Source organism: Schistocerca cancellata, chromosome 3 (assembly GCF_023864275.1).
Source record: "Schistocerca cancellata isolate TAMUIC-IGC-003103 chromosome 3, iqSchCanc2.1, whole genome shotgun sequence".
Taxonomy (NCBI): domain Eukaryota; kingdom Metazoa; phylum Arthropoda; class Insecta; order Orthoptera; family Acrididae; genus Schistocerca; species Schistocerca cancellata.
In genome coordinates, this window is record NC_064628.1 from 268,773,627 (window position 1) to 268,917,805 (window position 144,179).

Consider the following 144,179-nt stretch of genomic DNA (forward strand, 5'->3'; position numbering starts at 1 on the left):
ACTTAAACCTAACTAACCTAAGGACCTCACACACATCCATGCCCGAGGCAGGATTCGAACCTGCGACCGTAGCAGTCGCGCGGTTCCGCACACAAGCGCCTAGAACCGCTCGGTCACAAAGACCGGTCGCAGGTTCGAATCCTGCCTCGGGCATGGATGTATGTGAAGTCCTTAGGTTAGTTGGGTTTAAGTAGTTCAAAGTTTAGGGGACTGATGACCTCAGATCTTAAGTCCTATAGCGCTTAGAACCATTTGAACCTTTTTTTTTTAAATACATTAATGATTTAGAAAATATTCTGCGTACCACCTTGATACCAAATGGACACATGCGTTGTGTGGAAGCTAGTGACCTCCGCTATGGAAGCAGATGTCTTGGGAAACTGAAAGGTCTTAGGGTAGTCACACTCAGAGGTGCATTAGAAATGGGCCAATCTATAGCCTAAGAAAAATTTGGAATGCTTAGTGGCAGGCTACTTCTGAAGTGTCAGTAGGTCAAGAAACTAGAGTACCGTTATAGGTTTATGCTTATGGACAGAAGTGAAGACGAGTGTATCATCTCGATGGTAATTCAGTACACAATTATTTATTCGTACATCACTCACCCCCGAATATCTGTATAGTGACGAATAAGAAGGACGCTGAATGTTGTGAGGACGAGGAGTGCAAGGCGGTAAAGCGCGGCGCTGGTTTCGTGCCACGAGATACAGACGTGAGCCCCGTGGCACCTGTCACCATTGGCGCGTCCCACGCTGGCGTCGAGGACAGGGCCTGGGCGATGCGGCGCATGCGCCTGGCCTTCTAAGGCCGCAACACCTGAACGCGGAGAGTTTCCTGAAAAGCAACACCCCGATCATAAATATTTATGCCCTCATTATGGTAATACGCCGCAACTCACGCACGACTGGCGAAATTGTAATTTAATTTATTTGCCTCGCCACATTTGCATATTTCTGAAAGTCAAACAAGATTCCGAAAGGTTTCGGGAGACGTGCGGCAGAAGCCGTAATCGCGCTCCAAGTCACGTTGAGATAAATCTCCACTGATTGTTGAAAGTAGTATTTCAGCAGCCACATTCGGTAATACGTTAACGAGTGGTACTGGTATGAAATCACCACTAAATAATTGCCGTTAATTCATAAGCCTCACCCTTTTGGACGGTTTTATTATGACTGTAGCCTTTTCCTTTCAGATTTTCCAACGTGATTTACCGAGTGAAATGGCTCAGTGTTAAGACATTGGAATCTTCTTCGTGAGTACGACAGCTCAGATCTCCGTCTGGCCATTCTCATGATTATTGTGTACTGATTTCCTCAGCCGGCCGTAGTGGCGCTACAGTCTGGAACCGCGCGACCGCTACGGTCGCAGGTTCGAATCCTGCCTCGGGCATGGATGTGTGTGATGTCCTTAGGTTAGTTAGGTTTAAGTAGTTCTAAGTTCTAGGGGACTGATGATCTCAGCAGTTAAATCCCATAGTGCTCAGAGCCATTTGAACCATTTGATTTCCTTACGTAGGCGAATGGCGGATGGCGGATTCCCCCGAAAGGGTACGGCCGACTTGTTTCCCATTTGTTATCAGTCCAAGCTCGTGCTAATAAGGAAACCACCAGACCTGTTAATCACGGGTTTTGATGAGTATTAGGTGTGTTGTTCTGGCTACATGGCCAACGGTTTTTCATGTGCGTGTCCCTGTGACCGTAACTTTTGTTACCTGTGTTTCGACTGGGCGAGAGCAATGTAGGAGCTACCACCTGTTCAGTACAAGTTCAGACCATTCCCGTGTACGTTTTTAATTTTTTAAAATTTCATCGTAGAGAATATTAGTAACTTATATGACGCAAATTATTAAAAAAATAGTTATTTTCGCCGTAGCAGTTTCATTAAAATATTAATCATTACATTACACTTTCTTCAAAAGTTACGGCGCATTTGTGGTGCGTAGCTAAAATTCCACGTATATAAAAAGCTCACGAGCGACATTAGGGTTATCGTCATCTGCACGAAGAATTGCCTCATCCATTGAAGGTGAATGCAGTGCAAGGTTTACGAATTCCGAGTTGGCAGATGCCCATTTGATGTATGGATTAGTACGGGGCAATAGCCGAGGCGCGGTACGTTTGTATCGAGACAGATTTCCAGAACGAATGTGTCCCGACAGGAAGACGTTCGAAGCAATTGATCGGCGTCTTAGGGAGCACGGAACATTCCAGCCTATGACTCGCGACTGGGGAAGACCTAGACCGACGAGGACACCTGCAATGGACGAGGCAATTCCTCGTGCAGTTGACGATAACCATAATGTCAGCGTCAGAGAAGTTGCTGCTGTACAAGGTAACGTTGACCACGTCACTGTATGGAGAGTGCTACGGGAGAACCAGTTGTTTCCGTACCATGTACAGCGTGTGCAGGCACTATCAGCAGCTGATTGGCCTCCACGGGTACACTTCTGCGAATGGTTCATCCAACAATGTGTCAATCCTCATTTCAGTGCAAATGTTCTCTTTACGGATGAGGCTCCATTCCAACGTGATCACATTGTAAATTTTCACAATCAACATGTGTGGGCAGACGAGAACCCGCACGCAATTGTGCAATCACGTCATCAACACAGATTTTCTGCGAACGTTTGGGCAGGCATTGTTGGTGATGTCTTGATTGGGCCCCATGTTCTTCCACCTACGCTCAATGGAGCACGTTATCATGATTTCATACGGGATACTCTACCTGTGCTGCTAGAACATGTGCCTTTACAAGTACGACACAACATGTGGTTCATGCACGATGGAGCTCCTCCACATTTCAGTCGAAGTGTTCGTACGCTTCTCAACAACAGATACAACAGTTTCGGTGACCGATGGATTGGTAGAGGCGGACCAATTCCATGGCCTCCACGCTCTCCTGACCTCAACCCCCTTGACTTTCATTTATGGGGGCATTTGAAAGCTCTTGTCTACGCAACCCCGGTACCAAATGTAGAGACTCTTCGTGCTTGTATTGTGGACGGCTGTGATACAATACGCGATTCTCCAGGGCTGCATCAGCGCATCAGGGATTCCATGCGACGGAGGGTGGATGCATGTATCCTCGCTAACGGAGGACATTTTGAACATTTCCTGTAACAAAGTGTTTGAAGTCACGCTGGTACGTTCTGTTGCTGTGTGTTTCCATTCTATGATTAATGTGATTTGAAGAGAAGTAATAAAATGAGCTCTAACACGGAAAGTAAGCGTTTCCGGACACATGTCCACATAACATATTTTCTTTCTTTGTATGTGAGGAATGTTTCCTGAAAGTTTGGCCGTACCTTCTTGTAACACCCTGTATATATATGGTGGTCCATTGATAGTGACCGGGCCAAATATCTCACGAAATAACCATCAAAAGAAAGAACTATAAAAAACGAAACTCGTCTAGCTTGAAGGGGGAAACCAGATGGCGCTATGGTTGGCCCGCTAGATGGCGCTGCCATAGGTCAAACGGATATCAACTGCGTTTTTTTAATTAGGTACCCCCATTTTTTATTACATATTCATGTACGACGTAAAGAAATATGAATGTTTTAGTTGGACTACTTTTTTCGCTTTTTGATAGATGGCGCTGTAATAGTCACAAATGTATAAGTACGTGGTATCACGTAACATTCCGCCAGTGCGGACGGTATTTGCTTCGTGATACATTACCCGTGTTAAATGGACCGTTTGACCAATTGAGGGAAAGGTCGATATCGTGTTGATGTATGGCTACTGTGATCAAAATGCCCAACGGGCGTGTGCTATGTATACTGCTCGGTATCCTGGACGATATCATCCAAGTGTCTGGACCGTTCGCCAGATAGTTACGTTATTTAAGGAAACAAGAAGTGTTCAGCCACATGTAAACCGTCAACCACGACCTGCAACAAATGATGATGCCCAAGTAGGGGTTCAGCTGCTGTCGCGGCTAATCCGCACATCAGTAGCAGACAAATTGAGCAAGAATAGGGAATCTAAAAAACGTCGGTGTTGAGAATGCTACATCAACATCGATTGCGCCCGTACCATATTTCTATGCACCAGGAATTGCATGGCGACGACTTTGAATGTCGTGTACAGTTCTGCCACTGGGCACAAGAGAAATTACAGGACGATGACAGATTTTTTGCACGCGTTCTATTTAGCGACGTAGCGCCATTCACCAACAGCGGTAACGTAAACCGGCATAATATGCACTATTGGGCAACGGAAAATCCACGATGGCTGCGACAAGTGGAACATCAGCGACCTTGGCGGGTTAATGTAAGGTGCGGCATTATGGGAGGAAGGATAATTGGCCCCCATTTTATCGATGGCAATCTAAATGGTGCAATACATGCTGATTTCCTACGTAATGTTCTACTAATGTTACTACAAGGTGTTTCACTGCATGACAGAATGGCGATATACTTCCAACGTGATAGATGTCCGGCACATAGCTCGCGTGCGGTTGAAGCGGTATTTCATGACAGGTCGATTGGTCGTCGAAGAACCATACCAAGGCCCGCACATTCACCGGATCTGACATCCCCAGATTTTTTTCTGTGGGGAAAGTTGAAGTATATTTGCTATCGTGATCCACCGCCAACGCCTGACAACATGCGTCAGCGCATAGTCAATGCATGTGCGAACATTACGGAAGGCGAACTACTTGCTGTTGAGAGGAATGTCGTTACACGTATTGCCAAATGCATTGAGGTTGACGGACATTATTATGAGCATTTATTGCATTAAAGTGGTATTTACAGGTAATCACGCTGTAACAGCATGCGTTCTCAAATGGCTCAAATGGCTCTGAGCACTATGGGACTCAACTGCTGAGGTCATTAGTCCCCTAGAACTTAGAACTAGTTAAACCTAACTAACCGAAGGACATCACAAACATCCATGCCCGAGGCAGGATTCGAACCTGCGACCGTAGTTCAAAAAAAATGGTTCAAATGGCTCTGAGCACTATGGGACTCAACATCTTAGGTCATAAGTCCCCTAGAACTTAGAACTACTTAAACCTAACTAACCTAAGGACATCACACACACCCATGCCCGAGGCAGGATTCGAACCTGCGACCGTAGCAGTCCCGCAGTTCCAGACTGCAGCGCCAGAACCGCTAGACCACCGCGGCCTGCGACCGTAGTGGTCTTGTGGTTCCAGACTGCAGCGCCTTTAACCGCACGGCCACTTCTGCGTTCTCAGAAATGATAAGTTCACAAAGGTACATGTATCACATTGGAACAACCGAAATATAATCTTCAAACGTACCTACGTTCTGTATTTTAATTTAAAAAACCTACCTGTTACCAACTATTAGTCTAAAATTGTGAGCCATATGTTTGTGACTATTACAGCGCCATCTATCACAAAGCGAAAAATGTGGTCCAACGAAAACATTCCTATTTCTTTACGTACTACACGAATATGTAATAAACAAGGGGGGTTCCTATTTAAATAAACGCTGTTGATATCCGTTTGACCTATGGCAGCGCATTTAGCGGGCCAACCATAACGCCATCTGGTTTCCCCCTTCAAGCTTGACAAGTTTCGTTTGTAGTTTTTCGTTTGACGCTTATTTCGTGACATATCTGGCCCGGTCATGATCAGTGGACCAACCTGTATATATATCAGCTCTAGGGTTTTCGAGACACCCACGCACTGTCAGCTGCTTGCGTCTCTTCATTATGAGCATACTATCAACGATGCTGATTTCACGCTATATTATTTTATCTGTGACCCTCAGGCACCCAATTATCAAAAGATTTCTGGAACGGTTATGAGCTAAAAATGAAATCTGAAATAAATATGTAAACGCAACTAAAAATTTGTGCTAGAGTGTGAACCGAACCCGGATTTCCTGCTTATGGTTCGTTTACCATTTCTGAACGGTTTTCCACTGCAGCATCATTGATGTCATCCCCATAGACACGTTCATTTCGCCTCATTTAATGCATTTACCTTGTGGCAGGGTAGGCCACGGTCCGTATCCCCAATGATGCTGTTTCCACATATCCCGAGCGAAAACTTCTGGTGGTACTCTCCATAACTCATTGGTGAAAGCATCAAGGACGATGAAAGTCTGCAAAGCTCGGGGGCATGCGTAGAGACCAAACATTATTTGATCACGAACGAGGAAGAAGTTGAATATCAGATCAACCCACACCAGCAGAGGCTTGACTGCCGTTCTCCAGATAGGTTAGCATCAGTTCCCAGGCTCAATGGGCTCACTCCGGAAATTCTGAACCTTCAACCTTGTGTACAGTAGGAACCATCCAACAAGGATAATAGAAAGAACTATTCCATAAATTTTTAATCAGCGCTCTTGGTTTGTCAAATGGTTCAAATGGCTCTAAGCACTGTGGGACTTAACATCTGAGGTTATCAGTCCCCTAGACTTAGATCTACTTAAACCTAACCAAACCACACACATCCACGTCCGAGGCAGGATTCGAACCTGTGACCGTAGCAGCAGCGCGGTTCCAGACTGAAGCGCCTAGAACTGTTCAGCCACAGCGGCCGGCTCTTGGTTTGTCTTAAGAGGGAAATGAAGATGGAATTCAACGATGACTGTCCATACTCCTGGACTGATACGTCGTTTACTGGACGACGATGAGTATTTTGACCCCAATAATTACAGAACTTTTAGTTCCTCAAGAGTAACGTTTTTTATATCTTATAACGAAATATTTAACTTCTTAGATTCCACAACGCTGTACTTTATAAGACAGAAAAATGTTTGTTTAGTCGTTAATAGTGCACGGTTCTAGTACACACTAAAATGGCTCTGAGCACTATGGGACTTAACATCTGAGGTCATCAGTCCCCTAGAACTTAGAACTACTTAAACCTAATTAACCTAAGGACATCACTCACATCCATGCCCGAGGCAGGATTCGAACCTGCGACCGCAGCAGTCGCGCTGTCCCGGACTGAAGCGCCTGGAACCGCTCGGTCACCGCGGCCGGCAGTACACACTAAAACAAAAAAGTAAATAACGTACCACGAAAGAATTACCCGAATGGGACCGGAAACGGTAGATGTGATGTACATGTACAGACAAATAAATGACTTGATTGACGACTCCATGGAGTCTTCTGTGCACCACGACCAAATAGTGGATATAATTGGAAGGAGAATCAGCATTGGTCGTATTTTTATGTTTCATTATCCGCAGAATCGATTTTCGGTCACTTAGTGACCATCCTCAGTGCTAGAAGTTAAAGTTTTCACATAACTATCAGAGAGTATAAAACAGAAAATCACAACTACACCTGCGTATGAACATAACAGTTGGTAGGAACATACCTGTAATATACAATTAAAATTGGTAGGCACTGGTATCAACAAGCTTAGAGCGATCACATAAACTGAGGCCGCTGTTTACATGCACCTGTTCAGCAGACCTCGGTGTGACAGGGCTTGAAACGCCCTCTGTGTGACATATGTCACGTGGAGACTTAATATTACTGGTTTTTGCAAGATATTAACATGAAATAACTCTTGTGCATTTGTGAATCATGAAGTAATTCGAATTTAAAATGTATGTAAAAAGCATAGCAGACGAAGGGGGAAGGAAACATCTAAAATACATTGGCGTATTGTTTAAAAAAAAAAAACAACTTACAAAACATAAAACAGATCGATAATAAGTTGTAAGAGTGCAAGACAAGTAAAAGAGAAAAAGACAAGGAAACAGAATAATATATGTATAACATGAAATGAGGTGTAACACAGGTTTTTAAAAAACATAATACCCACCATCTAGCGTGGGAAGTTAGAAGTAAAACGTTCGTGATTTACGTAAAATGTTACGTTAAGACTAAGGAGTCAAATATATAAAAATAGTAATAGTACGAAAATGCCATTACGTAACAAAATGCCGTGAAACACAACATTCATTACAAAAAAGTTTGTAGGTGTGGATAAACAATTTTTTATCGCATCTACACGACATGATGATGTACCTCTCGTTTGTCCCTTTGGACAAGCTAGCGTTATTATAACAATGGTTATACGCTTCCGCATAAGCACTGGGTCAGAACCCATACATACATGACATCAAATATACACGGTTGCTTAATGTAAAACATAGCACCCACCATTTGGCGTGGGAAGTTAGAAGTATATCATTCTTGAATTACGTAAATATTACGTTAAAACTGAGGAGTCAAATATATAAAAATAGTAATAGTACGAAAAATGTCACTAAGTAACAATTCAAATGCCATTAAACAGTATTCATTACAACAACAAAAAAGGTTTGAGGGTGTAGACTAAAAATTTTGTTATCATATTTAACGACGCGATAATGTACATATCATTCGTCCCATTTGGACAGGCTATCATTTTTTTATAGCACTGGTTGTACGCTTCCACATAAGCACTGGGTCAGACCCCATACATACATTCACAGGTTGATAAAACAGTAATAAAATTGCCAAGCAACCGGTTTTGAATACTAATATAAATAATTTGATTTTACATAACTTATAGTAGCAGTGGGACCCATATGAAATAAAAGCTGACTTAAGAAGTACCTATAATTCTAACTATGTTACTGAAATAAAATATAATTTCAGAAAAATTGGATTAAAGTTGTTGGAGATGCACCTGAGGGATATGGCTGCATATTCTGTCCGAATGGTGCGTTAGATCGTCAAAACCCCTACATAGTTGGAGGGCTCAGTCCAAACGTTCTCAAGTGGGAGAGAGCTGGCGACCGTACTGGCCGAGGTAGGGTCTGGTAAGCACGAAGACAAGAGGTAGAAACTCTCGCCGTGTGTGGGTGGGCTTCATCTTGCTGAAAGGTAAGCCCTGGCTGGCTTGCCATGAAGGGCAACAAAACAGGCCGTAGAAAATCGTGGACATACTGCTGTGCTGCAGGAGCGCCACGAATGACAACCAAATGGATCTCATTACGGAAAGAAATGGCACCCCGGAAAATCACTCCTGGCTGCGGGTTGGTACCACACCGCTGTCTGAGGCGTCTCCGGACACGTGTTCGCCGGTCATCGCGGCTCACAAGGGAACCTCCCCATCGCACCCCCCTCAGATTTAGTTATAAGTTGGCACAGTGGATAGGCCTTGAAAAACTGAACACAGATCAACCGAGAAAGGAGGAAGAAGTTGTGTGGAACTGTGAAAAAAATAAGCAAAATATACAAACTGAGTAGTCCATGTGCAAGATAGGGAACATCAAGGAGTGTCTGAGCTCAGGAGCGCCATGGTCCCGTGGTTAGCGTGAGCAGCTGCGGAACGAAAGGTCCTTGGTTCAAGTCTTCCCTCGAGTGAAAAATTTACTTTCTTCATTTTGGAAAGTTATGATCTGTCCGTTCGTTCATTGATGTCTCTGTTCACTGTAATAAGTTTAGTATCTGTGTTTTGCGACCGCACCGCAAAACCGTGCGATTGTTATTGAAGTCTCGAGCTATATTTGCTGAATTCATATTGCCCACGAAATACATCTCACGTATTTAATGCACTCTCGTCCAAAGTAGCGAACAGTCAATTGCCAGCCAGGGAGCTTCGTTGCCAGGAATACTCTCTCCTCCGTGCGCTGTAGTCGACTGACGCCGTGTGTTTCTATGTTTGTTTAGGTGTACCATCCCCATACTACGGCGCAGTTACCTCGCATCGGACGGACGGACGAACAGATAATAATTGTCTGAAAATAAAAAATTTAACTTTTTCACTCGAAGGAAGACTTAAATCAAGGACGTGTCATTCCGCAGCTGCTCATGCTAACCACGGCACCACGGCGCTCCTGAGCTTACAATCTCCTTGATGTTCCCTATCTTGCACATGGACTACTCAGTTTGTATATTTTGCTTATTTTTTTCATAGTTCCACACAGCTTCTTTCTGTTTTCTCGATTGATCTGTGTTCAGTTTTGCAAGGTCTATCCACTGTGCCAACTTATAACTAAATCTGAGGGGGGGTGCGATGGGGAGGTTCCTTTGTCAGTATGAAGCGGGACTCATCACTGAAGGTAATTCTACTGCAGTCAGTGAGATTCCAGACCGAAGAGGCGCACCGAACAGCAGCGGGATACCGACCTGGCTGTCGCCTGCCATACGGCCATACAACCAGGAGTGATGGTCGGGGGTGCCAACTCTCATGATTGCAGAACCTCTCTGGTTGTCATCTGCGGCACCCTTACAGCACAGCAGTAAGTCGACGATATTCTACGCCCAGTTTCTTTCTCTTTTCTCTCTCTCTTTTTTTTTTTTCATGGAAGGCCATCTGGCCTTACATTTCAGCAAGATAAAGCCCGCCTGTACTCGGCGAGAGTTTCTACTGCTTGTTTTCTGGCTTGGCAAACCAACCCCTGGCCGGCACGTTCGCCGGACCTTCCCCCAATTGAGAACGTTTGAAGTACGAAGTGCATTCAAGTTCTAAGGCCTCCGATTATTTTTCTAATTAACTACTCACACGAAATCGATGAAACTGGCGTTACTTCTCGACGTAATCGCCCTGCAGACGTACACATGTTTCACAACGCTGACGCCATGATTCCATGGCAGCGGCGAAGGCTTCTTTAGGAGTCTGTTTTGACCACTGGAAAATCGCTGAGGCAATAGCAGCACGGCTGGTGAATGTGCGGCCACGGGAGTGTCTTTCATTGTTGGAAAAAGCCAAAAGTCACTAGGAGCCAGGTCAGGTGAGTAGGGAGCATGAGGAATCACTTCAAAGTTGTTATCACGAAGAAACTGTTGCGAAACGTTAGCTCGATGTGCGGGTGCGTTGTCTCGGTGAAACAGCACACGTGCAGCCCTTCGCGGACGTTTTTGTTGCAGTGCAGGAAGGAATTTGTTCTTCAAAACATTTTCGTAGGATGCACCTGTTACTGTAGTGCCCTTTGGAACGCAATGGGTAAGGATTACGCCCTCGCTGTCCCAGAACATGGACACCATCATTTTTTCAGCACTGGCGGTTACCCGAAATTTTTTTGGTGGCGGTGAATCTGTGTGCTTCCATTGAGCTGACTGGCGCTTTGTTTCTGGATTGAAAAATGGCATTCACGTCTCATCCATTGTCACAACCGACGAAAAGAAAGTCCCATTCATGCTGTCGTTTTGCGCGTCAACATTGCTTGGCAACATGCCACACGGGCAGCCATGTGGTCGTCCGTCAGCATTCGTGTCACCCACCTGGATGACACTTTTCGCATTTTCAGGTCGTCATGCAGGATTGTGTGCACAGAACCCACAGAAATGCCAACTCTGGAGGCGATCTGTTCAACAGTCATTCGGCGATCCCCCAAAACAATTCTCTCCACTTCCTCGATCATGTCGTCAGACCGGCATGTGCGAGCCCGAGGTTGTTTCGTTTTTTTGTCACATGATGTTCTGCCTTCATTAAACTGTCGCACCCACGAACGCACTTTCGACACATCCATAACTCCATCACCACATGTCTCCTTCAACTGTCGATGAATTACAATTGGTTTCACACCACGCAAATTCAGAAAACGCTGTTCAAGTAAGGAAAACGTCGCTATTTTAAGTATTTAAAACAGTTCTCATTCTCGCCGCTGGCGGTAAAATTCCATCTGCCGTACGGTGCTGCCATCTCTGGGACGTATTGACAATGAACGCAGGCTCATTTTAAAACAATGCGCATGTTTCTATCTCTTTCCAGTCCGGAGAAAAAAAATCGGAGGCCTTAGAACTTGAATGCACCATGTATTACAGGCTGAGCTCTCCAACCACCTCCAGATTTTGACGCGCCGTTTGGAAAGAGTCTGGCACTGTATCCCTAAGGAGTGCGCCCAACAACTCTGTCAGTCAATGCCAAGTCGAATAACTGCTTACATAAGGGCCAGAGATGGACTAACACGTTATTGACTAGCCCAATTTGCGAAGCTCTTTCTCTTGACTGAATCAGTTTTTCTGAAATTGAATTTTTTGTCTTAGACTCTATTTACCATAACCGATTTTTTATTTTAAGATATAATTTTTCAGTTACTAAAGAATAAAGTCTTGGAAGGCACGTATAGCATGCATAGGATCCTACATGTAGGAGGGCAAAAATTTAATGAGCATAAGAAAAGATCAAATGGTTGATGCAAAGCCGTGCACCTTGCGCAACGAGAAACTCATACAAGGATGAGAGAGAGAGTGACAATGTGTGTGTGTGTGTGTGTGTGTGTGTGTGTGTGTGTGTGTGTGTGCGTGTGTGCACGCTCGTACCGTAATGTCTATTCAAAGACTGGGACTGATGCAGAAAAAAAATACTGCACTGTTGCCAACACATTTGGTTTTCGTTGGTACAGTGGAGAAGATCTGCCCCATGAACGACGTACTGTTCACTTCATTGTTCAGAATACTATGCCTAAGTATTGCTGTTTCACGAAAGCTACAGCATTTTGTTATTTTCTAGATAGATGTTGTCCAGAGTATGGACTGGATTAAACGCCAGTCCAAGCAAATCAAAGAAAAAGTTTCAGTTCGACGACTATCTGTTCAGTGTAAAAATAAAGGAGGAAAGCTCATGTTTTTTTCATTAAACGGGTTTACAGCGGGAATGTAGTATGGAAACGATTGCCGTTGGCGTCGATATATGCAAGCTACTCACATCGCAGAGGGTCCGTTTCGACACTGTTTTCCAGTTCGTGTCTGCATTACGAAAGGAGCTTTTGGAGATACAATTTCTTGCGGATTTATCCACAGAGCGTTACTTAGCACTTGAGTACAGGTGGAAGAATATGGGAAGGTTAGCAGACAGGTGCGGGAAGGAGATAAACACTGGAACAACTTACGAACAAAAAAATCAGAAACGTAAAACTTAGTTCTCGGCACACTTAGAATCAATACACGCTGGAGCGCTCAATGGACAGTTGATGCACTTAGTGTGTGTCAACGAAGGCCTATGTTTCCTCAATACAAATGGAACAATACAAAATGTGAAACATTTTTTGAATTTCAACTGTTGTCACGGACTAAGAACCGAAATCTTTTAAAAAGTCACGATTCACAGCCAAGAGCTTTTGATAAGAAATTCTTTATTGTACTATCAGCTTCGGTCCGCAGACCATTATCAGATATCTTGTAGAGCAATGTAAAGTATGTATGAAAAGCCTTACAAATTGAGCTGTCAATATTCCGGTAATTTGTGTACAGTTTTACCGAAAAACTCGCATAAGAAGTTGAAAAAATATTCACTGTGGCCTACAAACCGATCTAAAATCAGTGCGACATATAATATAAAATTCATAATTTAACATTCGAAATAAGAGCGCGATACATAAAATAATGTAACAGAATGTCAAAACGTATCACTGAATACTAAGATATATTGCATTTATAGGGTCTTACATGAAGCAAAATAGTAATATAAATTAGATAAAAAGTAATAAATAATAAACCAGAGGGGTGGAGGGTGGTAGCCTTCATACACCTACTGCATCAGAAAGGCAATAAACAAGACGTTAACACCTACAGAGGAATTGCATTGCTACCAGCTGCACATAAAATATTTTCGAAAATTTTGCTGAACGGAGTAGTCCAGATAAAGGAGGGAGGGAGGGTTGGCGCCTAAAGAAGCCGTAGAAAAGCAGCCAGGTCACATCTTAACGAACCCCTGAGGCTGACTACGTCAGTTGCAACCCTGTCAACACTTACGCGTTGACCCCCAATACCATTATTCGATTCAGCATGATGGCGAGTTCGCTCACAGACAGCAACAGCACCACCCCAGGTGGTAACCAGTCCACTGTTGTCAAAGACAACGTCAGTGAGCCAACGGATTCTGGGCCGCTTCCACCAACATGCAAGGGACTGATAAGTAAAAACGTGTCATCCTATGCTACCTTCAACATTAACTCACGCCTTAAAATCGGGAAACTGAAACACCTTACCGATACTCTGGGCAAATAGAAAATCATTATGCCAGCGTTATAAGAGACTAGATACGCAGATGGAGCAGCCTTCGAATCGGAAGCATCTCGGATTTCGAAGGGAAAGCCTGGAAAGACAGTAATGAAGAATGTACCTCAACTCTGCACAGCCCTTATAATCAAGAAACAAATCCTGGAAGTTATCACTGACTTCAACTTCAAAAACAGTAGGCGATGCACACTTACCCTTATGGGAACAAATACGATATACATTAAGGTCAATGCGCATGTTCCTGCGAGTGAGACAAACAACACGGATCCAGAGAAATTAGAAGAATTTTAGGAAGATATCGAGGAGACACTATCCAAGATTCCAACTAATTATATTACCCTACTTCTTGGTGACTTCAGCACTCAACCTGGGAAAGAAAGCAAATTCAGACACATTGGGAACTATCCAGCCCACAAGAGAACTAATCGGAAAGGCGAGCGACTAGTGGAAACGTGTACGAGTTTTGATCTAATTTTGAAATATATAGCACTTAAATACCCGCTAAGGAAAGAGAAAACATGGATATCTCCCAACTCTTTACTAGGAGAGTTCCAGATCGATCATGTAGCAATATCAAGACGTCCAAGACTAAGATCTAAGTTCTACCAAGAGCTCATTAAATTAAAAACATTACGGTATTGGTATGTCTGATACGGAGGAACTCAGAACTAGCATAGATTTTAAGGCGAGCTTATGGAAACTTTTAAAAGATGCACTGACTGACAGTACGAATGAAACAGTTCGCCTGGAGAAGAGGAGGAGAGACAAATGGCGGTCGGCTGAAGCAGATAAGGGAATCGCAGAACGTCGGAAAACGCGAGTTGACTGAGGTTCTCAGAAAACGCCATAAAATGTAAAGAACTTCCTATAAGTAAGGAAAAAAATCAGAAATCTCAAGACGAAACACGAGAAGAAACGCTTAACTAAAATAGAAGAGGACATCTAAAGAACAATACATGCGCTACGAAGTTATTAGCTTTCCCCATTCCTTTTGAAAATAGTCCAGGAAATTGTTTAAGCAAGCTAGCGACACTGTCTTGGTGCAAAAGTTGATATGGAAAGTAAATTCTCATGGATGCTAAGTCTAAACAAATCAAAGGCATCTAAACCGAATATGTTCTCACTCTCTCGCGATTTCAACACAGTAAAATTGACTGTCCTAGTGTGAGATTTGTAAGTGGCAGGCGGACTACACTGTCGAAGCACTGGATTTTCCTATCCGTTGTAAACAGTGAGGTGGTTGCTCGATTTAGAAAGGCGTGGTGAGCCTAACTATTCGTACGTGGAACGAATAAGCAAAACGGCACCTGTGTCTAACTGAAAGTTCACACGACAGCCAGCAGTTCGTAATGAGACAAATAGTTTGTTAGAATGTCGTTGCACAGCACTAGGGCGAGAAGGAGGCACAACCTTCATCTTACTTTTGTGAGAACCTGTTGTAGGTTTCGAAAAGACAGGGTTCACTTCATGTGCACGAGCCTGTTTTTTTCTGGGAGCCGACAAAATTGGCGTTTTCGTACCGTTGCAGACAGATTGCATGGACATGGCCTTTTTTCCCACAGTTGTAACACGTTGCCTTACATGATGGGCAATTGTGTCTTTTATGGAGAGCAGAACATCTAGGGCAAGATTTCGCTAAGTTTGTTTATCTGTCTACGTGGCTGTCCGCGCGGCTGTGTGTGCGCTCGATGTTGTGGCCACTTGGGGCGGTCGCGACCAAGGGGCGACTCGACCCGACAAATCTGGGGCTGATAGAACTTATCAGCCGCTATGGCACCCGAATCATATTGCTCTAAGATTAGCAATACTTGGGGAAGTGATGGAACTGAGTACTTTAAGATCTGCTCCTATATTCAACTATCTGGGACACGGAATGTTATTGCATCCCTAACCATTAAATCACTGTAAAAGTTGCCACGACTACACTTCAGTTTACACTTCCTACTCATGCATGTTAATTCTGAGTACCACGGTACGCCTGTTCCGGATTTCTCTGCAAGCGAAAAAACTGATATCTGCCTGCAGCTACTTGGACTTGCTGGTCATAAAATAGAGTTAATGCAGCGATTACTTTGTCATAGCTGAGTTCGTGGGCAGACGCCATTGGATATAATTTTTGTATCAACCTGGACGCTGGGGACCCCACAATCGAAATAAAGTATTCTAGCTTTACAGTGCCTTGGACACGTTGAACTGGACAATGTGCTTGGATCTGAGTCAGGTATTCGAGCCATTCCTCTTCTGTGGCGTCAAATTGCTGGAACGGTGGTGTGCTGGTCGGCGGCACTTGTTGGACTGATTTGTTCGTCTGTTGGGCAGCCGATGCAGCTTATGCAGCCGGTAGTTGTTGTACCGTCGTCAGCAAGGAAACAATTGTTGGTACTGAGACTGAAAAGCTTGTGTTAGATCCATCACACTGACCATCTGTGGCTGAGGCGAGGGGCAAGATGTGGAGGGGGCGGGGTAGCCATGGTTTACACAAATACGTTATAGCAAAAAAAAAAAAAAAAAAAGAGCAAGCAGATCCTCTGAAAAGAGAAATTTGATTAGTTCTGCAGGTCTCCTCCTGTAATACATGCAAGAACACAACAACAAATTAGCAAAATGATCACCCCTGCAAGCTAAAACACGAGAGAAGGGAGCAAAATCTGCGGCCAAATTAAGTGCGAGCTAACATCCGAAAGACGTTCGGACTCACATGCTGTTCCTCTTCGTCTAAATGTCTTGGCTCAAACTCGTCTAGGGGTTGAACTACACGTGTCGCATTACACGCCCTAAATCAGACACTTGTGACCCTTTGGTTAAATTGTCTGGCGGATGGCTAGTTTGCGAAATACAAAGTTAATATAACATACAATAATAGTAATAATGATACCGGGAACTAAATCAACGACTCATAAATAATGTAGGCCACACAGTTGCGATTTGGTTAAAATAATGTTTACTCAGAAAGCAAACAAGTGGCGAAAGTGGTCGTATTTATAGTATTACACTCGAGCGCATATCCATTTGGCACAGTTCGATCATTCACAATCTCATACAAGTCTAATATTTCACCTCGTTATCTTCACGAAAAGTTAACGAGTTCACACCAGAAGCGCGGCGATACCACACCACGCGAAATTTTCTAACTCGTTTCAATTCCTAGCTGCCTAAAGACCGACTGTCCGCTTTCGCGTCTCAATCCGAACTGTGCCCTTTGGTGTCTCCAGCCGAACTGTCCGCTTTCGCGTTTGCACCAGCACTGTCCCTCTGCCCGCCCCGGCCACGTTCCCTGCGCGCCGAATATCCTCGCTCAACCGAATAGGGCAGTTCCCTTTCCTGCAGCCGTTCATCTGATTGGCTACAGCTTATTCTACATTATTTTACATTTTAACATATTTAAGTAATCAGAACTAGACCTCTTTCACATTCTAAATAAAGTAACAGCAATATGCATTACATAGTAAACCTTAAATTCTTTTACATAAAACCAATACAATTTCCTTCTTAACTTTGAATGTCACGGCCAGTAGCCTTGCACCAATGTGCTTTCTGATAAATAAATAAAGAACAAAAGTAACTATTATGCACTAAACTTTACAATAAATATTCTATTATCTAGTGATTCAATAAGGTGTCATGTTGTCAACGTTGAATGTGTTTTTTGTGGAGGAAATGATGATCTAATGCTTAACTGTAAATACTGATAATATAAATTTACTATATCTTTTAAACAAATAAAGTTACAGAATCGATATTTACAACATTTGTCATTTAATGATGCACTTCTATATGAAATGTCGATTGTTAAGGTTTTAGCATTTAGGTCTTTGCTACAAAACTTGTTAATTTCACTTTAACAGTAAATCCTAGTTTATTATAGATATTATCAATATTCAAGTTTATTGGGATCACCATGAAAATTTATGAAGGATGGCAGATTAGAATTACTATGGCTTGATTCCCTGCACTACTGCAGAATTAAATAGTTTTCATAAATGTTTCCCTTTATGGCCGATACAAGGTCCGCAATATTTAACACCGCTACGTCTCCTTTGTCACAAAAGCCTTCTACTGGGTTTCCTTATGACGTAGGTTCTCGTTTGTCTCACTCGCACACTACAGCGCTTATGCCTCAATAGGCAATAGACGCCTGTGAGTTTCCCATCTCGTGGTAAATCTGCGCCCTTTGTGGCATCCGGTCCTGGACGACAGGGTTCGTTTCGCAATTCCTGAAGACTGACTCTTTCGGCCATATACAGGGCTATTACAAATGATTCAAGCGATTTCACAGCTCTACAATAACTTTATTATTTGAGATATTTTCACAATGCTTTGCACACACATACAAAAACTCAAAAAGTTTTTTTAGGCATTCACAAATGTTCGATATGTGCCCCTTTAGTGATTCGGCAGACATCAAGCCGATAATCAAGTTCCTCCCACACTCGGCGCAGCATGTCCCCATCAATGAGTTCGAAAGCATCGTTGATGCGAGCTCGCAGTTCTGGCACGTTTCTTGGTAGAGGAGGTTTAAACACTGAATCTTTCACATAACCCCACAGAAAGAAATCGCATGGGGTTAAGTCGGGAGAGCGTGGAGGCCATGACATGAATTGCTGATCGTGATCTCCACCACGACCGATCCATCGGTTTTCCAATCTCCTGTTTAAGAAATGCCGAACATCATGATGGAAGTGCGGCGGAGCACCATCCTGTTGAAAGATGAAGTCGGCGCTGTCGGTCTCCAGTTGTGGCATGAGCCAATTTTCCAGCATGTCCAGATACACGTGTCCTGTAACGTTTTTTTCGCAGAAGAAAAAGGGGCCGTAAACTTTAAACCGTGAGATTGCACAAAACACGTTAACTTTTGGTGAATTGCGAATTTGCTGCACGAATGCGTGAGGATTCTCTACCGCCCAGATTCGCACATTGTGTCTGTTCACTTCACCATTAATAAAAAATGTTGCTTCATCACTGAAAACGAGTTTCGCACTGAACGCATCCTCTTCCATGAGCTGTTGCAACCGCGCCGAAAATTCAAAGCGTTTGACTTTGTCATCGGGTGTCAGGGCTTGCAGCAATTGTAAACGGTAAGGCTTCTGCTTTAGCCTTTTCCGTAAGATTTTCCAAACCGTCGGCTGTGGTACGTTTAACTCCCTGCTTGCTTTATTCGTCGACTTCCGCTGGCTACGCGTGAAACTTGCACGCGTTCAACCGTTTCTTCGCTCACTGCAGGCCGACCCGTTGATTTCCCCTTACAGAGGCATCCAGAAGTTTTAAACTGCGCATACCATCGCCGAATGGAGTTAGCAGTTAGTGGATCTTTGTTGAACTTCGTCCTGAAGTGTCGTTGCACTGTTATGACTGACTGATGTGAGTGCATTTCAAGCACGACATACGCTTTCTGGGCTCCAGTCGCCATTTTGTCTCACTGCGCTCTCGAGCGCTCTGGTTGCAGAAACCTGAAGTGCGGCTTCAGCCGAACAAAACTTTATGAGTTTTTCTACGTATCTGTAGTGTGTCGTGACCATATGTCAATGAATGGAGCTACAGTAAATTTATGAAATCGCTTCAATCATTTGTAATAGCCCTGTACTTAAATGAGAGCAAAATACGTTATAGCAAAAAACGCAAGCAAAGCCTCTCAAAAGAGATATTTGATTAGTTCTGCGGGTCTCCTCCTGTAATACATTCAAGAACACAACAACAAATCAGCAAAATGATCACCTCTGCAACCTAAAACACAAGCGAAGCAAGCCATATCTGCGGCAAAATTAAGTAACTTTGAAAGTCGCGAGCTCTATCTTCTTATCTCGTGTTTTCTACTGAAAATCTTGTGCTTGTACTCTTGTTTACTTTACTATTACAGAGAGAGCCAAAATTTTATTTTTTTATTGGTCCTGTGCGCAACAAATAACTTACTTGGTCTTTCTGCTGCCACTTCTTGATCTGCTGCATTCCATTATTTAACAAAAACATAAAATAACCTGTTATTCATGCTGAGTGCAATGCATGTTCTGTATGGCGGCTCCTGCTGTTGCTGCGGCTGCTGCTGCTGCTTACTACAACTACACATAATTCAAGAGAAAGGGTTTGGTCAAATCTAAACTCGACAAATGATAACACAAACAAAAAACTATATTCTGAAAGAGATTCTTTGGTACCCGACATCCTCTTTGTACAACAGAACTGAACACATTTATTAACAGGATTCTTTATTTACCAGAACAGAAAGCTACTTATCTTTGAGCTAGTCATTGTGTCGTGGTACAAGCTCTTCCGTAATAGTCCAAGCTAGCGTCACTGCTGGTGAAGTACAAGTCCCACTGCACTCTGCTCGCTAGTTACAGACTGACTCTGAGCTAGAGACGGTGAGTCTGTCTGTGACTGCGACTGGGCTGACTCTGACTGGATGGCCCCTCCAGTCCGCGGCGGCGATCTAAATACTGGCGGTCGAGGGCGCGTTGGCGGCGGCACTTTGTTTGCGAGACTTTGGCCTCTCTCCTGATAGGCGCGCATGATTCAGCGCCTATTATTGATCTTGCAGCCTCTCTCTCGACCGGTGTGCTGGTGACAGCTTACAACAGCACAGGGTCAATGTTGAAAATATCAATCATTCTCTTAAACGAGCACGCTGGTCGCTCTAGAGCAGGGCTTTTAACAACTGGCCGGTTTTGAGCGCGAGTACTCGCGTCTGCTCAGGCACGTGCTCGCGAGCAGCTGCAGGGGCGCTGAGTAGGGAGGGAGGGGAGGGAGGGGAAATGCGCGCGCACGTTTGAATGTGATCTCGCGTTCTTAGCAGATTTACCTAGCCGTCTGAATGCTTTGAACATTTCACTACAAGGTAAAGATCTGCTAATTACTCATTTCATAGATCGAATACGAGCTTTTAAAATGAAATTGACACTTTGGGTGAGTCAGCTGGAAACAGGAAACCTAGCTCATTTTCCTAAATTATCATCCATGCAAGATGTTCACAAAGACTGTGAACGTTATTCACATAGTTTAGTTGATCAGCGCTTTCAAGATCTGACAGCACTAGACAGTGATTTTGATCTGTTCTCTCCATATTCAGCGATTATTTAATAGACTCTTCCTGAGCTGCAGCAAGAAATTATTGACCTGCAGTGTGACAGAGAATACAGAGACAAATTTCAGAACAAGAAAAACATTTTGGAATTGTTGTGGCGTAACAAGACAGCCACGGCACTCGGAAGTAGCCGAAATGCACGCGTCACACACGCCGGCTGGCGTGAGGTCTGAAACAGGATACGTAATGAATGCTATAAAGAAAAGTACGTAGCTGCTGTAATACTTAACTTTAATCCATCATTGTGGTACATCGCTCTTGACGATACAAATGAGACTCTTTAAATACAAGTGAGACTCTCTCTAGAAATGGTTAATGGCGCCTTGCTAGGTCGTAGCCATGGACTTAGCTGAAGGCTATTCTAACTATCTCTCGGCAAATGAGAGAAAGGCTTCGTCAGTGTAGTCGCTAGCAAAGTCGTCGTACAACTGGGGCGAGTGCTCGTACGTCTCTCAAGACCTGCCGTGTGGTGGCGCTCGGTCTGCGATCACTGACAGTGGCGACACGCGGGTCCGACATGTACTAATGGACCGCGGCCGATTTAAAGCTACCACCTAGCAAGTGTGGTGTCTGGCGGTGACACCACAGGAATTCTACAGACACTTCCCTCAGGATAGATTTCCTCGTTTGCACAAACTGGCCGCTACAATAATATCAATGTTCGGTTCCACGTATGTTTGTGAACAACTGTTCTCTGCAATGAAATGTAACAAGACGCGCCTGAGAAACGCATTGTCTGATCGAAATTTAAACTGCACGCTGCACCTAAAATGCACAAGAAAAATTACTCCGAACATAGACGCAATTGTAAAGGGCAAAAAGTATAAGATAACCGAGAATGCCACACTTCAGTGACACCTTTTATAGTGTAACAGTTCACAAATTAATGCGAATGTAGAGGCATACACTAAGCTAATAAAATTATGTGGCATGTGTACATTCTCCTTGGTTTGTTTCATTTGTTGCAGTAATAATTCGTGACTGATATCCCTGCAGGTGGTCGCGGATTTACATTGACTGGCGGCAGCTGTTGTGTGCTCCACGTGACTTTCCCCACTCTCCGCTCTGGTCCGGTAGTGGGGGTAGCGTGCTCGCGCTGCTCCGTGTTCGCGCCTTGCTGCTCACAGCTTGCTCCGCGAGCACGTATGTTGTGAAGCCCTGCTCTAGAGAGCTATTGACGGTGTGGAACTGGTACCATCAGGTTACGTGATCTTTCACTGGTGACGTAAGTTATGCCAATGGTAATTCGCACGTGCCAGTTGGTTCTACAGAATTAGCGCAGTAAGAAGGCTCGACATGGAGGTGTGACGTAATGGTGTAAAGAAGCTACTGTACTTTGAAGTGCACGTGGACAGAGGGTGAATGAAGTTGCCCTTTTTGTTGGTATATCAACGCTGAGTGTCTAATGTGTCTACAACGAATGGTGTACCACTGGAATCTATGTAACACTGCGCAAGTACACGGAACAAACACGATTGTCACGCCATGTCATTGACAATCGGTTTCAAATCCGACAGCAATAGCTGCTATCAGTGAGTAAATGTTTACATCGGGCATTTTCCGAGCAAAGATCGCGAAAGAACTGCATACAATGTATATTTGCAGTCGGATACCGCGGAAAAGGTCTTCCAATCACAGCAACACATAAAAATATACCTTTTCAACGGGTGAAACAACGCAGAAAAAGAATAGCTGTGTGGAGTTGTTTATTGTTGACTGGCGAGTAACAACTTTACCTCTTTTCAAATGATGCAAGACGTCGTGTACACCGAAAGCCCAATGAGGCGTTTAACGTACAATATAATCGTGTGTAGGAGTAGGCGGGATAAGTTATAGTTCTGATTTGAGGTGGTTCTGTGCTGATTTAGGGTTGATGGGCCCACTGACACGGGTTAACGTGAACACGAACAAGGATGTTTCTTTCAAGATTCTCGGCGTCCAAGTGTTAGTTATTCCACTACATCGATATTAATAACAACATTTTCAAGCCATAGTGACCTCCGTCTTTGGATATGTTAATCGCCAAAACTGCTCGACAGATGAAATTTTCACTCTGCAGCGGAGTGTGCGCTGATATGAAACTTCCTGGCAGATTAAAACTGTGTGCCGGACCGAGACTCGAACTCGGGACCTTTGCCTTTACTACTTGCCCCCGAAAGGCAAAAATCCAGAGTTCGAGTCTCGGTCCGGCACACAGTTTTAATCTGCCAGGAAGTTTCATACTCGCCAGATTTCTAGGGGGTTTTGACTTCTAACTTCCGCTTAGCTTGGAGCAACGTGAGCTTTCTTTCATCAAAATCGGATCACAAAAAAGATATCGTTATTTAAATTCACATTAAAATTTTCTGTGGTATCAACGTTTGATACCACACTTGTTAGGGGTTGCAGTTATCGACCGCTGTCGTTAGTATCGTTCGACCCGCTAGTCGCGACCCGCGCCGCTAGCGCCGCTCCGCGGCTTGTATCAAGTTTGTAGCGAGCTCTCGTCCACTCTTGCTGGGGACGTCAAGCAGGAATGTAGTATAGCCTTCAGCTGATAGGAAGCAACCTCTAACAAGGCGCTTAGTAATGTATGGCCTAATTGAGTCCTCAATAGCTATCTGTTTATAACTACACTCCTGGAAATGGAAAAAAGAACACATTTACACCGGTGTGTCAGACCCACCATACTTGCTCCGGACACTGCGAGAGGGCTGTACAAGCAATGATCACACGCACGGCACAGCGGACACACCAGGAACCGTGGTGTTGGCCGTCGAATGGCGCTAGCTGCGCAGCATTTGTGCACCGCCGCCGTCAGTGTCAGCCAGTTTGCCGTGGCATACGGAGCTCCATCGTAGTCTTTAACACTGGTAGCATGCCGCGACAGCGTGGACGTGAACCGTATGTGCAGTTGACGGACTTTGAGCGAGGACGTATAGTGGGCATGCGGGAGGCCGGGTGGACGTACCGCCGAATTGCTCAACACGTGGGGCGTGAGGTCTCCACAGTACATCGATGTTGTCGCCAGTGGTCGGCGGAAGGTGCACGTGCCCGTCGACCTGGGACCGGACCGCAGCGACGCACGGATGCACGCCAAGACCGTAGGATCCTGCGCAGTGCCGTAGGGGACCGCACCGCCACTTCCCAGCAAATTAGGGACACTGTTGCTCCTGGGGTATCGGCGAGGACCATTCGCAACCGTCTCCATGAAGCTGGGCTACGGTCCCGCACACCGTTAGGCCGTCTTCCGCTCACGCCCCAACATCGTGCAGCCCGCCTCCAGTGGTGTCGCGACAGGCGTGAATGGAGGGACGAATGGAGACGTGTCGTCTTCAGTGATGAGAGTCGCTTCTGCCTTGGTGCCAATGATGGTCGTATGCGTGTTTGGCGCCGTGCAGGTGAGCGCCACAATCAGGACTGCATACGACCGAGGCACACAGGGCCAACACCCGGCATCATGGTGTGGGGAGCGATCTCATACACTGGCCGTACACCACTGGTGATCGTCGAGGGGACACTGAATAGTGCACGGTACATCCAAACCGTCATCGAACCCATCGTTCTACCATTCCTAGACCGGCAAGGGAACTTGCTGTTCCAACAGGACAATGCACGTCAGCATGTATCCCGTGCCACCCAACGTGCTCTAGAAGGTGTAAGTCAACTACCCTGGCCAGCAAGATCTCCGGATCTGTCCCCCATTGAGCATGTTTGGGACTGGATGAAGCGTCGTCTCACGCGGTCTGCACGTCCAGCACGAACGCTGGTCCAACTGAGGCGCCAGGTGGAAATGGCATGGCAAGCCGTTCCACAGGACAACATCCAGCATCTCTACGATCGTCTCCATGGGAGGCTAGCAGCCTGCATTGCTGCGAAAGGTGGATATACACTGTACTAGTGCCGACATTGTGCATGCTCTGTTGCCTGTGTCTATGTGCCTGTGGTTCTGTCAGTGTGATCATGTGATGTATCTGACCCCAGGAATGTGTCAATAAAGTTTCCCCTTCCTGGGACAATGAATTCACGGTGTTCTTATTTCAATTTCCAGGAGTGTATATGTATGCAGCCAAGAAGAATCCTGTACAACCAGTTAAGTACAATATATAATGTGTTTTACCAACGACTTCTAATTATTTTAGTCGTTGCAGATCCAGACCATTCAGCCAGCACCTTATCGACGTTAGTGACAAACCTGCTGTGATTTATATGATTCTATTTAGCAGTGGCCACCAGTCAACATTGGCGACGATTCGTTCGTCGTCGTCATAACATTTTCTTGCCCGTCTAACTGTTTGAGCACGCTAGTCTCCAAAAGTACTACAAGAATTTTCATGGGGTTTCACAGGTATCTGATTATAGCTTCGTGCAGCGTACATCAAAATATGATCACGGAAAAAAATGGCAATGAGCGTTTGGCGTCATTGGCCGGGAGGCCCCTTATGGGGCAGGTCCGGCCGCCTTGGTGCAGATCTTACTACATTCGACGCCACATTGGGCGACCTGCGCGCCGGATGGGGATCAAATGATGATGAAGACAACACAACACCCTGTCCCTGAGTGGAGAAAATCCCCGACCCAGCCGGGAATCGAACCCGGGCACGTAGGACGGCAATCCGTCACGCTGACCATTTAGCTGTCGGAGCGGACATCACGGAAAAAGATATCCATACACATCACAAAAATGTATGTATGTATGTATGTTCCACAATTCCTCCGAAATCACTGGACCGATTTCAGCCAAACTAGATACACATATCAGTAACTGTGTGGAAATAATCGCTGCGGGGATAAGAATTACTTACCCATCAAAGAGGTGCTGCTGGGGGAGAAAAAGAAACATATACCACGACGCGTGAATACCCAGATTTTGTCCATCCACCATTTTAAAACGATTGCAGTTAGTGACTTGCAACAAACTTTACACATAACTTCCAACGTTTAAGAAACTTTTTCTCGTTTACAACTCCACATTTTCGCTGTTCACGCAGTGAAACTGCGCATCAAGCATGACGTCATGACATTTGAATTTATTACTCCTTTGCTGTTGACTCTGTTGGCAACATATTTAGGAGACAGTATCCACATATGTCGCTGAACGTACCTAAAGAATTTTGTCATTATACGACACAGACACAGGAGGAGGAGGAGGAGCAGATGAACAGAGAATTGGAAGTGGAGGAGATGGATAGGGATAGGATGATGATGATGTTGTTGTTTGGTTTGTGGGGCGCTCAAGTGCGCGGTCATCAGCGCCCGTACACAGTCCAAACTTGTACACAGTTCTATTTAGCCACTGTCACGAATGATGATGATGAGGATGAAATGATGAGGACAACACAAACACCCAGTCCCCGGGCATAGAAAATCCCCAACCCGGCCGGGAATCGAACTCGGGACGCTGTGATCCATAGGTAGCAACGCTAGCCACTAGACCATGAGCTGCGGACACAGCAGTAGGGGGAGGAAGACAGAGACATACAAATGAAAGAGGAAATGAACAGAGAGAGGAAAGGAGAACATGGACAAAGAGAGGAGGAGCAGCGGATGGACAGAGAGCAGCCGGAGAAGATGGACAGAGAGGGAGGAGTGGACGAAGTGAACAGAGAAAGTAGGGTGATGGCGATGGACAGAGAGGGGACAGAGGAGGCAGACAGAGAGTGGGAAGTATGAGATGGACTACTAGAATTGAAACAAATACATACCTGGGCAAAGCCGGGTATTCAGCTAGTCTTAAACGTAAATATGCTGTGGACACTCCCATCTTACAACATGACAGCAGCCGTGTTCTCAGAGCTAGTTTGACGAACATTCAACCGGCGCCCTGAATCACCCTGTTTTAAACCCACAGAGAATGCATGGGCCTATTTGGAACGGTAGGTGTAGGTAACAATCAACATCCATGCAAATTAGTAGCTTTACTGGATCTAATCATCAATGAGCGCCTGGAGCTGCATATGACTTCCCTAAGGAAATTTTTGGGCTACCTTCCTTGCCAAAAAGAGGCTATTATCAACTCTAGAAGCAGTGAATGCTACACAGTATTAGCGTAATGTCTCCTGAAAGGGCCGGCCGTAGTGGCCGAGCTGTTCTAGGCGCTACAGTTTGGAACCGCGCGACCTCTACGGTTAGTTAGGTTTAAGTAGTTCTAAGTTCTAGGGGACTGATGACCTCAGAAGTTAAGTCCCATAGTGCTCAGAGCCAGTTGAACCATTTTTTCTCCTGAGGGTAAGCCTGCCTATATTAGGTAGGTTTTCGTAATTTTGTCCAACATTGCTATCGTGATAACATACCACATGACGCCAAGAGTTGAAAGTATTATTCCGAGGCATTTTCTAGGCGGAGCGGCTAGGACGACGGCGTAAGGAAGTGGCTCAGCTGCGGCACGTGGCAGGAAGACTGCGCGGCTTCCGGCGGCAGTGAAATAGGCCGCTGGCACCAGCCTACACTGCAGACCACTCCGGAAGGCGGCCGCCCTGCCATGTACAGCGCCGCGGACACCGCCCTAGCCGCGCTGGCCCGCACGACCGCCGCCTTATGGCCCGACACGTCACTGCGGAAGCGTGGCGCACTACGTAACGCACTTCCTCTTGTAACGCGCTATATGGCCATTAGCGGCCGGACGCCCGTCGAAAGTTACTCGTCTAGGGCTGTTGTGCGCCTCCGCGACGTGGATACTTCCTACACAGTGAGATGACAAAAGTCACCGGGGACCTCCTAATATCGTGTCGGACCTCCTTTTGCCCTGGGTGATGCAGTAACTCCGTGTGGCACGGACTCAACAAATTGTTGGACATCCCCTGCAGAGATAACGAGCCATGCTGCCTCTATAGCCGTCCATAACCGGAGAAGTGTTGCCAGTGAAGGAGTTTGTGCACAAACTGAATGTTTGTCTAGAATGTTCTTCTAACCAATCGTTACTGTTGCCCAGTGACAAGGCGCATTCTAATCCATAACACTTTCAGCCTTGCTTTGCAACATGAAATCGATTATTCGCTGCATATAGTCTCCAAGTAGCAGAACGTAACCATTTCCAGTCAATGGTCGGTTCAGTTGGACCAGAGGACCTAGTAAACATAGCCCATCCCACTGTGGAGCCATCAACAGCTTGCACAGCGCCTTGTTGGCAACGCGAGTCCATGTCTTCATGGGTCTGTGCCACACTCAAATCCTTCCATCAGCTCTTATCAACTGAAATCGAGACTCATCTGACCAGGCTACGGTTTTCCAGTCTCTAGGGTCCGACCGATATCGTCAAAGTCGAGCTGTTAGCAAAGGCACTCGCGTCGGTCGTCTGCTGCTACGGCCTATTAATACCAAATTTCGCCGCACTGTTCTAAAGGATACGTTAATCGTACTTCCCTCATTTGTTTCTGCGGTTATTTCACGCAGTGTTGCCTGTGTGTTTGCACTGACAATTCTACGCAGATGCCGCTGCTCTCGGTCGTTAAGTGAAGGACGTCGGCCACTACGTTGTCTTGGTGACAGGAAATGGTCGAAATTTGGCATTCTCGGCACACTCTTGACACTGTGGCTCTCGGAATCTTGAATTCCCTAACGATTTCCGAAATGGAAAGTTCCATGCGTCTAGCTCCAACTGACATTCCGCGTTAAAAAAGTCTGTTAATTTCCATCGTGAGGCCACAATCCCATCGGACACCTTTTCACATGAATCACCTCAGTACAAGTGACTGCTCCGCCAGTGCACTGCTCCTTTATATCTTGTGCACGCGATACGACCGCCATCTGTATGTGTGCATATCGCTATTCTATGACTTTTCGTTCCTCCTCCTCCCGTGTATACGCGTAGAACTGCGGAAGAAGGGAGAGCCTTCTGCTGGCTGAAACTCCAGAACTTCTCAAGAACAAGTCTTAGACACAAACGACACTTACGCTAAAATGCAGGACCTACGTGGTCATACCGGATTTAAATTCCTAGCTTATTCGCATTGTCTCAGGCAACGAAGCTAAGTGACACTGCTGATGGCGACCTGTAGTAGGTGAAAGAAACAGCAGAAAGGAATGTGCAATTCGCTCAACTAGAAGACATACAGAAACATGAAAATAATGAATCGTAACACAGAAACACTGTGCAGCATTTTAAAATTTTGGAATGATGTTCCATGCCTGTATGGGTATATTTAAAGTATTTTTCATTCTGATTTGGATTTTTCTGTATCACGTCAGATTTTTGCACAATTTTTTTATAATATTTTTTTTTTAAACTTCATTAAAATAAATTATTTAACTTGTAACCATGCATAGAATCACTGCACACTGAATAAGAGGCAACTATGGTCTATGTTCACCTGAAAGTGCCAATGATTATTACGAAAGCGCAACACATGTATGACAGTTTAATTTAAATCTATCAAGTTTCTTCCAACATGAGACGAAACTTTTTGAGATGCCTCCTTTAAAGGTACCATCTCTCTTCAGCATAGACCAATAGTCAGCCTTAGTGTTATGAAACGTCCCCTTTGAACAATTATACAAGACTGTCCTTAAACTGACACACAATATTTTTAGCGCAACGCAATCTGACTTTCAAAAATCCCTACAAAAGAATGGCCCTGACTAACATTAACCTATACCTTTCACAAATCACTTACCTCACAAAAATCTTCGTTACTCGAACTACTGCAATAAAGCGAGCGCCACTACTGCCAGCTAAATAAAAGATTCAAACTACGGAAGGCACTAACTACTGATAGGCATAGTTAGCAAATGAAAGATTTTATTAGAGAACAAACAATGTATTTACCTTAATAGTGTTGAAAAATCATAATATACATAGCAGTTCATGACATCCAGTCTTACAAATTTCAAAACTCCGCCATTTCTCTCCCCACATCCACCACTGCTGGCGGCTCACCTCCAACTGCGCAACGCTACGCGCTGTTAACATCCAGCTGCCCAACACTACAATGGCAGACAACAATGCAAACTAGCCACAGACTGCAGACAGCACAGCCAGTGATTTTCATACAGAGCGCTACGTGGCGTTACCAATATGAAAACCTAAACAGCCTACTTACAGTGTTTGTACGCCATCTTCTCTAATATCCCTTCTCAATCTCCTTGATGTCGTAGTGTAACCATTCTCCTTGTTCTTTACTGACACTCCCAAAGTTCGCAGGGAAAAAATCAATATGTGAATGTAAAAAAATTAGCTTCACACTCATATTCTAATTTCATGAAACTCCGAAACATTGTTTTGCTGTGAGTAATGATAAGAATTAACACTATTTATACTGTTCGTAATCATAGCAAATAAAACTTAAGAGAAAAAACATATGTTGTTACATTGACTACTAAAAATGCTTTAGAATAAAGCGAAATTCGTTTGGTCTTAATAAGCCATACACAACAGTTGCAAAAGACGGTAACTAACCCATACAACTCGTATATCTTCAACTGCGGACAAAAGAGGCCGAAAAACAAAGAAGACACGTACAAACAAATTGTCTTTCATATATTTCTCATGTGCTGCCCCATAGAAATCATTTCTTTAAGCTCCTCATAACATGCTTTTGGAAATCTTGTTATCAAGTTCAGAAAGCAGTCACCATCTTTTGTAAGTACTTTAGTGAGCTACGTCATAAAGCCAAGCTTTATGTGAAGAGGAGGTAATAGTATAGCGCTTGGTTGAAAAATTCGTTCATTTGTTACATTATATGAACTGGATGGAAGGGTTTTTCTTTTGGACCAGTTAAATGCTTTCCAATATTTGTCTTTGGATCGTCTGTTACACTCAGAAATGAAACACGGCAATTGTGCGTAGCCAGATTGTTGTCTAAATAACATGTCAGCTACTTCCGCATCCCACATAAGGCCAAGAATGTTTTCCATAGCTAGTGTACTTGAACAGAGTTTGAGTTTTTCACATATCTTCGTATTGTGCACTGGGTGGGCACAGGTATTGGACCGAACAAACGCCTTTTATATAAAAGCACACCTTTAATGCTACGTTTTGACAATATACAACGTCACTGACTGGTATTGTAAGTGGGATTAAAGAACTTCAATAAACCATCACTATCATAAAAAACCATATGGTCTTCTTTAAAGAATTTTATTAATTCCTTTTCTGTGTTTTTGTATCAAGAAAATGATACTCCGAGCAGTAGAAGACGTATTGCTTTCAGCTTAGATGCCAGGAATTCGGTAGCACTTTCTGTCAGATTCAAGTCACCAGTTAAATTACTTAGTTCCGACTAAATAATCCCAGTGCAGAATCTTATTCTGGCTTGTAATCACCAACAGCATCACATTTATTTCCTGAGTTGCTCTCCAGAATTCTTCAGTTTGAATTGTAATCGGAAGATAATCACACTTGTAACCGGTCGTAGAACTGAAGAAATGTTAGGATATTTATATTGTACTTAATTTTCCAGTTAAGACGTTCAATGTTAAGCATACAAAATTATCAATTACATACACGATATCGCGACGTCCTTCAAACCAAGCAAACAGCAAATGGCATGGATTTACCCGTCCTGTTTTTCCAAAATCTTAGTCCCTCAACACATGTACGGCTCTTTTTGCGTAGTGCCAGATTTTGTGTTGATCGCCAAGGCTTGTACCAAAGAATGCGCAGTAGGCATTTTTCACACAACTAGCAATGTCCTTCTGTGATTAGCAATTACGTAGCTACCACAAACGTAACAGAATACATTTGGATTATACAAATACTCGTTGGAAGTGATTTCTGAGAAACTACAAAACAAAATTTAACAGCATAAGTATAGCTTCACAATACTATAGCTTGTAAATAATGAACTAAAGTTCCTCGCCTATCAGTCAGATGGGCGTGACAAGTGTGGCCAACTATTCCATCAAACAACAATAAAATTTCCCTAACTTGCAAAAAATTTCTGTCTGTGAAACTTGTGTTTAATGAGTCTACAAAGTTCGCTTCGAAACCTTCTTCAGCGTCACACTTAGTTCTTAGTGTATGACAAATATTCAAATATTTCCAAACACTTGAGTAGTTGTATTAACACTAACAGGGAAAACTCCCCATCTCACTCCCCCTCCCCCCCCCCCCCCCCCCCCCCCCCTCAGATTTAGTGGCAAAACGGCACAGTGGGTAGCCCATCAGTAGCTGAACACGGATCAAGCATGAAAACAGGAAGAAGGTGTACTGCACTGTGAAAAGAGGAGCAAAATAGAAACAGTAAACGGTTCAAGCTGAAGACGTGCAACATCGAGCGAATTCGACTAGCCACGGCGTCGTGGTTGGGTGGTCACGATGTTGGAATGCAAAGCAGGCGTCCGTATTCAAATCTCTCTTGTGCCTCCTTTGTTTTCCACTGCATCGTCAACTTTCTGTCCGGTCATTGACGTGTTTGTTCTCCTTCTGTAGTATTGGCATTTGTCGTACTATACTCTGGGTACACAATATGAGTCATGTGGTCAGAATAATTCACCGTTTTTTTTTTTTTTCATCAATCTTCTGACTGGTTTGATGTGGCCCGCCACGAATTCCCCTCCTGTGCCAACTACTTCATCTCAGAGTAGCACTTGCAACCTATTGTGTTACAGCAAAGTAATTTAAGAGTCAAAATGGCTCGTTCCATGTTCACAAGCCGGACGCTGGCCGCCGACGAACAACACGGGCAGTTGCTGCGGAAGAAAGCGTTCTCGAAAGTGTGCAGCGTACGCCGTCAACTAGTACACGAGGTGTATCCCGCGCCACTGACATCTCCCAACCTTCCGCCTGGCGCACTGCACATGGTATTGCAACTATACAAGCCCATGGGATTTGCGCCGTGGTTTTTGGAGGAATCCATTGCGGACCGAGGCTTCATAGCGAGTATCATCTTCACCGATGAGGCTGCGTTTTCACTCGAGGGTGTGATGATCGTTCACAACCTACATACCTGGATTGATGTGAACCCACACACTACACGTACGCATGCCTCACAATGCAAATTTAGTCTTAACGCGTGAGCTGGCATCGTCGGAAACTGTTTAATTGGGCCTTACATTCTCCCTGACCGACTTGATGGTCGCACGTATCTCCTATTGTAAGTAGACTGTTTAGGTTTTTATGTTGGTAACATCACCTAGCGCTCTGTATGAAAATCACTGGCTGTGCTGTGTGCAGTCTGTGGCTGGTTTGCATTGTTGTTTGCTATTGTAGTGTTGGGCAGCTGGATGTGAACAACGCGTAGCGTTGCGCAGTTGGAGGTGAGCCGCCAGCAGTGGTGGATCTGGGGAGAGAAATGGCAGAATTTTAAGAGAGGACGATCTGTACGTGAGTCCGCCAGAAAGAGTAAATTTGTAATACTGGATATCATGAACTGATATATGTATTACGACTTTTGAACACTATTAAGGTAAATACATTGTTTGTTCTCTATCAAAATCTTTCATTTCCTTAGTATGCCTATCAGTAGTTAGTGCCTTCAGTAGTTAGAATCTTTTATTTAGCTGGCAGTATTAGCGCTCGCTGTTTTGCAGTAGTTCGAGTAACGAAGTTTTTTGTGAGGTTAGTGATTCATGAAAGGTATAGGTTATTGTTAGTCAGGGCCATTCTTTCGTAGGGATTATGGAAAGTCAGATTGCGTTGCGCTAAAAATATCGTGTGTCTGTTTAAGCACAGTCATTTAAAATTTTTCTAAGGGGACGTTTCGCTATTTCTGCGAGAGGTTCTGCCGGACGTCATGAATGATGGTTCCATGTCTATTCGTCGCCGCATTCGATTTCAGCACGATAGAATCCTCACGTATTTCAGCAGACAATTTAGGGCATATCTGCAGGAAACCTTTCTCCAGCCGCTGGATTGGTCGCGGTGGTCTACCACGATCACCCGATCTATCCCTCGTCGATTATTTCCTGTGGGGGCATTTGAAGGGCCTTGTGTTGAGCCTGTATAGAGAGAGTGGCTATAGGTGAAGTTGCCCGTGACTGGTTGAGCAGCTTTGGCAGAAAAATGGCACCAAACGTCTCTCGCGCCTCCTTTGTCCGCCGTGCTTTTGAGTTGAGTTGAAGTTCAGAGGACTTTTGGAAGCGATTAAAAGGTATTTGAATTATTGAGAGACTTGTTATGCGTTGTGCATGCATGTTCGATTTAGTTGTATATCGTTTTTAGTACGTAATTAGCGTTTGCGATCTTAAATACGAGTTGAAATAATGAAGCGTTTTTGATGAAGTCGGTAGGCCTACATGTTTGAAGCAAACACGTTAGTAATTGTACAGTATTGTTTTTGACATCTGTAATTCGTTCTGCAGACGTTCGTAAACGATGCCAGGTTGTGCTGCATTTTGTTGTTCCAATAGAGGCGAAGGTGGATTTCGTATGTCAGCATTTCCACGCGATGAAGGAAGACGAAAGCAGTTGGCAGTCGCAGTCAACAGGGCTCGCATAAATCAAACAGGAGCCTTGTGGAAACCAACCAAGTACTCTTATCTATGCGAAGTAAGTCTTTTTTGCTTTTTACTACATATATAACAACTTGCAATATACAGACCTGTAAATTGGCTGTGTGAAAATTATTATAACACATTATTCTTATAAACAAAGGCATTTAACGAATGATTTCGCTATATTGTCTTGTGCTTTTGATTCGGTGAGTGTGTACTCCACTACTGGCCATTCAAAAGTCCCGCCCGCAGTTTGGCAGAAGAATGGCCGCCGTATCGTCCAGTTGGCCACTCTCTCCCTACACAGGCTCTCTACCTTGTGTATGAAACAGCTTTTACATAGCGGAGGACTTAGTGAGCAGGATTGTTACGGCAGGAGGATGTCTTCGAGATACACAAGGTATCTTTGACAGGGTGCGCCGTTCAATGGTGTGTCGATGTCAGGCGTGTCTCGGTGCATCTGCACGAAACTTTGAGCATGACCTGTAGTGGGCGACCATTTGTAGCATGTGACTAAATAACTGCAACACCATTTAGCAGCAGCGGATGGCATTTGCGACATCCGGTTCCTATGTGATTACTGATTTTTGTTGTATGCCTGTGCGCCAGGTCAGTTTGTAAACGTTCTTTTTAATCACCCTCTATGTTGGCCAGCTGCTTAAAATTTATTCGCCAGATACTGACAATATAAGTAGGCCCTATACTAAATTTTAAATAAAATTATATTGTAAATATTCGGATTAAAATCCCAAATCAAGTTAGATATTATATGTGGTTTAGTTTTGGCTTAATGAAAATGCCTATATTTTAAAATATGAAAATCTGGGGCAGATGTCGTGATGTTTGGGACACAGAATGATTAAAGAAGGCTATTGACAGAATACAGGCTGTGGAGGCTGAAAGGTACTATAGCATACTATCGAGGACAATAATACGTAGGACGGATACAGGAAAAACTGATGCGGCTAGACATGGCCACAGCAGGAAGTTTATTAACAACATTTTACGTTAACTTATGCTACTACTGTAAAATTATACTACACTTATGTGACTTACAGGGTGACAGTTATTGAACTACATTGGAAGATGATTTCATCCCCATTATCCAAGGTGAACCTGACTGCGACAAGATGAGGTTCATGCAAGATGGAGCTCGAGTCCTTCGAAGCAGGAGAGTGTTTGTCCTAGAGGAGCACTTTGGGAACCGTATTCTGGCACTGGGGTACCCAGAGGCCACTGGCATGGGCATCGATTGGCCACCAATTCTCCGGATTTTAACGCATGTGACTCCTTTTTGTGGGGCTGCATTAAAGACAAAGTGCATAGAAATATCCCCAAAACCATTGCTGAGATGATAATAGCCATTCGGGAGTTCATCGACAGCATCGATGTTCCAACATTTCACCAGGTCATGCAGAAATTCGATATTCGTCTACGCCACATCGTCACCAATGATGGCAGGCATATCGAACACGTCATAACCGAAATGCGAACATTTCTAGTGACGACTACATGTTGAATAAAGTGTGTGCAAGCCATAGTTTGTAACTACTTTACTTTTTTTTCATATAGTTCAATAATTTTCACACTCTATGATGATTTTATGAAGCTAAGTACAGTACCACGATGCTTATTTTTGTAGTCCCGCGGCACACCCTGGTGTGATCAAATCACTGAGAACTTTTTTTTGGTGTGGGGGGGGGGGGGGGGGGTGGCCTTGGATAGCCTTGGACCCGAAAATGAAGAAAGGCTTGTGAAACATTGTAAGAAACTTTGAGATGTTGAGTTTTGCCCCGACCAAACCACTGTGCGAAAAATTACATACGAATCTGCAGCTACCTTAAATACTGACCATAAGATTAATAATGAGGAGAGGATGGCAGGATATGACTGGCTCTGAAGCTTTTTGCGTCGCCAACCTGAATTATCTATTAGGAAGGTTGAGGGATTATCAACGACCAGAGGAAGAGGGTTAACTAGACAAGTTGCAGAACATTTCTATAGTCTGCTTGAGAAAGATTAGGCAGCGTACACTGCGGGTCTAGCTGCAGAGGATATTCATTGTCGCTGAAACCGGAATCCAGTTAATAAAATTAGGAAGGTTGTTGCAGAAATGGCAGCAGAGGTAGTACATAAAATTACTACTCCAAAAAAATGTGGAACAGTAAGTTTTATGCCATTTTGCTCAGCAAAAGGGAAGTCATTGATTTATAAACGAAAATACCTAAAGCCTGAGTTAAACATGGGCTTCCATCAAGATCATGAGTCTTTATGAATAAAAAATCAGTGTACATAAAAAGTGACATACTTTATAAGTGGTTTAAGGAATTATTTCTGTCCCAGAAAGCACCAGGAAGAAAGATTTTGATCCTCGATAGGCAATGCACACACGTTACCTCCATGGCCCTTCTTGATCTTGTTGAGGCCGAAGACGGTTCTTTATTCTGCCTGCTTCCACACACAATACGTATCTTGCAACCACTTGACGAGTCTTTCTTCAGCCCTTTGTAAGCTTGCTTGAAAACCGTCAGTAACACCTGGGTTGATCGGCATGTTGCTGCGAAAGTTAACAAGGTATTGGTCGATCCCTTATTTTAAAGGTGTAGGAGAATTTCAGTTCTGTAGGAAATGGTACTAGTGGCTTCAAATAGACGGACATTTCTCCTCTGAATAAAAATATTCTCCTAGACTACTTATTCTCAGTCTCGGATTTCATGACATCCAATTCTGAAGGTAAAGCAGCACAACCTCAGTTAAAAACCGTAGCTTCCGCTTCGGAATTCCCTGGTACTGAATCACAACCTTGTTGTAGCAAAGACGTATTGAGCCTGAACCTGAGGTGACACCTAAGGTTCTTGCTGATATTTCACCCATAACAAAACTTAATGAAGAAAAATCAACGAAAGGAAAACAGAAAGGGGGAGTTTTACTAACCTCCAACGAAAACCGAGAACAACTAAAGAAAAGTTTGGCTGAAAAGGCTGAAAATGAAATTTTAAAAAAGTTGTAGCATCTACAGTTCAGAGTGGCAAAGGTAAATTGGGCTTTGAAAACAACGTTTCAAATTCCGGATGGCGACACAGAAGAATCAAGAGAAGTATCCCTAGATATGTTTAAGGAGTACGAAGAACTGTACCTGAAAACTACCAAAAAAATGTGATTGGTCATGTTGCGCATCTTTTAAGTTGCTTTTTGATTTATTTTCTTTTATTGTGGCTGAGAAAATAGAAAGAAAGCAAATGAAGTAAGTTTGTAAGTGTTGCCTTTGTTTTTGATTTAATATTTCACTAGGAATTATTGAGTATGTTAACTAAAGATAAATGGATTATTTTTCTAAAAATAGCTTTCGGTCATCTATTTCATAGGACACCATGTGGTGTTTTTAAAGTTTTGGCAAGTGCCATTTACTTGCTGGGTTGTTGAATGTGCGGTATCCCATTTATCCATAGCTACCAAATATCTATAAGTTATTTGATATTTTCTTGGTAATCCAGTTTCACTAAATGGGGTCACGCCACAATTGTGAAATTTTGTATTTCTTCTGTACAGCAATCCGAAGACACCTCGCGTCATTGGGAAATAATAAAATAACTTTAACACTGCAGTCAAAACTGCTTGTTTCTTCATATGGATTATTTCTCTTAGTTTCAATACATACAGACACACACACACACACGTTTTGACATAAAAAGCGGGGTAGTTTGTGGTTTTTTAGCATGCTGGATATCACCCATACCATAAGGGATCAATGCCGCAATGCGATTTTGAAAATGTACGCCGTCTCCCCCGGGTTTACCCTAAAACTAATAACAGATCTGAAATCACCATTAGAAAGCACATCAGGTACACTGAAAATTACACAGACTTCAAAAAGTTATGTTGCACAGTGATAATTAGACAGATTGTAAGCCTCACTATGAACAGATAAGACAGATTTAGTATATTAAAGAAAAACTTCGCAGGTAGACCCAGAGGATATCACGATGCTGACCGACTGCCACGCCATCCTCCACCAATAACGTCATTGGATGCGTTATGGAGGGCCATGGGGTCAGCACATCTTCTCCAAAACTGGGAGCCGCCACGTCCCACTCAGGCAGCTCCTCACTTGGCATCAGCATCATGAGACAGAGGGGCGCCGTCCAGTCCTCCCGCCAAGGGAAGCGCCTTGACAGTACTGGTACTGGCAATTGAACCGCGGTCCACCTTATGGTCGTGAGACGTACGGCCTATGTGGCTACGGAGACGGATGACTAGAGAGACTACAAAGAAGAATTGTAAGAAATACAATACATTGTTTATAAACAACTGACTGTTGTAAATAATAGATTTCAGCTATCAGTCATCCATTGGAATTCAATGAACTGTGGACAAAGCCCGACCAACAGGCATTACATACGTTGACCAAAAATGATAGTGCATTAAGAATGGCTAGTTTCTAGCTGAATTCTAGATCTGCCAATAAAAATTCCAAAGGAAGACTGATAGATGAAATCTATTATTTGCAAATCAAAATAACGGTCGCTGCGTGCAACAGCCTCTGAATGGAGGTTAAACTGAACTGACGGTTGGAAAATTTGAAGTAAACAAAAATCTGTGAGAATACCGTAGAAATATCAAATGAAGTATTCTTTGGACATATTCAGATAAAAATATTTAAATATATGCTTATAAATACACTCCTGGAAAATTGAAATAAGAACACCGTGAATTCACTGTCCCAGGAAGGGGAAACTTTATTGACACATTCCTGGGGTCAGATACATCACATGATCACACTGACAGAACCACAGGCACATAGACACAGGCAACAGAGCATGCACAATGTCGGCACTAGTACAGTGTATATCCACCTTTCGCAGCAATGCAGGCTGCTATTCTCCCATGGAGACGATCGTAGAGATGCTGGATGTAGTCCTGTGGAACGGCTTGCCATGCCATTTCCATCTGGCGCCTCAGTTGGACCAGCGTTCGTGCTGGACGTGCAGACCGCGTGAGACGACGCTTCATCCAGTCCCAAACATGCTCAATGGGGGACAGATCCGGAGATCTTGCTGGCCAGGGTAGTTGACTTACACCTTCTAGAGCACGTTGGGTGGCACGGGATACATGCGGACGCGCATTGTCCTGCTGGAACAGCAAGTTCCCTTGCCGGTCTAGGAATGGTAGAACGATGGGTTCGATGACGGTTTGGATGTACCGTGCACTATTCAGTGTCCCCTCGACGATCACCAGTGGTGTACGGCCAGTGTAGGAGATCGCTCCCCACACCATGATGCCGGGTGTTGGCCCTGTGTGCCTCGGTCGTATGCAGTCCTGATTGTGGCGCTCACCTGCACGGCGCCAAACACGCATACGACCATCATTGGCACCAAGGCAGAAGCGACTCTCATCGCTGAAGACGACACGTCTCCATTCGTCCCTCCATTCACGCCTGTCGCGACACCACTGGAGGCGGGCTGCACGATGTTGGGGCGTGAGCGGAAGACGGCCTAACGGTGTGCGGGACCGTAGCCCAGTTTCATGGAGACGGTTGCGAATGGTCCTCGCCGATACCCCAGGAGCAACAGTGTCCCTAATTTGCTGGGAAGTGGCGGTGCGGTCCCCTACGGCACTGCGTAGGATCCTACGGTCTTGGCGTGCATCCGTGCGTCGCTGCGGTCCGGTCCCAGGTCGACGGGCACGTGTACCTTCCGCCGACCACTGGCGACAACATCGATGTACTGTGGAGACCTCACGCCCCACGTGTTGAGCAATTCGGCGGTACGTCCACCCGGCCTCCCGCATGCCCACTATATGCCCTCGCTCAAAGTCCGTCAACTGCACATACGGTTCACGTCCACGTTGTCGCGGCATGCTACCAGTGTTAAAGACTGCGATGGAGCTCCGTATGCCACGGCAAACTGGCTGACACTGACGGCGGCGGTGCACAAATGCTGCGCAGCTAGCGCCATTCGACGGCCAACACCGCGGTTCCTGGTGTGTCCGCTGTGCCGTGCGTGTGATCATTGCTTGTACAGCCCTCTCGCAGTGTCCGGAGCAAGTATGGTGGGTCTGACACACCGGTGTCAATGTGTTCTTTTTTCCATTTCCAGGAGTGTATATGCTTATAAAAAGCACAAATAGCTTGGGTAAAAGAAGTCTGGGGAAACCTGGAAGGAAGTAATATTTATGAATTAAAAACAACAGACAGAAATTACATCAGAAAAATGTATTACATTTATGAGTCCAAGGTAGAGAAACTAAGAAAAAAGGATCAGACTGACAGATGTCAGGAAATGACAACGCTTAGAGAAAAATACGAGAATACTGAACTAACCTTTAACAATGAAGAAATAATTATGTCATACTAATTACTTAACAAGAAATGGAAAAAGTCCATTACATTTTTCCCTAAAATAGAAAACTTTATCAAGTTCTGAACAGCAGTCTGTGAAGATATTCAAAAAATTTAAAAGCGAATGACAAGAAATATGTGGAGTGATTTTCTCTGAGCGTTTCGTTTTATTATTGCCGCATTTGGCCTTGTTAATGTTCTCTTTGGTGACAGAATTGCTTAAACGTCTTTGCTGGATCCAGTATAGATCGTTTTCGTTTGAATGTTGTTTGGGTTTCACATTCCTTTATTGCACAGCACAGTCTTGTGCTGGAATCACTATTAACAGTATGGGAAACGCAATCGAAAACATAAAAACAAAACATGAAATGCTATACTCGCTTAAAAACAAAAATAAAACAAAATAAAAAATAAAAAAAGGAACATTTCAGATGTTCAATTGCATTACTACTGTAAAGATGACATCCAAAGCAGAGACTTGTCTGTGAAGGCAGGTCATGAGTCAGTTGATAAGAGTGTTCTTTCCAAAATATGCGGGTGTGTCTAGCACACAGTTCTGATTTCAGCACACTCTGTTGCTGAGAGGCATATTCGTCCTGGAAGTGCAATACAGTAGACAGTACTGGCAGTAATGATGGGCATCTAAAATCTGTGACTCCTGGAACCCGTGGAATCCTGGTTAACTTCTGTACAAAAGTTGTCGATGGTTACTCGACTCTCATCTGTATTTTACCACTGATCCCCTCAACAGACTGATCTTATCAGCCCCTGTAAGACATGTGGGGTCATGTCTTACAAATATTAAGGCAGATACGTCGGTAGAATTGAAAATATCCTTAGATAAAACGTGCTCACCTACTTTAAACAAAACTATCATGTAGGAAACTCTTAACATGTATCACTCAGATTCATCATAGAACGACACAATTTGGATTCTCTATTCCTTGATTTTCGATAATTTAAGTAGGCACCGCACTAGCACTACTAATTAAAATACCATCTTATGGGATTTGCAACCAGATCTTCCACAAGACTGAGGATTTCTTGTGGAAAAATGCAGTACACTATCCATAGTTAACTGTAATATGGGTAAGTCTCAGTAATGTATGATGAGCTACTACTTTTCTTGTTACGATTTAGCAGGTGTAATTGAATCTAAAACTACTTGAAGATATCCTAGATACATCATCCTGATTGGACATTCATTCTCAGCATCTCTCACTATTCTTTGTTAATAATACATTTCTGATTACAGTCATCAGTAACACTGTTTAAAATATTCTTAGTTTCCCTGTCGCATAAAATCTGGAAAAAATTCGAAATTTCCGCTGAATTCTCCACTGTCTTTGTCAGGACAGCTGAATGACGTGGTGATTATTTATAACTCGTAGACAGCTAGTGGTTTTTCAGCGTATGTCGTCATTACATCCTGCTTTTGGAGATCGTGTCCACGTATGAACTACTGGCGCCACAGTTCTCGTAAGAATGTAGACAATTCATTGCATTTACCTGTGCCTCGTCAGTAGTGGAAGAAGGCCAACGCCAGTCCAATTTGTTAGTGCGGATTGCCTACATTAATGGTTGGTATGCACTCAGGAGCAAACCTATTGCTCTCCTTTGATTCACAGATACTTAACCTATCGTTCTCCTTTGATTGACATGTCCTTAACCTTCCTTTTGATTGACAGGCACTAAAACTATTGTTCCCCCACCTTCTCCCATTCCCCTCCCCCCGTCAGGAAACCTCCAACCCACCCCGTCCCCCTCGCTGCTACAGATACACTTTCAGGTCTGAGTTAATGGAATAGCCCCTCTCACTCTTATCAGTTTGATCATATAAACTGATCAATTAAATAACCTCTCCCCCTCTGGTAAACCCCCTCCCCTCCCATCCTCCCTCCTGGAAAATGTGGGGGGGGGGGGAAGACTGAGTTGATCTGTCATTGGGAGGGAATTCAATTGTAGTGTACAGAATATTGTTTAAACAATTTAGACGAAGAGTGGAATATTATTTAATTATGCAATTTAGGGGATTCAAGACAATGTATGGAAAACATGGAAACTGGTGGAGAGGAAAGATTGTCTAACAGGAAATCACTTTCTGGGGTTGGATTTCTCTTGCTCATCATTCTCTGCTGTTTGGAAACATGTAGGTCTTGTAAGAAGTATTTACATGGGGCAAGCATAACCTAACGTTTGGCATTGTATTCTGGGTGTCTTAGCCTACAATTTGGCCCTTTGCCAGCACTTAAGCTATTGTTCTGTTAAGTGGTTTTCCATGTCAAACCTATTACCTTAAATTACTGTACCGCCTTTGATATCGAATTTATGAATTAGTTATGTCCTCCCACCATTTTCTGGTATAGTTTTCGAATTTCACACTCTTTTGAACGTCATTTCTATCTCATTCTTCTTTGTCACAGACCCCCTTAAGGGGCTCCGGAAAGGCTCAAAATCATGAAAAGTTCAATTTTTACTTTTTTGCGTTTTCTGAATCTGCAGACTATTACCTTTTAATAGATATATAATTTATTCAATTCCGAAGACTACAACTATTTTTAAATTTTTTTTGAAATGTGTTCTGCATGGGCGTGACCCACTGTGGCGCTGTTAAACTGCTGTCAAATGGTGTTATTATTAACGTCCGTGTTCATCAGGTACATTTTAGTGATGTGAGATAAAGTATGTGTTGTGGCTAACCTGTGATGGTTCAATATATATCGCTGGTGTGATTGTCGATTGTTTCATGTTTATTTACTCTGTCGTTATCTCGAAAATATTCGTAATTAATTCTGTTTCTTGAGTCTCTGTTTTGTTGAAGTATAATAATGAGTAAAAGTAAAGTTGCTGTTGCGACTTTCAATGATGGCAACATTGTAAGGTGCAAGGTATTTAGAAATATGGGAGTGAAGATAGGTTCTAACATGGTACGAGCGATGCTTGCTTTAGACAAGGAACGCCTTCGGACTGCAGACAGGGCTGTAAAGAGTCTAGAAATACAAGCAAGAGTAAACAGGAGGAGGAACAAGAGGAAGCTGGAGGAGGAGTTTGCTGAGGATGAAGGTAATCCATCCTATGGACCTGGAATGCACTAAAAAGTTAATCCAATCTTTGTCGCTCGATTCCCAAAACTTTTATTTTCTCATACCAATTACATGTTTTCTAAGGATCTTCCAAACATATTTGTTTCAAACTTTCAGTAAATGTTACACAGTACCTTCTACATAATTTAACACAGCCTTTTTCCAAAAAACTGTATATTTTTGAATATATAAATAAAAAATTGCAAAAAAATGATGTGAATTTTCATTACAAATGAAAAAAAATCATCTTTAATAACTGAACTAAAATTTTGTAAAATCCCTGTGTTAAGTTGTAGCCCATATTCCAATAAATAATCTGTAAAAAGTTCAACTTCCTACCTCAAATACTTTGTGAGGAAAGATGTAATTTATAAGCGTTATTTTAACATTGCAAGTATAGGGCGTTCCGGAGCCCCTTAAACTATCGTACTGCGTTTTACATAAAAATTATTCAAATTAACATAGTGTTCTGCACTTAACATGTTGTTCTGCTCCATCTCACCCACTCGCACACACCCTCCCCTACACTATTGTACCGCTAACACAGCATTAATATAAAAAAATTATGCAAATTAATTAAATCGATATTCTTCACATGTATGGAGTAGTTTCTTTTTTTTTTTTAATTCACGGCATCCTATTGGTCAGTAAATCGATGGAAAATAGTTTAAGCAGAAGATCACATATAAAAAGAACATCCCACCAACAGATGTCCAACACCGATACTGGAGTCAGGGTGCACCAGCAGCCCCCATGAAGTAATGATGTGGGCATCAGCTGCCAAGCCACGTACAGGTAACTGTTTGGGTCCCACAAGCATGAGGCTGAGGCATCCCTTTCATACTTGACACTTAAGAAATTCCTTTCGAAATGTGTGTTCACCTAGGAACCGTTGCTGGTGTGATACCTCTGAACCTGTCAATACTGACATCACAAGTCGCGCTATAGATTGCTTTCTATCCCTCACGATCCTAATGGAACATGCAAGCTGCGTCTGGCTATGCACACGTGCTTACCTGCCCAGCATGGATTACTTATTGCCGCGAAATGTTCGTCCTGCTGTCAACATACATCTCAGAAACGTCAAACGTTCTCACCACTATAAGCCTTCATCATGTCTGTTCACGCCCACAAAAACATCATCAATCATTAAAGCATTGTTGATGTTTGGAAAGAGAGCACTGTCTAAGCACAGATGGGGGTGCAATCAGAACAATTATGCAGTCAGAACTAGAAGCACTGTCCTACAGAAGAGAAAATGGCGGGAATTTTCTGTATCCTACAGCTACTGGTATGGAGATATCCTAATGCCACAGTGGTGGATGAGTGATGACATCCCCACCAGAAATGGATGGTCTGCTTCAACTTGCCTATGAATACATGCTTTCTTAGAACTTTCTGTAGATACCTTGCCTCCATCTTGGTTCAAATGGTTCAAATGTCTCTGAGCACTATGGGACTTAGAACTACTTAAACCTAGCTAACCTATGGACATCACACAACATGCAGTCATCACGAGGCAGAGAAAATCCCTGACCCCACCGGGAATCGAACCCGGGAACCCGCGTGCAGGAAGCGAGAATGCTACCGCACGACCACGAGCTGCGGACCCTCCATCTTGTTTGAATCAGTTTGTAGACACTCCTACATCCCAGTTGAAAGGGTATCTTGTGAATGAATGGAACATTATGATTGACCCTTATTCAATTTACCCACTCGATTACTGATGCCGAAAGTGTGGAAGCACCAACAGCTTTTTTCTTTCTTTCTGCAGATGAGACTTTCATCTGCAAAAACCTACTTTGCATAGATCACCATATTTCACCGACAATTATAACCTGCATTTTGCTCTACATTCGTCAAATATGGAAAGACTCTTACTCAATTACACTGCTCTGCCACTGAGGACAGGAGTTTGAATATTAGAGCTTGAAACTGATCTACAGCTCAGCAATATATCACCATGTACTGTGTCGATGTAGTAAACATAGAGTTCATATGCTGTGCCATACAAAATTGCCTCTGTTACATCATTCGTATAGCTAACGGGCGTGAGACACTTCCATATATACTCCGAAGCCAGACAGTATAAGCACATGCACCGTAGGTATACTCCTCACTGCACTAGACATTTCCCATGATGAAGGGCAGTCATCCAATCCTGATGTGTGGCCAGAGCATCCTCAGTGGACCAAAGTCACTCTCAGAGTTGTTCTACAAATTCGGGGTCAGTTCCCCTCAGCACTGCTTCCAGCCCTGACTGCTTTCTTGCTTGCTTTTCTTCACCCATCTCCAGACTCTGGGATTAAAAGAACATACTATTTTCACATGCTTTTCCAGAATATTATACCATTTACGCGATACTTCTCGATATCAAACACATAGCAATATTGCTCACGCAACGTAAGTCTGAAGATACATACTGGAAATTCTTCCTCCACAAACCTGAAACTTTAGCGAGATGGTGCATGCTGTAAACCATTGAGTGACTAGAAACTTATCCCGACTGTGAAGACCTGTACATGAAAACTCGAAAAAAAGTAGTGGAAACTGATATTTCCACTCGCAAATACTGATGTCGGTGATGTAACAGATTACAAATCATCCTTATAATTTATAAAGTCAACTAACGTGTTTCTCATGTCTAGAGAACCAGAAAATATATCTTCCACCAGTCTTTCACCTGTTAGATGTGCACACCACAATCGATGTTCCCTCAACTAAATAAAGGCGCGAAATGTGCAGAATCAATCAACCGGACAAATTACATAGGAGGGAATAATGGCCCAGTGCAAACACATGTCCATATTGAATCCAATCAAATTTCCATGCAATCACGAAAGCTGTCCAATGCATAATAAGTATTAGTTCGTTATTTGGCCATCTAGGGGACGACACAGTTAAGTCAGCTACATTCCTGAACCGCAACAGGCCTTTCCATTCAGACGGCTCCGGCCATTATGGCAAACGTGAATCTTTCCAATCACAGGCACCGAGGCTGCACGCCAAACACACATAGGCAGAATCACCATCCTAGAAAACCGGTCACATATATATTTGATCGCTATATTTACAATTAAATGTTACAACTGCAATCTCAGTTGAACGACATTCGACAATGAGCGAAGTTTGGAAATACACCTCACTGATTGCTGTGGCTCTGGAAATAGAAATATCTGTACCACTCTTATGACTTGCTATCACAGTTTTCCATGTCAAATCCATATCTTCCTTACGACTGGACATAAACATTTCCTTCAAACATGTCGGAACAGAAACACATACTTTATAAGCCTGATGCTCAAGGTGAACCTATCACACATCCCCCTACCACTGTGTATGATACTTCGTTGAAACTGATTGCTGGCGATACGAAAGAATACTGAGAGAAAATCAGCGATGGGTGAACATGTCTCAAGTTTTTCTTGTGAGTGGTACCACTGTGTCTTAGAAATAGAGATGTAATTGTTTTACAATCCGCAAGATGTTGAAGAACACGACCATATTACTGTCACAAGCGGTCTTGGTTTTACAGGTGCTTACATGTATCAATATTAAAAGCTATACTGCCCTTATAAATCGAGGTACAGACCGAGCGGGGTGGCGCAGTGTTTAGACACTGGACTCGCATTCGGGAGGACGACGGTTCAATCCCGCGTCCGGCCATCCTGATTTAGGTTTTCCGTGATTTCCCTAAATCACTCCAGGCAAATGCCGGGATGGTTCCTCTGAAAGGGCACGGCCGACTTCCTTCCCAATCCTTCCATAATCCGATGAGACCGATGACCACGCTGTCTGGTCTCCTTCCCCAAACCAACCAATCGAGGTACAGCATTAGCTATTAATGAGATGGTTTTTCCAGACAAATACCACGACACTGAATATAGATAGTGATCTCTAGTGTATATTATCAACCAACAGTGCGGTTACAAGTTAAGGAATGTGGTGTGAAACCGGTATTTGCTACTCCTTCATGTAGTCACTAGATGTATCTCCAGTATTTGTAACGCATTCCGTTGCGATGCTTTGTCAGTGGTTTGGTGATATGTCGACTGGGTTATAGGCGATGGTTAATTGAGGAGGATCACAAATGGTAGTAGATGTTGTGCTGACTGAGGTCGATTTCAGATCTCTAGTGCTACACTTTCGGTAGAAATGCTGTCTGGGATTTGGAATCAAGTCGTTCTATTCAACCACATACCTGCGTTGGATCCTATGGAGAAGTTCTTTGATTGTTACAGCCACTAGTGAATCATATTTCTTGTACTCTCATATCCTCAAACGAGTCACCTTTCTCGAACCTATCTACTACAGTAAAATTGCGACGTGGTTTTCAGTAGTCCCTCTGCATCTTGCAACTGCCCCTCAGACTCTGCACCACCATCCCTGCAGCTTTGCACATGTGATCGTTCCAATGTGTGTGGGAACTGAGTAGAAGTCAGAGAAAGCTATATCCACCACCTTCTGCAACCCATGAAAGCGTAGCACTAGAGATCTGAAAAGCTAATGTATGTTTCTTACGACCTCAATAAGCATACTGTCTGCTACTGTTTGTGATCCTTCTCAATCAGCCATCGCCTATAACCCAGTCAATATATCACCGAACTTCTGACATGGCATTGAGACAGAATGCTTTACAAGTACTGGACAAATATTTAGCGGCTGCATGAGGGAGTTGCAAATATCAATTTCATACCAGATTCCTTAGACTTGTAACCGCACTGTTGGCCTGATAATATACACTCTGGCGATCACCGTCTATATTTAGTGTCGTGGTGTTTGTCTGGATAAACCATCTCATTCATAGGTAATTCCATATCTCGACTTATAAAGCCATTGTAGCTTTTAATATGGATACTTGTATGCAACTGTAGAACCAAGACCACTTGTGATAGTAATATGGTCGGGTTCTTCAACATCTGGCAGTTTGTAAGACAATTACATCACTCTTTCTAAGACACAGTGGTACTGCACACAAGGAAAAATTATGACTCATGTCCACCCATCGCTGATTTTCTCTCAGTATTATTTCGTATCGCCAGAAATCAGTTATTGGCGATGTATTATACATAGTGGTAGGGGGATGTGTGATATGTTCACCTTGAGCATCAGGTTTATAAAGTACGTGTTTCTATTCCGACATGTGCAAAGGAAATAACTATGTCCATTCGTAAGGAAGGTGTGGATTTGACATGGAAAACTGTGATAGCAAAGGGAAGAATATGTCAAGTCATAAGAGCGGTACAGATATTTCTATTTCCAGAGCCACGGCCGTCACCAGGGTGTATTTCAAGTACTTCGCTCATTGTCAAATGTCGTTCAACTGAGACCACAGTCATAACATTTAATTGTAAATATAGCGATCAAATATATATGTTACCGGTTTTCTAGGATGATGATTCTGACTATGCAGGCTTGGCATACAGCGCTGGTGGCCTGTGAAGGGAATGATTCACGTTTCCCATTAATGGCTAGAGCCGTCTGAATGGAAAGGTCTGTTGTGGTTCAGGAATGTAGCTGACTTAACTGTGTCGTCCCCTAGATGGCCGAATAGCGAGCTAATACTTAGTATGCATTGGACAGCTTATGTGAATGCGTGGTAATCTGAGAGGATTCAGTATGGTCGTGTACTTGCGCTAGACCATTATTCACTCCCATGTAAATTGTTCAAATGACTGATTCTGCACATTTCGCGCCTTTATTTAGTTGAGGGAACATCGATTGTGGTGTACGCATCTAACAGGTGAAAGACGAGTTGAAGATATGTTTGCTGGCTCTCTAGACATGGGAAACACCTTAGTTCACTTTGCAATATGTTACATCACCGACATTGGTATTCACGAGTGGGAATATCAGCTTCCTCTTTTTTCGAGTTTTCACGTACAGGTCTTCACAGATGGGATAAGTTTCTAATTACTCAATGGTTCACAGCACGCTCCATCTCGCTAAAGTTTCTGGTTTGTGGAGGAAGAATTTTCAGTCTATGTCTTTGGAGCTATGTTGCATGAGCGAAATTGCTATGTGCTCGATATCGAGAAGTATCGCGTAAATTGTATAATATTCTGGCAAACCATGTGAAAAAATACGTATGTTCTTGTAATCCCAGAGTCTGGAGATGGGTGAAGAAAAGCAAGCAAGAAAGCAGGTCACGGCCGGAAGCAGTGCTGAGGGGAACTGACACCAAATTTGTAGAAGAGTTCTGAGAGTGACTTCAGTCCACTGAGGGCGCTCTCGTCACGTGTCTGGAGTGGATGACCGCCCATCCTCGGGGGAAATAGCTAGTGCAGTGAGGAGTATACCTACGGTGCCTGTGCTTATCCTGTCTGTCTTCGGAGTATATATGGGAGTGTCTCATGCCTGTTAGCTGTACGAATGATGTAACAGGGTTGGTGCAATATGATGATATGTGCAATATAGTTTCTTGCTGCTGAAAGTTTCATCTGCAGAAAGAAAAAAAAAAAAAAAAAGACGGAGTGTGCTTCCACACTGGTGTCATCAGTAATTCAGCTTGTAAATTCAATAAGAGTCACCCAATGCTCCATTCATTCAAAAGACATCCTTTGTGCCGGCACATAGGTGTGTCTACATACTGATGCGAACAAGATGAAGGCGAGGTATCTACGGAAAGTTATGAGAAAGCAAGTGTCGAAGACATGTTGAAGCAGAACATCCATCTCTGGCGGGGTTGCCATCACTCATCTTCCACTGTGGCATTAGGATATCTCCATACCAGTAGCTGTAGGATACAGAAAATTCCCGCCATTTTCTCTTCTGTAGGACAGTGCTTCGAATTCTGTCTGCATAATTGTTCTGATTGCACCCCCATCTATGTTTAGACAGTGCTCTCTTTCCAAACAACAACAATGCTTTTTATTAATGGTGTTTTTGTGTTTAACGTTTCTGAGAAGTGTGTTGACAGCAGGACAAACATTTCACAGCGATGCATCAGCCACACTGGGCAGGTAAGCACGCGTGCATGGCTAGACGCAGCTTGCATGTCCTGTTAGGATCACGACAGATAGAAAGCAGTTGAACAGATGTCTATAGTGTGACATGAGATGTCAGTATTTACAGGTAGAGAGATATCGAGCCAGCAACATTGCCAAGGTGAACACATACTTCGACAAGAATTTCTTAAATGTCAAGTATGAAAGGGATGCCTCGGCCCCGTGCTTGCGGGGCCCAAATGGTCACCTGTACATGGCTTGGCAGCTAATGGCCACGTTATCACTTCACGGGGGTCACTGGTGCACCCCGATTCCAGTATCAGCGTTGGATGTTGGGTGATGGGATGTGTTTTTTATTTGTGATCTTTTGTTTAAACTATTTTCCATCGATTTCACTGACCAACAGGATGCCATAAATTTTTTAAAAAAACTACTCCATATATGTGAAGAATATCGATTTAATTAATTTGCATAATTTTTTATGTCAGTGTTGTGTTAGTGATACAATAGTTTAGGGGAGGGTGTGTGTGAGTGGGTGAGATGGAGCAGAACAACAGGTTAAGTGCAGAACACTACAATAATTTGAATACTTTTTATGTAAAACGTAGTACGATAGTTTAAAGGGATCTGTGACAAAGAAGAATGAGATAGAAATGACGTTCAAAAGAATGTGAAATTCGAAAAGTATACCAGAAAATGGTGGGAGAACATAACTAATTCATTAATTCTGTATCAAAGGCGGTACAATAATTTAAGGTAATAGGTTTGACATGGAAAACCACTTAACAGAATAATAGCTTAAGTGCTGGCAAAGGGCCAAATATTATGTTAAGAAACCAAGAGTACAGTGCCAAATGTTAGGTTATGCAACATGTTTGCCCCATGTAACTACTTCTTACAAGACCTACATGTTTCCAAACAGCGGAGAATAATGAGAAAGAGAAATCCAACCCCAGAAAGCGAATTTTTTTATAAATAAACAATATATCCTTGAATTTCCTGTTACATGATCCTTCCTCTCCACCAATTTCCATATTTTCCATACATTGCCTTGAATCCCCTATATTGTTTAAATAAATAATATTCCACACTTTGTCTAAATTGTTTGAACAATATTCTGTACACTACAATTGAATTCCCTCCAAATGACAGATCAACTCAGTCTTTTTCCCCCCAATTTCCAGGGGGGAAGGTGGAAGAGGAGGGGGTTAACCAGAGGAGGAGAGGTTATTTAATTGATCAGTTTATATGATCAAACTGATAAGAGTAAGAGGGGCTATTCCATTAACTCAGACCTGAAAGTGTACCTGTAGCAGCGAGGGGGAGGGGGTGGGTTGGTGGTTTCCTGAGGGGGGAGGGGAGTGGGAGAGGATGAGGGAACAATAGGTTTAGTTCCTGTCAATGAAAAGGAATGATCCTTTTAGCAGAACAATAGGTTAAGGACATGTCAATCAAAGGAGAACAATAGGTTAAGTATATGTCAATCAAAGGAGAACAATAGGTTTGCCCCTGAGTGCATACTCGCCCCTGATGTAGGCAACCTGCTCTAACAAAATGGGCTGGAGCTGCCATTGTTGCACTACTCTCGTCAGCTTAGAGAGCTCGCTTCCAGCACAACAATGATTTTAGAGCCACTCTCCCAATGATTGAAGATGATCTCGCAAATTTTAATTTCTATTCCTTATTTAATAGCAGAAGTGTAGGATAAGATTTTGCTTTCATCAAACATTATTCAGCTTTTATTTTTGAGCAACTGTTGATTTCGCTAGTTCTCGACTTTTAATGTGCCTTTGGTGTTCAGCACAGTGGTCTATTATGGTACGGAGGGACTAACCGTTGTAGTTGGCTCTACACATAGGAGGAATCTTACAAATTCCATGGTCCATGAGGCTGAGACTGTCCTTTAAGCCGTCGTTAAACAGGACGAGTTAGCTAACGTTGACATGACGCTGTACCATTTCATACCGTCACTTTCTGCTGTTTCACGTTGTTGAGCCATTTCGTCAAGTGAAACACAATATAAGTTATGCGATATTTGGGTAACGTGGCACGTAAATTAGAACCAATAGGAGGCAAGAACGATCCCTACATCAAAGGCAGAAAGCGAAACGCCTTATTGTATTTTCCATGTTCAGTGGAAGCCCATATTGGTGGATTTGACTTTGTATCTCACACCCTATGATTATATGCTGTTTCTAAGCAGCAGCACATCGAATGTCTCGCGCATTAATTGTTATTGGTCTGATTTGTTGTAATAAAATGACCGAAAACGACATATTGGTGGTTAAAGAATTTTCGTATTTAGTTATTTTCGTGTCTAACTCGCGAGTTATGGAAGCACGCCGTTTTAAGGGAACGAAAAATTGAAGAGTCGTGATAAATGTGTTGTTGTTAGGATTTGTTATAATTAAATGTCCATTAATAACACTTCGATATTAAAGACTTTAAAAGACCGTACCATAAAATACAAGGTCACTTATTGGAGACCTTCAACGTAGCGTAGTTAGTAGAGGCCTCAATGGAGTAAAGGGTGAACTAGTAGAGGGTATGCATCCCATTCTATCAGTTTTTTATTTCGCCTTTGCATTTCTAAGAGGTTGTGCTACTCACTTATGAAATTAATAGGAATAATCTCTGTGAATTTGATGTTATGTAGACATGTGTTCTCTGTTAGGAGTGAGTTTGTTGGTTTGGGTATACATTTACAAGCTGATGTCTTATTGACCTGACAGGTATCTTTCCTTTTTGTCTTATTATACGTTCACAGATATTGAAGTTTTTATTTATCTATATCACAGACAGATCAATACGGCTAGTATATGGACAAGAGAGGAAATGTGCGTTACAACAAAATTAAAGTAGCAATTTTTCACGCGTTCCTTATCATGAACAAATTACACGGTTTGAGAACCAGACAAAGGCAACATCCGCCACCGGAGATACCTGAGAGCTCGTCCCGTGCGCTGACGGCTCTGTCTCGTGACGCTGGATATCCTGACCGCACGGACGCCATCCTTAGCTGCCTAGTCACGTGTGACGGCGGCTTAAAACGTTGACTCCCACGAGGCCGCGGAAAGACAGGGCAGACCTCACGCCTGAGGCCGTACGCGCGCCGGCAGCTACACGCTCCAACCCATTTACTACCACTTATCTTTGGCTGCCGTGTTTGTATTACAGTCTCAGTCACATGCAGCTAGTTGTTGAAACATGTGGTGCGGACAAAGGCGGCGTTCAATAGAATTTTAGGTTAACGATGTATCATTAGTTTGTCACAGTTCCGGCTTATTACAATTCTACGCGCTGTAGACTTATTGCAGTGCTGTGAATTAATTTTTATTTTTTGATTGAGTTGACTGCGGTTCATAGTAAAAGAGGTACGATATCTTGTTCAACGATCGCTAGGAGCCAACAAAGATTACCACACTCTCATGGTTCAATGTCAGGAAATACAAAAGACCACTGCCTCGTTGTTACACAAGTAAAACACAACAGGAACAGAAAGGGCAGAAGGGACTCCAGGAGTGTTGCTTGATGACTTCTTAAACTCACGGAATGTCTGAAACGAGTGAATGAGTTAATCACATTCAGTGAACCCTGCAATCTGTTACTCAAAAGCGTAACGATTGCTACGTACCTATATCCTCTTTTCATTTACAAAATGGATCTGAGCACTATGGGACTTAACATCTATGGTCATCAGTCCCCTAGAACTTAGAACTACTTAAACCTAACTAACCTAAGGACAGCACACAACACCCAGCCATCACGAGGCAGAGAAAATCCCTGACCCCGCCGGGAATCGAACCCGGGAACCCGGGCGTGGGAAGCGAGAACGCTACCGCACGACCACGAGATGCGGGCTTTTCATTTACAGTTTACCTAGTGTTTACAACTATTCTTAGTTTTTAATTCTTGTTGTGAGATAACCAACCTACAGCAGTCGGTGTCTTCCTTGCGCTCTGAGTTTACGTGCTACACCGAAACGTGATGTATCTACAGCCACCCCAGATTTCATTATTTTCAAAATTTTGACTTATAAGGGCTATGTCTAAATAAGGATAGACAAGAACAACTATATTTTATGTGCTTTGCAATTTTTCTGCTAACCTAAATTAGCCTGGCCTGATCTGCAATGACCTGGCGTTGAAACATCCATCACTGTGCATATGGCAGTCAGCATATTAACCGGGCGCAGATGTTTAATGTCTGCCACCATGACATAATGAAGACGTACGTCAACCAGTCACAAGCCAACTAAAGAGAACAAATGGTTATCACCACTGCTGCTGCACACGTTAGGGACACTGGATAGCCGACCTGTCGAAATAATGTATTAGTCAGGTAGCAGAAACGTGCCAGGAAACGAGTGTTGCTGGGAATGCCTAAGTCCATCCACACACAAGATGTAGATGGATGTAGGAACGGAAATGGACGCGAAGACGGTTCATGAGCGGTCAGAAACAATTACAATTGACCTGATCGATGACTCCAGCGCTTGTAGGCGTCCGGGTTGTAGAGATCACTTTCCGCGTCAGCATAGATTAAAGCCTCAAATAGGATGAAGTTTTGTAGGGTATACTCAACAGGTAGACCTACACTATCTGAACAAAAGTATATGGACACCTATTATTGGTCATTAATATGGGGTGTATCCACCCGTCACCTTTATAACTGCTTCAGCTCTGCTGGAGATACTTTCAGTGAGGTCTCCGGATGTCTGCGGAGGAGTGGCAGCCCGTTCTTCGCCAAGAGCCGAAGCTAGTGAAGGTGTGTTCCATTGGATTTGCTACTCAGGTCACACCCAACAAACAGTTCATGTTGGAAGTCACAGGTGTCTCCTAGACGACCGATTCTGCTGTTACTGCTTCTCTACTGACGACAGGATACTCCCCGCCTCCTTCTGTACTGATGAGTTTGATGCCCATGATGTCTAGTGATCAATTCCGCATTACGCATTACTTAGCGGTATCCGGATACTTTTATCCGATAACATACACCAGCAGTAGGTTGAAGCATTTAGAGGGTCCTTCAAGTGGGGCCAGATGATTCAGAAAGTAAAGCATTGTCCTTGGAGTCCCATCAAATCATAGGTTCTCCGCGAGATTGGATTCAGCGTACTTCAGAGTGGACTCAGCATCTTGTTGGAAACTTCTTCTACAGAAGAGCTGTCTGCCACTTGCGCATTTGTATGTGGGTGTGTTGAACGGAGGCTGCGAAAAGAGAAAGAGGGGTGTTCAATAGGCCTAATGATGAGCAGGCATGGATCACAAACGTGAGTCTGGGCGATGAACGATCATTGGGTTGGGTTGTTTGGGGAAGGAGACCAGATAGCGAGGTCATCGGTCTCATCGGATTAGGGAAGGACGGGGAAGGAAGTCGGCCGTGCCCTTTCAAAGGAACCATCCCGGCATTTGCCTGGAGCGATTTAGGGAAATCACGGAAAACCTAAATCAGGATGGCCGGACGCGAGATTGAACCGTCGTCCTCCCGAATGCGAGTCCAGTGTCTAACCACTGCACCACCTCGCTCGGTGGTCGTAAGTCTGGGAAATAGTATTGTTCATTCATGTGAATAACATAACAGGGGAATGAACAGTGATGAAACTATAAGTGTGTCTATGTGAGATGTCGACAACAGCGTCTACCAATGCAACAATAAGTTCAAGTGGCAGAAAATTTGTAAAGAACAGAGTAACATTTGCCACTCTGAGCTTTATGGGTAAAGAATCATTGCTAATTTAATGCCATAATGTTGCATGGATAAGAAGATATTTAAAGAAAGAGCGTTTCGACAGTGGTATATAAAATGATCGGACGATCCTGCTCAACAAGCATATGGATCATTTTGCACGGCAACCTGTCTTCAAATGGTTCAAATGGCTCTGAGCACTATGAGACTTAACATCTTAGGTCATCAGTCCCCTAGAACTGAGAACTACTTAAGCCTAACTAACCTAACGACATCACACACATCCATGCCCGAGGCAGGATTCGAACCTGCGACCGTAGCGGTCACGCGGTTCCAGACTGAAGCGCCTAGAACCGTCCGGCCACACTGCCGGCCAACCGGTCTTCCAACATCCATGTTGCCCAGATTCAGTCCCTGTCTCAAGACACATGGGGCCATAACTGGAACAAGTTTATAAGAATGGACCCTCGTATGGCTTCTCGATTATGGTCAGGCTCCAGCATTTAATCTTTTCAACTGTCACGAAGAGGTAAGGTTGTCATTGAACACTGGGGTTTAAATTACAATTTATTATCAGCGAAACCCCAGGCACTCATGTGTATTGCTCGAATTTTTGTTTATACTGTAAGACTGAATCGATATCAATTTTGCACCTTACATGAGAGATTGTATAAGATATAACAAGTAGACAAATAGGTCAGCTGACATACTTCGGTGATAATGAGCAGATATGCCTATCAAAATGTACAGTATGTAATGAAAACGGATGACACTCAATTCAGTAGTATTAACACACCGAACCCAAATCCTGCATGTCAATGAGCAAAAGGTGAAAAAAGCTGCTGGAGGAAACGTTTTTGTTTAGTGGCAGATGCGATTGCACTATCACGGCCTGAGTACAACGGAATGCTTCTAAAAAGGGGTTGCTGACCCACAGCGAGAGGGAGAATGAACGCCCTGGGTGATACATCAAGGAGAGTAGGTAGCGGGCCAGTGCTGCTTGTGATGGAGAAATTCTTTAGAAAACTGTGTTGGGGAATTTACAGATGGATACAAAGAGACCAGCGATGCAGTTGATCACGTGAAACGCTTGTGGTACACTCCTGATGTACGAGTGTAACTTTTAGGCATCAGGAGTGGGCACAACATGTCCGATTGGCTGAAATAGACTTGGGAGGAGTAGAATGGGTCGATACTTCGACGCAGTTTAAAGGTAAGCCCTTTGCGATTGGCAGAGGTTGTTTCCACAAGATGAAAGGAATGCTCCCATTGGTCTGAAAAAGTGTGACATGAAGCACAAAAGGACACAGGTAGGGGACAGTTTGCTACGAAAGACACAAGACCAAAAACTTTGGGGACTCTCCTCTGAACCAGTGTGCAGTGTAGAACAGGGTGCATCATGCTGTGTACGATGCCAAAATGGAATCTTGTGTGACAACTGCGTTCACTTCAGCTGACATTCAGCTAAAAATTAGCGGAAGAGTCGTTGAGCTCCGATAGTGGAGAAACGAAACAGCCACGTAGTTAATTGTTCTTGTGAGAACTGAGAGGGCATTGAAGTATACATGCTGCACGTCTATGCACGTGAATATCGCCATATTTTCCAGACTAGTGACGAGTGCATGTTTTCTCACCTAACGATAAACATAGGGCAGTTTCAGCTGATAAAACGATTAAAGGTTTTGATTAGATTTTTATAGGATTTTCAGAGGGTGAGAGCAGCCATGCAGCCGACAGAGCATCGCAGCAAAAAGGTAATTGCCGCTGGCAGACGCGTAAATTTGTTGGTTCTCCAGCTTGCGCCACTGTGAACTTGAGCAACCTTGAGTAATCTTTTGCTCATCTTGTCACAAAAACTAACCATCTTCCGCAGACTTGATGTCATCCTAAATACAACCGAACTTAGAAGCGGAATCGGCTGATTTCTCCTAATATTGGCCAACTTCACGGTGTAGTAGTAAGAATAATCTGGTAGAGAACCTTCTATTTTAATTTGATATTGTTGTGTTCAGGGTTATTTCTGCTAAACAGGACGTAGTGCTTTATCTTGACAACTGTCCTGACATTGTCATGTCACAGTCTATGTAATTCGTGTACGTTTTTGACAATAATTCTGAAATTAAACGAATTGTGCACAGCTAAACACCAATGGGCTCTGTCGTAGAATAAGGGTCCACTCCTAACTCCAGTCCTTTATTCTACAGGCGCTAACGCACTCACAGGGTGTTTCTGCTAATGTCTGACAAACGTGAAAAGTGGTGGAGTGTCAGAATACAGTAATTGAAAATAATTGCTATAATTTTCATGATGACTTTCTGAGGCCTGAAAGTTTGTTAAACGTACGCGTATAGTTCATTTAAGAAAAGTAACGGTAGTGTTATATCTGTCACAGCATTTCATAATCGTGTGTAAGTGTCATTAGATTCTTATATAGTCTTTTTTTTCCCTAATTGTAAATCACATCACGTTAATCATTTATAGGGCGCAATCGAAAGCAAATGGGACATTTGCATAAAAAGGAAGTGGACTGTTAATTATTTCGAAAGTAATAATAATAATTGTTAAAACGAAACTTCCTGGCAGATTATAACTGTGTGCCCGACCGAGACTCGAACTCGGGACCTTTGCCTTTCGCGGGCAAGCGCTCTACCATTTTTTTTTTTTTTTAGATATAGTTCGTTGCGTTTGGTCGGGGCGGACGTCACAAGACATCCGTTCAAATTGATCGTTGGTTCCTTGACTCTTTTTTTTTTTTATTACAGAGAGTACGCACCCCTCTGCCCGAACACGCTAAGCTACCGTGCCGGCACCATCTGAGCTACCGAAGCACGACTCACGCTCGGTCCTCACAGCTTTACTTCTGCCAGTATCTCGTCTCCTACCTTCCAAACTTTACAGAAGCTCTCCTGCGAACCTGCAGATCTAGCACTCCTGAAAGAAAGGATACTGCGGAGACATGGCTTAGCCACAGCCTGGGGGATGTTTCCAGAATGAGATTTTCACTCTGCAGCGGAGTGTGCGCTGATATGAAACTTCCTGGCAGGAAATTTCATATCAGTGCACACTCCACTGCAGATTGAAAATCTCATTCTGGATAATAATTGTTAATACGTTTATCCCACTGTGAAACAAGACGCTCAGTGCCTTCATAGAAAAATGTTTGCTGTTGTCTGTGGATGCATGACTGTACCCAGTTGTGCACCTCTTCGTCCGAATGAAATCAACGCCCACAAATGGGTTTCTTTAACGCTCCAAAGATACGAAAATCTTATGGGGAGAGATCGGGACTGTACAGAGGATGTGTAAGGGCTTCCCAGCGAAACTCCTGTAGTGCAGTCGAAACAGCAGATGCGTCAGCTCCAGGACAGTGATTACGACGTTTTTCTTTGACTGCGAGAGCCAACTGCTCATTGAATTTTTGGAACAAGTCAACACTGTTAACATACGGCAGTACGTGGATATTTTGTAACTGAAGCGCGCCATCGAGTTCAAACGCCCTGGAATGGTGACGGATACCATCACTCTCTTGCAGGATAACGCCCGCCCACAAGCTGTCATGGTTGTTTCGACTACGGTGCAGAAGTTTCACTAGGAAGTTACTACAGACCCTCCATACGGTCCAATCTCTCCCCATGTGATTTCCACATTTTTGGGGCCCTGAAGAATTCCATTCGTCACCGTCGATCTACTTCGGATGAAGAAGTTTACGTCTATGTGCAATCAAGGTTCCGTAGGCAACCCCAGATATTTTCCTATGAGAACACTGATCGTCTTGCCTCACAGTGGGATAAACGTTTAAGCAGTTGTGGCTATTACTTTTGAAATAATAGTCAGTTTACTTACTTTTTCCACCTGCCTCGCTTTCATTTGATTACCACTTATACATGCACTGGGTGACCAAGTTACGGTCCCCGGTTGCCGATTCCGTCGCAGTGTACCTTTCACTGTACAGTCATGGTAGACATGGGTTCCTGACGCCCCACATTCAAATCGGTGGCTGTATGACTCATAGCAGACCTTCAATCACCCCTTATGGTACCGCGAAGGCGGCGTGTCGTTCGTTCGCCAAACACTTGTGCTCGTCCTGTGTGGCAGTCCACGCGGGAGCAAATATTGCCTCTTTGGCACTGTAGATCATCCTACACTCGGCTGACCTCGGAAACCAGAATGTTCGTGGAATCTCCGATATGCTACGACCAATGCGTCTAGCACCGATTGTCATTCTACGCTCAACGTTTGTTGCAACGTGTTGCGAAGTATACTAGGTGTACTTTTCAATTGCTTTCAGCCGTTCGCAGTACTGACATAGGAAGGGTATGTTACCTAATGTTAGAAGGCCAGTGCAGTTAATCGTACAGACAGTCGCCCATCCAAATATAGATAATCCTGCTGCATTTCTGCACGAACCATAGGTCTGTGTGGGATCTCCATAGATACCCCTCTGATGTGGTTTCCATCCCCGGCTATCTGTATCATGAAGCCCACAAGCCAACCCACTGCGACAAGGTCCATGGTCAAAAATGCTATGTAGCAAACATTTTTCAGCTGAATGTTTTCTCACTGAAGTCTTTGACAGCAAAAGGAAACTGAAGCCAGATAGAGTGCTATCAATTTTGTTTCTATTTTTCTCCGCATTTAGCACCTAATGAAAACAAGAAGAAACCATCAGTTCAGAGGAATACATAGATAGAAACTGTATCCCAAAATAAAATAAAAGATTCATTTTATCCATAGTTTTACCAATGTGATTGTAAGCAAGTAAGTTACACGCAAGTTTTAGTAGCTTAAGCATGTAATTTATTCTAGCTGAAACAACATGAAGTTGAAATTTCGTTTACTTTGTATAAATATCTAAGAGCAACTCCATGACTTATGTTGCTTAACAAAAGGTGATATTATCAAAGCGTTACATCGTGAGGCATTAAGGAATGGTAAGTTTCGTAACGGAGGGTAGAATGGGGAGTGGAAATTGTAGAGGCAGTTCAAGGATCGAATTTAGCAAGATAAGATGGTTAGAATGGATGTAGGCTGCAGAGCTGTGCAGTTGTGAAGAGGGGAGTGCTGTGAGCAGCATCAAACCAGTCTTCGGACTGAAGACCATAACACTAGTCAGAACCTAACACTACATCTTCAGAATGTGAAGCATTTAATTCTTCACATCATTGGCAAAATTTTAATTTGTGTTCAGAATCAATGCAGAAAACTTCATCAACACAACAGAACTGGCTTCCTTGTGTCACATATGTTTACGTTTTTTGCTAATACCACCATAATATTTTATCATTTTTCTGTCGTATTTATCGCTGCTAATGTAAGGAATCTGCATATCGACGAGTTAGGATTCTCTCGAGAGTAGCGTTAACATCAGACATCGCTTGCCTCGGCTTCGCTAGTTTCCATGGATAGTGATCTAAACCTCCAGGCGGCGTCTATTTAAACTGCTACAAGAGCAGTTCTCTCTAGTTTCAGTCCATAATTTTTTGTCAGAGCTATATTAATAAAACCGTCACATTCAAACCGGCTATTCTGCAGCTAAAAATGCAGTAGTTCTGTTAAGAAACTAGTGATTAATTACGTTTCAACGTATGGACTCTTTAACTAGTCGAAAATTATTTGTGAAAATGTCAGATGCCTCATTCGTATATAGTGTCTAAGAAATAAACGATAATAAAGTCAGAGAAGGTGTGTCACAAGGAATCGACAACATTTTTCCAGATAACCACAGGTCATAAATGCTCCGTCGTGGAATCACGATTATAAAACCACAGTCAATGAGCGACGTCTGTATGGAAGTCTGCACATTGAAACTAATTTGCCACAGCTAATACCTGCTGTGCTAAATAGCGCAGTTATTAAGTTGCAGCTGAGTAGTCATATTTATCCGTGCCTGGTTCCGTTGGACGTTAAGTTTTTATGACGTTCACAGGGTACAGCTTGACTATCTCTAAGATGACGTACAGTTTGCTTCCCGACTCAGTTCAGTCACATTTATTCCTTCAAGTGGGCTGTAATGACTGTTGGGTGACAGCTGGAAGATTCTCACTCAAGTATAGAAGAGAAAGCTTTGCTCAAGAGGTAAATGACGTCCTAGGGTATTTTCCAGGACCTGCTCGGTGTACTCCGAAGTTGCAGTTTTCGGGAATGAATCACAGATAAGCGGAAACAACGGTGTCCTAACTCCCAAGTGCCCACTTTATCCTGATGTGACAAAAGTCATCCGATATGATTGTGCACATATATAGATTGTGGTAGTATTGCCAATACAAGGTATAAAAGGGTGATGCATTGTCGGATCTGTCATTTGTTCACAGGTGATTCTTGTGAAAAGGTTTCCGGCGGGATTATGGCCGCATGATGGAAATTAACAAACTTTGAAAGCTGAATGGTAGTTGGACCTAGATACATGGGACATTCCATTTCGGAAATCGTTAGCGAATTAAATATTTTCAGATTCACCGAGTTAAGAGCCTGTCAAGAAAATTACGCGGACAACGCTGTGGCCGAAAGCCTTCATTTAACGACCGAGAGCAGCGGCACTTGTGTAGAATTGTCAGTGCTAACTGACAAACAACATTGCGTGAAATAACTGAAGAAATCAATGTGGGACGTACGATGAACGTTAGGACAGTGCAGCGAAATTTGGCGTTAATAGGCTATGGCAGCGGACGACTGACGCGAGTGCCTTTGCTGACAGTACGACATCGCCTGCAGAGCGTCTGCTGCGCTCGTGACCATATCGGCTGGGCCCTAGACGATTGGAGAACCGCGGCCTGGTCACATGAGTCCCGATTTCGGTTGGTAAGAGGTGATGGTGGGGTTCGAGTGTGGCGCAGACTCCACGAAGCCATGGACTCAAGTTGTCAGGAATGCACTGAGCAAGCTGATGGTGGCTCCATAATGGCGTGGGCTGTGTTTGCGTCGATTGGGCTGAGTCCCCTGCTCCAGTTGAATTGATCATTGATTTGAAATGGTTATGTTCGACCATTTGCAGCCATTTATGGACTTCATGTTTCCATACATGGTAAAATGCCTGGTCTGGATAATATACACACGGAATTTCTGATAAACATGGTCAGTTGTGGAAGAAAATGGCTGATCTGCTTCTTCTCCAACATCCTAGGTAGTGGATCACTCCCCAACGAGGTAAAGAGAATACAAATAGTGGCAATTTGGAAACCAGGTAAACCAGCTGACCACCCGCAAAGCTTCAGACCAATTTTCCTTTCAGCTGTACTTATAAACTCTTGGAGAGACTTATCTATAACAGAATTAGTGGCTTCATTCTGGAACATATTCCGGCTGAGGAAACCACTTTCAGGTCACAGAGAAGTTGCTGCTACCAGGTACTGGCCCTAGCAACTTTCATAGGAGTTGGTTTCCAAGAAAACGTGAAGGCATCTGTCGCGTTGTTAGACCTAACTGTGGCAAACTACAGAGTCTGGAGAGAAGGGATGGTACACAAATTACTAAAAACAATCCGATGCCGAAAAACTGAAACTCTTATCAACACCATGATAAACAATAGATATTTCCGTTTTTACTTGGGAGAAAATGTGGGCTAGGGCAAGAAATTTAGTAATAGTCTACCAAAGGGCTCCGTCTTAGCCCCCCTACTATTCAACATATATATCTCCGGTCACCCCAATACCAGGTCAAAAAAATTTCTGCTATGCGGACGATATCGTTCTTGCTCGTAAAACCAAGGATCTAGGACGAGCGGAGACAATTCTCACAGAATATCTAGCCATTATGAGAGCCTAGTTTAGCAAGTGGGGACTTAAGCCCAGTTCAAGTAAAACTGAGGTGTTTACATTCCATCTGACAAACAAACAAGCTAATGCGGAGCCCAAAGTGAAACTTAACGGAAACTCTCTCTGCCATAAAAAGTACCCCAAGTACGTTCATGTCACTCTTGACCGCACCCTTTCATAGTGAAAACATCTTGAAAATATTGCTGGCAAGATAAAAACTCGTAACAGTATTAGTCAAAAATTGTGTGGAATGATGTGCGGAGCTTCAGCAGATACCTTGCGCATATCATCCATTGCGCTGGTCTTCTCAGCAGCCGAGTAGTGTGCCCCGGTGTGACTAAACAGCTGCCACACTAACTTGATTGACGTCCAGTTGAACGACACTATGCGGTTAATAACTGTGGCAATTAGACCAACAGCGATTTATTGGCTTCCTCAGCTGAGTAGCATCTACCCACCCGCAATCCGTAGAAGCGAGGCCTTGCTTAGGGAAGATACAGGAGAACCTGGAATTACCTATACAGAAAGACATACCAAGTTTACGAGGAAATAGACTCCGTTCAAGAAACCCACCATTACGGCAAGCAGAAGAGCTAGATGCCAGTAATGCTGGTGTGAGAGACCTGTGGGTCCAAAGCCGTCAACTTACTGGAAATTCTGAAGAGCGCGAGTGGTTCAGAAAGTATAATTGTGATACTGCTGGCACATAACTCGACAGGAAACTGTGGGTCAAATTGAACAAAGCTCGCACCTGACATGGACTATGCGCAGACTCTCTTTACAAACGGGATGCTACTGAGTCTCCGGTTTGTGACTGTGAGGTTCCGTTAGGAGCCTAGGTATTGACACTTAGTTTCTTTTTTTATGTAGTTTTGTGTTTTCACATTCCTGTTTTATATATATATATATATATATATTATTCACGTTTGGGCCCTACTGGACCACGCGAAGTACAATCACGGGGCATTCAGTTATTTTCTTTTAGACTTTCTCTCTGCCCAAATTGTTTTCATTCTCTCGGAATGAGCTCTTTTCCTTTCATCAGACCATGTGGTTCCAGTTTTCTTTGGTTTTTCAGCTTGACCAACTACCCAGTCATGAATTTTTTGCCTAAATAATTTTCTGTCTTGAATTTCATCTTGTTTTATATCTGCGTCTTTCATGTCCTCTTTTATAGCAGCAATCCATTTTATTGTCTCAAATTTAGCTTTACTTCGATTTTCGTAGAATTCCATTACTTGTTTAGTTAGTCTGGTAGCATCCATTCTTTTAATATGCCCATAAAATTTTAATCTGCGTTTTTTCATATCCGAATATATGCTGGTGTATTGTTGAATTTCACTATTTGCTCTTAGCCTGTATGTTCCTTCTTCAGTATATTTTGGACCTAGAATTTTTCTGATTACTTTTCTTTCTCTTTTTTGGATTTCTTGAATGTCCTTTTTTCTGTTTAAAATTAGCGTTTCAGCCCCATAAAGGTACTCTGGTTTTATGACCGTGTTGTAATGTCTCAATTTAGAGTACCTCGAGAGACATTTTTTGTTGTAGATGTCTTTTGTAAGTCTAAAAGCTGTCTCCGTCTTTTGACAACGAATTTCATTTCCAAGTTTTTCTAGACCAGTCTCTGAGATTGTTTCTCCTAAATATTTGAATTGCGAAACTCTTTTGATTTTTCCATACTTAGTTTCCAAAAGTTTGGGTGCCAGTTTGTTGCTAGTCATATACTGTGTTTTTTCAAATGAGATTTGGAGACCTACTCTTTCTGCTGTTTCTTTAAGAATTTCTATTTGTTTCTGAGCAATTTGGATGTCCTGCGTTAGAATAACCAAGTCGTCTGCAAAGGCCAAACAGTCTATTCGAATATTTGTTCGTCCTAATTTCACTGGTTGGTCAATTTTGAACTCCAATTTTCGTTCGCGCCACTCTTGTATTACTTTTTCTAGAACGCAGTTAAATAGCAACGGAGAGAGTCCATCACCTTGCCTCACGCCTGTTTTTATTTCAAAGGGTTCTGAAATTTCTCCTCTGAACTTTACTTTTGATTTTGTACCAGTTAGCGTGTCTCTGATAATTGCCGTGGTTTTAGGATCCAGGCCTTGTTCTTTCACAATTTGGAAAAGAGATTCACGATCCACTGAGTCATAAGCCTTTCTAAAATCTACAAAGGTACAAACTAGTTTTTATTGTAAATTTTTTGATGTCTGAGAATTAGTTTGAGGACTAAAATCTGTTCTGGGCAAGATCTATTTGGCCTGAAACCTGCTTGATATTCGCCAATTTTCCATTCAAGTTGTTGTTGTGCTCGGTTCAGAAGATATTGAGAGAGGATTTTGTATGTGACTGGAAGAAGAGAAATTCCTCTGTAATTATTAACATCAGTTTTGTCTCCCTTCTTATGAAGTGGGTGAATCAAGGCGGTTTTCCATTCATCAGGAATTTTTTCAGTTTGCCAAATGTTTTGCATGATTGAAGTAATTTCTTTAACGGTTTTTGGACCAGCTGCCTTTAAAAGTTCTGCAACAATTCCATCTTCACCAGATGCTTTGTTGTTTTTCAACCTATGAATTTCTTTAATGATTTCCTCTTCATTTGGTGCAAGTGAAACTGGATTGCATTGTTGGGGAATTTTTGGTGGAAATCTTTCTGTGGGCTCGGGGCAATTTAGAAGATTCTTAAAATATTTAGAAAGTTCTTTGCAATTTTCTTGGTTGTTAAGAGCCAACTGTCCATTTTCCTTCTTGAAGCAAAGATTCTGGGGTTGGTACCCCTTTATTTTGGTTTTAAAAGTTTTATAAAAATTTCTGGTATTGTATTTCTGAAAATCTTCTTCAATTTCTAAGAGTTGACTATTCTCATATTGTCTTTTTGTTTGTCTAATTAGTTTTGAAGTGTCTTTTCTAGTTGTCAGGAATGTATCATATGTGTCTTCTGTCTTGTTGCTATTCCATGCTTTAAATGTCTCTTGTCTGGCTTTGATTGCATGATCACAGTTTTCATTCCTCCAAGCATGTTTCTTGTGTTTTCGTAAAGGAATTTGATCTTGAGCTGTTTTGATAATCTTGTGTTTGAGTTGTTCCCAATTTTGTGCACTTGTTTTGTCAAATTCGTCTGCTAATAATGATGGTTGGATTTTACTGGTGTCAAATTTGGGGATTAATGGTGTCCTTTTGTTGAAATTTTGGGGTTTTAGCTTTAGTTTCACACGGGTTAAGTAATGGTCTGAGTCAATATTGGCGCCTTTACGAACTTGAACATTTAAAATTTCTTTGTGACATGGATACGAGATTGCAATATGGTCAATTTGGAATTCACCTATGTCCTTGTTAGGTGATCGCCATGTCTTTTGTTTTGAAGGTTTTTTCTTAAAATGACTTGACATAATTTTGAGATTGAAATTTCTGCAAAATTCTACCAGCCTCTTTCCATTTTGATTGGTCCATTTATGTGCAGGGAATTCACCGACCGTTTTTCTAAATTTGCTCTCTTTCCCTAACTGTGCATTAAAATCACCCATTAAAATCTTTACATAATTTTGAGGAATTTTGGAGACTGTATTCTCTAACACTTCCCATGACTTATTTACTTTTTCTGGATTTGTTTTATTCTCCTGGTTGATAGGCATGTGTGCGTTAATTAAACAGTACATTTTATTTGCACATTTCATGGAAATTGTCATTAGTCTGTTGTTTACTGGATTTACTTCGATTACGGAGCCAAGAATGTCTTGCGAAATTGCGAATGCAACACCCAGATGCGGAGTGTTTTTAAGAATTCTTTTGTCTGTTTTACTTTTAAACAATCGGTAGTTTCCAAAATCCATGGTATTCTCATCAGGTAACCTTGTTTCTTGCAGGGCTAAAATTTTGATATTTTGTTCTTTTAGTGTGTCTCCTAATTTATAGAGTTTTCCTGGTGTCAAGAGAGAGTTAATATTGATAGTTCCAAAAAATGTTTCGACCTTGGGCATGAGTCGGTCAAAAGACTTCGATTTCCTCTGGTTTGGGATATAGCGTTTCAGCCTAGTCTCCCCAGAATCCGATAGACTAGTTGCGCCACTGATGGCGGAGGATTTGTTACCACCTGGGGTAATTTTGTAATTACTAAAACGCTCCATAATAGTACTTAGTATCAAAGGGTTGAGCTCAGAAAAGCTCAGTGGTTAAGACTGGAGTGGTTAGTTCCAGAATTTGTATTACGGCCGCACCTCTGGTGAACAGACGCCGACCACAGTGCCGCTTGTTACAAGTCAGACGCAAGGTGGATTTATTGTATTATGTGCCTCTTCCGCTAGTTCCACCGTACCGAGATTCGTTCTCTCCGCCTTCACTACCGTTGAGGTCTTCGCTGTAACCCTAGCAAAGGGGCCCTGACAGAGTACTATCACCCGGGCCAGGTGAACTCTGGTTTTTTAAACGAGGTTGTTACTCCTCCCCCTCCTCCTTCCTCATCACTTGCATAATGAGGCCCCGGGCCTTATTATTTAACCTGGCAAGATTAGGGCCATGAGGCCCTCTCTTACATCTAACCAGGCATTCTACTTATTTTACATTCATATGTTTTAGTAGGCATGTTAAACTACATCTAGTACAAAAAGTGAAATAAACAATTAGAAAGGTACACCTGGAAAAATACATACATATAGAATTTATATTCGTAGATCATAAGCACTGTTATAATTAGACATTAATGAAGAGACAGATTTTAGATAGGAGTGCTGGCAGTAGGGAGTATGAGGGAGACTCATGGTGAAGGAGGAGAAGAATAGAGAGACATGATGAAACATAGTTAAGGAAATATAAAGGAAAAGAAGATTGCGTAGCTAATAGAGATAGATGAAGAGGAAGGCATCTCAGGAGCAAGATAGGAGACGCTAGCTTTGACAGATGAGAGGATTGGCCTGGTACATTAATTTTGTGGAGAACTTTATGAGGATGATAGTAGGAAATGCTTCAACTTCTTCTTAAAAGCAGCAGGAGATTGAATTTTGCGCAAGGTAAGGGGCAGTTTGTTCCAGAGGCGGACAGCGGCAACTGAGAAGGAGTTTGCAAAAGTTTTTGTTTTGTGAGTGGGCACAGCTAGGATACCAAATAAGAGTGACCTCGTGTTTCGATTATGATGGCATAACAGGTTTTTAATCTCTGAAGCAAGGTAATGGGGTGCTTGCGCGACGAGGAGTCGGTGAAGTAGACATAGACTGTGGTAGTCACGCAATTTGTCCGGCTGCAGCCACCCTGGCTCGGAGTATGAAGCACTAACATGATCATATCGGCGTATGTTGCAGGTGTAACGCACACAGGCATTCATGGTTAGCTCTAGCCGTCTTTTGTTTTCACTACTTGTTGAATCACATCACAGTAGTGGAGGTTCGGTAGAACGAGTGCTTGCACGAGATGGCGTTTCAAGTCCTGTGGAAATATGTTCCGAAACTTTTTGAGAGCATAGAGACAAGCAGACGTCTTTCGGCACACTGCGACTGTATTCTCCGCCCAGTTGAGATGCTCATCCAAAGTTACACCCCAGTTCTTCACTGTTATATATAGTATTACTAATGTTTATACCTGTAATTTTAAACTGCATGTGACCCATACGAATAAATAAAAATGTTTCCCAACAACGATGGAGTTTTTATGGATGACTATGTGCCATGCGATTGGTTTGGACAACATTCTGTACAGTTCGAGCGAATCACTTGGCCACCCATGTCATCTGACATGAACCCCATCTAACATTTATGTGACATAATCTAGATGTCAGTTCGTACACAAAATTCTACACACGTTCGCAGCCGCGCGGGGTAGCCGCTCGGTCTCAGGAGTTTTGTCACGGCCCGTGCGGCTGCCCCTGTCGGAGGTTCGATTCCTCTCTCGAGCATGGGTGTGTGTGTCGTCCTTAGCGTATGTTAGTTAGACTAAGTAGTGTGTAAGCTTAGGGGCCGATGAACTCAGCAGTTTGGTCCCATAACACCTTACCAGAAATTTCCAATTTTCCAACACTTTCGCAATTCAGGACGGCAACAGAGGCAGCAGGGCTCAATATTTCTGCATGGGACTTCCAGCGAGTTGTTGAGTCCATGGCACGTCGAGTTACTGCACTAGGCCGGGCGAAAGGAGAACGGACACGATATTAGAAGGTATCCAATGAATTTTCTCTCGTCACTGTGTATGTAGCAGGTATTTCTTCAGTATTGATGTCAGCCTTCCCATTCCCATGAAAAGTGAGAAATATAGCACCGTCTAAACAGTATTTTCCGTTCGGCCAATTCTGTGTACTGACTTCTCTTCTAGGCACTGTGTATGCTTCGTTAAGCAACCTACTGATCTGTTTACATGTATTTGTACACCATGTCAGCGAAACTTTTGCAGCGTTTCATGCTTCGAGGCACATTTGCTTTCGGTACACTGGCTGCAAGCTTGCTGCCACCCATGCAAAGGGGTCATTCGTTCCCTGTGAGTCTTCCGCGCAGACTGTCATTCGGTTCTCGGCTATCGTCCAGTGCTGGCTGTGTAGTTTGAAGATGTAAGTGTCGCTTTCTACTTTATCGCAGGGCGCTACGCTCATATATCAGAGTCCGTACTCTGAGGAGCCCGCGTTTATCTGCTTGTTTGTGCAGCCTGGATGTGGAGTTCATAATGTCATTGCCGTTGTTGAATTGAAAATGCGAGTTGTCCCGATGAGGAACCCTTACTTGTTCCTGTTTCAGTCTTCATAACAACGTCTATCAATGTCCCACACTACTAGTACGACCCTTATTTAACAAATGCGATCAGGAATACACTTAGGTGCTGTTTCAGTGTGATGGTGTTTCCGTTGTGCGCAGTAACTAGATTATTAGTTGAATTTCGCATAACGTGCGAGATGTTTTTGTGGTGACAAGTGGGTAGCACTCGCACTTTTCATTTCGAAACTCAAAACGTTACTAATGCAGAATTGTTTTACATCAAACCAGCTGAGCTTGAAGTACCGTAATGTCGATAATTTACACTCCTGGAAATGGAAAAAAGAACACATTGACACCGGTGTGTCAGACCCACCATACTTGCTCCGGACACTGCGAGAGGGCTGTACAAGCAATGATCACACGCACGGCACAGCGGACACACCAGGAACCGCTGTGTTGGCCGTCGAATGGCGCTAGCTGCGCAGCATTTGTGCACCGCCGCCGTCAGTGTCAGCCAGTTTGCCGTGGCATACGGAGCTCCATCGCAGTCTTTAACACTGGTAGCATGCCGCGACAGCGTGGACGTGAACCGTATGTGCAGTTGACGGACTTTGAGCGAGGGCGTATAGTGGGCATGCGGGAGGCCGGGTGGACGTACCGCCGAATTGCTCAACACGTGCGGCGTGAGGTCTCCACAGTACATCGATGTTGTCGCCAGTGGTCGGCGGAAGGTGCACGTGCCCGTCGACCTGGGACCGGACCGCAGCGACGCACGGATGCACGCCAAGACCGTAGGATCCTACGCAGTGCCGTAGGGGACCGCACCGCCACTTCCCAGCAAATTAGGGACACTGTTGCTCCTGGGGTATCGGCGAGGACCATTCGCAACCGTCTCCATGAAGCTGGGCTACGGTCCCGCACACCGTTAGGCCGTCTTCCGCTCACGCCCCAACATCGTGCAGCCCGCCTCCAGTGGTGTCGCGACAGGCGTGAATGGAGGGACGAATGGAGACGTGTCGTCTTCAGCGATGAGAGTCGCTTCTGCCTTGGTGCCAATGATGGTCGTATGCGTGTTTGGCGCCGTGCAGGTGAGCGCCACAATCAGGACTGCATACGACCGAGGCACACAGGGCCAACACCCGGCATCATGGTGTGGGGAGCGATCTCCTACACTGGCCGTACACCACTGGTGATCGTCGAGGGGACACTGAATAGTGCACGGTACATCCAAACCGTCATCGAACCCATCGTTCTACCATTCCTAGACCGGCAAGGGAACTTGCTGTTCCAACAGGACAATCCACGTCCGCATGTATCCCGTGCCACCCAACGTCCTCTAGAAGGTGTAAGTCAACTACCCTGGCCAGCAAGATCTCAGGATCTGTCCCCCATTGAGCATGTTTGGGACTGTATGAAGCGTCGTCTCACGCGATCTGCACGTCCAGCACGAACGCTGGTCCAACTGAGGCGCCAGGTGGAAATGGCATGGCAAGCCGTTCCACAGGACTACATCCAGCATCTCTACGATCGTCTCCATGGGAGAATAGCAGCCTGCATTGCTGCGAAAGGTGGATATACACTGTACTAGTGCCGACATTGTGCATGCTCTGTTGCCTGTGTCTATGTGCCTGTGGTTCTGTCAGTGTGATCATGTGATGTATCTGACCCCAGGAATGTGTCAATAAAGTTTCCCCTTCCTGGGACAATGAATTCACGGTGTTCTTATTTCAATTTCCAGGAGTGTATTTATTAAGATAATAAGCTGCACTACGGAAACAGTCTCCGCTTCTGTAGCTGAGTTGTCAGCGCGGCTGCGTGTTATGTGAGCGACTCGAATTCGATTCCCGGTACTGTCAGGGATGCTTCCTTGTTGGGAGGAATTCTACGCGGTGCACTCAGCCTTGTGATGCCAACTGGGGAGTTACTCGACCGATTAGCACCGGTTCGACGGTCAATAAACCGCACAATGACCGGGAGAGCGATGTACTGACCACATGCCCCTCCGTACTAGAGTTCAGAAATAAGCAGAGAATGACATGGCGATCGGTCGCTCCCGAATGGCTCACTTAGGGTAAGACCGCGGAACTTTATCTTACATTTACAGAAACAGCACAGTACTAAGATTGTCGACGGTTGATACTATGAGTTGATAATTATGAAGTTATTTATTTAGCGTATGGCAAGTACAAATCACGTTTATAGAGAATAAGCTGCTACAATAACTTTATAACTTTGTCACTAAAAAAAAACAACATAAAGAATCAAATACAGTTATGTCATGAACAACATATATATAATTACACATTAACATTTAGGTTTTTAATATATTGAACTGCACTTCGAGTCGCATCCAGGAAGTCCGTTGTTTGACCTGAGTAGGCTCTCAGAGGGCACTCTGCAATGATGTGCCGCATCGTCTGCTTCTCAGCGCCGCAGTCGCACTTTGGGGATGGTGCTCTTCCCCATTTGTGTAGAGAGTCCGCACATCGACCGTGGCCCGTCCTGATCCTGTTGAGGATGGTCCAGGTTTTACGTGGTAAGCCAAAGCCTGGAGGTCTGTTCGACGGTTTCAGTAAGGTGTTTACCTGTGGTGGTGCTGATTCTTCCCATTCCACTTTCCAGCGTTCTTCAAGACAGAAACCATTTTCCTCCAGATCTTTGGCCCTTATAAGAGGTGGATGTCTAGAGCGCAATCTATCTCTGTCAATGCCATTGCTCAAAGCGTGAATCGGAAGTTGCGGGTTGTCTTGTATTTTTTTAAATTCTCTGAGAAGCGCATGTTCTCTTCGTAAGTGAGGTGGCTGTATGTGGCTCAGTACAGGTCAATTTTACTGTACCTGAAATAATCCTCATAGTTTGGTTCAGTACTGTGTCCACCATCTTGGTGTGAGCGCTCTTTAGCCAAACAGGGGAACAGTACTCTGCCGCAGAGTAGACAAGTCCCAAAGCAGAGCATCGCAAGGTAGAGGCGGAGGAGCCCCAGCTGGTACCACATAGTTTCTGAATGATATTGTTCCTAGTACGGATTTTTGCAGCAGTGTTGATGAGGTGTTGTTTGTAGCTCAGGGTTCTATCTAATGTCACTCCCAGGTATTTTGGATTTTTATTATAAGGCAGAATATTGTTATCAAAATATATCTTAAGGCGTCTGTTAGCCAATTTATTATTCAGGTTGAAACACAGAGCCTCAGTTTTAGTTGGACTAGGTTGTAGTCTCCATTCACGAAAGTACGTTCCCAGCAAGGACAAGTCGCTTGTCAGGACAGTCTCAGTAAGCTCCATATCTCGAGGTTGTGTAGCAATGGCCCAGTCATCTGCATATCCAAACTTTTCATATTTAGTATTAGGCATATCGGCTATATACATGCTGAAAAGTAGCGGTGCCAGGACTGATCCTTGGGGGAAGCCATTATTGAGCTTCATTGTTTTGCTCCTATAGTTTCCAAGTATCACCTGGAATGGTCTGTTGCAGAGCATCTCGTTGGTAAGGTTAGCCATTTTCAAACATGGCACGATGCGGAGTAGTTTGTAAATCAGGCCTTGCCTCCATACAGTATCATAAGCCGCTGTCAGGTCTATAAATACCACGGATGTTTTTTCTTGTCTTTGGAAGCCTGCCTCGATGTAGGAAGTTAGTGAGAGGACTTGATCTGTGCAGCTCCTGTTTGGCCGGAAGCCTGCTTGTTCCACAGGGATACACTTTAGGATATCTGGACTTATTCTGTTACATATAAGTCTCTCCAGTAGTTTGTAGATCATGCTAAGAAGGGCAATTGGGCGGTAGCTGTTTGGTTGGTCATTCGGTTTACCTGGTTTCAGTATCGCTATGATTTTTGATTTCTTAAGGGTATTTGGTATTCTTCCAGTTTCCAACATGCTGGAGAAGAACTGTGCAAGCCATAATTTTGCAAATTTTTCCGCAGTGAATCAGAAACTCTGGATGAATTCCATCAAAACCTGGGGCTTTCCGTGACTTGATGTCTCTCAGAGCCAGTGGCCAGTGTTATCTCTTCGATTGAGAAGGGCTGCGAGTGTAGTGAATTGTTTCCTACTAAAGATTTCAACTTTTTAAGTTCCTTTTTAACTTTTATGGTATGAGCTCGATCCCCTGGAGCTCTAGAGGTTTTACTGATGTGCGCTGCAACTGTGTTTGGAGAAATAGAGCTGGTTGGTCGTTGGTTCCTGCTACTGCCACCAAGCTTCCGAAGTAGCGACCACGCCTTTCTGCTTGATTTTGTGAAGTCCATTTCCACAACAGTCTCTATCCATTTAGTGCGCCTGGCAGCGTCCAGACTGTGCAATAAGACATCTGCAATCTCCCTATCCCCATGCTCTAGGAACTGTTTATAGAGGCGCTCATTCTCTTCGTTCCACCCCGGCACGTATTCTTTTCTGAATCCCTGGGGAATGCCGTCCTTAGCTGAGCTGATGACTGCTCCCACAAATCTTTGGTAATTTTTATAAGTTGGAGGTATCCATCCAAGGCGTTTATCAAGTTTTTCTGAGAAAGTAGCCCAGTCCGCTTTCCCAAAGTTCCATCTGGGCCGAGGATACGAGGAAATTAAGGAGATAGTAAGGCCTATTTCTATGAGCACCGGACGATGTTGGGAGTGAGGGAAGTCCCCAAATATTCTGCGGGAGGCTGGTATAGGTTTGTTATTAGTGTCAGCCGTAACAAAGCATAGATCAGGGTGGGTTTCAGTTCCCCATGCAGCTGACTTAAATGTACTTTGGTGGTAGATGTAGAAATAAGGACTGCATCCTCTATGTCCTTTGTAACGTACGTTGCTGTACCATAATGCCTGTGATGTGTAGCACCTATCAGGTCATAGCCCGTTATTTTACCTCTTGATCTTAGTTGCTCATCGTTTTCTGTATGGGTCTCCTGGATTGCAACTATGTCAATGTTGTACAAAGTTAAAATTTTATGCATGTATTGGCATATGGCTTTACTTATGCCTTCAATATTAAGTTGGCAGACTCGTACGATCGATCCGAGCTCTCTAATCAAGTTGCCCTCAGAAGGACACTCAGCATTCCGTTTTCTGTGAGTCATCGTGATTTGATTATGACCAGGAGATCGTTTACCGATTGTCTGGTCGCCAGTATGGTGCTAGTTCATTTAGCGTTACCCAGGGTGCACGTGTAGTTTTCAACTACGGACGCGAACTAGCTTTACACCCCAATTATGAAGTAATGAAATCTAAAACCAACGAGTTTCAACAGTTGTTAATGTACAGAGAGTATAAAGGGGCGAAAGACAAGTAAAAGTGGTTCAAATGGCTCTGAGCACTATGGGATTTAACTTCTGAGGTCATCAGTCCCCGAGAACTTAGAACTACTTAAACCTACCCAACCTAAGGACATCACACACATCCATGCCCGAGGCAGGATTCGAATCTGCGACCGTAGCGGTCGCGCGGTTACAGTCTGCAGCGCCTAGAACCTCTCGCCCACTCTGGCCGGCAAAGACAAGTAAATGTGAACTAAACCTACGATTAAAAAGAGTACTTAATTTAAATTTTAAACAATCTTATTTTCTCAAATCACTTTTTTTGAAAAGAATGTTCGAAATTCCTGTCTCCAACATTGTCACAAATTTGACGTCACAGACGAAATGATTGGCATACTCCGTCGAAGAATTCCTGGCATGTTGAAGATTCAAAACTCTTTCGAGCAACTCATCACTGGTGTTGACTTCCCACAGCATGTCGTTAAATGACAGTATCCCCAGAAAGGAGTATTTCCGACCAGTGGTTACCTGAAGTATTTTGCCCGATTCGAAATTCCCTACCCTGCTCTCGCCCTTTTATCAAGTTCCTTTTCCCAGCCTGCATGCCTAGGGAAGAGCAGCTCTAGCACGTGCAGCGGCCTCTCTGCTTTGCCTGCCTCGGCAACTGCGTTGGCGGGCTCGTCTGAGGTCACTCTCGCAACGTCAAACTCTCACCGCCAAGCGCGTTTGCGCACTCGCAGAGTCCGTAAAGAGACGAATGAATCACAGGCCTGCAAGACGGCAGACACGGATGCCCCAGACTCCAGAAATTGCCGCTGGCTGGCCGGTTCTTTGTCCGCGCCGCGTGCCGGGACGGGGGAAGTGGACTTCCATTGTCCTCGCTCGGCTGGCGATCGACTGCAATGCCGCTTCTCTGCGATGCAGCTGACACAGGTTGCACTGCGCTTTCTGCTGTCACAGCTGTTCTTTCTAATGCAAAATACCGGAAACGCATCACCCCCTGGATGATTATTATCCGATAACATAATTAATCAACGCGAAAGGATCAGCATTGCAAAATTACTGCGTCAGCCACTCATTTATTTTCACAGTAAGCGTTTCGGTGATTCATACTTTCATGCGGAGATTTATGTAGTTACATTGCTGGTGTCAAAAAACAGAGCAAACGCTTTTTCACAGCAGCAACCTAAGTACAAGGAAGGTTTTGTTGTGTCTTTGGGTGGTAATAAAATTGGTTTTTCGGTAATGTATTGCCAATTTTTTTTTAAATAAGCAAGATTTTTTAAGAGGAATTGTACTTCCAAGATTAAGTACGTCCGAATATATATATATATATATATATATATATATATATATATATATATATATATATATATATAGCGTGATCCATTGATAGTGACTGGGCCAAATATCTCACATCAACACGATATCGACCTTTTCCGCATTTGGTAAACGGTCCATTTTAACAGTGGTAATGTATCATGAACCAAATACCGTCAGCACTGGCGGAATGTCACGTGATACCACGTACTTATACGTTTGTGACTATTACAGCGCCATCTATCACAAAGCGAAAAAATGGGTCCAACTAAAACATTCATATTTCTTTATGTACTACACGAATATGTAATAAAAAATGGGGGTTCTTATTTTAAAAAAACGCAGTTGATATCCGTTTGACCTATGGCAGTGCCATCTAGCGGGCCAACCACAGTGCCATCTAGTTTCCCCCTTCAAGTTACACATGTTTCGTTCTTTGTAGTTTTTTCGTTTGACGCTTATTTCGTGAGATATTTGGCCCGGTCACGATCAATGGACCACCCTGTATGTATATATATATATGGGCTGTGACAGATATGAACATGTGCATAACCATGAGAGAAAATCATCAACAGTAAGAGCAAAATTAAATTAATACAGTGGGTGGCTATTGTATGTAGATCTTGCTAATTATAAATATATAATGGATTTAGAGAATAAAAAGCAAAATAACTAGTCCTCTGGTGCTGCAGATGCCGGATTTTGGTTGTTGATATTGCTGTATAACAAAATTTTTCATATGGTTTACATGTTTATGTTTCTTAATTTCTTTCTTGCGTTAGAAGATTAGTTAAAACTGATCATACATGAAGAGCACAAGGCAAAAATGATGATAGTCACTTTTTTGTAACTTTTCAGGACGACGAATTTTCTGCTCTAGTCTCTCGTATATCATAAACGTTCACCGTATAATTATCACAACAACATTTTTATTGTTCTATATCTATTTGTTTAGGTAATAAATGTAATACAATAAACACATTTTCCATTTTAATGTACTTTATTAATTAAAAACTTAAATAGGTACACAAAAAACATGGTAAAAGTGATGGTAGTCATAAAAAAACTTGGTAAAAATGATGAAAGTCCACTATCTTTCTGTGCTTCTTCAGTGGATCTTGTAACCTGTAAACAGATTCTGTTTACTGTTTATTTTATAATATTTATAACATTCAAGATTTTAACACATTAGGCCCATAAAGATTTTATTTTAATACTGTTACTTACAACTTTGTTTTGTCAGTGAGGAAGTTCTTCAACGTACTTTTGAGCAGATGGACTGCAAAACTGCTTCAGGTGCTGCAGGTCTTGGTACTTTCCAGGTTTTAGTTTAATCAGATCTGGTAAAAAGCAAACTTTTGGGCTAAAACCAGGGAACCTGCTGGTGGTTTTTGTCATAAAATAGTAACCTACCTACTTACATAGCGTATTATGAATTTAACTAATAACCTAACTAAAATATCTGTTGCAATAACGGCAAAAACGTTTCCTGTACTGATAAGTTTCCATTACTTTCAAGGTTACACTATTGTTATGAGGTATTATTCTATAACGTATTATAGGTCTATAGATTATCGATACGTGAAAGCAAAGGTAAAGTGTTGGGTCATTTTCTCTTACCTTCACGCAGAATTGGTGGTAAAGAGAAGGACGTATTATCACCAGGGTCTTCTGTCTCTCTTGAAAGCTTGGTAAGATGGTGTTGTGTTAGTATTGGTGACATAAGAAAGCACCCAGGTAAGATGATCTGTGTTCAATACAGTTTTAATCTGCCAGGAAGTTTCATATCAGCGCACACTCCCCTGTAGAGTAAAAATTGCATTCTAGAAACATCCTCCAGGCTGTGGCTAGCCATGTCTCCGCACTATCCTTTCTTTCAGTAGCGCTAGTTGTGCAAGGTTCGCAGGAGAGCTTCTGTAAAGTTTGGAAGGTAGGAGACGAGGTACTGGCGGAATTAAAAGCTGTGAGGATGGGGCGTGAGTCGTGCTTAGGTAGCTTAGTTGACTTATTTTCCGGTCCAAAAAAACCAATGCAGTGACATGGGTACGGGGAATGGTGGTGGACTACGTGTATAACGAATCGGAAAAGGACAAAATTGATTTTTGGCATATTCTCCTGGATGGACACACGAAGCTGCAACAGCATAAGAAATATGGGCAAGACTTCGCTAATTACTTGCGACTTACATTTACCGACCCGCCGGCCAGATGGGGTGTGACGGGTGAGAGATGAGATAGACGAAGAAGCCGAGATAGACATCGATCACACTTACGGACCCTTAGTTCATTTCGAGAAGACGACCCAGTCTTACACCAACGTCTGGAGAACGAGTCGATAGATGGCTCTCTTGCTCTATCGAACGTCGGGACGTGAGCAGGTGTCGCCCCCGACACGAATTTCATTTCATTGCTACAGGAGCATGTTTCTTTTACATTTGTACTACCCGCAATGCCTTCATATCTTTCATTTGGACGTTTCTGTGTTATTCATTTCCTTAATTACTTAATTTCCTAATTAGGCACTATTTGTCAACATATGGACATTGTAGACACTATTTATGCGGTAGTAAAACAAAATGTATGTCAGCAAAGGTGGTAAGCCTGACAAAAAAAAAAAAAAAAAATGGATAGAGCGTCTGCTATGTAAGCAGAAGATCTTAAAAAAAAAAAAAGTGGTTCTGGCGCTGCAGTCCGGGACCGTGGGACTGCTACGGATAAAAAAAAAAAAAAAAAAAAAAAAAAAAAAAAAAAAAAAAGTTGATAGAGCACTTGCCCCCGAGAGGCAAAGGTCCCGAGTTCGAGTCTCGGTCCGGTACACAGTTTTAATCTGCCAGGAAGTTTCATATCAACGCACACTCCGTTGTAGAGTGAAAATTTCATTCTAGAAAGCTACAATGGTCTTTTGAAAATTTTATTTCACGAATTGGTCGTGTAGCAAATGGGCATTTCTTGTAATAGCGATTTTCCAAAAAAGCAGTCGATTTTCTAAATAGGTTTTGGTCAGCTTCAGTCACAGTGAAAGGCGAAGGCTTAACTCTGGCATTCTTTATTTCATTTACCCAATGTTCTGGTATCTCTGCGGGAAATCTGCCGTTTATCAGGGCCATATCTCTATCGCATTCTAGGTAAGAGTGGCCACGAATAGAGAATAAGATAGTTATGCAGTCTACTTTTTTAAGGATTTGTACCACATAATGACAGAAGTGAAACATGGTGTATTTCTTGTTCTGGCTGCTACAAGAATCGCAAAATATGTACAAGTTTTTGACATTGGACTGTAACATGGTGAAGATACAATAGTGCAACATCGATACTACTTCGTCTGCACCTTTACCTCCTTCTGTTATTGGGTAAGCAAAAAAAGTTGCATTTCCCGTAGATAGGCTGTGGACATTGAACAAATACAATGACAATTAACGGTGGTAGTAATGTCATTTGTGGTCAAATTAGGTAAGTTTAAATTTTTTTTGAAAGTCAATGGTAAGTGCCTCAGTATCCTCCATTTTCCTCGAAATTTTCCTACATTTTCTCTTTCTGTCGTAAAACATGTTAGCTTTCGTCAAGTTTAGTTCATTCTGACATTGTTTTCTCTTAATGCTGCTTAAAATATTTGCTTTTCCCTTGTCATCATTAGTCTGTTCCAGCTGGAGGTTTAGAGCTTTCATTTCTGCTTGGTACCTGTCACATGCACTGCAGGTGTCGCTTCTGGGATATCCGAAAGCTATGCTAAACTTAGATACGAATATCTATAATATTCATAGGACACAATCTTACCACTAGGCCTACCTGTCTTGTACAATGTGCACATTTTTTTTTTTCAAATTTAAAGTGTCTGGCAAGTATGTTTTTTTTTTAGTTTTATCAAAACTATAATGGCTTGTACGGCCCTTAAACGATGCAATGTGATCAATGACACTTTGCTTAACTTCTTCTGAGGTCCTACAATGTTTGTGGACATACTTTCCTCTCTTGTCTGTTGGTGGTTCACCTGTTTCTTTCAGACTCATTTGAACAGTTTGAACCCTCCTCCCAGATACTCCAAAAATAGACATAAATGCATTATAACTCACAAGGGTGTCAATAAATCACCAGCCTTTATTCTTACTTTGTAGGTGTAGCTCTTATCATTCAAACGTGATTCATTTTCAGGCTTTCTTGATCTGCGATTTTTGACGTCATAAACATTCATAAGCCCAGCCAAGTATGTGGACTGAGCATCATTAGATTCTAAACTATTAAAATGAGAAATTAATCTTTTTCTTTCACCTTCACAAACTCTATCAAAACACTGTAGTCTTTTACATCTGCAATCGGGCCCAGTTTCGTGAGTACGCACTCCATGGGATTTTCTCTTCCTTGTGCTAGGTTTATTGACGTTTTCACAATCTTCATCCACACTTTACTCACTTAATTCACTCATTTTCACAGAAACTACTACCAAGAACACAAGCTATAAACTTTGGCAACTTTCTAACCACAAACACAAAGTAAACAAAAGAATGAAGACAGCACGTTGAACTCCTGATCAAACAGGTTTTGCCAACCTTATGAAATGACTCTCATCATATGTGCCTTGAACACAGATGACATTCATCGGTTTTTCCGTGCACAACAAAAATAAAATGCCAAATAACTTAGTAACTGCCAACATTCTTGCCGCGTACATCCCCCTACAAATTCGGCCGTATTTGAGCTACAAACTCCTGTACTAACCTGAAAATGGGAAAAAATTGACTATCATCATTTTTGCCTTGTGCTCTTCACATACATACTACAGATAGATCAAAACTTCATTCACATATACTGTAGATGTAACTTATTGGGATATGAATGGAAGCTATTAAATAAAGTCCTGTGTACTGATATTTATCATAAATTATGAAAACGCTTTAAGTACTTTGTCAAAGCTTTCGAAAAAGTTGGTTGAGTCTGTTTCATTACTGTCATTGAACAGATTTTCCCCAAGTTTCTTTCTGTTGATACGGAATCCTAGTTCTTCACACAGAGACATCTTGCGTCTTTTTATCATTGTGTGTAGTATCTTAAGGTTGCTTTGTAGACTGTCAGATGGATGTGTTGCACCTTGTACAGGAGGCTGCTGCTGAGTGGTGTTGTGCGTTCTACTAGAAGGCACTGATGTAGTCTTCGAAGCTGGTGTGGATGTTACAAACTGTTTGACTTATGTACTCAGTTGGGAATTTACTACATGTAAACGTATGCAAGGAAATGAAAACATATCTTAGCTGCTTTTTAAGTTATGTTGTACTCTGTTGTAAATTTTATTGTTTGCTTGAAATGCAGTTCTTATTTTATATCCTTGGAAGATACGGGCAATTTTCTGATAGATATTACCGAAGAAGGAAATGAATTTTGTTACTGTATTTCCCGATCCTTCGTGGTTATTTTGTTCATTTTCTTCCTTTTTTAGCCAAGCTGTCTCTTAGTTGGCTTTATACCTATTAGTTGCAGTTATTTGTTTCATGATTCTCATTGTATTCTGGATAGTCTCGTCACTCAATGGGATTTTTGGATCTCTATGAATCAGTGAGTGGTATGCTGCTAGTTTTTGCATGTTGCGGTGGCAGAAGAAAGCATGTATGTTTATGTCAGTGGTTGTTGGCTTCCCGTAAACTGGAAAGACATATTTATCACCTTCCACCTTCGGGCTATATGTATGATCTGTTCTTATGAACCTTCAAACACAATAAGGAAATTAAGAAATATAATGTGTAAAACATGAGTAAAAATTGTTAATACAATGTAAACTACAAAATCTTGCTCTTGCAACATTATATTATTAATTGTTAAGGTTTTCGTTCATTAAATCCATGATATATTTATAGTTAGCAAGAAGTCTAAATTCAGCAATAACTCAAAAGATTAAATTAATTTTGCTGTTACAGTTGATGACTTTCTTTCATACTTACGAACATGTATTCTGTTGCACCCCTTCGATACTTTCAAAATAAAAGAAAAACATATTTATGTGTCAAAACCATTTAATCTAATAATTGAATTTTGACGTACAGTAGATGAATAGCCAAGCTCCCCAAATGGCATCTTTCACTTGTCTTTGTATCCAGTGTAACCAAACATATCTTTGAGATGAAAAACATTTTTGTTGTGAAAGTATACAAAAATGTAGATTTAAGTACACGTGCTACAAATGGCAGCGTGCAGCACTTTTTCGATACTAATCACGTTGAAAGTACACTTCACACTTACAAATTCGTGTTTCTAACTTTAACAGTGTCTGAATCATTGCGCGCTCGATAGCTAGCAATACGTTTCTTAGAACACGATCTTTGGTGTGCAGGGGCATGACACTTTTGCCGCGAGTGGCGTTGAGCCCATTTTACTGGGAGAGGCAATGAGTGGAGCAGCACACACAGCGAAGACCTGTGGGCAACAGGCAGGATGTTTGTTCTACCCTGTTCTACCACGTTTGTCTGGCTGAGCATCTTCTGGACACGAAGGACGTGCACCGAAAACAGGAGTGGATACGTTATTCCTTTATTGACCAGGGTTTGAGGCGGACGGTGTGTCGTTGTCATCCTCGAATTTCCTAGCGTCTCCAAGCTTTTCCACTGTATGTCACCCCACAGTGGCTTTGGATGCTCGGAGAGCTACTTATAATTCGATACTATGGTGCCGAAACCACGAGGCATTCGTAAAGACTGATCTTGCTCCCCGCTGTGAGCATGATAATTGTGACTGGTTCGGTTTGTGTGCATGTTTGTGTCTTCCTGCTTATGTATCGGACTCGTTCAGCCTCCTGTTGTTGTTGTTCCGTGTACCTGTGTCTGTCCAGACGATTTGAGGAGCGAGTCGCTCATATGACAATATAGCAGCTGCAATTTGGTACTTGTAGAGTTGTGATTTAGTGTGTTTTAAATTTTTGGGTTTCTGTAAATTTTTTTAATGTTCAGTGTATCATTATTCGTGATATTCTATTTTTTTTTTTTTTTTTTTTTTTTTTTGCCTGGTACGTTGTGCACGAAATTGCCAGGTAGCTTTCTTTCATTATTTGGAGCCAGCAAACTGATGCCTCTTACAGAGGCAAATCTTGTTGCATATATTCTGGTGGGTTATATTTCGAAGCCAAGCTTGTGTTTAACGTAGGTAAGATTCATCAACCACCTGTTCGTGTCTTTCTTCCGTCTATGTTTTCCGTCCCACGCCACGGTTAAGTAGTTACCGTTTCTGCCTCGAGACGTGCTTTGAAGCTGAATATCGGTTGGATGCTAAACTGCTTTACCATCTGGTGTAAGTAACGACTTATTACAACTGTTTTCCCTTCGCTGCCAGAACGTAATCTGATGACTCAAATTTCTATACGTTTTGCTTAACAGTTACTTGTCTGTTCATTGGGCGATCATTGTATGTTTGTGCCTTGGGATGCGTGCCCACTACTTGCTTAGAAAATGAGAGGTATGGTGAGTAGTGTATCGGGCCTGCCCTAAGCTCGGACGACATTTCTCGATGCATGGTGGTTTCATATCAAGCAGCTTTAATTGTATTTCTTTCCTTTTAATGAACTCCTTTAAGGTAAACCTGAATTATCTGTTGTATTTTAGTCAAACACATTCTGAAGATGTTTATTACCTGCCTGTTTTGAAGACTGCTTTTCTGTCATGTTACACTTGTTATAAAACGGTGATATTTGAAGCATTCTTGAGTTTTTTGCTTAAAGAGATTGTTCTATTGATTATCAATAATTGTTCTTTAATTCTTTTATATAATTGCATGGTTTTGCCTTAGTATGTCAAGGTCCTGTTGACCTAACTGGTAAAGTCACAATTCCTGAGGGGTGTTAAAAAAATCTTGATACGAATGATGTTCAGTCCTTATTTTGCCCGAACGTTCCACTCTCAGGTAATCCTACGACAGCATTGTGTACCGGTGTCTTTTCCAGAAAACCAATTTTTTCATCAGTAAAAGACGCAACATAACGTCCCTTGCACTTGGCCTACAGCTTTGAAAATGCATCTGTACTCTTCACTGACACCAGAAACGTTACTACGCAATCCTCCACCTGAAGATGATAGTGTGAGCCACCGTAACGCGTAGTGGAAAACTAAAAATAACTATGTACTAAATTGCTTTATTTATATGGTGTGGGTTCCTGTAGTCATGTCCTAGTTCATGAACCACGGGCAACGTATGAGTGGCCAAGTAAGTGGTCCCGACAGTCGGGATACCAATTACTTTGGAATAAGGCTGGGCATCTCGGGCATATTCTGAGTCGTGGTCACCTTTGTGCTCATACGGCAAAGACTACCAAATCCACCGGTTAGTCCCTCAGCCGTTAGGGGTAAAACCCAATGGGACTCGGGGCAAGTAAGGCTAGCAACCTGCTTCCCTGGTACTTTAAATATGATGCTGGCAACAATCAGAGCAAAATGCCTCGGACCTTTGGAGGTGACGGAGTCCCACCTCTAACTGACAAACCAGGGACTCCTAAGATACGACTTGGCAAACAAATGGTAATGAGATGGGGAGCTATTAATATCAATGGGAGCTACTCTGGGAAGAAGGTAGAGCTGGCAGAGGCTGCAAGTAAGATAGGGGCTGGACGTTTTAGCTGTTAGTGACATTCGGGTAAGGGGTGAGAAAGAAGAGGAAGTGGGAGAATACAAGGTCTACCTGTCAGGAGTCAAAGCAGGAATAGCACAATGGGGTGTAGGGATTTACATCAGGAAAGAAATGGAACCCAGCGTAGTTGCAATAAGGTATGTAAACGAACGACTGATGTGGATAGATTTGACAGTGTCTAGCAAGAAAATTAGGATTGTGTCAGTATATTCGCATTGTGAAGGGACAGATCAAGATAAGATGGATAGTTTTTATGAGGCACTCAATGATGTAGTTGTTAGAATAAAGGACAAGGACAGTGTTCTGCTCATGGGTGATTTTAACGCCATGATTGGAAATCGAACAGAAGGGTATGAAAAGGTTATGGGTAAATTTGGAGAGGATATGGAGGCCAACAGGAACGGGAAACAACTCTTGGATTTCTTTGCCAGTATGGGCTTAGTAATCACAAACTCCTTTTTTAAACATAAGAACATACACCGGTATACTTGGGAAGGCAGGGGAACCAGATCTGTCATTGACTATATAATAACAGATCAGGAATTCAGGAAGGCTGTGAGGGACACACGTGTATTCAGGGGATTCTTTGATGACACTGATCATTATTTAATCTGCAGTCAAATTGGGATTGTGAGGCCGAAAGTGCAGGAGGTCAGGTCCATATGTAGGAGGATAGGAGTGGAGAAACTTCAGGATAAGGAAATCAGCCACAAGTACATAACAGTGATCTCAGAAAGGTACCAGTTAGTTGAAGGTAGTCAATTACAGTCATTGGAAAAGGAATGGACAAGGTACAGGGACACAGTACTAGAAGTGGCTAAAGAATGTCTTGGAACAGTAGTGTGTAAAAGTAGGATGAAGCAAACAGCTTGGTGGAATGATACAGTCAAGGCAGCCTGTAAAAGGAAAAAGAAGGCGTATCAAAAATGGCTACATACCATAACCCAGGTAGACAGAGAAAGTTATGTTGAAGAAAGAAACTAAGCCAAACAGATAATTGCAGCATCCAAGAAGAAATCGTGGGAAGACTTTGGAAACAGGCTGGAGACTATGGGTCAAGCTGCTGGAAAACCATTCTGGAGTGTAATTAGCAGTCTTCGAAAGGGAGGTAAGAAGGAAATGACAAGTGTTTTGGACAGGTCAGGAAAACTGCTGGTGAATCCTGTGGATGCCTTGGGCAGATGGAGGGAATATTTTGAAGAGTTGCTCAATTTAGGTGAAAATGCGATCAGTAATGTTTCAGATTTCGAGGTAGAATGGGATAGGAATGATGATGGAAATAGGATCACATTTGAGGAAGTGGAAAAAATGGCCAATAGATTGCAGTGCCATAAAGCGGTTGGGGTGGATGAAATTAAGTCTGAACTCATCAAATATAGTGGAATGTCAGGTCTTAAATGGCTACACAGGATAATTGAAATGGCCTGGGAGTCGGGACAGGTTCCATCAGACTGGACAAAAGCAGTAATCACACCAATCTTTAAACATGGAAACAGAAAAGATTGTAACAACTACAGAGGTATCTCTTTAATCAGCGTTGTGGGTAAAATCTTCTCAGGTATTGTTGAAAGGAAAGTGCGAGTATTAGTTGAGGACCAATTGGATGAAAATCAGTGTGGGTTTAGGCCTCCGAGAGGTTGTCAGGACCAGATCTTTAGCTTTCGGCAAATAATGGAGAAGTGCTATGAGTGAAACAGGGAATTGTATCTATGCTTTATAGATCTAGAAAAGGCATATGACCGGGTTCCTAGGAGGAAGTTATTGTCTGTTCTACAAGATTATGGAATAGGAGGCAAACTTTTGCAAGCAATTAAAGGTCTTTACATGGATAGTCAGGCAGCAATTAGAGTTGACGGTAAATTGAGTTCATGGTTCAGAGTAGTTTCAGGGGTAAGACAAGGCTGCAACCTGTCTCCACTGTTGTTCATATTATTTATGGATCATATGTTAAAAACAATAGACTGGCTGGGTGAGATTAAGATATGTGAACACAAAATAAGCAGTCTTGCATATGCGGATGACTTAGTTGTGATGGCAGATTCGATTGAAAGTTTGCAAAGTAATATTTCAGAGCTAGATCAGAAATGTAAGGACTATAGTATGAAGATTAGCATCTCCAAAACGAAAGTAATGTCAGTGGGAAAGAAATATAAACGGATTGAGCGCCAAATAGGAGGAACAAAGTTAGAACAGGTGGACGGTTTCAAGCACTTAGGATGCATATTCTCACAGGATGGCAACATAGCGAAAGAACTGGAAGCGAGGTGTAGCAAAGCTAATGCAGTGAGCGCTCAGCTACGATCTACTCCATTCTGCAAGAAGGAAGTCAGTACCAAGACTAAGTTATCTGTGCACCGTTCAATCTTTCGACCAACTTCGTTGTATGGGAGCGAAAGCTGTGTGGATTCAGGTTACCTTATCAACAAGGTTGAGGTTACGGATATGAAAGTAGCTAGGATGATTGCACGTACTAGTAGATGGGAACAATGGCAGGAGGGTGTCCACAATGAGGAAATCAAAGAAAAACTGGGAATGAACTCTATAGATGTAGCAGTCAGGGCGAACAGGCTTAGATGGTGGGGTCATGTTACACGCATGGGAGAAGCAAGGTTACCCAAGAGACTCATGGATTCAGCAGTAGAGGGTAGGAGGAGTCTGGGCAGACTGAGGAGAAGGTACCTGGATTCGGTTAAGAATGATTTTGAAGTAATAGGTTTAACATCAGAAGAGGCACCAATGTTAGCACTGAATAGGGGATCATGGAGGAACTGTATAAGGGGGGCTATGCTCCAGACTGAACGCTGAAAGGCATAATCAGTCTTAAATGATGATGATGATGATGATTATATTTATCAATAGTCGCAGCCTTCATGATGCTGTACTTTATGAGCGAAGTAGTCAAATGCAAAATTACACACTATTAATACAGCTCAGTTGGCTATGACTATTAAATTTCAGAACAGAAAATCGATCCGTTTTCGCTGGAGTAGTTTAAAAGTAAGATGCAATTTGGATAGATCTCTTCGTGTTGGTACATGAGACATTTTGTTGAAATTCATAATTAAGTTAAAACGTTGATCTAAAACACCAAGTGCACGCGGTTTTCACCAGAAGCGTCTGTGGTGTGTGGCTCTGCTTGTGTGTGTGCCTGCGACCATGCTGCCATTGTGCCAAGCTGCCTAGAAACGGGCTGCTAAGGTCAATTGTTTTGCGTTCATGTTCAATATGCAGTGGTATAAATAAATGTGTGTGTACAAAGCATGTATGTTTCTTGCTGGAACACTTTCTAAGTAGCATTGTTTTCGTTTATGATGAATGCCTCCAGTTTCCTTTTTACGATAACAAGTCAAATGTTACACCAAAATTGTAGCGAAATGAAAACTCAAGTCAGTGGACTGGCTGCATCCACGAGAAGAAATACACACAAAAGCCATTGTATCTGCTTCATAATGATGGTGTAATTCTCCTAAACGTGTCATGCGAGAAAATAAAAAGTGTCTGACGCTGATAATTGTTTCTGTGTCTCTTTTCAATCATAAACTGTCGATATTGCATAATAGCAGTCCAACATGGCCGAAGTACAGCTAGGTTCAACTGTCTTCAGCGAGTCATTCCCGTAGTAGAGCTGGACTGAAATGTAGTCGGCTATTATTTTAATGGTGGAAGACATTTTCATAATCATTATTTTCAAACAAAAGAATGAGGAGTTGAAATAAATTTCCTGATCACCAAATGTGCATCAACGTCCTGAGTGAGGTCCTGGGACTCACTGCAATGTGTCACCGAGTGACAGCTTGTGACCCGTAGGTCGGACAAGAACATAAGTGCCGAGGCTTTAATTTTTAGCTTTCTGGATAAAATTCATATTAGTCAACAACTTTTTGAGCACACTCGTCACTTGGGAGTATAGTTGACGGGGTAGAACTAGTACCAAGCGATCGTGGGACTCTCCAACGCTCCGTGTCAGTGAACAAGTGCTTGCGTGCGTGTGTGTGGTGTGTGTGTGTGTGTGTGTGTGTGTGTGTGTGTGTGTGGTGTGTGCTAGTTCCTTGTAAGGTATCAGCACAGTTAGATACCCTGATGGAAAAAAGTAGCAACACCAAAAAACAATTAATGTAGAGTAATGAAATTTTGGGAATATATTTGTCTAGGTAGTATGTATAAGTGAGTAACAGTACCATATCACAGGGTAATGTAACCGCGAGATAAGCCATTGAAAATGTGAAGTGTTAGCACATCAATACCTAGTGCAATAGCCAGAACGTTGAATGCAAGCATGTGAACGTGCATGGGTTGTGTTATACAGATTCCGGATGTCAGTTGGTGGGATGGATTCGTTAGTTGGTTGATTTGGGGGAGGGGACCAAACAGTGATGACATCGGTACCATCGGATTAGGAAAAGATTAGGGAGGAAGTCGGCCGTGCACCTTCGAAGGAACCATTCCGGCATTTGCCTGAGGCGATTTATAAAAACCACGGATAACCTAAATCAGGACGGCCGGACGCCGCTTTGAACCGTCGTCCTCCCGAATACCAGTCCAGTGTGCAAACCATTGCGCCTCGTCGCTCGGTGCGGGATGGAGTTACACGAATGTTGCAGATGATCGGTCAATACAGGGACGGCTACAGCTGGCTGTGAATGACTCCGCGTTGTCGTCCGATGATATGCCATATGTACGCGATTGGAGATAGATGAGGCGATCTAGCAGGCCAAAGGCAACATGTCAACACTCTGTAGAGCATGTGGGGTTTCAACAGAAATATTTGGGCGAGTGTTATTCTGTTGGAAAACCTCCCCTGAATGCCACTATAACAGGTAAAATCAACAGATTGGCGTACAGATTTGTAGACTGAGTGCATGGGATAACCACGAGAGTACTCCTGTTATACAAAATCACACACCAAACTATAACCTTAGTGTAAATAAAGTGTGTCTAGGAGGCAGACATATTGTTTGCAGGCCCTCAACTGGCCTTCTCCTGACCGACGAATGGTCATTGCTCGCACTGAGGCAGAACCAGACTTCATTTGAATACACAACAGACTTCCACCCTGACCTCCAATGAGCTCTCGTTTGATACCACAGGACTCCCAAGTGGAGATGGCTTGGGGTTAGTGGACTGCATGCTACTGTGCCTTACTCGGGATTGCCTTGAAGTAGCAGCGCGGGATAGCCGAGCGGTTTGGGGCACCCTGTCACTTTGGAGGTCCGAGTCCTTCCTCGGACATGGGTATGTGTGTTGTTCTTAGCGTAAGTTAGTTTAATTCAGATTAAGTAGTGTGTAAGTTTAGGGACCGACAACCTTACCACAAATTTCCAAATTTTGTCCTTGAAGTAACCCTTTTGTAACTTCGTTGTATCAGTATGGTGCAAACTGCTGCTCAAATTACTGCTGCAGATGTCGTACGATGCGCAAGAGCCATACGCCGAACATGATGGTCTTCCTTCTCGGTAGATCACGTGGTCGGCCAGAGACCGGTCTTCTTGCGACCGCACGTTGCCAGCAATCACGCACGGTGGGTACATTCCTGACAATTCTGAAATATCGCAGAACGAACGTCCTGCTTCTCATAACCTTGCTCCACGGCCCCGTTGAAGCTGAGTGAGCTGCTGATAATGGCGTCTTTGTCGCCTTAGAGGCATTCTTGACTAACATCAACTCACCATGTCCAATCTCAAATTTAACAAGCGCTCATGAACGCTACAGCGCTCATAGTGGCGCTACAAGCGTCATTGTTATGCGACTGGAGGGAAATTTTAAAAATTGGTGTGAAATCTTATGGGACTTAACTGCTAAGGTCATCAGTCCCTAGGCTTACACACTACTTAACCTAAATTATCCTAAGGACAAACACACACACCCATGCCCGAGGGAGGACTCGAACCTCCGCCGGGACCAGCCGCACGCTCTATGACTGAAGCGCCCTAGACCGCTCGGCGCGAAATTTTAATAGACATCATCTTTCAAATATAGAAGCAACGCCTACCAACTTTAGTTTTATCGCACAGCTCATTCTTGGTGTTATTTTTTCCGATATGTGTAGGTTGACCCAGATACGTGACAGAGATTATATTCTATATACATAAATGATCTGGCGAGCAGGGTGCGAAGCAATCTGCCGTTGTTTGCTGATGTTGTTGTGGCGTACGGGAAGGTGTCGAAGACTGTAGGATGATACGACCAACACAAAATTTCCAGTTGGCGGGATGAATGACAACTGACTCTAAATGAAGGGCTTATTTCAATAGTGGTACAAGTCCACTTTTTAAAAAAATGTAGTTATCCTCACGTACGCACACACACAAGTCGTTTTCAATTTATTTGAATAGTGTGATAGCTCCAGCTTCGTCCTGCTGCCAACAGAGTGCACCTCAATGCTGACGCATTAGAGAAAGCAAGCAGGAATTTATTTCAGTAGTGGTTGCAGAGTTTTCCTATTTCTTGCGAACATGACGGATTCTGGAGCATCATCAAGTGACTGTGAACGATAGACCTCGCAGTGGGCATCCTCGCATGACAACACCAATGTAGGATCGTTTCCTGCAGCTGTCGGTTCTCAGGCGCCCAGTATCAACTGCCAGAAATACTGGTAATGACTTCTCCTGGGCTACAGGGATTCGCATCTCAGGCCAAACACTGCATAGAAGATTGCATCAAGCTGGCCTTCATTCTAAAAGACCAATGAGAAGTTTTGCATTAAACCAAAGGACCCAACGCAATCGAACACTAGAACATTGGTCAATGGAGTCATGTCGTGTTTGCTGACGGGACCAGGATTGGCTTGTGACCAAATACCAGAAGTGTTAGTGTTTGGAGAAGTGCTAGGCGATACCAGCAGCGCCGATACGTTCAGGAAGTCCATCCGTTTGCAGGGGGAAGTGTAATTTTCTTGGCGGCAATAGTGATGGGTCGGCAGACCCCTCAAATTCCCACCTATGTCAATTTCACTGGTTTCCGATACATCCAAGAGGTCATACAAACGATTGTAAGGCCCTGCAGACGTGAAGTCGGTGACAACTTCATCCTAGTCAATGGCAGTGCAGTGCCTCGATATCTTCAAAGATGCGACATAAACTGAATGCATTGACCTGCACAGTCACCAGACATGAATGCAACTGGGTGTGGATGGGACCTATTGAAGGTCGCCACTGCACAGCATCCGAATCCACTCGAGATCCTTCAGGACCCCACTGAAGCTGTTATTGAGGAGTGGGACCTCGTACCGCTAGATAAACTTGATGGTCTCATCCAGAGCAATCCTCGCGGAGTGGAAGAACATACTCGCTACGAAATACTGATAATCATCATCATGAGATAAAGATTTTCACTGTATTTATTTTCAAGATGTATACTTTGGAGACCCTGCTTCGTTTTATAATGATTTTTTGAAACTAACCAAAATCGTTCTTGTTTTCAGAAGAAATTATGTTTGTTTTTTAATAAGATATTGTGCAAAGCTCAGTTGTTGTACTATTAAAAATCATTTTAGTACACTTTATGACATTCCAAATTTTTCCTGACGTGTGTATTTTTGAGGACTTATACATATATTAACATGTAGGAGCGATTTCATGCCAGGTTTGTGGACAGCAGTATCCAGGTGCTAAGAATGTACTGGGATATCATCATGCTTTCTTTTGTATTTAATTTGGATTGAAAAATTTACGTATATTCTGCTGTAAAATGAACTTGTAGTTGCACTGTGTGCTCAACTGTGAATCGGAAACTCTGTGAGTCATGCTGAATTACTTTGTCGGTTTGGCGAAATTTAATATACTTATGAATGATTAGTAGAATAGTGATACTTTTGCACATTGAATAGTTTAAATAATTTGTCAAGATTTGCAATGTTATCTATGTGTGGACATCGATGTTAGGTAATGATGATTCTGTAGGGTAAACGTTCTATCTGGCTGATAATACTGACAATGCATAACAGATACTGATCATGTGGAATGAGTGCCAGTTTAGTTTCCACTGAAACAGCATTTTGGTTTTTATTTTGAAACCGAGAGGTGAATTTACTGTTGGGGAGTGCTATATGGAGATCAATATTGAAGTCCTGAGTGCAAAAGTTTCTTTATTCCACTAAATGTGTGAGATATTATCCTGAATTATATGTACGAGCACCTTATCGGATAGGACCTTGGCTTAAAAGTTTCATTGCTGACAGATTCGATTTGAAGCTTATCTGATGCAAATACGAGTTTCCAGCATCTTTAATGAAATTCATTACTGGGAATCCTATTGTTTGGTGCAACAGGTGTTTTAAATGTGGAAAAGCGGAATAATAGGAGTAACTTTCATTGCCATTATCCATACTTGTACTCAATTGATGTGAGGAGCTGTAACCTAATAGTTTTGGGAGCGTACCTCCTCCTCTCTTCAACCTCTTCCCAACCCTACCCAAGGCTAATCTTATGTGTGATTTAAATACAGTGTAATGTACAATCATTTTCACATATCTTAAGCTTGCTAAATTCATTGCACTACATGATTTGGTAAGTTTAGTGAATTTAGTTGCTCAGAAGAAATGTAAACTGGACTCTGAAAATTTTTATGGGGTGGACAGATGTGTGGTACTGTTGAGTAATGATATTTGAAATTTGAAGTGTTCATGCTACTGGTACGGAATTTCCACTCCTTGTGTTCAAAATGAAGTCTATGGCGACTGATTAGTCTGTTCCTTATATGCTTTTGTGGAGGACTGTTTCTTTTGTAAGGGGGTGCGGACTCGTTGGTATTCATTCATGGTTTTGAAGCATAACGCTGGTTCTCGAGGAGGAATGTTGGTTACTGCTATTTTATGTATTTGTTCTTGTGGTGCTATACAGAGATTCTGGTTACACAGCAGAAGGTTATTTCTGTCTTTCATTAGGAAGTGATACCTCGATTTGAATCAGCTATGAAGTGTTATCAGATAATACTGTAACTTCTATTGTGTGCAATGTTCAAATTGAACAGTAGGATGTTCAATCAGCTGCAAGCAACATGTTTTTATCAGCTTTAATAAATATGTTAGTAGCATCTGTATATAAGGAAAACAGATCTAATGCAAGAGAACAAATTTAGGAATTAGGAGAATCAGTAGAGGCTAGTGCCAAAGAACAAGAGTCCTTATCCAGGAACAAAAAGCGAGTACAGATACATTAAGTGAAAAAGTGGAAGCTAATTCAAGGGATCAGCAAGCTATTCTAAACATATTAAAAGCAAAAATCCAAAATTTAGAAAGCAAGTTTGGATCCAAGGGAGAGAATATTCTAAATAGATTTAATGTATTCACAAATCATATGAGAGGATAGTCATGTTCAGAATACATTGGGAGGGTTTCTGCTGTAGGAAACAGACTCGTTACAATAGTAAAGAGTCAAGTTAATTTAAAGGAAAATTTTAATCAGAATAAATATATATATTTTTATTATTTATATACTTTGGGTATTTATATACTTTGGGAGAGGAACATATAAAACAGAATTTTCAGGGAGGTTGGATACTGTTCCAAATCAAAAGGGTGTAAGCCAAATTCTGGAGTGTGTGTCTAGTCATACAAAAATGTTGCAAAAGTTTGAGCAGGGGGTAGAAGAGTTAAAGGAAATACAGAAAATGGGATGTCAGAAAAAAGAGACGAGGTGCAGAAGCCTATTGCAAAGGTTGCTGAACTTGCTGCTGGTGTAGCCTATCTTACTGCGAATACTGAACAGATCTCAAATGGCACAGCGCCAGTAAATATTGCGGCTTTGGAGCAGATTAGGTTTAGGTTGGTGATAAGGTTTGAAGAAACTTTAATAGAAGCCAATAGGAGAAGAGTTTTATCAGGAGTTAGAAGAGAGGGTTTCTAAACTGAGAAGAAGGTAGATGAAGGTGTGTCCAGTAGTGATTATTTTAAAACCTCTGCATGTGTGTGTGTACGATTATACCTCTCAACTAAGAGTTGCATGGTATGTAGTTAAATGAATGTATCAGTATGTTAACTGCACAATGGAATTAATTAAAAGCGCGATCTTGGATGGTAGCCTAATAACTGATAAATTGTTGAAACCATTAATTGTTCTGCAAGATCGGAACCTTGTTGATATCTAATGGCTGAGTTCTCCAACGTTATGTAATAATCCCAAAACACATAAAAAAGTCAAATGATAAATTTTAAACTACGCTTTACTGAAAGGATAATATTCTCAGTTTTGACTATACAATTTATTTAAATCAAACCATTCTATCAAAGTAAACAAATATCAACTAACAAAATGTCGAACGGACGCACAATAAAAATGAATTGACTGAAAAACGAACGAATATTGGCAATCTTGTGCCTGATTCTACCCAGCTGTTGGTAACACGATTTGAAAATCTCTACAGGCGATGACTGACTTCGCCTCCATACCGAAAGCTGGACTAATCTACCCCAGTCGAGTGTTGTTAACTTCAGTGGACAAACATTCATAAGTGACTCCAGCAATTTACGTTATCTGCCCTGAATGCTGAAGTGGATGACTATTTCACCAACGCAAACAGTGTGCTAATGGAGTGGCAGTGGTAACTCTCGTAGTACCGTGCATTGCGACCACGGCAGCGGCACTGTAATGTGCAGTGCGCTGTAATCTAAGCCCTTAGACTGTCTCGAAACTGATAAGTATAAACTCTGATGATGATGATGATGATTTTTGGTTTGTGGGGCGCTCAACTGCGTGGTTATCAGCGCCCGTACAATTTCCCAACCTTTGCTCAGTCCAATTTCGCCACTTTCCTGGATGATGATGAAATGATGAGGACAACACAAACACCCAGTCATCTCGAGGCAGGTGAAAATCCCTGACCCCGCGTATAAACTCTGTTATCGTTTCATTGCCAACAACTAACATCAGACGTGAGCCCCCAGCAGAAAGTCGAGTTCCGTAATATCTTCAACGAAAGTGTAGAACAGAGAAAGAGCTCCACTGGTTTTTCCCGACACGAAGACGAGGACTCCGAAAATGAGAAGTTCAGGTTCGTCTTAAGCGAACGACAAAGTCCAGTGAGCTATCTGACACCTAAAACCGAAGTTCTATCGAACCCAGAGGCTCAAATAGAACAGTCTCAAGCTTGGGAGCTCAGGCGACGTTGTCCCTCTCTAAAGATTGCTGGCTCTCCAGCTCACCTACGTTCCTTCTTCCGAAAGCAAGAGTGGGAGAATCATACTTCCCATACTCCCGAATCACACCCCACTCTGCTCACTAAAGGCTATGACCAACCACCAACCCAAGTTCGGCTTTTGCCGGGTAACTTTCTGGAACAAATTCCCTCTGCCATCACTTCATACAAATACGCCAGTCGGAAACCTGCGCTTTTAAAAGTCTCGGGATCCCGGGTGGCGTGCGTCAAGACGAGCTAACGGCTCCTGGCCCCGTTGTGCTGCCCGACACATTCCAGACGGCTGCTACATTGTCTGAAGCATTCACAGTCTCGCTAAGTTGGCGCCAACCGACCGAGCATTCGTTGTGTGGCTTCCGTCCACTTATTGCGCTACGGCCGTTTCCTTGAGAACTCCGGCGTCTGCAGGTCGCTGACCGCTCGCTTACAATGGAATCTGGGCTTCTCTATGTCCATACAAGTCCCCTGGGGTTGCCTTCTGCCGTGAAATCCACCACCTAATTCCTCACGGAGCTTCCTGATGCCCGCAAGGCTGTCCGTTCAGCGCCGGTGAAACCTATGTTTGTTCTTTCCACTGAGTTTTACGCAGCCACATTACATTAAATCTGATCATCCAATATTCGAATGAAATTCTGTTATTAGTACTAAGATATCAGTCCCAGTCTGTTTATAAACGTCTCTAGCCCTACCAAATGATATTGAAATACGTCTAAATAAGCGTTATCGTGCATGTCGAAAACATTGTAAAATGCAGATCTCTTGCCACCTTACAACATGATGAATTTGGTTAAGATCATGAAGATCAACCAGAACCAGAACCTCATTATGAGAGGACGCAGACCAATCAAAGTAGAGTACAAATTAATCATTAAATTACGAACTGGGAATGAATGCCTGTATTATAAACATTTCTTGTCGGTACATAAATTTCAAATTGTCGTACTACATCAAACAGTATTCATCCTTGTGCTTAGTTAGAGCAATCTGACTTCTCACTTTCCCTTCCTTGGCTGCTGGTCGTGAGATTGAATTTTTCTGGGGTTACTTGGAAGAGAAACTGAGATTTGTTTGAGTTTGTTAGGTCGAAATTGTGACTCATATGAAGAGTTTCGTCGCTTGCTCCTGTCTGCATACTGGTCCGAAGCAGTTCAAGGTAGAGTGAGACATGCAGCACTAATGATTCAAAACTTAAATATTGTAACTTCACAAATATTGTATGATTCTTTGAAACAATGCTTTTGAAAAATTGATTTTTGCATAATACCTACAGTTCCATTTAATTTATTCGTATATCATTGACGAAATTACCTTCACATTTATAGCAAATCATTCTTGTTGTTTGTTCCAGAGATGATTTTAAAGGTCCTCAGAGCCTACTTTGGGAAATGGAGTGTAATAGTGAGGATGAAACTTAGCATAGTAGAGGATTCAGTCAGTTAGAATATTCTGATTGCAGGCCTCAGTGAAATAAAAATTATTACTGTGAGCGCCATGATCCATGCAGGAGTATACATGGTAAATACAGGTGGGTGCACAGGGAAGAACTATGAATAGAAATGACAATTTTAAGAAAGGACGGGGTAATCGGAATAATAGCAGATTTGAACATAACCATGGTAGCAGCAGTAACGGTGGTAATTGTAGGTGACAGAGTAGAGATTCAGGACCGCAGATCATTGAAGAGAGATCAGCTAATTCACAGAATAACACGCAGTTGTCGAGTGCACCACCAAAGGAATGACAAATGATGTTAGTAGCCGGTACAGGACCTGCACCAGAGAGAGGTGACAATTCTTAAGAAGTAAATATGTTGAGTTTTGAACATATGAGGGAGATGTGGCTAATGAAAATCAATAAAATGTAAAGTCATCCGTGTGTCTAGCACTGAGGATAAATGTAAATGGCATGGATTTGTCAAGTGCTCTGGCTATGGGGAGTCAAATGTGGGTATTGAATGAGTCAACTTTTCAGAGGTATGAAGTGGTAGTTTCATGGCCTATTCTTCTTCCGCAACAGACTAAAGTGAAAGGGAAAATCACTGGAAAAAGTGGTGAAGTGAAAAGAGAATGGGTGCTGAATTTCCTTCCCATGGTCATAGGTTTTCTTTGAATTTTGTTGTTGTGCTGGCGACTGACAATAATTTTAGCAAAGCATTTTTTGTTAATATACCAAGCAATGATGTACTTGTCTTACACTGAATTTTGATGAATAACGGGTCTATGAGGCAGTTGTTGTTTGATGAAAGTATAGCTAAGGAAAATAATTCAAACAATTTTCTTTGAATTACCAAAGAGACTTTTTTTTTGCAAGTAATTGCTTTGCTTTGTCGAGGAGGCAAATGAAGAAGTAAAAGGAGATTCATTTAATGTCATGTGACATTATCCATTAGTATCTTCAGGGCATCCAGGTTCGATTAGAGGTTTCTTTTATCAGTTTAAAGAAAAGAAGTGTAGGAAGATTTTTCTCAATTCCTGTCCTATTCCGTCGTTTTATAAAAAGGAACTGCACGCAGAAATACAGAAGATTTGCAACACTGTGACCAAGTGAGGTGGTGCAGTGATTAGCACACTGGTCTTCCATTTGGTAGGACAACGGTTCACACCCATATCCGGTCATCCAGATTTCAGTTTTCCGTGATTTCCCTCGACTGCTCCTGACAAAAGTCAGGATGATTCCTTTGAAAGTGCATGACTGATTTCCTTCCTCTATCTTAACACAACGCGAGCTTGTGCTCCATCACTGATTACCTCAATGTCGATGGGACGTTAAGCCCAACATTCCTTCCTTCCCTCCCTTCCTACGACACTGTGTCACTTAAGCCGCTGTTAGTTCGTACGCTAAACCATTGATTGCATTCTGATGAAAGGAGATGATATGAGGCTTGTGCTGGATTCATATGAAAACGTTTATTCGACGTGAGACTGATAGGCTCTTCATATTGGATGAACTTCTACATAAATTCCATGGAGTTGTCATTTTCTCAGCCATTATCTTAAGAGAAAGTTATTGGCAGACTGAGCTGCCTCCCTCAGTTCGGAAATATAAGGCAGTTTTTTTTTCTGTGTCATGGCTCTTGCTGTTCAGTCTGCAAGTTGTCTTTTGATCTTAACAGAGTTCAGCAACTTTCATTATACCATAGGTTTTAATAGCATACTGCTTGCTTATTTCACAAAGGAAGTTGATGATATCTTCATTGTACAAAACAGCTGGGAGGAGCATAATAAGTTGTTACACAGGTTGTTGAGCGTGTCGGAGGATTCTGGAGTGAGCGTTAATTTATAGGAATCAGCGTTTGTTAGGTGACAAGTGAATTTCCTCAAGCATATTGTAGCTTCATCAGGAATTCAACCTGATCCAGAGAAGACTGAAGCAATTTGTGACTATTTCTGTTCCTTCAGCAAAGAAGCAGATTTATTGGGATGTTAATTTTTAAACGTTTTTGGCTACACTAACAGATAAATAATTTTGTGGTACTGATTTTGTCCATGCACAAGCTGAATGTGAAGCTGTGATACAGGCCTTTCTTGAGGTTCCCTCATTTAGACTATTATAAAGTTGGTCTTTGAACAGAGCTATTTCAGGAGTTTAAATTGGTGGTGTAATGTGTCATCAAACTACTGTTTTTTGCGACCTATGTACTCACAAAATGTGAATGTAACGAGTCCATTACTTAGTTGGAAGCTTAAGTTGTCATATCGAGATTTGTCAAGTTTTGTTATTATCTGCTTGTCAGGTGGCCAAGGTCTACACAGACAACAAAGCTTTTCATTTCTTGAATAGTGCTAAATTAACTCTGGAAGATTAACAAGAGAATTTGATTTCACTGTTATTCATATTCATGAAAGAAAAAATGTCGTTGCTGATTCTGTCTGGATGTTGCCTGAAGGGTGGAACAATGAGATCGAGGACGATCAACATGAGAACAGTTATATTTTGTACTTGAAAAATATCACTTTTAAGACTTTCATTGGATATTGTTAACGAACAGGACAGGGTTCCTTTCTTGAAGGAACTAAACCTGAAGTAGAAGGAACACAACAATGTTTGCGTTAGGCAATACTACGTGGTTGGAAATGGCACCTAGTTTAAGACAAAGAATATCAACAGTTCACATTTGATTGTGTCTATAGAAGAGGAGATAATTAATAATTGGCACATTCGCCTTAATTATGTACATTTTGGACAAAAAAAGTACTATCACAAGCTTCATGATGACACACTACTTCATTAACAAGGGGAAGAGAATCCATATAATGTGAGCTTGATGTAAACCTTGTCAGAAGGTGAAGTCACCGCTGTTATCTCGTCACACTCCATTGTTTCCTATCATTCTTTCAAAGTTAAAAGAACTTCTGTGGTCTTCTTTTCTGTCCACTGTGTGGAGAACTACTAAGTGTTCCACATATAACGTTGTAGTGGTAGAATTGACGTCTAAGTAGTATGTCACTGATGCCGCTTAGGAATACCACTAGTACCTCCGTCATTTTGCTTTTGTCAGACGTTTTCTATAGACAGTTGGTCGGTTTGGAAAAGTCATTTCAGACAATGGTCACAGTTTCAGTTGCAACTCTGGAAAGGGGCACTGCAATGAAAGAAAATCAAAACAATTTTTATCTCAACGTATGACCCCATTTAGACCCATCGGAACGGGGTATGAAAGAACTTGGACAATTGTGTTTTCTCTATAGTCATCAGTCACGGGGATCTTATATTCACCAGTTTGAGCAGGTCATAAATTAAATTATGAAATGACGGTACTTTGATACTGCTGGTACTTGCACTAAAAGTCAACGTACACCAGATAAGATTCGATAGGTTGTTCCACTGTCTGCTTCTTCAAAATTATGGGATGGTAATGTGGAGAAATTGATGATTTGTAAATGCATTGAGGTCATTCACAGTGGAGCAAAGGGTGCGGGTGAAACCTTGTAAGTTACCAAGAAAAAGGAATCCACTGACTCATCCTTTTTTATGCTGGACCATTCCAGGTAAAGTTGTGGTGTATCAAAATGCAGAAAATTAAGACACTCAGCACGAAGAGGTCCCCAGGTCTGCACTACGCACCAAACTTGAAGACTTTTTATGAACAAGGGTAGTAAGCCAGATCATCAGACGGTTTGAGATGAGATTCATGTAAAATGTATATATGCGTGACAGTTACATGCTACTAGTTCTTAAAATTTCAGATAAATTGCAATAATAGACTCAATTATTTATATGCATGTGATATGAATGCTTGAGTGTCGCAATATGATCTGCTAACCATAAAGCTACTGAAATTACATGCTGATACAAGGTGCTGTATTTTGATGGATCAATTTGTAGATCGGTTTAAGGAGAACACAGGCCAAAAAGTAATGGTAAAAAGTATAATGGTTACTAGCTCAAGGTAAGAGCTTGACCATTACAGAAGTTAGAGATGGAGAATGAGTGGAAGAAACATCATCTGTTAGTCTAAGTATTATTTATATGACTTTTTTCTCTCTAGATAAAGCTGATTTTTTTCTCTGTTTGATCTGTTTATTGGTATATATATGTTAGTGTGTAGAGCATAGACCATGTCAAAAGTACAAGTTGATGGTTGGTGTATAATGTGGCTAGAATACTGTCTGGTGAAGGGCAGTTTGTGATGTATTGAGGTTAGCAAGATCTTGCTAAGAAAGGAAAAATGCGGTCAGTAGAGAAACCAGGATTAGAAGCAACCAGGCAATTTGATTTGCAGATGTGCATAAGGAGCTGAAAATATAGTACATTGTTAGAGTAAAATTACTTCAAACATAAATATGATAAAAAGTAGATCTTTTGCTCATTGTCTACGTTAACAATTATATACGTATGACTCATTGCACTTACGTAAAATTGATTACCTTGGGATGTTTGTGTTGCTATATTCCATTGCTGATAATTGCTTTAAAGTGTATTTAGGCTGTTGTAGGCTGGAATAGGGAAACAGTCTCACTATTCTTAAAGGAAATATTCCATCTTTAAGGTAATGATTCATTATGTCCTTTAAGTCATTTTGTCAATTTTATAACTGCTTGTGTGGCTATATTCATGTCGAGATTGAGAGAGGCTGTCACAGACAAGCGAGCATGAAATCATTCAAGATAATGGGCCATACTCTGAACTGATAACTTACCCAAGCCATAAGGCTGAAGAATCAGCAATGATCAACGGCCTGAGGATGCAGAAGCCAATGTAGACCACTGCATTAAAGAAATATAACGTGTATCCTCAGGACATGTGGGCTCTAATTGAAAAAGTGTCATAATGATCTCTCCATTGGCATAAGGTTCCGGAATAGTTCCCAATTCGGATCTCTGGGAAGAGACTTCCAAGGGGGAGGTGACCTTGAGAGAAAGACTGAATAATCAACGAAACGATATCGTTCTACAAGTCGGGGGGTGGAATGTCAGAAGCTTGAACGTGGTAGGGAAGCTAGAAAATCTGAAAAGGGAACTAACTGCAAATGACCAATCTAGATATGGTAGGGGTCAGTGAAGTGAAATGGAAAGAAGACAAGAATTTTTGGTCAGATGAGTATAGTGCAATATCAACAGCACCAGAAAATAGTATAACGGGACTAGGATTCATTATGAATAGGATGGTAGGACAGAGAGAGTGTTACTGTGAACTGTTCAATGATAGGATTGTTCTTACCAGAACTGACAACAAACCAAAATCACCAACGTTAGTTCAGGTATACATGCCGAAGTCGCAAGCTGAACATGAAGTGATAAAGTATATGAGGATATTGAAAGGGTAATACAGTATGTAAAGGGATATGAAAATCTAATAGGCATGGGTGATTGGAATGCAGTTGTAGGGGAGGAAGTAAAAGAAAAGGTTACAGGAGATTATGGGCTTGGGACAAGGAATGAGAGACGAGAAAGACTTATTTGAGTTCTGTATCAAGTTTCAGCTAGTAGTAGCGAATACTCTGTTCAAGAATCACAAGAGGAGGAGGTATACTTGGAAAAGGCCGAGTGATACGGGAAGAGTTCAGTTAGATTACATCACGGTAAGACAGAAATTCCGAAATCAGATATTGGATTGTAATGCGTACCCAGGAGCGGATGTAGACTCAGATCACAATGCAGTAGTGATGAAGAGTAGGCTGAATTGTAAGAGATTAGTCAGAAAGAGTCAATACGCAAAGAAGTGGGATACGAGAGTAGTAAGGAATGACGAGATACGCTTGAAGTTCTCTAAGCCTATAGATACAGCAATAAGGAAAGGGTCAGTGGGCAGTACAGTTGAAGAGGAATTTACATCTCTAAAAACAGCAATCACAGAAGATGGAAAGAAAAACACAGTGAAAGGGTACAGTACCGCCCGACATTGAAAATAGGTACAACATACTTCATTATTCTTGTCTGAACAACATATTTTTTCTAATAATACAGCGAAGCCGGATACCAGTGTGGGGAAAGAATGACAATTTATTTATTTAATTGATCACATGTGTACTCCCACAAAATAAATCCCTACATCCAGTTTGGTGAGATCTGTGAAATGAACGAATGTATGGTCGTCTGCTAACCGCAAATAGTGAATGTGAATATATGATCATCTTTGAGACGATCCTTTAGCCACCTTTGGTGGAGCCAAAGAAATGAAACTTACCGGAGCTTTGAGCGCCTGAAATGTGGCTGACCAATACGGTAGCATGGTCTTCACCCACCTCAACAGAAGTGCGAGATGACCTGAAGAACGGCACTCTGCCGCTGGATCTAGTGTTGGTAAGACCTGTCTTAGGCATTCTCCGTAAGGACAAAAGAGTGGAGATATGGTATGCATGTGAAATACTTAAGAGTAGTTTAGAATAATAATTTCTCTATATCAGGAACTTTTGTGGGGAGAATTAAATGTCAGGCAGGTAATATTAATGGGATCGTAGTAATCTTCGGAAGTGACCAACAGTCACAATGAAACCACGTGTAGCAATAAGTTGAAATACTTCCGAGTGCTTAAGTTAAGCTGAATTACTAGTGTGTGTACTATAAGTTGGAAATATTTAAGAATAGGCGTGTGCAGGACTTGAAATTAGAGACGAGTACTTCCACGTGGTGAGTACTGTGTGAGTCTCAATCTGTGTATGTGACAAAGGATAAAGAGAAGTACTCATCCATGGTATCAGTTGAGGACTCGCGTGTGTGATAAATAAGGTCTTCATATTACTTTGTGTGTTGTGTTTTCGTGTGACGCTTGATTCAAACTATAATACTCTGACAGAGAAGCAAGGTGAGTCAGCCGTCTATCCAGCAACGCCACTTGGCTTGCATTGCACAGGAAGACGTGCATATGACGTCCAGAGTTCGTAGTAGGAAAGAAAAGTTACGAAGTGGGGCAGTGTCGTGTGGAACTGGGATGAATACTAATTGAAGTGAGAAAGCTGAAAGTGATGTGATTATAATGTTGTGACTATTCCTTCTGTCGTATTCCATGTTATAGTGTGGTGTATGTCATGTAATTTAAGTATGTGTGGTTTGTATGGGAGAGTACCAAGGTAGTTTCAGAGGTAGTGGGTTATGCATGTTCCTTTTGTACCGCTCGGTCTGGAGGAAAGTTTCGTGATGATGGTTGTGAGAGTCGAAGTGTGAGATATAGAAAAAAGATCCGCCATCCTATCCAGAAAGTGCACTGTAGCATTAAATAATTACGAGACCATAAGATAGAGAATCACTGTAAAGCCATGCCCACTGGGCGGAATTTCTCATGTGTTATTGTTGTAGGTTATAGAATTTGTGTGTTTAGGTTATAGAATTTATCGGAATAAATAAGATAGTGAAAAGAAAAAGATTGGTGGCCTTTTCCTTCGAATTGTATGTTGTCATGATATCCAGAATTTACAATGTGTGCGCCATTCATATTCAGTGCGATGGCCACGTGTTGATAAAAGCCGTTAAATAAGAAAGAAAATGTGGTATTGCCAGTGCGTAGTGAACAGTCAGTGTTGTGTAAATAACTAATAGTCAGATGTGCGTTTCCGTTGCGTAATATCCAAGCAGGAGAATAACTTTTAACTTAATTGTGAGTACTAGAGTTCATGTTACTTGATAAATAAAAAATGAATTCACTCGCTTGGCAGACCACTGTACTTGCAGGCCTGACTGCTTGATGCCACAGTATGAGCAAGGCATGTGGGTGCCTCTCAATAGTTACAAAGAAGGTAGTTGCGAAGAAACTATGGGTAATAGAACAAATACTTGAGCTGATCGATGAAAGAAGAAACTACAAAAACGTTCATGGAAATTCAGGAATACATAAATACAAGTTACTGAGGAATGAAATAAATAGGAAGTGCAGGGAAGTTAAGACGAAATGGCTGCTTGAAAAATATGAAGAAATTGAAAACGAAATGATTGTCTTAAGGATTGACTCAGCATATAGAGAAGTCAAAACAATCTTCGGTGAAATTAAAAGGAAGGGTGGTAACATGAAGAGTGCGCCGGGAAATCCACTGTTAAATTCAGAGGAGAGAGCACATAGGTGGAAACAGTACATTGAAAGCTTCTATGAGGGGGGACATTCGTCTGGAGTGATAGAAGAAGAAACAGGAGTCGATTTAGAGGACATGAGGGATGAAGTATTAGAATAAGAATTTAAAAGAGCTTTGGAGGACTTAAGCTCAAATAAGGCAGAAGGGATAGATAACATTCCATAAGAAGTTCTAAAATCATTGGAGGAAGTGGCAACAACACGACTATTCACGTTAGTGTGTAGGATGTATGAGTCTGGCGACATATCATATGACTTTCGGAAAAATATCATGCACACAATTCCGGAGACGGCAAGAGCTGACAAGTGAGAGAAGTATCGCACAATAGTGGGAAAAGCAGATACCAGACTGAGATTCGTCAGAAGAATCTTAAGGAAATGTAACTCATCCACGAAAGAAGTGGCTTATGAGGTGCTTGTTCTCCCGATTCTGGAGTCACGGGTGAGAGAGCGTTACGGAGATGCTAAACGAACTCTACTGGTAGACGTTACAAGAGAGGCGCTGTGACAATCATTCTTCCCACGCACTATTCGCGATTGGAACAATGTTGGAGGTAGCAGATAGTGGTACCGAAAGTACCTTCCGCCATATACCGTTAGGTGTCATGCGGAGTAGATGTAGACGTACGTAATAGGACATCTGCTAAGACATCAGGGAATGACTTCCATGGTACTAGAGGGAACTGTAGAGAGGAAAAAGTGTAGAGGAAGACAGAGACTGGAATACACCCAGCAAATCATTGAGGAAGTGGGTTGCAAGTGCTACTCTAAGATGAAGAGGTTAGAACAGGACAGTAATTCACGGCAGGCCGCATCAAACCAGTCAGAAGACACAAGACAAAAAAAAAAGTGGTGGGTGCTCACTATAGGGGAATGCTTGTCACATGCTACAAGCTGGCAGAATGGTACTCATCTAGGACTGATGATGGAGGCACCTTAGAGGTCAATCTACTGCAGCTACATCACATCGCCTTGGAATACATCATATTTGATTGATACTGCAGCTATACATTTGTCTACCATCCATATTGCCAAGCTTCCTGAATGCAGTGCAACACAGTTGTATTGTACCTTCCTTTCTCTGCCTCGTGATGACTGCGTGTTGTGTGCTGTCCTTAGGTTAGTTAGGTTTAAGTAGTTCTAAGTTCTCGGGGACTGATGCCCATAGATGTTAAGTCCCATAGTGCTCAGAGCCATTTGAACCATTTATTGTACCTTCCATACTGCCATGGCAGACTATTAATTTTAGAGATCCAAGCCATTCAAAGAACCTCCCCATATCCACAACCGTTTGTAAGCACCTGTGCAAACAGTTAGTAAACGATGTCACAAAGCCAGTTAATCTTCTCTCGTTCAACAGGAAACTTAGAAATAACAGTGTGTTATTATAAAAGGAATTATTCAGATAGTGAAGGGAGACGAAAATTTAATAGTCATGGGTGACTGGAATTCGAGTGTAGGAAAAGGGAGAGAAGGAAACGTAGTAGGTGAATATGGATTGGGGCTAAGAAATGAAAGAGGAAGCCGTCTGGTAGAATTTTGCACAGAGCACAACTTAATCATAGCTAACACTTGGTTTAAGAATCACGATAGAAGGTTGTATACATGGAAGAACCCTGGAGATACTAAAAGGTATCAGATAGATTATATAATGGTAAGACAGAGATTTAGGAACCAGGTTTTAAATTGTAAGACATTTCCAGGGGCAGATGTGGACTCTGACCACAATCTATTGGTTATGACCTGTAGATTAAAACTGAAGAAACTGCAAAAAGGTGGGAATTTAAGGAGATGGGACCTGGATAAACTGAAAGAACCAGAGGTTGTACAGAGTTTCAGGGAGAGCATAAGGGAACAATTGACAGGCATGGGGGAAAGAAATACAGTAGAAGAAGAATGGGTAGCTTTGAGGGATGAAGTAGTGAAGGCAGCAGAGGATCAAGTAGGTAAAAAGACGAGGGCTAGTAGAAATCCTTGGGTAACAGAAGAAATATTGAACTTAGTTGATGAAAGGAGAAAATATAAAAATGCAGTAAATGAAGCAGGTAAAAAGGAATACAAACGTCTCAAAAATGAGATCGACAGGAAGTGCAAAATGGCTAACCAGGGATGGCTAGAGGACAAATGCAAGGATGTAGAGGCTTATCTCAATAGGGGTAAGATAGATACTGCCTACAGGAAAATTAAAGAGACCTTTGGAGATAAGAGAACCACTTGTATGAACATCAAGAGCTCAGATGGAAACCCAGTTCTAAGCAAAGAAGGGAAGGCAGAAAGGTGGAAGGAGTATATAGAGGGTCTATACAAGGGCGATGTACTTGAGGACAATATTATGGAAATGGAAGAGGATGTAGATAAAGATGAAATGGGAGATACGATACTGCGTGAAGAGTTTGACAGAGCACTGAAAGACCTGAGTCGAAACAAGGCCCCTGGAGTAGACAACATTCCATTGGAACTACTGACGGCCTTGGGAGAGCCAGTCCTGACAAAACTCTACCATCTGGTGAGCAAGATGTATGAGACAGGCGCAATATCCCTCAGACTTCAAGAAGAATATAATAATTCCAATCCCAAAGAAAGCAGGTGTTGACAGATGTGAAAATTACCGAACAATCAGTTTAATAAGCCACAGCTGCAAAATACTAACACGAATTCATTACAGACGAATGGAAAAACTAGTAGAAGCCGACCTCGGGGAAGATCAGTTTGGATTCCGTAGAAATACTGGAACACGTGAGGCAATACTGACCTTACGACTTATCTTAGAAGAAAGATTAAGGAAAGGCAAACCTACGTTTCTAGCATTTGTAGACTTGGAGAAAGCTTTTGACAATGTTGACTGGAATACTCTCTTTCAAATTCTAAAGGTGGCAGGGGTAAAATACAGGGAGCGAAAGGTTGTTTACAATTTGTACAGAAACCAGATGGCAGTTATAAGAGTCGAGGGACATGAAAGGGAAGCAGTGGTTGGGAAGGGAGTAAGACAGGGTTGTAGCCTCTCCCCGATGTTATTCAATCTGTATATTGAGCAAGCAGTAAAGGAAACAAAAGAAAAATTCGGAGTAGGTATTAAAATCCATGGAGAAGAAATAAAATCTTTGAGGTTCGCCGATGACATTGTAATTCTGTCAGAGACAGCAAAGGACTTGGAAGAGCAGTTGAACGGAATGGACAGTGTCTTGAAAGGAGGATATAAGATGAACATCAACAAAAGCAAAACGAGGATAATGGAATGTAGTCGAATTAAGTCGTGTGATGTTGAGGGTATTAGATTAGGAAATGAGACACTTAAAGTAGTAAAGGAGTTTTGCTATTTGGGGAGCAAAATAACTGATGATGGTCGAAGTAGAGAGGATATAAAATGTAGGCTGGCAATGGCAAGGAAAGCGTTTCTGAAGAAGAGAAATTTGTTAACATCGAGTATAGATTTAAGTGTCAGGAAGTCATTTCTGAAAGTATTTGTATGGAGTGTAGCCATGTATGGAAGCGAAACATGGACGATAAATAGTTTGGACAAGAAGAGAATAGAAGCTTTCGAAATGTGGTGCTACAGAAGAATGCTGAAGATTAGATGTGTAGATCACGTAACTAATGAGGAAGCATTGAATAGGATTGGGGAGAAGAGAAGTTTGTGGCACAACTTGACCAGAAGAAGGGATCGGTTGGTAGGACATGTTCTGAGGCATCAAGGGATCACCAATTTAGTATTGGAGGGTAGCGTGGAGAGTAAAAATCGTAGGGGGAGACCAAGAGATGAATACACTAAGCAGATTCAGAAGGATGTAGGATGCAGTAGGTACTGGGAGATGAAGAAGCTTGCACAGGATAGAGTAGCATGGAGAGCTGCATCAAACCAGTCTCAGGACTGAAGACCACAACAACAACAACAACAACAACTAGATCATAAACCTCACAGCAAATCATTCGGGAAATACTACTTTCTGCTAGGTTAGATTCAAATTCAGTAAAACTAATAGCTTTCAGAAGCAGGGACTTCCTTTGTTGTTATGTTTATGTATTTTTCTTTGATTTTTGTTTCACTTTTTGCCAACATTGTGGCTTCATCAAGATTGAGTGTCATGTTCTATGTGTAAGTACATTTGTGAAACACGTTTATTTTCATTTTGTGGCAATGCTGTTGACTTATTTACATTGATTATAACGTTCTATGTGTATGTACACTCCTGGAAATGGAAATAAGAACACATTGACACCGGTGTGTCAGACCCACCATACTTGCTCCGGACACTGCGAGAGGGCTGTACAAGCAATGATCACACGCACGGCACTGCAGACACACCAGGAACCGCGGTGTTGGCCGTCGAATGGCGCTAGCTGCGCAGTATTTGTGCACCGCCGCCGTCAGTGTCAGCCAGTTTGCCGTGGCATACGGAGCTCCATCGCAGTCTTTAACACTGGTAGCATGCCGCGACAGCGTGGACGTGAACCGTATGTGCAGTTGACGGACTTTGAGCGAGGGCGTATAGTGGGCATGCGGGAGGCCGGGTGGACGTACCGCCGAATTGCTCAACACGTGGGGCGTGAGGTCTCCACAGTACATCGATGTTGTCGCCAGTGGTCGGCGGAAGGTGCACGTGCCCGTCGACCTGGGACCGGACCGCAGCGACGCACGGATGCACGCCAAGACCGTAGGATCCTACGCAGTGCCGTAGGGGACCGCACCGCCACTTCCCAGCAAATTAGGGACACTGTTGCTCCTGGGGTATCGGCGAGGACCATTCGCAACCGTCTCCATGAAGCTGGGCTACGGTCCCGCACACCGTTAGGCCGTCTTCCGCTCACGCCCCAACATCGTGCAGCCCGCCTCCAGTTGTGTCGCGACAGGCGTGAATGGAGGGACGAATGGAGACGTGTCGTCTTCAGCGATGAGAGTCGCTTCTGCCTTGGTGCCAATGATGGTCGTATGCGTGTTTGGCGCCGTGCAGGTGAGCGCCACAATCAGGACTGCATACGACCGAGGCACACAGGGCCAACACCCGGCATCATGGTGTGGGGAGCGATCTCCTACACTGGCCGTACACCACTGGTGATCGTCGAGGGGACACTGAATAGTGCACGGTACATCCAAACCGTCATCGAACCCATCGTTCTACCATTCCTAGACAGGCAAGGGAACTTGCTGTTCCAACAGGACAATGCACGTCCGCATGTATCCCGTGCCACCCAACGTGCTCTAGAAGGTGTAAGTCAACTACCCTGGCCAGCAAGATCTCCGGATCTGTCCCCCATTGAGCATGTTTGGGACTGGATGAAGCGTCGTCTCACGCGGTCTGCACGTCCAGCACGAACGCTGGTCCAACTGAGGCGCCAGGTGGAAATGGCATGGCAAGCCGTTCCACAGGACTACATCCAGCAACTCTACGATCGTCTCCATGGGAGAATAGCAGCCTGCATTGCTGCGAAAGGTGGATATACACTGTACTAGTGCCGACATTGTGCATGCTCTGTTGCCTGTGTCTATGTGCCTGTGGTTCTGTCAGTGTGATCATGTGATGTATCTGACCCCAGGAATGTGTCAATAAAGTTTCCCCTTCCTGGGACAATGAATTCACGGTGTTCTTATTTCAATTTCCAGGAGTGTATATTTATCTTTAATTTACATTTTGTGACAACACTAATGCCTCTTTTACGTGGAGCATCATGTTCAGTGCTTATGTACATCTTCGTAATATCTTTAATTTATATTTTATCCAACATTGTTGCCTCATTTATATTGAGTAAGGAGTTCTATATGCGTTTTAGTTTCTGTAATATTTTCAGTTTTTTCGATTTTGTGCGGGAAATGAGGTCTCATTAATTTCATACGCTATATCCTTCGTTTGTGTGATTTCTTAATATTTTCACTTTATATTTTTGTGGAGAATTGTGGTCCTAAGCCGGCCGGAGTGGCCGAGCGGTTGTAGGCGCTACAGTCAGGAACCGCGCGACCGCTACTGTCCCAGGTTCGAATCCTGCCTTGGGCATGGATGTATGTGATGTCCTTAGGTTAGTTAGGTTTAAATAGTTCTAAGTTCTAGGGTACTGATGACCTCAGAAGATAAGTCCCATAGTGCTCAGAACCATTTGAACCATTTGAATTGTGGTCCTATTAACGCTGAATGTCATGTTGTAGATATACATTCCTTTCTTTAATATTTTCTGTTAAATTTTTTTCGAACAAATTGTAGCCCCACTAACATCGAATATCATGTATATATGTATGAACATTCTTTAATAGCTTCATGTTACATTTCACGCCTGGATTGTGGCTATATTATTTATAAATATAATACTTAAGTACTAATGTTAGGTGGACAGTGTCCAATTGCATAGCAGATTACAGATGAATACTGGCGTTATCTTTATTGGTCGAACGTTAGACGATCAATTTTGAAGGTATTCTGGTGGTCTTCTTGCAAAAGACATTCAAAATCTGTTGTAAAAGGTAAAGACCGTGTGATTGCCTGTCACTGTCACCATTTTCAGAATTGATTTTCTTCCACATATGCGACATCATAGATGTTCTGCAGAGATGATTCTGTACCATTTAATCGGTAGCTGAAAATATTGCAGTCTTTGACGTTCTTAGAATTACACTTACATATTTCATGAGACAAATGTGTGGTGGGGATCTGGCTCATTTTGCACGGCTTGGCGTAACATTATCTACTGCATTTGTAGATCTATGTTCAAACTTAACGTTATATTCTTTCTTTTGTGGTGCTCTGTTACACCATGTAATTCATGCGTATACGATTATATGTTTTATTGTATATATGATTGCGCCTTAGACGACATAGTAATCACTTGAATCGAAGTTTATGAAGTTTTCTTCGTAATCCGGTGTCAGTGTTTAAAGATTATACTATTTTCGCGATACTGTGTGCACTTTGAAGTCTGCATCGAGCTATCACAAGTAACTACAGACTTTCTGTCTTCAGCTGGGATACCAGTCTTAGTGAGCCTATATTATAATCAGTATATACGTTTCTCAAAACTGCTGTCAGCGGTACCTTTGGCTATTTCTTAGCATGTTTTCCAGGTAGAGAAGATAAGTCAACGTCTGAAAATCATCTAAATGTGGCTCGGGATTTGATATTTCTAAAATAGGAAACGTTAGCTTAACACCCTCAGTCAAAGATTCTTCAAACCAAATCATTCAAATGTACGTTGATGCCTACTACTGGCTGTCTCCGAGTACTATGCGACTTAACTTCTGAGGTCATCAGTCGCCTAGAACGCACAACTAATTAAACCTAACTAACCTAAGGACATCACACACATCCATGCCCGAGGCAGAATTCGAACCTGCGACCGTAGCGGTCGCCCGGCTCCAGACTGTAGTGCCTAGAACCGCACGGCCACTCCGGCCGATGCCCACTACTATTTATCCTTTTAAAATTGTAGTCAGACAGCGTTGTAACATCATTTCTTGGGTCTCAACCTCACGTACAAAAGGGTGTTTATTCTGGGCATATTTCAGGATACATATTGGCATATACTCCGAATATGAAGCAGAAGGTACGGTAGCTTACAACTTTTAATATTATTGCACAACCGAAAACATTGGACAATAATATGTCCAGAGGCCGCTTAAGAGAAGTCGGAAAAGAGCTGAAGTATTAAAGTATCTACTGAAGTTATGTAACATAGTCACTATTAAAGGGGCACCTAGGTTGCAGGAAAGTAACGGCAAACTTCATGACACTCTTAACCAAACTCAATTTCGCTTTGGTTCTATTAGCTTAATATGCTGGATTTGCTTGAGGTATTCTGTCAGTGTAGAGCAAATGTTCATAGGTCCTAACAATGATAGGTGTTAGGCTCCGAGAACACAGTGATCGCTTGAGAAACTTAAACATAGCAAGACGCCTTTAACGCGCACATCATTACCACTGGACCATGTGGTCCCGTGGACTGGTCACTCTATTTAATAAAATAAATAAATAAATAAAATGTGTGAAAAATCTCGTGGATGGAAGTCGAGAGATTTCATGCGACATTTGAATATACATGCTAAAACAAAACGGCGAAGAAACAGAGAGAAGAGAAAAGATGATAAATCATATGTTTAGAAACCGAGAGGTAGCAGACCAGCATACCAGTTATGCCCCCAGAGATTTTTGGTTTGTTTTAATCTAGCCTTCGCCTCTAACTGATATGGAGAGGAACGTGGCTCTCTTTGCTGGTTGGATAAAAGGGATAGATTAGGGACAATCAAGTCGCAAACGTGGCTCTCGATTGGAGGACTTCATCCAGCAACTGAGCAACATGATATACTTATACATCATTACCGGGTAAATCCATTCGTCTGTGTTGCACGGACACAATTACTTATATACTTTTATTTAATAGTATACTGATGAAAAAATCACAGCAGTAGGAAGGAGTTTGCGACATAAACGAATGTTGGTAGGGGTGTTTCTGCGTCTGAAAATGAAGTGTATTCAGATTTCGAGCCAGTAGCATAAGAGTGGCGCTGGCACCAAGACTATGAGGATGCATATCAGGTTTTCTTTAAATACAGGCTGTAACAGTCGTGAGCGTTAGTTACCTTTGAGACTGGATGTGGTGAGTTCATGTTAGTGAAGAATACCTGTAAGGGTACAAAGGCGCCATTATCAACACCTCGTCTCACTGATATGAAGATAGTAACTGTTCTCGAGAGAACAGATACTACTGATGACCGTGCAGCTTCTCTAGAATAAATGGTAATTAATTGAAACACTCAGCTGCCGACAGGTGTTGTTGATATTCCTCTGTTCTTTCGAGAACAGTTACTATCTTCATATATATAGTTAAAGGCTACCCAGCCATTGACCTTCGTCTGTGCGAATGCGCACAGGTTGCCCGAACTCTTAGCGGGAATCATCACATTAGTGTGCGCGAGTAATGAGTGGATGGGCAAATATCTATTTGGTACATTATATATGTAGAACTGTGGACAGTTGAGAATGTGGATCTCACGGGAAGCGTGCAAGGGATAACTCCCTGCAGTCGCGCTATTCATCAGTGTCCTCGGTGGCGCAGATGGACAGAGCGCCTACCATGTAAGCACGAGATCCCGGGTTCGAGTCCCGGTCGGGGCACACATTTTCAGCCGTCCCCATTGAGGAATATCAACAACACCTGTCGGCAGCTGAGGATTTCAATTAATTACCATTCATTTCATTGAGTTTGAACGAGGTCGGGTAATAGGGTCCTTCTGCGACACTGCAGGAATGTAGACATTGTCCATGATCTCTGGTAACGGTGGTCGCAACGCAAGATGACCGAGCTCCAAACGGCCACGTGACACTACCGAAGGGGTCGACCATCGTAATCAGCGCGGGGCTCTGGCGTATCGCACTGCATCTGCGGCAGCAGTTTGAGCAGCAGCTGCAACCATACTGACACAACGAGCTATTACAAATCGATTACGTCAAGGACAGCACCGAACCAGATGTCCCGTAGTGTGTATTCCACAGACCTCAAGCCACCGCCGTTTCCTTCTTCAGTGGTGTCAAGTGAGAGCTCATTGGAGGGCAGAGTGGAGGTCTGTTGTTTCTTCTGATGAAAGCTTGTCTGCCTCAGTGCCAGTGATGGCCGCGTGGTGGTTAAAAGCAGGCCAGTTGAGGGCCCGCAAACAACCTGTCTGGAGCGCCAGACTGGGTAGTTAGCAAACTTTCGTCTACACGTCAGGGCACTACAGCTGCGGCAGCACACCGCTCCTCGCACACAGCGCGCCGTCTTCTGCTGCGGCATAAATCAGGGTGAATGAGTAAAATGTTGAAATGTTCAAATGTGTGTGAAATCTTATTGGACTTAACTGCTAAGGTCATCAGTCCCTAAGCTTATACACTACTTAACCTAAATTATCCTAAGGACAAACACACACACCCATGCCCGAGGGAGGACTCGAACCTCCGCCGGGACCAGCCGCACAGTCCATGACTGCAGCGCCTAAGACCGCTCGGCTAATCCAGCGCGGCGGTGAATGAGTAAAGTACTGCTGCACCGGAGTAGTGTTTTTAAATGATATTCGCAGTTCCCTGCTCTCAAGTGAACCATAGTTTGGAGTTAAAGTTATGAATGCAAAGCCATCGAGAAAAAAAACGAAAGAGCGCTGTTCTTTTATCTTCTTCTTGTACTATGACCTTTTTGTTGTTGAACCTTTCCCTTAGCGAATGTAAGTGTTGTAGATATATCTATATTTGTATGACAAAGGTTATTTAAATCTATCACTTGTGTCGGTCCGTTATTAATTAAAGTCATTACCTTAAGACAGTGTAGTTCAGCGCCCCGTCCACGACCGTGTGTCGCTAGTGTCGACATAGGAGAGAGAGAGAGAGAGAGAGAGAGAGAGAGAGCTGCAGAGCGAGTGAGACCGCACCGCACTGCTATGCGCTGGACTGTCCCGCGGTCAGATCTAACGTAAACAAAATATTCTATTTTAAAATTAATTTTATGTAATGGATATAGAGTCTCATTCTTACTGTTAGTAGTTACAAGTAAGTATTTTTTGTTATACTTCGTGCTACAATTTTTTTTATCCCTTTTCAGAGTTTAGAAATCGGGTCCCTAGTTTGCTGTTTTGTACGTAATACTTTTAACAGACCAAGTTTGGAAACTTATTAAAATAGAAATAAGGTTATAAAGCTCTTTAATTCTTACAGTCGACATTGTTAAAGAAGGCAATTAACATTTTACACGTTTTTCTTTTTCGAGGAAACGATTTTGTCTAGGCTTGGTACAATATTCCGTGAGACTCCTAACCTCAAAGAATTGGTCAAATTTTTATCGCCAAGGAATGAACGGTTCTTAGTTTTAGCAAGCTTTAAAAGAGAGAAAAAGCGCTCACAAATATACGTGGAACCAAACATTGAGAGAACTTTGGCCGCGTGCTTGTGCAAAAGAGGATATTTCTCTCGTGGAAGACAGCTGTAAAAGTCATCCAAAGTTTTACACATAATAAAGCGGTCTTTCAGGCGGATATGACACTGTAGGTCAATTAGCTCTAGTTGAAGCACTTGTGAGACGTCCTCTGCCCGAAGGGAAAACGGGCGAACAAATATATCTATCGGCTGGCGTTCGGGCGGTCCGCACGGCCAGCTAAGCGGCACTGCTCGGCCACAGCAGCAACATGCGAATTCGCCCGGGGCGCTGGCCGCGGGCGATCGCGGGCGCTAGCGCCCCAGGGGCACAGTTTGGACGAGCCTGCTGTAAATGTTACAGACAAACGTAGGCCAGCTTGGCGGCGAACTATTCGCACACGAACGATCGGAAGTAATTAGTGTTCAAATGTTCGAATGTGTGTGAAATCCTAAGGGACTTAACTGCGAAGGTCATCAGTCCCTAAGCTTACACACTACTTAAAGTAAACTAACATTTGAGAGAGAAAATTTTAAAAAGCGTTCCAAGATTTCTTAAACTGTTTTTAAAGCTATAAATGAATCACAAATATTCTGAATAGAATATCAGAGAAGTTATATAAATCCATCCGAAGTAGTTACGAAATAATAAAATACGTTAAGAGATTATGACGTTTTAATGGAAATGATTAAAGTTGAAGAAAACTTATACAAAAGGAGCTGCGTAGCTATTTCCAGGACGAATTCTGTAAGTATTCTTCTCATCAATGGAGGAGACAACTACGACATAAAGAACTATAGACCAATCAGGCTTTTCTCCGTAATACAGTACCACCTATTTACTAAAATTATTTTTTGATCAATAAAAGAAACAGCACAGTTTGGAAGTGGATATACCACAATGGCAGCTGCAAGTTGTGAACGAAGCGTGAGATACTAACTGATCTGGGATTCATACATTTTGAGAAAGCCTTTGCTTTAGTTTCAGCAAAGTCTGTACAACTATCTCTCAAGAAACAAGGAATTCAACTTATGTCGGTATACTGAAGAGTCTATAAGGCAATGCTACAGCTTCGTTACATTTCATCAGAACACTGAGAAATTCAGGGCAGAAAGAGGAGCCGGGGAACGAGGTTCCATACCAACAAAACTATTCTCATAAATGCTAGAAGCAGTTTTCAGATACTAAAACTGGCAGGCGCATTAATGGTAATATATATGGAAAATCTTTTTTCTACTGGATGGATTGTACTGTTTGACTCTAATTCATGTAAACTTCAACAAGGAATGGAAAAAATTGAAATAGCAAATTTAAAGGTGGACTTCAAAACCAGGAACAATTAAACTCCAAGTCAACAAGAAAATAGTGGAAATGAAGCATGATGCTTTAGAAGTAGTGGATGAGCTTTTGTGTTTGGAGCAAAGAGTAAACATCAGAAATTATTCACGAATACATTACCATCATTGAAGTCAACGAACAGTTGACTATACAAATTTATTTTCACGTCTGTAGAGGCTGTACGAACACCTATACGGTCGTTATCATATATCTGAGTATCATCAGTTAGCGTGAAAGAACCATGCTCCAATTTTTTTTTCGTTGTGATAATATTTTGTTGACGCCGATTTCCATAGGGAGAAACGATCATCATAATGAAATAAGGGAAATCAAAGCTCGAACGGAAAAATATAGGTGTTCGTTTTCTCCGCACGCTGTTCGAGACTGGAACAATAGAAAATTATTGTGAAGGTGGTTCCATGAACCCTGTACCAGGCACTTAGGTGTGCGGAGATTATTCATGTAGACAGTTGATTATTTTGGTATGGTAGCAGATAACAGTATAAAGATTCGGAACTGGCGCTTCTTGTCTGGCCGAGCAGAAAACTTAAACAGAATGAAGTAATTGCTTTACAGTAAAATGAGTAAATAAAGCTTAAATTATCAAAAATGAAAAACTAAAAGGAAATAAACCAAGAAAAGTATCAGGGATAAGAATAATAACCAGCCAAAATTTGGAACTAAAGGTGATACAGCAGCAAATAAAATCAAGGAAATCTATTGGCTAATTATCGATCGAAGAAGATACAAACAGAAATGTACTCTAGCGTGTTAGAAAGCTAACTTCCATGAAAATTAGTACTAAATTTGAGACAAGCACAGAGGCAGGAATTTCTAAAAGTTTTACATATAGCGTACAGGACTATAGGGAGGCCAATCAACGCAAGGGGAAAGCTGGTACACAAAACGTGAAAGAATTTGAAATGTTCTGTATGGCGGTACTAAAGCGTTCACAAACTGCTAGGTGAAAGAAATATGCTTCCTTCTCGTCTTTCATGATTTTGCTGAAAGATAAAGAAAGACGCTAGTAAAGTTAGTTCAGAAATTTATTGTTAGGACAACGTAACTGATATATAGACATCTCGCGGGCGCTGCTAGTAACAAGTTCCTTCCATGAGATAGCAGGCGTACCCGCAGTGAGTCAAGGCGGCATTATCATATCGCGCGTTTGCTCTGTCGCGTGCGGTGGGTGACCTGATAGTGTACGCAGTCCTGCGTCCACAGTAATTGGCGCCCGCTGCTGCCCGGAGTTTTCCACGAGCGGAGGCCAGAACATCTGCTGTTGACGAGTCGCCACCTCTGGTGGGCCAGCACCGAGCCAGTAGGTTTCCGACGGCTTGTTTCTAAAGTCCGGGTGTGAGTTGGGCCCGCCGGAAGCTCTGTTTATGTTGCCGCTGTTTGCGTGTTAGCGAGTGATATCCATTGATACACTTGTCTCAGACAGTGGCCAGCAAGGTAATTGTGATTCGTTACGTCCCTGACTCGTGCAAAGTCCACTGTGGATGCTGACGACTCATCGCTGTTTGTCAGAAACAAAACTCATCTATACACTTTTTTATCGACGTATAAGAATCCATATTGTTTTCTGAGAAGGGTAATTTCATAAATTACCTCGAAACTATCCAACCATTCTCATTAAGATATATTTAGAAAAAATGTACAACGTATAAAAGTTAAGGCTAAATGTCGAAAATCTATAACAAGGAATACTGCTAATACTATTACTTCCATTTACTATTATAATTGTTGTTGTTGTTCTTACATTCTTTTGGGTGGCAATGGTAGTCTAGAGGATAGTGCACTAGCAGTCAGACCAGAAGCCCATTCAAGGGTTAAGCGCCACAAACTTCACCTTATTTTCCATTCCTGTAGCGAATATTTTTAAAAGTTTACTGCACTATTAGTAATAGATTTATTTTATATTCAACTAAAGGCTAGCAGACAGGCACTTAGCCTTCCCATCAATAGTGAGCTTCCAGCTCAGTAGTTGTTTCCATTTTCTGCACTATATTTCGACGACCGACGCAGCGATCGCCCTTAGGTGCTGCGAGTTTTTCTGCTGTGTGTACTCGCTGCCTGGAATCCAACCGGACTGGGCTATTGTTGTCTCCCACCGCTACTTATAGCCTAGTTCCAGTCCCTTTTAGGCTCTTTTGTTTTACAGGTCACGCCTTGGTAAACCGTGAAAAACAAATTCTCACTCCAATGGATGTGATGCTCGGCGAGATTTCAATAAATTGATTGTCGGACCTCAAGCATTATTTAAATTGAAACCACTATTCCTGCTTATTAGATTCTCTTATTTATTTCGACGGACTCCTTAATTATGCTGTTCCAGTAACTTGGCGGTTGCAGCACGATACTGGCCTCATCGTAGTTAATTTCATGATTATATTCGAGGCAGTGCTCGGTGACAGCTGATTTTCTTGGTCGTTCCTTGCATCCCTCCTGGACTGTTCTGATGGGTTGCCAAACGTAAGACATGCACCATTGACATGGATTTCGATGCACATCTGGCTTTCGGAGAACAAGATCGTCTTTAACATTACAAAGCATGTTTCTTACTTTAGTTGTAGGAAGCGAAGTACACTCGATACCATGTTTCTGTAGGATTCTACAACTGTTTCTGGATATTGGACCAGCATAAGGTAGATAAGCAATTTTTGGCTTCTCTTGGTCCGTCTCAGTTTCAACGTTTTACTCAGGTGTTCTTGATTTTGATTGCATCGCCCTTCAATTTGATGTTTTGAGTACCTTCGGAACACCTGTGTTGTAATTCTCCGGCGAGGCTTTCCATGTTTGAAACTATTCGGTTTTCATCAACCACAGTCTTTAACACCGAATTTCTTTGTGAAGGGCTGTCATGGCTCGAGGGGTAGAGACACTGTGTGTAGGTTTTCTATACACACTGCCACTCAAGACTTCTCTTAACTTACACGCCGAGGAAAGGTACTTGACCTCCTTTTCAACTCCCCTCGTGAATTTTATATTACGATAGATAGAGTAAATGTTCCAGGAACTCTTAAAGCTCTTCTGTGCCGTGTGGCCTCACCACGAACGTGTCGTACAAGTACAAATAGAAACACATGCATTTCAACTTCGTGGATTCTAGTGCCTTTACTTCAAAATGTTCTATGTACAGGCTCGCCAAGACAGGTAGTAAAGGGCTACCCACCACCATTCTATCGGTTTGTTCATAACATTTTCCGTCCAACAGGAAATAAGCCGATGTCACAATGTGCCTAAGAAGTTCTGTGAAACATTCGCCAAACTTTTCCGCGATGAGTTCCGAGGAATTACAAAGTTCAACACTCAAGAAAAGGAAGACTACATCGAAACTGACCATAACATCCGTATCCTGGAAGCGCAATTGACTGAAGCAAAAAAACGAGAACAGATCACAGCCTTTCTGTCACTTTACGCAAGTAATACTTTTATGACAGGGATAAAACACTACGACTGCGTTACAGGGATCAATAGTGGATCCACGCATATTCTGCAACTTCTCATCTCAAGTTGTTATAGAGGAAATAACACTCATCGCCAGTGATGCAAGTATCGTAATCACGTACAGTAGAAATGTATTACCAGGTGGCCAGGTGGAATAATAAATAAAATTTGAACTAACAATGTAAATTGGACCATTTATGTAAATGAAAAAAAACTTGCTTCCATTTCATCACAGTTTCTACGTTGAGACACTATTTGCACCAGGAAAATAATATGGAAATGTTAAAATGTATGTTTATACTTCTATACAGTCTACAGAACAAAGTGTAAGAGAAATTGTTAGATGATGAAAATGGACTCACAATGTAAGTTGTGAACTCTCACGTCACATCCATTCCACCTGCTTTGTTTTCGAAAGAACTTTAACCTGCACTATCAAATGTTGGTACGCGGTAATGGCTTATACACTGAAGCGCCAAAAAAATGATATAGACATGCGTATTCAAATACAGAAACATGTAAATGGGCAGAATACGGTACTGCAATCGGCAAGGGCTATATAAGAATACAAGTGTCTGGAGCAGTTGTTAGATCGGCTACTGCTGCTACAATGGCAGGTTATCAAGATTTAAGTGAGTCTGAACATGGTGTTCTAGTCGGCGCACAGACACAGAACCTCCGAGATGGCAATGAAGAGGAGATTTTCCCGTACGACCATTTCTCGAGCGTACCGTGAATATCAGGAATCCGGTAAAACATAAAAAATGGTTCAAATAGCTCTGAGCACTATGGGACTTAACAGCTGAAGCAATCAGTTCCCTAAAACTTAGAACTATTTAAACCTAACTAACCTAAGGACATCACACATCCATGCCCTAGGCAGGATTAGAACCTGCGACCGTAGCGGTCGAACGGTTCCAGACTGAAGCGCCTAGAACCGCTCGGCCACTGCGCCCGGCGGTGAAACAAAAAATCTCCGACATCACCACGGCCGGAAAAAGATCCTGCAAGAACAGGACCAACGACGACTGTAGAGAAACGTTCAACGTGACAGAAGTGCAACTCTTCCGCAAACTGCTGAATATTTCAATGCTGGGCCGTCAATAATCGCCAGCGTGTGAACCATTCAACGAAACATCATCGACATGGTTTTTCCGAGCCGAAGACCCGCTCGTGTACCCTTGATGACTGCACGACACAAGGCTTTATGCCTCCCCTGGGCCCGTCAACACTGACATTGGACTGTTGATGACTGGAAACATGTTGTCTGGTCGCACGAGTCTCGTTTCAAATTGTATAGAGCGGATGGACGTGTACGGGTACGGAGACAACCTCATGAATCTATGGATCTTGCATGTTAGCAGCGGAATGTTCAAGCTGGTGGAGGCTCTGTAATGGTGTGGCAGTGTGTACTTGGAGTGATGTAGGATCCCTGATACGACTAAATATGACTCTCACAGGTGACACGTATGTAATCATACTGTCTGATCACCTGCATCCATTCATGTCCATTGCGCATCCCGACGGACTTGGGCAATTCCAGCAGGTCAATGCGACATCCTAAACGTCCAAAACCGCTACAGAGTGGCTCCAGGAACACTCTTCTGAGTTTAAACACTTCCTCTGGCCACCAAACTCTCCAGACATGAACATTATTGAGCATATCTGGGATGTCTTTCAATGTACTATTCAGAAGAGATCCTCATCCCCCCTTACTCTTATGGATTTATGGACACCCCTGCAGCATCCATGGTGTCAATTTGAAACCTTCCCGTCTCCTCTATATCTCTTTTGTTACGCAACCTTCCCTTCTACAATAATCTATGAAACCTTCCCTTAGGATTTCTATCTTTTGCTTAATAACAACAAGTGAAATCTTCCCTTTGAAATTAATTCTCTTTCTCAATAATAATAAGTGCAATCTTCGCATACAAATTTAAATGCGGCTTATTAAAAGTGATTTGCTGATTATTTCGACGAAACATAGAACGTGTCGTCGTCGTGGCCCTCAGTCGTTACCTGCAATAACCCAAAACTGTTCCTCACCTTTTTTGCTGTTACTGGATCGCCATCTGACTGCTACATCGAACTGCGACGTGAATATACTTACTCTGTTTTACTATACTCTATTAGCTGCTGGTGGGCTGTTATAATAAGTGGCTGTATTTATTACCAAAGCTGACGTTATTCTTTAATAGCAAAGCTGATGTTATTCTTTAATTAATTTGACTGAAGTTACGTAATTCATAGTCAAACTTTTTCTTGACAACAATAAAGTTTTGCAAAGTTTTACGTTGATGGTTTTTGGGATGGATTATAATCAGTAATTCAATATTGCTGGCAAAAATTAATTATACTCTGAAAACGATTCTTCAAATATTTACTGTTGGTAATGAAATGATTTTACAAACGTTCAAATGGGACTTACTTTTTACAGTTATCTTCCAACTAGCATTGCGCAAACATACCTTCAGTAGTCTTGAGTTTCTAAAAAAAAAATAATAATAATAATTCAATAGTGTTAGTTCCTCTTATGATAATAGTTAGTTGATATCTCCGTACATCGGTTTATAATCTCTTCTAAATCATAGCTGGTGGCTGGCAGGCACACCGCTCCTGTACAATTACAAAATGTGTCAATGCGCGGTCTTTCCCGCTCTTTTCTTAAAATGTATCCATAGGCGGTCTCTCCCGCCCTTTTTAAATTATTTCAATGTACGGTCTCTCCCTCCAACAATACTTTGGTGCAGACATACCATGCTACCACAATTATTTCCAAAATGACAAATATTAATTATTCCTACGTAATCCTATTAATAAAATATAAACATCTTTCATAAATTGTGGTTTGACAATAGACAATAGAAATATACACGCCTTACAAGTTCTCTACAGCACTACTTCAGACACAGACATTAATCGAATCCATGACATGTCGTGCTGCGGCACTTCAGGGTGCTCGCGGAAGCCCTACACGACATTAGGCAGGGGTACCAGTTTCTTTGACTCTTCAGCGTAGATGCTATTTTACGTAATGAATCTGAGGACATTATCGTGATATTCTTCTATATTGCGGTCTACATTTACAATACCGTTTTCATGCAGCTCTCCACGCTAGTCTATCCTGTTTAAGCCACTGTATGTCTCAATAACTATTGCTACCACGTATTTTGGAATCTTCCAGCTGTATTCATCCTTTGCTACGTCACGACAAATTTTACTCCCCATAATTCCCTTCACTGTCAAATTGACGATACCTTCATGCGCCAGGATTTATCCTACCAATCGATCCCTTCCTTTAATGAAGTTGTAACCTCCCCACAAAATAATTTACCGTAACCTCTCACCAGAAAATATTAACATAAATAATATTCACGTTTAGTGTAACCTCAAAACAGAAAAATTCCTAAACCTCTCAACAGTAAAAAATTATAATTATGTCGTTCACATTCAGTGTAACGTCCCAACAAAAAAAAATTCAGTAACCTGGTGATAATACAATGTAACTAACCTCTCAATTAAATTGTCACTCACTTATAACTTTTCAATAACTGACTGTGAATTTAACCTGGTAAATTTTGGACGTCAGCAGTGCTGCGTCATGGCCCTGAAAGATCATTCTGAATAAAAAAGAGAAAAATTGTTACCTCAATGAAGTCGCCGGATAACGCATATATATCTGCTCTTAAAATAATGTTTTCTGGCACAGCCCTGTGCAATGCTGGCCGATAGATTTGTCATTTATGAAAGAAAGCAACTGATTTTTCTTTTGCAACAATCGGGATGATCATGGATGGGAGAAATAAGTAAATTCTTTAAATTGAGATGAATGGTTGTTAAAAATTACTTTATATGAAAAGGATTATTATTACGAGATTTTTAAAACATTTTATATGGTATCTACTTCGACCATTGTCAGTAATTTTGTTGCAAATATCATCTTCCACTTTTAGTATTTCATTTCCAAATCTGTTTGCTTCAGCATCACCCAATTTATTTCGACTACAGTCCATTAGCCTTGTTTTACTTTCGTTCATGTTCATCTTATAACCTTTTTACAATACTGTATCTTTTCCATTCAACTGCTCTTCCAACTCCTTCACTGGCTGACAGAATTACAGTGTCATCGGCAAACCTCATGGCTTTTATTTCTGCTCCATAAGCTTTAATTCCCTTTCGAAATCTTTCCTCGATTTCAATTACCTCTTGCTCAACTGATATATTAAATAATATCGAGGATACGCTACAACCCTGTTTTCTCCCTTCTCTACTACTGCCTCCCTTTCATGTCCTTTGGCTCTTATAACTGCAGACTGGTTTCTGTACACATAGTAAATAACATTTTGCTTCTTCTGTTTTATCTCTGCTGCTTTCTCTGTTTCAAAGAGTGATTTTAGTGTATTGCTTCTAATATCCTCAGTGCTTTCTCCGTGGTGCATAAACTTTCTTGCAGTAATGCAGAACTCCTTCGATTCTTGTGCAATATTTTCCAAATTTTTAATGTTTACCTAACTCATATTCGCCTTTCTACCGCTCTCCATTATGTTTGTCTTTGCTTTGTTAACCATGAACCCAATTTCAGTAGAAAGTTGCACGGTTACAATGTTCAACAGCTTCTCCAAAAGACCTCTCCATTCGCCCAAAAGACTATATGGTATGCGAATCTAATCATTTGTACTCATTTTGCACACGCTTACATTATTGCTTTAAAATTGTCGTAACCATCTTAATTCGTCAACATATAACTTAAACAGCTGTGGCAAGTAATTAAAATCTTGCCTTATGCTTTACTCAACATTCCACTTCTATCACAGCCAATTTACTTCCATTGATGTTAATCATTGTGCACTTGAGCTCCTATGGATCTGTTTATGCAGAAAAACAATACGAGATATACAGGTCCAACTCAATGCAAGCGCTTTAGCGTAAGTTAGTTTAAGCAGTGTGCAAGTCCAGGGATCGATGACCTCGGCAGTTTGGTCCCATAGGAATTCACACACATTTGAACATTTTGATGTATGTCTGTTTACTTTATTCTCAGTCTTTTCCAAATTTAATGGCTTCATATTTTACCTTTCCTTATCAAAGATTTTCAAGTCTTGATGACCAAAATATTTCAAATACTAGCTGAAATGAGAGGTACACATTTCTCGGCAAAGTTATTTTGCGATGCTAGAAGTGTAGCAAAGGCTGCCCAATTATCTTGAGAGAGGAGCATCTCTGGAACGACTGCCTGCATAAAACAAAACATTTTTTCCACACTATTCCTGAGGCTACACAGCTCTCTAAGTGTCTAACACACAATTTTCGCAGGAGCAAAAGTAGCGAGACTCACGCGGAGGCGAAAGCTTGCACGCAATTGTTTGTCGTATGATTTATCCGTGAATGTAACCGGAAGGAGAAATATAATAATGCAGCTAATATTCCATTACCATACACTCGGAAGTAGTTTGTGGGTATAGATAATGTAAAACTACAAATGAATAAACAACAAACAACGCCTGCAAAAATAACCAAACATAACCAAAGACTCGAGAAAACAATGACATCTTTAGACAGAATTTTTTCTAAAATTTACTATGCAGCATTTGGCAAAGATTGACAGTATTTTGCTGTCTGGGACTATTTTCCATCTGATTCTCTGGTGCAATAAGTGAAAGACACTGGGATACATGTCAGAGCGCAAGGTGTAATTAATCTCACTTAAATTACGCATACTTCACTGGCAGCTGGATAGTTGCTAATTCATTTTAGATTACTCCTCATGAACAGGTTCTCAGAGGGTATAGGGCGTTTTTTTTCGTTCTGTTCGTCAGATCAATAGCCAGTACACGAGACATGAAAAACTCCAACAAATTTAACAAAAAACAAGTGTGAAATTAGCGGTGACTTCCTTTATGTAACGATGCCTTTGCACGCTATCACGTGACAGTTAGAAAACCAAACGAACAGTAAACGAGTTGGAAGGAACAGCATTCGATTAACAGTTTCTGTAATTAAGTGCTCAAGCGACACATTTCTCTGAAAAAGTTTGAAGGCGATCATATTTTATTCTTACTACTTATTGGCTTATAAATGAAAATATTGTGATCAATCTTTACGAAGAGCAAATGTGGTGTGAGTTTTTTGTGAGACTGAGTTGTAGGAAATTAGTGATAGACGTAGCGGCTTGCACCCGCGTTACAGTCTCAGAAAATGTCAAGTAATCAATTGCTGCATTGTAGCACACCTACATCCACACGTACACCCTATATGTCCTCATAGTGTGTATTTGTGGCGGAGAAAATATCGTCTGATTGGTTTATGGCCAAACGAAATCTGTTCAGCATCGGTTATTGTAAACAGTTTAGAAATCGGTGACCGAACTCATTTGTAGCTGTTTTTTTCGTTCTTCTGCTCTTACCGTATTAGGTCAATACGACCTTGGTCTGGCAGGATCTCTGTTTCCCTTTTGGTTTACAGTTCTTTATGTGACGTGATAGTCCCTCTAGATCTATCGTTTATAGATGTTCACTCCTTTCCTGTTTGTTTTCATCCAGATTTTGTTCCGCACACCAAATTTTCGACTTCTTTCGAATACCTTCATTTGTTTACATCCCTTCACCATTCTAAGAAATCTCATTTCTACTACTTTTATTTGTTTTTCTTTTGTTTTATGTAGTACCAGCAAATCATGTCCATATAATTGTATTGGCAATATGACTGTCTTATAAAATTTCAGTCATTTATGTAGTACCAGCAAATCATGTCCATATAATTGTATTGGCAATATGACTGTCTTATAAAATTTCAGTCATACTTTAAAGTGCTATTAATTGTTCCACATATATTTTCAGATCTATACAGCTTAATCTGCATTCCTTGTTCGTAGTCATACGATATTTTACATTCAAACTGCAACTGTATTTGTAAGTCCTACAGGTTTGACCCCAGATAAGAACGTCCCAAATCTTAGCCACAAATGAAAACGCCAAAAAAGTAAACAATACGCACAATAAATGATGCCATAGGTTTTGCATGAGAAAGATCTCGGTATACTTTACATCACAATTAGCAATGAAAAAATTCTCTCCGTGCTGGATGCCGCATTCGTGAACTGTTGATCATAGCCATACTCAAAAAATAAGTCGTCAACAAACTACAGATCGTTCTCAAAAGAATCTAATTTTGTGTGTTGCTTCGCTACTGTGAACGGAATCTGCCTCCGCCACTTCACCCCACAAAGCAGCTGACGACACTTTTACAATAAAGGCGAAGTCGATTTGATCAGTCTCTGTTTCCTGAGATGCAGAAGTTATTCGTGTGGTTTACCTTGCAAATATTTAACAATGTTCTGGAGTACACTATAAAACGCTTCTATACCAACAGCACAAAAACGTACGTCAGACGAAGCCTTAAAAAATTTTTATTTACGAATACGTTTAGAATTACCAAGTTTTACAATTGTGTATTTCATTTAGCATAGGACAAAAGAGTACTGCGAAAGAGTAGGAACATTTACTAACAAATATTTTGATTGGTGGAGCAGCCAATCATAAGAAAGGAAAAGTGACGACAGAATTCCGCTGAATGCCACGCCAGACCGAATTCTTACCGTTAGTCACATGGCTGTTACACTTCAGAGTCACCGCGATGTCGTTAAAGTCTCTGGTCGTTAGGGTCAGCCAGAGCCACTGCTGCTAAATGCAGCCCAGTCCCCGCCGTCATGCATACAACTCGTGCTACTTGCACACGTCATTATTTGACATGTACTCCTTGAACGACAGCTGTCTCCCAGTGTCAGTTTATCGTTCGCACACTACTCGGCAATGAGATTCAGAGAATCACTCCCATTAGAGTCCACCTTCCAATAAACCCTCTGTCTCAAAGTTGCCCACAGGAAAGAGCCTGGCATAGTTTCTTTACTGAATGGGCATGTTTATTTCTAATGTAAGAGTGTAATAGGAATATATTACTTTCTCGTCATATTGAAGGAGGTAGCCGTATTCAATTTAGCTGTGAAAATAAAAGCCGTTATGAAGTAGATTAATTACGTGGACATAGCTAACACATCTACATCTACAGCTATATCTACATCGATACTCCGCAAGCCACCGTGCGATGCGTTACAGAGAATAAGTTGTACCACTAATAGTCATATATCTTCCTGTTCCACTCGCAAATAGAACGAAGATTTATCTTATACTCGTGGGCCTTATGGAAAATGTACGTTGGTGGCAGTAGGATCGTTCTGCAGTCACCTTCAAACGCTAATTCTCTAAATTTTCTCAATAGCGTTACTCGAAAAGAACATCGCCTTCCCTCCAGGGATTCTCATTTGAGGTTGCGAAGCATCTGCGTAATACTTGCGTGTTGATCGAACGAAGCGCTTACAAAACCTGCCTCTGAACTGCTTCGGCGTCTCCCGTTAATACGACGCGCTAGGGATCCCAAACACTCGAGCAGTACCCAAGAATGGGTCACTAGTGTTTAATATGCCGTCTCCTTTACAGATGACACTTCCCTAAAATTCTTTCTACATCTACATCTACATCCATACTCCGCAAGCCACCTGACGGTGTGTGGCGGAGGGTACCTTCAGTACCTCTATCGGTTCTCCCTTCTATTCCAGTCTCGTATTGTTCGTGGAAAGAAGGATTGTCGGTATGCCTCTGTGTGGGCTCTGATCTCTCTGATTTTATACTCATGGTCTCTTCGCGAGATATACGTAGGAGGGAGCAATATACTGCTTGACTCTTCGGTGAAGGTATGTTCTCGAAACTTTGACAAAAGCCCGTACCGAGCTACTGAGCGCCTCTCCTGCAGAGTCTTCCACTGGAGTTTATCTATCATCTCCGTAACGCTTTCGCGATTACTAAATGATCCTGTAACGAAGCGTGCTGCTCTCCGTTGGATCTTCTCTATCTCTTCTGTCAACCCTATCTGGTACGGATCCCACACTGCTGAGCAGTATTCAAGCAGTGGGCAAACAAGCGTACTGTAACCTACTTCCTTTGTTTTCGGATTGCATTTCCTTAGGATTCTTCCAATGAATCTCAGTCTGGCATCTGCTTTACCGACAATCAACATTATATGATCATTCCATTTTAAATCACTCCTAATGCGTACTCCCAGATAATTTATGGTATTAACTGCTTCCAGTTGCTGACCTGCTATTTTGTAGCTAAATGATAAAGGATCTATCTTTCTGTGTATTCGCAGCACATTACACTTGTCTACATTGAGATTCAATTGCCATTCCCTGCACCATGCGTCAATTCGCTGCAGATCCTCCTGCATTTCAGTCAATTTTCCATTGTTACAACCTCTCGATACACCACAGCATCATCTGCAAAAAGCCTCAGTGAACTTCCCATGTCATCCACCAGGTCATTTATGTATATTGTGAATAGCAACGGTCCTATGACACTCCCCTGCGGCACACCTGAAATCACTATTACTTCGGAAGACTTCTCTCCATTGAGAATAACATGCTGCGTTCTGTTATCTAGGAACTCTTCAATCCAATCACACAATTGGTCTGATAGTCCATATGCTCTTACTTTGTTCATTAAACGACTGTGGGGAACTGTATCGAACGCCTTGCGGAAGTCAAGAAACACGGTATCTACCTGTGAACCCGTGTCTATGGCCTTCTGAGTCTCGTGGACGAATAGCGCGAGCTGGGTTTCACATGACCGTCTTTTTCGAAACCCATGCTGATTCCTACAGAGTAGATTTCTCGTCTCCAGAAAAGTCATTATACTCGAACACAATACGTATTCCAAAATTCTACAACTGATCGACGTTAGAGATATAGGTCTATAGTTCTGCACATCTGTTCGACGTCCCTTCTTGAAAACGGGGATGACCTGTGCCCTTTTCCAACCTTTTGGAACGCTACGCTCTTCTAGAGACCTACGGTACACCGCTGCAAGAAGGGGGGCAAGTTCCTTCGCGTACTCTGTGTAAAATTGAACTGGTATCCCATCAGGTCCAGAGGCCTTTCCTCTTTTGAGCGATTTTAATTGTTTCTCTATCCCTCTGTCGTCTATTTCGATATCTACCATTTTGTCATTTGTGCGACAATCTAGAGAAGGAACTACAGTGCAATCTTCCTCTGTTAAACAACTTTGGAAAAAGACATTTAGTATTTCGGCCTTTAGTCTGTCATCCTCTGTTTCAGTACCATTTTGGTCACAGAGTGTCTGGACATTTTGTTTTGCTCCACCTACCGCTTTGACATAAGACCAAAATTTCTTAGGATTTTCTGCCAAGTCAGTACATAGAACTTTACTTTCGAATTCATTGAACGCCTCTCGCATAGCCCTCCTCACACTACATTTCGCTTCGCGTAATTTTTGTTTGTCTGCAAGGCTTTGGCTATGTTTGTGTTTGCTGTGAAGTTCCCTTTGGTTCCGCAGCAGTTTTCTAACTCGGTTGTTGTACCACGGTGGCTCTTCTCCATCGCTTACGATCTTGCTTGGCACATACTCATCTAACGCATAATGTGCGACGGTTTTGAACTTTGTCCACTGATCCTCAACACTATCTGTACTTGAGACAAAACTTTTGTGTTGAGCCAACAGGTACTCTGAAATCTGCTTTTTGTCACTTTTTCTAAAGAGAAAAATCTTCCTACCCTCTTTAATATTCCTATTTACGGCTGAAATCATCGATGCCGTAACCGCTTTATGATCGCTGATTCCCTGTTCTGCGTTAACTTTTTCAAATAGTTCGGGTCTGTTTGTCACCAGAAGGTCTAACACGTTATCGCCACGAGTCGGTTCTCTGTTTAACTGCTCAAGGTAGTTTTCAGATAAAGCACTTAAAAAAATTTCACTGGATTCTTTGTCCCTGCCACCCGTTATGAACGTTTGTGTCTCCCAGTCTATATCCGGCAAATTAAAATCTCCACCCAGAACTATAACATTGTGGGGAAATCTACTCGAAATATTTTCCAAATTATCCTTCAGGTGCTCAGCCACAACAGCTGCTGAGCCAGGGGGCCTATAGAGACATCCAATTACCATGTCTGAGCCTGCTTTAACCGCGACCTTCACCCAAATCATTTCACATTTCGGATCTCCGTCAATTTCCTTCGATACTATTGCACTTCTTATCGCTATAAACACGCCTCCTCCTTCACTGTTCAGCCTGTCTCTGCGGTATACATTCCAATCTGAGTTTAGGATTTCATTACTGTTTACGTCTGGTTTCAGCCAACTTTCTGTCCCTAGTACTATATGGGCGTTGTGATCGTTTATTAATGAGAGCAGTTCTGGGACCTTTCTATAGACGCTCCTGCAGTTCACTATTAGCACATTAATATTGTTATTCCCTGTTGCATTTTGCCTACTCCTACCTTGCCGCGTCTCAGGAGGCGTCTTGTCGGGCCTAAGGAGGGGATTCTCTAACCTAAAAAACCCCCATGTGCACTCCACACGTACTCCGCTACCCTTGTAGCCGCTTCCGGCGTGTAGTGCACGCCTGACCTATTCAGGGGGACCCTACATTTCTCCACCCGATAGCGGAGGTCGAGAAATTTGCACCCCAGATCTCCGCAGAATCGTCTGAGCCTCTGGTTTAAGCCTTCCACTCGGCTCCAAACCAGAGGACCGCGATCGGTTCTGGGAACGATACTACAAATAGTTAGCTCTGATTCCACCCCGCGAGCGAGGCTTTCCGCCTTCACCAATTCCGCCAACCGCCTGTAAGAAATGAGGATGACCTCTGAACCCAGACGGCATGAGTCATTGGTGCCGACATGCGCAACAATTTGCAGTCGGGTGCACCCAGTGCTCTCTATCGCCGCCGGTAGGGCCTCCTCCACATCTCGGATGAGACCCCCCGGCAAGCAGAGAGTGAACACTGGCCTTCTTCCCCGACCTTCCCGCTATTTCCCTAAGGGGCTCCATCACCCGCCTAACGTTGGAGCTCCCAATAACTAATAAACCTCTCCCCCCGTGTGCCTGCTCGGACCTTGCTGAAGGAGCAGCCACATGTCCACTCACAGGGAGAGCGGGCGATGCCACACGGCCAGCCTCCACATTGACCCTCCGCCTCGTGCGCCGCGAACGCCGCTGAACCCGCCACTCCCCTTGGGGAGAGGGTGGCCCAACCGCGCCCGGTACCCGCGAAGATGTCTCGACAGCAGGGACAGTGGGTGAAGCATGTAACACCTGGGGTGTACCTTGCGACGCACCAGACTCCCCACTGCCGCTACACTCCGAGGCAGCAGCCTGAAGACGGCTGACCGCGGCCATCAACACGCTCAGCTGTTCGCGAACAGTGGCCAGCTCCTCCTGCGTCCGTACACAGCAGTCACACATCCTATCCATCCTAAGGAATCAATTTACTGAAGAGAGTTAATCAACCTTTAACTAGACTGCTAATTCACTAAAGGCGGCTGCTTATTCACTAAACTGTGGTTGCTAGCCACTTCTTGTAGAAAACAATGAAAATAGCACTACCTGTCTCTGGACTGTATTGAAAACAAACACTAGCACTACTGGCACTATGGTTGACTACAGGGACTCTCTCTGACTGTATTCAAAACAAACACGAAATCTATGGAACACTATTACTAGCACTCGAGAATTAAAGCTTCCTAAAAGCAAATTCACACGGAAGAAGAAGTGACAAGTAAGAAAAATACAGTTAATACTTAAATTAAGGTAGCTCGCTGCACAGCAGACGTGAAGCAGGCGGCAGTTACGACGACACTGACACTGACTATGGCTGACTAAAGGGACTCTCTCTGACTGTATTCAAAACAAACACGAAATCTATGGAACACTATTACTAGCACTCGAAAATTAAAGCTTCCTAAAAGCAAATTCACACGGAAGAAGAAGTGACAAGTAAGAAAAATACAGTTAATACTTAAATTAAGGTAGCTCGCTGCACAGCAGACGTGAAGCAGGCGGCAGTTACGACGACACTGACACTCAATAAATCGAAGTCCAGTATTCGCCTTCAAATGGTTCAAATGGCTCTGATCACTATGGGACTTAACATCTGAGATCAGACCCCTAGAACTTAGAACTACTTAAATCTAACTAAGCTAAGGACGACACACACATCCGTGCCCGAGGCAGGATTCGAACCTGCGACCGTAGCGGTCGCGCGGTTCCAAACTGAAGCGCCTAGAACCGCTCGGCCACTCCGGCCCATTCGCCTTCGCCACTACAATCCATACCTGCTCATTCCATTTCATATCGCTTTGTAACATTACAAGTAGATATTTAATCGGTAGCACACTACTAATGCTGCATTCTAGCATTATGAGATTGTTTTTTGTACTCATCTGCATTAAATTGTATTTCTCGACATTTAGAGGTAGCTGCCATTCATCACACCAACTAGAAATTTTGTCTCAGTCGTTTGATGTCGTCCTACAGTCACTCCACGACGGCAGCTCCCTGTACGGCACAGCAACATCATCGAGCCACCGTCCACTGCTGTTCACGCTGTCCGCCAGATCATTTATGTACTGTATATAGGAAGTAACAGCGGTCCTGTCACACTTCCCTGGAGTACGCCTGACAATACCCTTGTCTCTGATGAATCTCGTCATCAGGGACAACGTTCTGGGCTCTATTACTTAAAAATTCTTCGAATCACTCACATATCTGAACTACAATAAATGTTCTCATGTGCTGTAGCCATAGCGGCATCGTCAAAGGTTGTGCACAAAATTAACACCAGCATCGTCAAACATACATATATAAACAACAGCATATGCAACAATCATCTTGTGAGCAGCACTACTGTTTGTTTTGAACAGCAGCTCTCCCACCAAGGACAGGAGCTTAAATATTAGTCTGCGAAACCTATCTCCAAACCGACAATATATCATCACCTGCCCTGTCGATTTAGAAAACATACAATTCATATTCTCCGCCATATAAAATCACCCCTTTTACATCATTCGTACATATACTGTGAAGATGGACATTACTGTATATATCCTCCTCACTCCACTATTGCATCTATGCCTGACGGGTGCCCATGGCACCTCAGAACTGTTCTACAAATTTGGGAGCGTTTCCCCTCGGCACAAACGCGTTACTGTTTCTGCTTCCTTGCTTGCTCGCTTTTCTACACACATCTCCAGACTCGGGGATTACAAGAACACACGTATTTTCGAATTGTTCGCCATAATATAATACCATTTTCGCGGTACATCTCGATACCAAGCAGTACGCAGAATCCTACCAATCGCTAACGCAACATAGCTCCCAAGATATAGACTGGAAATTATTTCTCTACAAACGCCAAACTATAGCGAGGTGCAGCGTGCTGTAAGCCATTGAGAAACTACAAAAAAATAGAGGAAGCTGTTATTTCCACTCTCTGTTTGCGATGTAGGTGATGTAACACATTACAAATCATCCCTATAATTTACAAGCCAACTAAAGTTTTTCCCATGACTAGAGAATAGACATACGTGTCTTCAACATGCTAGATGCACACACCACAATGGATCTTCCCTCAACTAAATAAAAGCGCGACATGTGCAGAAGCAGTCAACCGAACAATTTACATGTGAGCAAATAATAGTCCAGCGCAAACGCACCTCCATGCACAATCTTCTCAAATTTCCACTTGATAACGAAAGCCGCCCAACACATACTAAGTATTAGTTCGCTATTCGGTCGTCTAGAGTACGTAAAAGTTAACTCAGATAAATTCCCTCAATCCAACAGGCCTCTGCATTCGGATAGCTGCTGCGTTAATGGGGAACATCAAACATTCCCACAACAGGCCATGCATACACACAATCATTCTAGAAAACCTGTCACATATATCTTTTATCATATTTACAAATAAATGTTATGATCGCGTTCTCAATTGAACTGCATTCGACAATGAGCGAAGTATCGGAAATACACCCTGCTGTCGCCTGTGGCTCTGGAAATAGAAATATGACTACCTTTCTTATGACTTGACATACTTGATACACACAGTGGTTACGGTAACTACAAGCAACACCACAAGTTGGGAAACGGGGCCAAATTTCTAGTAGTTTACTGTAGAGTTGAGATTTTCACAAATGTTTTATTCATATCTTACAGAAACTAGCAGTACGGCAATAAACAACCTTTTAAAACACGCCACTAACGGCAATCAAGTAATTTATAGCACTACATCAGTTAAATTTTTTTAAAAAAAGCACAGAAGCTAGCAGTATGGCAATAAACTACCTTTTAAAACACGCCGCTAACGCTAATCAAAGTAATTTATAGCAATACAACAATTTAAAGATTTAAAAAAACACACACAGAGCTAGCAGTACAGCAATAAACAACCTTTTAAAACACGCCGCTAACGGCAATCAAGTAATTTATAGCAATACAACATTTAAAAAAATTTTTTGAAAAAACACAGAAGCTAGCAGTACGGCTATAAATTACATTTTAAAACACGTCGCTAACGCTAGTCAAAGTAATTTATAGCAATACAACAATTTTAAAAAATTTAATGAACATTAGTAAACATTAGTAAATACAGAACTTCGTTAATAAAGTACGGTGAGGTAGTGAAGCTACCAACACCGCCATTAAAAATATTAAACAGGCCTCAGCAAACACACGATTAATGGCAATAAAAGGAATTTACAAACTTGGAGGAATTTTAAAAAATTTTAAGCAAAAGTGTCCTGAATACCATTAGAACGTAACAGCTATGACGGACTCGTGTAAGGCGGCCACAAATCACCCACTCAGGGATGCTCAGGCTAGTCAGAATACTGACCAATTTAAATACGCCCGTAAACACAATTGCCACTCTCAGGCTGGTCACTGCACCGACTTGTAGCCAGGGAAAACTTGTTATAAGATGGCTTAACTTGCTGACATAATTAGAGCTAACTTCGTGCAAGGAAACATTACACCACACAGTCATGAATGAGCGACCACATGATTAACCAACAAAAAGCATGAATTTACTCATAATCCGCGACAAAATAGCGAAACAATTAAACTGCCAAAACTACACCTCCCATCGGACAGTAACGAGAGGAGGAGGAAAGATCACTGTCTTCAATTACACCGGTGCCAGGGACAGGAAACCAGGTCACCGGAGGCCACAAGGCAGTACAGACGCTGGTTCCACCAAATTATTACTTAATGATTAAACCTTCCACGAACTTAACTTGCAATTATGCTCGAACAGGCAGTACACGACCTCCGATGGCAAGGATCCACACATTCGACCGCGCACGCGTCGCCAGCGTACCCAAGACGCCACGGTCACGCGACAACACGTTCTGTCACCGGAGTTCACGTCTTCTGTGCAACGTTGACGGGTAGTGACCGCTCCTTCATGTTAGGTGTCTCCTTTTAAACTCAGGGTTGAAAAGGAGGATTTAAAGAAGCTTGTTAACGTCCCACCAAGGCGAAATGAACAGCAGCTACTTGTGGGGCGATTCTGTATACAACCAACACGCGGGGAGCTCTTCCGTCAACTCGGCCCGCTCTTTACACGCAACCGACATACATCACGTGGCGACTCGGTACAACTGACCACGCCTCATTCGCGCTGGAGAGCCATACTGACCTCCCGTGTCCACCACACTCACACTCTGCGCGCAACGCCCCTACTTCCGCGCCACCACACCAGGTTCCAACCGGTCAAAGATCTCACTTCCTCCATAGCAGTTTCCCGGAAGCAAAAACGCAGGTATCGATAGCAGAGGAAACAGACAACCAAGCAGCCACTTAATGACAGACAACATATCAAACAAACATGTCTGGGGAAGAAAAGGAAAACCAATGCAATCTAAACACAAGGTGTAGCACGAGTCGATACACGGCTCAATACTCTTCCCTTTGCTATCACAGTACTCCAAGTCAAATCCATACCCTCCGTACGACTGCACATAGTCATTTCCTTTCCACAAACACATACTTTATAAATCCTGATGCTCAAATTCGAAAATATCACGCATTCCCTACTACTATTAAGTATAATACTTCGTCAGTTACTGATTGCCTGTGATACGAAATAATACTGACCGAAAATCAACGATGGGTGTGCATGTCTCTTAGGTTTTCCTTGCGAGTCCTACCACCGTCTCCCAGAAAGAGAGACGTAATCGGTGAGACGTTAAAGAAAAAACCGATCACAGCAACTACTGCATGTTACTGTCACATGCGGTCTTGGTTCTACAGGTGCACACAAGTATCCATGTTAAAAGCTATACCCACTTTACGAATCGAGGGCGACATTACCTCTGAATGAGGTGGTTATTTTCCGGACAATGATGGTGATGGCGATCGTATGCATATTACCAGAACACGATGCAACCTCGTGATATACACAGACACACAGAAAACAGAGCAAACGCTCTCCGAATGTGGAGGTGACTCGATACAGTCGAGCGCAGTGCTACATTACACCTCTCGATCAGTGCATTTGGGCTAGGTGTTGGCAGCTGTGCTACATTTACATGCAATTTTAGAGCACAGAACGAGATGTTACGTCGTGATCGCATGGATAGATCTGACATAAAATTGATAGAATTGCGAAAAATGACGAGCGAATAGGTATAAATTGACTGAATATACACCGAAATGCTGTGAAATTGAGGAAGTACTTGCGTCTCTTCTGGTTCGCGTCGAATAATTTGTACATGGGAACGAGTATGGGGCAACAGGAGTAATCCGGGAAAACGTCGACACCGAAACGAAGGTATCAGGGAGGTACTCAATTTTTTTGAGTCAAGGCAGTATTATACTGTATGTCAATGAGGTGCCAGTGGTACACGCGAGTTGACTACTGTATTTGCTGCTTTTCAGGAGGACAGAGAACCATTCACCTCTAAACTCACTTACATCTGAGTCAAAGGATAACAGAGTGTGGACAGGGTGATCGATTGAGATAAAGCTGTAACGAGATACGATTTAATAGTTGATTGATTCATTCTACAGAAGGAGAAGTTGCAGCAGGTCAATTTTTTTCCAGTGTTCTGTATGGATGTATCAGTCGCGTGACATAGCCTGCGTTCTACTCATACACAACCACGTGTTCTGTATGCAGTTTAAAGCACTGTCTACTTGCGATCGTTAACGGTAAACCTGTCGGTCATCAGAGGACTTCCATCTCATGTGTGATTAAACCTGACACATTCCTCTAAATGAACTTTGATTTATGTGGTGTATTCCATACCGCCTATCGCATACTGGGTGTAAAACGAGACTTCAGCGGCATAACTAAGCAAGCGATAGGAGCTTGTGAGGCTTTGCAATCCCAGTGCACAAACTGAAACATCCCCTTAGAAAATATTTATAAATGGCAGTGCAGGAAAACCTCTACGTTATTTGATTTTGAAACAGCTGAGCAAAACTGAACGTGCTCAAACATTTCTCTATTTACTTATTCTGATCAACTCTAAACTGACATACAATATTTTTAGCTCAACGCAATCTGACTGTCAATAAACCCTACAAAAGAATTGCCATGACTAACAATAATCTATAACTTTCATGAATCACTTACCTCACAAATATCTTCGTTACTCGAACTACTGCAATACAGTGAGCGCCAATACTGCCAGCTAAATAAAAGATTCTAACTACTGAAGGTACTGACTACTGATGGGCATAGTTAGCAAACGAAAGATTTTGATGGAGAACAAACATTGTATTTACCTTAATAGTGTACAAAAGTCATAGTATATATATTAGTTCGTGACATCCAGTCTTACAAATTTCGTTTTTCTGACTGACATACGTCCAGATCATCCACTCTCAAAACTCTGCCATCTCTCTCCCCACATCCACCACTGCTGGCGGCTCACCTCCAACTGCGCAACGCTACGCACTGTTCACTCCAACTGCCCAACACTACAATAGCGAATATTCCAACAATGCCAACCGGCCACAGACTGCACACAGCACAGTCAGTGATTTTCATACAGAGCGCTATGTGGCGTTACCAACATAAAAACCTAGACAGCCTACTTACAACATTAGGCTGACAGATGTGCTGTTTACAGAGTTAGTGATGGAATGACTTGTAATATTCACATGTTGGACGCTGCTACTATGCGTTTATTTGTCTCCTCGTAGGATGTATCCCCCACTACTAACGATCATTTCATATAGGTCTGATGCAGGTATTGTATAATTTCTGAACAGTGTTCAGATGTGAACAGTGGACACTATACGTCTCCGGAAAGCTATATTGTGCTCATATCACGCAGAGCAAGTGTTTTACGGTTCGATAACATGCATTTTCTTAGAGAAAGCGGGAAGGAGGATGTATGTCATGCGCTTGAAATATAATTCTCACAAAGGAATATTAACAACGCGACATTCCATTCGTCTGATAGGTCGGAATCGCAGGTGATCTAACATTAGAGGCTCGTTTTAAGTGCTGAACATTGTAGCCTTAGGAGTGCGTAGGTTTATGTTCTCTCTTACCATTACCTTTCAGGTACCGATTCTAGACTCTAGAACAGTAGAGTTAATAGCTTGATTGACTTACATAAAAATGCGTTGAACTTCGTCTGTTAGGAGCTCCATCGCCTATAAAAATAATTTCTTTCTTGTTCTTCTTAACTGCCTACTATTACATCACGGCACTTCGAAATCTGTTACTATACTTCGATAACGAGTGCTAAGCTCCTCGACATGCACGCATCTGGAGATGGGTGAGGACTCGGAAAGCTCCATTCATTCACGAGACTTGAAGTGTAGCGGTCTTCTTCTGGTGAGTTGACGATTAATTCGCTAGCGCTGTTGCATGGCGGGTTGGTCAATGACAATGTGAGGAGGGTCTTTAACTCTATAATTTTACCCTGAGACAGGAAGAATGCTCTGTGACTCCCATACACAGAAAGATAGATCGTAAATTAAACACTATGCTCGAGGTGATAGTAATATGTGAAGCGCTGTCTGATATACTTTGATGATTTATGTGTTCGAGAATTAACACTGAATGGATGTACTGCACAGTCATCTATCCATGTTCGCACTGATACTCGCAAAGCGGAGAAGGGGTGGTTTATCTATGATACTGAAATTGGGGAAACGTACTGTCACATCACTGGCTGGTGTTGAAGTTACTGTAAAATTGTTCGCGCTATCAACAGTGATGCTTATTATTAGAGTCTTTCCCATCCTATCCGTGCACTGGTTATTACATAATGATTGACTGATATCGCTTGTTTGAGTTGGGAAAAAGTTTTGTTGGATGGACCGCAACTTCTGGGGTGGATAGCACCGAAACACTGATCGCGTACATGAGAGCGCGCTGTCGTCAGCTATTCCATCACTGTGAGAGACCAGTGTAAATGTAGAGCTCGCGAATCACCTTCGAACTGTAGTTTGGAGACCTACGCCAATGCAGCAAAACTCTTCCAGTTTGCTTATGCTGTAACTGTCTTTTATTTAAAATCAACTGATGTGTGGCGTGTTATGCTATCCGCAGTAAGAATATGATTTACACCATGCAACATCTAGTTTCCTGCGAGAGGCCGTGGGTCACAACTTCTTAATGTCAGTTTAGAACCTGACACTGGCCTCTAAGTCGTGGCAGTAAAACGAAATGTTTGGCATTGTACAAAAGCGTGTTAGTGTTTGAACCAGGACCAGAGGGAGCATCTCTTGCAACTTTGTGTAGCCTGTGGTTCAAATGGTTCAAATGGCTCTGAGCACTATGGGATTTAACTGCTGAGGTCATCAGTCCCCTAGAACTTAGAACTACTTAAACCTAACTAACCTAAGAACATCACACACATCCATGCCCGAGGCAGGATTCGAACCTGCGACCGCAGCAGTCGCGCGGTTCCGGACTGAAGCGCCTAGAACCGCTCGGCCACCGCGGCCGGCTGTAGTCTGTGGGATAGGATCATTCGCCTAGAGTATAGGTGATCAAACTTTAAAGTGGCCTCTGTGGTGCCTGTATATCTAACAGGTGGCAGTAATAGCAGCATTGTGAGGTTCAAATTCGGTGAGGCACGAGGTATACCGTTAGGAATGCTTGGATGGCTGCACGCTACGCCATTCTGGGAAGCATTGCAGAATCTCCGTCTCCGCGCTGGAGGCCTACCGCAGCTTTGCGTCATTGCGTCGGTATTGGTGCCTAGGTGACTTCCAAATTGGATGAACTTTTATAGTTCGTAATTTTTCTATGTTACTAGGTCAATTGGAGTCTAGATCTCGTGGCGGAGTCATTGCTTGCAAAATAAAAACTTATGTCCATCATAGGCAGAGTCGTTTTCCCACCATTTTCCCCCACCATCTGGCATGATATGATGCGTTGTGCACATTAGTACATGTTAGTGCACATTAGTGCACTTAGTACACATTAGTGCACGTTAGTACATTTTAGTACACGTTAGTATCCGTTAGCCTGACAACATGGGTTGGTAAGGGGACATGGCGGCCAGTTGAGGGTCGTGGTGGAGACTTTAACTATTTCCTTCCAAGTCCAGGTGAGCATGTCATTCGCGAAAATTCATTCCAAGTCCACGGTAGCAGTCATTGGTGGTGTCAATGTGTAGTAGGCCTCATGTGAACACAATGTATGCCACCATCTTGAATAACGGTAGTCGCATCATCAGATGACTGAGTCACATCGGGTGACTGAGGTTAGTACAAGTGTCCTTTTTTTCGCACCATTTTCTTAGATTAGGAGCGATATTCCAAGTGAATTTTATTTACTGCCAAAATTCAAACTTGATGCCAGTTCCTAGGAGAAATTGGCGATCGGGCGACTTTGGTTAGTGGAGGTAGACCAAGTGGCCTATCTTCCCGCGATTTTCTTTGCTTAGTAAAGATAATAGTGGTGTGATGCATTATCCTGCTGGAATTTGAACTTCGCACCATTTTTCTGGGGGAGGGGGCGTGGCACTTCCCACCAAAATTCAAACTTCCCACCAAAATACACCATCTTGAATGACGTCATTGCCGTCATCTTGGATACATCTGGCAATAATGCAGTGTGGCCCCATACGAACGTTGCCCCAATACTAACACATTATGGTAACTA